Here is a 142,120-nt window from a genome sequence, read left to right on the forward strand (position 1 = left end):
CAAGGAAGTCATGCTGGAGATGACCCTGAAGGCCTTCGGCTACAATGTGGACATGATGGAGGTAAAAAATACTATTTAATTTGTTTCCCTGAGCCTTTTATAGAGATTATGTTTTTTTACAGAATATACAATTATTTTTCTATCGGTCTCATGGTGAACATTCTCTTCACTTGTAAGGTTGGCATGGAAGGCAAAGGACTTGAGCCAACTGTTGAGGCTTTGTTCGGAGAGAACGGATTCTTCCCTGACACGGTTCTAAAGATCGTCTACTTCGTTTCTGACAAGATGCCCCTGCAGGTCAATGAGGTCATGAAGAGGATGATGCCCGCTCTGAAGAAAGACAGACTGAAGAGACAGGTATTTAAAACCATACTATGTTCTTCCTCTTTCCTTAAAAAACATTTTAATTAGTGTGATTTTAATCCTAGTTATTTAATTGTAGCATGAGCTAACTGTCTCTTTCCTTGAAAAAAATATTCTGTAGGCTTCCCAGAACATCGTGAGAGAAATCGGCCGCAACCTCAACAGACTGGTCAGGGATCTGAAGGCGCAGGAGTCCCCTGAGGCTATGATTTACCTGAGACTGCTGGGAAATGAACTTGGATACCTGAAGACCAATGAGCTAGAGAAGATGGCCTACTCTGCTGGTCTGATGATTGACAACGTACTCAAGATGTTCCCCACTGATGTATGTACAAAATATGGAAAAAAGCAACACTATCACATCAGATATACATTCATGTTAACTCATCAGGTCAAGAATTACATATCAATGATAAAAAATGTCAACTCAATTTACTATCCAAAATCTGAAATGTACATGTTCCACAGCTGATGAAGGGACTGATGACCAACGCTGACAATGAAGTCTTCGCCCATTACATCTTCATGGATAACGTATTCTTCCTGCCAACTGCCACTGGTGTGCCACTGAAGATTGCCCTGTCTGGTACCTTCACCCCTGGCATCAAGGGAGGACTGCACATTACACCCGACATGGTAAACTTTTCTATTTATTTTCACTGATCTGTTTTCTATTTGTAGTAACCCTAATACATGTGACGTCGGTTAGTCTTTTTGCATATCTATATAATGTACTTGGACTGATCCCATTCCCACAGAGCGAGGTCTCATTCATGCCCTCTGCTGGAATTGAGTTTGTGGCCCGGGTTGGTTCCCACATTCCTGAGTACCTTCTCTCTGGCCTGGAGATGCATACCAGCCTATACCACGAGAGTGGGCTCAGCGCTAAGCTCGTCATGGCTGACAAACAGGTCAAGCTGACCATCCCTGCTCCTCAGGGTCCTGCCAAGCTCATCAGCATCACGTAAGTGTCAGAGTATCATTCAGATAATACCTGATGACCAATATCTATCAGAGCCTAAACTTTCCTTTCCACGACCCCTTTTATAGCAACAAGCTGTTCGAAGTGACCTCTGCTGGAGTGAAACCCATCCCGTCTCTGGTAGAGGACAGAATCAATGTGTCTGAGTGCACTCCATTCTTAGCTGGTATGAAGTACTGCACCACCCTTCAGTACTCTGATGCTAGCTCCCATGACACTGCACCCTACTTCCCCTTTACCGGAGATAGCAAGTAAGTACTAGTTCTATGCAAATACATTTTAACATGCTCCATTTATGTTTTCCTATTTTCAGGTAGAAATTGATCTTAGCCATAACTTTTGGAAATGAAACAATTATTTAGGCTTGCTGTGGAGCTCCACCCCACTGGGGATGTCACTGAATACACGGCCACCATCGGCTACGAACTCCTCAGGGAGGGAGAAGAAGGTCGTCAGAAAGTTGACACTGTAAAGGTGGTCCTGAAGGCAGAAGGTATAGCTAAGTTACAAAATCCCTCTTTTAGAGTAACACAGTCCCTCAATTTCTAACGTACAACCTTTTCCTTGGTGACTAACTAATTCAGTTTATCCTGGACACAGGTGTTGACCCCACTGAGGCCACAGCCACTGTGAAGTACAACAGGAGGAAGAATGTCCTCACCACCGACATCCAGATCCCTGACTTTGACTTGGAGGCCGGAATCAGACTGGGCGTTGTTGATGGCAACACCAAGGGCAAAGGAATACACTCCATCTCCTTTGACCTCATCAACAAGAACATCCCTCAGCTGTCGCTGGTTGGCCGCGCTAAGTAAACTGACAATGCTACCCCACAAAATACTTCCCTGTTTTGGTTTCTTCTGTTTTTCCTTTCTTCCAAATTCCAAATGACTAATTGTTTTCTTTGCAGAATTGAGGCCATGAAGGATGCTATGCTGCAGGTGCAGCTGCTTGTCCCTTCAATCAGGGCTGACGCCACAGTTACAGCAAACGTGAAGCGTGGTGAGGAACTGGAACTTGAGCTTGAGAGTGACATCAAGCTCCCAGAGACCACCTCAGTGCAAAAGATCACCCTAAAATATGGTATGCAGGCTTTCAATATCGCCCAGCATTTTTTACGATAAATTGTTTAGCTTCTTGATCAACTTTAACTGTACGTTTCTGAGAGCTTTGCCAGGCTTTAAATGTCAAGTATCCATGGGAAAGTCATTAAAATGTCATTTAATTTACAATGAATTTCTCCTACTTTGTAGATGATAAGAAGATTGTGGCTGAGGTCAAGTCTGACATGAACTCTGAGATCCAGAACATCCTCCCTCATGCCGAAGCATTCCAGAAGATGGTCAGTGATGTTCTTGATCAGCAGGTGGGCCAGACTGACATGAAGGTCCGTCACATCTTCACCAAGTCTGTAGAGGTATAAAAAATAAAAAAAACTTTCATCTTATGATCACCATTATGTCCTCTCTGAACTTAATATATTACAATATGTACAGTACCAGTCAAACGTTGACACACCTACTCATTTAAGGGTTTTTCTATATTTTTACAATTTTCTACACTGTAGAATAATAATGAAGACATCAAAACTATGAAATAGTTTGTTTAACACCAAAAAGTGTTAAACAAATCAAAATCTATTTTACATTTCAGATTCTTCAAAGTAGCCACACTTAGCCTTGATGACAGCTTTGCTCACTCATGGCATTTTCTCAACCAGCAGTTCCCACAAATTCTGAGCACTTGTTGGCTGCTTTTCCTTCACTCTGCGGTCCAACTCATCTCAAACCATCTCAATTGGGTTTAAGCCCTGTGATTGTGGAGGCCAGGTCATCCGATGCAGCACTCCATTACTCTCCTTCTTTGTAAAATAGCTGCAGAATGCTGTGGTAGCCATGCTGGTTGTGTGCCTTGAATTGTAAATAAATCACTGACAGTGTCACCAGCAAAGCACCCCCACACCTCCTCCTCCATGCTTCACGGTGGGAACCACACATGCGTTCACATACTCTGCAACTCATCAGACCAAATGACAGATTTCCACCGGTCTAAAATCCATTTCTCATGTTTCTTGGCCCAAGCAAGTCTCTTCTTATTGGTGTCCTTTAGTGGTGGTTTCTTTGCAGCAATTCGACCATGAAGGCCTGATTCACTTAGTCGCCTCTGAACAGTTGATGTTGAGATATGTCTGTTACTTGAACTCTGAAGCATTTATTTGGGTTGCAATTTCTGAGGCTGGTAACTCTAATAAACTTTTCCTCTGCAGCAGAGGTAACTCTGGGTCTTCCTTTCCTGTGGTGGTCCTCATGAGGGCCAGTTTCATCACAGTGCTTGATGGTTTTTGCGACTGCTCTTAAAGAAATTTAAAAAGTTCTTGAAATGTTCCGGATTGACTGACCTTCATGCCCTAAAGTAATGATGGACTGCCATTTCTCTTTGCTTATTTGAGCTGTTCTTGCCATAATATGGACATGGTCTTTTACCAAATAGGGCTGTCTTCTTCTGTATACCACCCCTACCTTGTCACAACACAACTGATTGGCTTAAACTCATTAAGGAACAAAATTCCACAAATGAACTTTTAAGGCACAATTGTCAATTGAAATGCATTCCAGGTGACAACCTCATGAAGCTGGCGAATGCCAAGCTGTCAAGGCAAAGGGTTGCAACTTTGAATAATCTCAAATGTAAAATAAATTGTGATTTGTTTACCACTTTTTTAGTACCTACATGATTCCATATGTGTTATTTCATAGTGTTGATGTCTTCACCTCTATTCTGCAATGTAGAAAATAGTAAAAAATAAAGAAAAACCCTGGAATGAGTAGGTGTGTCCAGACCTTTGACTGGTACTGTATTCTATTACAGGCAACCAACAACTACCTGGAGAAATATGCTGCTGATATCCCATACATGCAGAACCTGAGAGTCCCTGAGATGCCGGAGATGACTCTGCCTGAGAAACTGTTCCTGAATGCGTAAGTTACATCAATCAACTACCATAAGAATCATTTTCTATCAATACATTAACTGATTCTTTTTGATTCCATGATTAATTAATGATTAAATATAATTTTCTTAAACAGTGAGGCCACAGCTGCTTACCACTTCAGCAATGAGCGTATCTTCATCGCCATTCCCCTGCCTCTTGGTGGAAAATCATCTGAGGAGCTGAACTTCCCAGCTGCACTGACCACACCACACCTGGCTCTGCCCCTGCTTGGCCTGGACATTGCATCCATGGAGATCCCGATCCCTGAGCTTTTCATCCCAGAGACCCTTGATGTGTTTGTGCCCCTCTTTGGAAAAGCTCAGCTGTCCACAAAAGTGAAAAGCAACTTCTACAACTTGGAGGGCTCAGTGTCTGCTGGCAAAGATGCCGCTGAGACACCAAGCTATTCTGCCAAGTTTGATGTGACAGGCAGCTGCTCAATGGAACTCCTGTGCATCAAGATTGAAGGTAGTGCTCCACCTCCAGACATTTTCTAATGCCTTTGTAAATAATAGAGAATTACACCATCTGGAACATGTTTAGTTGTGCAATAATCAATCATTGTTCCTTCTGTGTTGTAAATAGGATCTGGATTGCTTGCCACCACTCCTGCTGATTCCATCAAGGCCCATGTGAAGACCTCCGTGAGCCACAAGCTCATTGATGCCAGCATTAGCATAAGGGAAGTTGGCACTGTTACAGACAACAAGATCAATGTGAAATCCAGCAGCAAAATCGAAGCAACAAGCCCCATGGGTCTGAGTGTAAACCTAGAGCACACCGGCCAAGTTGGCTTCAATACTGAAGCGCCAATACTGGCTCCAACACTGAAGATCTCTGGTGATAGCAACTTGGAGGGAACAGTCAAAGCAGGACCTGTCTATGGCACCACAATCACCACCCAGTCTTTTACAATCTTCCCATTCAGACCAGAGGCAAAGATGGATTCTTCCCTGAAAATTGATTCAACCATTCTTATGGCCCAGAACACCATTGCTGCATTGTTTGCCAATGGTGAGCTGTCTGTTGTGTCTAACACGAATGCATTTGAAGACATCCTGACCCATGCTGCTGAACTTGCCTTCAAGGATAACCAGCTGTCCCTGAAATGTGACACCAATGCCCTTGCCCTTGGCATGAAGATCCACAACCAGGCTGAGGCTTCTGTTGGCGTTGAAGTAGTCACAATCAAGATGGAGACCAACGCTGACCACTCTGAGAATCGCATATACTCTCTTGTCACTGCCTCCCTGGATGTCAATGGCCTGGCTGTGAACAGTGATGCCACTGTAAAGCTGCTTGAGAACAAAGCTGCACACAAAGCTACCCTGACAATGAACAAGGATGGCCTGGCCACAAGCGGAACAACCACCCTGCAGGGCCCGTTCGCCATGGAGAACACCTTCAACGGTGGAATTGATGCCTCCAAGGCAACTCTGTCCATTGAGACCAAGAGTGCATTGAATGACATGAAGGTTGAGAATGCCAACTCATTGACCATCACTCTCTCCACCCTTGCCTTCACCTCAAAGGCTGAGGCCATCGTCAGCGAGAGCACTTCCTATACACATGACATCACCATTGACCTGCAGGACTACACTGCCTCTGTAAATGTGAACAATGACCTGAAACTGCTGGGAGCCAACCTAGTCAACGAGGCTCAGCTGAAGGCAGTGATCTACAAAATTGACTTTACTGGAAGCCTGAAGGGGGCATATGGTGAGGAAGAGCTCAAACACACCTATGAGATCAACTATGCAGACTTGACAGCTAATGCTAAGTGCAGCACTACTGGAAAGCTCCTCGGTGCTCACATGAGCCACAACACTGAGCTTGAAATTGTTGGCCTTGCTGCAAAGGTCCACAATGATGCCCGCTTCAACTCCCAGCCTTTCCGCTTCGACAACACCATCCGTGCCAGCATTATTCCCTTCGACTTCAATCTTGACGCCATCTTCAATGCTGATGGTGACCTGACCTTGTATGGCAAGCAGAGCGCTCAGCTCTATGGAAAATTCCTTCTTAAAGCACAGCCCCTGGCTTTTGCCAGCTCTCATGAATGCAGAGCTTCTGTCACCCAGCATCTGGACAATGGCTTCCCCCTGGAAACCACAATTGACAACAAGATAGACACACTTCTGACTCCCCAGGAGCAAAGGGCCATACTTAGGATGAAGTCAAAGTTGAACAGCCATGCCCTCAATCAAGAAGTGAGTGCCTACAACAATGCTGAAAGGCTTGGACTGGAGCTGTCTGCAACCCTCCTCACCGGCCTCCTGAACACAGCTGCCAGTGAAGACCAGGAATTCACAATCTCTGGGTTCCTGAAGTATGATAAGAACACTGACAGTCACTTGATTAACCTGCCCTTCCTTAAAAGTTTGCCTGCAATCCTGGAAAACATCAAGATCACTATTGTTAACATGGCAGAGGCTATTCAGAATTACATCAATAGTGATGAGGTCAAGGCTAAGCTTGAGGCTCTGCCCCATCATGTCAGTGACTTTGTTGCCAAACTGAATCTGGAAGACAAGGCTGTCCAGCTCAAACAGAACCTGATTGCCCTCACCAAGGAGTACCCCATCACTCTGGAATACCTAGAGGTCTCCCTTCTGAACCTCAAGATTACAGTTGAAAAACTGCTGATTGGCCTGGCATACAGTATCCAGGGCATTGTTGCTGCCACCAAGGAGATGATTGCGAGTGGCACCCTGTCTGAAACTGTAATTGAGAGACTCAGCCAGGAGCTGAATGCCATCAATGAGGAGTATAAAATCACTACTATGATCGTAGCTGTCATTGATGCTATCGAAGAGCTGATCAAGCAGATTGACATGCAGAAACTGAAGGACAGCAGCATTTCACTCCTTTACGACATGGATGCCCAGTTTGAAATCAAGGCTAAAATTGAAAACACAGTGAGTGAATTAAAGCAGTTCATTGAGACCTTTGACAGAACCAAAACTGTTGAGGATCTGAGAAACTACATTTCCTCCATCAACTTGGAAACTCATGTTGAGCAGCTCATGGAACACCTTCCCACTGAAATGATCAGCAAGATGATTGAGTCTGTCAAGGCAGTGATCCAGGAATTGGACATCATTGGCAAATTGAATGTTTTCCACGCCAAGCTGAGAGGTCTGATTGTCAAGTATGAGGTTGACAAGAAAGTTGAAGCAGTCCTGGAGAAGGTTGTGGGTCTAATTAAGCAGTTCAAAATTGTTGAAACAATTCAGGTCCTTGCTAACAACCTGAAGGCCATCGATATCCCAGGGAAGGTAATGCAGATGCTGGAAGAAACCATCAACTACTTGAAAGCTACTGAGATCAAACAGGTGATTGAACAGCTGAATGAATATCTTGACTCTGTTGTCCAGCAGCTGAGGTCATTTGATTACAATGCCTATGTGGATGAAACCAACCAGATGATTGCTGAATACACTGCTCATGTAAACGAGCTGATCAAGGCACTTGAGATCCCACAGAAACTTCAGGCTTCAAGAGAATTTGTCAACTTTTTTGTGTCATCTGCACTTAACTACATTGAACATCTGAGGAAAATCAAGGTTGCAGACATGATCAAAACAGTGAAGGACATGGTCGACCATGCCATCCTTAATGACCTTAAGGCAATTTCTGAGAGGCTAAAGCAGAGAATCACCGATATGGACCTTAGAAATGATATCATCTCATACCTGCAGCAGGTGAGCGAACACTACACCAAGGTCATCACTGTCATAAATGAGGTGTACGGCAATGTGATTGAGGTGATCCAGAAGTTTGCTGGTGAACAACAAATTGTCAGCGAGGTCAAGCAGATAATTGAGGGAGTTGTTACTGGACTGAAGACAGCTGAGCTGGACTTCCCTTCATTCACCATCCCTCTCACTGACCTGGTCATACCCTCCATGAAGGTCAACCTGGAGAAGCTTCAGGAGATTGAAATTCCAACACAGTTGGATATCCCTGAGTTCACTATCCTGGGTTTCCACACAGTGCCAGCCACCACCGTTTCCGTTGATGATATCAAGCAGAAGGTCACAGAGCTCATAGATTTTATTGTCAACTTTGAGATCCAGAATCTTAATTTGGATGTTTTCTTCGGAGACCTGACCATGAGCTACCTGCCAACCCTACCTGACATTACCCTCCCAGAGATTACATTCCCAGAGTTCTCCTTCCCTGTCCTACCTAAGGTGGCCGCAGAGAAGCTCCTAGAGATTCCAACTCTCCAGATCCCTAAGATCAAGCTCCCTGCCATTCCCAGTGAGATCAGTGTCCCTTGCTTTGGCAAGCTCTATGGTGAGATCAAAGTCAGCACCCCCATCTACAGCATTAGGACCTCTGCTGAGCTCCAGAACTCTACTGACAGTGAGGAGACTCCTCAGCTCACTGCTTTCCTAACCTCCCAGGCCATATCTCCCATTTTTGAGATATTCAGCTACAACCTGGACTCCACTGCTCGCGTTGCCATCCCCAAGTTTAACCGTGTGATAGTTGCAGAGACCCTTAAGTTTACCCACACTGCACTTGCAGTCGAACACCAGGCATCAGTGACCCTCTACCGCCTTGGAGCCCAGGCCTCAGCTAAGACCACAGTCAAGGCAACCACTGCACACTACACGGCTGACATTGTCAATAATGCCTTCTTTGCCACATTGGGTGGTATGTCTGCATCTGTGGACACTACCTACAACCACCAGATCAATATCCCAATCCTTGGCTTCACCAATGGAGCCTCTGTGACCCAAAAGGCTGTTGCCCGCCTGGAGGACACAACAATCACTCTGACCATTGGAAATGATGGTGCTATCAAGTCCAACTCTCACAAGGGCACACACAAGTGTGACCTTCACTTCGCCATCAGTCCCAGCACTACTAAGCTGACAATCTCCGCTGACTCCGACACTGCCCTTCTGAAGATGAAGCAGACCATGAACGCTGATGCAGTCATTCTCAGTCACATCACATTTGAGGCCCGCTCTGAGGCAGAAGGCCCAGCCATCAAGAACAGCCTTCTGGTGGCATCTGGAAATGCCAATTTGGGAGATATGAAGGTCGAACTGAAGGCAAACCATGACACAGAGCTTGTTGGAGATCTCAGTGGAATCCTGTCAAACTCACTCACCGTTAAGATTCATCCTATTGAAGTTGTCTTTGACTTCCAAAACAAGGGAAACACCAAGCTCAGCTTCAACGAGGCACTGATGGCCAAGATTGATCTCCAGAATGACTACTCTGCCATCATCAAGCCTGAAGCTCAACAGATCAACACTGTGGCTCTTGCCCGTTTCAACCAGTACAAATCCTCCTACAACTTCACTATTGACAACAACAAAAAGGAGGCTGGTATATTTGCTACTGTCAACAGTGAGGCTAATCTTGAATTCCTGACAAACCCCTTCAGCATCCCTGAGATTGATCTGCCCTTCATTAACTTGCACATTCCAGCCATCAGCGATCTGAACCTGTATGAGCATACTGGCTTGAAGAACATCTTGACCACCACTGAGCAGTCTCTTGATGTTGATTCCAAGATCCTGTACCAGAAGAGTCATTTTCACTCTCTGGGCAACCTGATCACCGAACTCTCCCTGAAGTCACCCATCTTCAATCTGAATGCCAATGCTGGACTTTACACTGAGGACGACCTTGTGTTCCGTCTCAGAGCTACCACAGCCTCCGTTTTTGAGGCTCTTAAGACCAAGCTTGATGGCACCACCAGTTTGACCACCAAAAGAGGACTTAAGCTGGCCACTGCCCTGTCCTTGGAGAATGCCCACATTGAGGGAAACCATGACAGCACTTTCAGCCTAAGCACCGACAACCTGGAAGCTGCGGTGTCTGTGGCTACCATTGCAAAGATTGCCCTGCCCATCTTCAACCTAGAAGCCAATCAGAAACTTGTTGCAGACACCAAGACCAAGCCAAATGCTGCCTCTACATTGAAGCTGAAAGGTGATTTCAACCTACCCCTTATCAAAGCAATTGGCAAGGCAGAGGCTGACCACAGCCTGAAGCTAGAGGGAACCCTTGAGTACATATCTGTGGAGTCATCCATCAAGGGCACCATTGATGGCACAATCCTGGAATACAATGCTGTTTTGGGAGCTCTGCACAATGAAGCTAACATCTACCTGAATGCTGATGGCCTACGCTCCACCTCAAAGATCATTGCCAATGCCAAACTCAGCAACGGTGAGACAACTATCCTGGAAATGGATGTGGATGAGAATCTGGCTGTTGAGGCATCCGTGAGCCGTGTGTATGCAGTGCTGAAATTCGCCAGCAACAATGAAGCCAATGTGATTACCTTCAACACCAAAGGAAAGCATGTAGCCCAGGCTACCATTGACTTTGCACCATTGACATCACTGACTGCTGATGTTGAGATTAACATGTCTCAGCCAAGCAACATGGGTGACATTTCCCTTTTTGAGAAGACTGCTGTCGAGCTGACATGTACCAAGCAGAAGATCTCTACCACTGCCAAGATAGCCACCCCTGTGTATACGACAAATCTGGCAGCTGAGTTGAAGGGTGATGCCCCTGTCTTCAAGGCTGAACTGAAGTCATCTGCTACCTCTGTCATCAACTTCCTGGATTACGACGTGGATGGTAAAATTATAAAAATGTCCTCCATAATGTCATTATTTGATGCAATATAATTGTATTTGAGGAAATTGAAACTGCCTCAACAGCTTCCTTCACTGCAAGCTTTGAGAACGAAGCCCTGAGCGTGAATGGCAAGGCTGTCCTTAACCATGCAGACCTGACCATGGACATTCAGAATGTGATTACCCAGGCTATGAGGTGAAGTAATACTTTTAAACAGGCTGATTTCAATGCATAATACATATTGAAACAAATGATTTAGGCTTGTTAGCACAATGTTAATCAAACCATTACAAACATTTAGCAATTTGAAGATACCTGAATATGTATTAGTATGGTTTGATTTGTCATTTGTGCATTTCAGGAAGAAGCGTCAAGAGGAGGGAAGGTAAATACTCAATGTACCTTCAATTCACATCAATCTAGAACTATTGCATGAGCAAATAAAGTCTACATCTTTTGACCTTCTACTACACACATGTATTACATGAAGTTATAAACTGGATGGTTCGAGCCCGGAATGCTGATTGGCTGAAAGTTGTGGTATATCAGACCATATACCATGGTATGACAAAACATTTATTTTTATTACTCTAATTGCGTTGGTAACCAGTTTATTATAGCAATAAGGAACCTTGGGGGTTTGTGATATATTGGCCATATACCACACCCGACTCGGGCCTTATTGCTTAATTAAACTATGAATGAATAGACAGTAACTGATCACACTGTTTTTCTTCCACTTCTTAGTGTCTCCCGTCACACCCTGAATGTGGACATCACCAGCCCAACCTTCACTGATGTGAACTTCCGCTATGCTGCCCGCAGAGATGGCGTCAGTGCTTCCATCTCTACTCCGTCCACTGGGTTCTTGGGTCTTCAGCTCCAGGGCAGGATCCCATCTCAGCTGAGCACTAGACTCTACAGCCGTTATGCTGTGAGTTTCTTTTCATTTCATTCATCTTAAAATACTCAATACTTGTGTCCCTATACACAAGTCAAATAAATGTCACCCTATTGTACAGGTAAATTGAAATGTGTTGTGTTTCTCCTATATCTAACAGTCTGCCCCTGAGGATGATGTTGACATCTTGGTCATCAGAGCTACTGCTAAGGATGTCGATAAGATAAAACTACAGGTTGCCTACAACATGAAGGCTCCCCACGACATGCTCCTGGGTCTGAAGGAGAGACTCCCTGCCATCACATCCACCCTGAACAGCTTCTCTAACAAGTATGAGATCTTCGGGCACGTGGAGGGGCTGAAAAGCTCCATCATCAACCTCATTGAGGAAGCCTACACTGCTGCTAACAGCCACGCAGCTGAGCTGAGCCAGCTGTCAATCCTCTTCAGGAACACTGTTTTCGAGTTCCAGAAAACCATCCAGGTCTTCCTGGATGCTGCCATTAAGTTCCTTAGGGAGACAGAGTTCAAGCTCCCTGGCTCTGAGGAAATTACCACCCTGCCTGAGGTCCTCAAGCAGCTGACCACCAGCATTGCCACTATGGTTGAGCAGGCCATCCAGATGCTCATAGACAGCGCAGAGGCCTCCTTCAATGCTCTGGTCGATATGATCAGCGACATCCAGGTCACTATGCCAATCGGTGATGTGATGACTGGAGCCCAGATTATAGATAACATGAAGCATGCTCTTGCCCAGCTTGTGGGTCTGGTGAAGCATTTGAAGAGCCTTGACATGGTCCTGGAGAAGCTTGGCGAGACCCTGAAGGTTATTGTTGAGAAGGCCCGGGAGTTTGTTGACACTCTGAAGTCTGACTACCTGGATGCCGTCGCTATCTACTTCAACGCTCTGTACAATAACCTTGTCGGCGTGATCAAGACCGTCCTGGACCAAGTCAATACTGTGTTGAACATGGAGCAGGTGAACTTAGCAATTGAACACATCGCTGACATGGTTCTGTCTGTGGTTAACCAACTCAACCTCGCCATCACTGGTCTTCTGCAGCAGGCTTCTGAGGAAGCCCAGGCTTTCATCAAAGTTAGCGGTGGAAGGCTTGAGATTGAGCTTCCCTTTCCCTTCCACCAGTGAGAACCTCACAGACTGAACCCTGAGTCTAACACTACAATGTGTTTAACATTGTGCTATTCTGAGGCACAGGGCTGGGAACGTACCTCAAACAAGTATTTCAGCACGTCTTTAAAGCCTTTAGGTAAACATGCAGCTATTATTTGATCATTTTTGTGTAAATGACAATTGGTACACTTACCAACATAAAAATGAAATACTGTTGAGTCCTATTTCCCTATCTGTCTGTACCATACAAGATGCAATATGAGAGTACAAAATAAATAACATTTATACAGCATTATGTTTGATTTATATTTTTCCACCTGCTATGTGTATGTTTTGAGATCCTCAGTATTTTAACAACAAGCATTCCATTAGTGATGCAAATGAGTGATGCGAACCATAGACAGTATTAATATTGATAAGACTGACTTTCTTTCAGTGTTGAGAGATTTTTAGACATAGCCCAAATATAACTTCTAAAATGAGCAAAGTGGAAAGCCTATATGAATAATATAAGATCCCTTGCTGAACTTTAAAACCAACCGATATTATGGAATCACAGGACACAAACTCTGGCTCAAACACATCATTGAGTATCGAATACTTGTACATGGAATGCTATCAAAACTACCCTCCTATTTCAAATACTTTTTTTCATTTCTGATCTGATTGTAATCCTAACCTGTTTATGGATCTCCAAGGGATGCAAAGTACATATTACTGTAACATAGAGCACTACTCAAATGAAGGGCTGATGTATGCTGCTGGTCACCTTAACACGGCACGTTTAGTGGCTGTGATGTCTTGCCTTGTTAAGAACAAATTCTATCCTGTGTAGAATGACATTGAGATAAATGTACTCTGGTTGACTAGTCACTAAGGAATCACTCGGGGAGAAATGCATTTCACATTTTCTACAACACCCTTAGGGTATTCAGGCTCAGAGCAGTAAAGGGTAACATCACGTCAGTAGGTAGCTAGTTTAAGTGTGAACAATTTGGAGGATATGGGCTGTTCTACACTACTGAAATAATTGGGACATAAGTATGTGACTGTGTATAGTGTGCAGCTTTCTTTATTTTTCATAAGTTTGTGTAACTTTTCCGTTCATAAGCACCTCTTTAATTATTTAGTGTGGGCGTCAAAAAGCAAGGAGGACAAAGACACTCTTCTTGTAATTAAAATGCCTTTATTGGGGTGGAATGTCCAATGGAACAAAATGTTTACAACTTTTCAGCATGTCTATCTTTCGTCCAGGAGTAATGCAATGATTGAAAAAACAACATGGCTTGTCATGGGAACAAACTACAGAACAAACAGTATTTCAACCATGACTGGTGAGGGAGTGGCTACTCACAACATATTATGGTCATCGGTGGACAATTATCAAAGGCAATATAATTTCAAGGTAGAAATTAAATACATGTGAATATTAAAAGGTAGACTCAGCAAGATATTGAGATGAGTGAGATGCAAGACTTCATTCTCACACAGTCACACACAGTATCTGCGCATGGGCACGGGTTCGCTTCATGCTGTTCACAGATTGGTATCCACGACACCGAAACAGCAGAGAAGTTGAGCCTCACGCTTCAACGCTCTTAGTTGTTGTGGAAATTAACCCACTATCCTGTTTACATTTAAATCACTGAGTCTACCTTTAAAGCTGGAATCCTTAATCAGTGGAACAGCAGAATACGCAGAATACGCGTGATTGAACAGCAGAAAATGTACTGTACGGGAGACTGAAAAGATTTGGTATGGGTCCCCAGATCCTCAAAAAGTTATACAGCTGCACCATCGAGAGCATCCTGACCGGTTACATCACCGCCTGCTCTGGCAACTGCTCAGCATCCGACAGAGGGTAGTGCGTATGGCCAGTACATCACTTAGGCCAAGCTTCCTGCCATCCAGGACCTATATACTAGACGGTGTCAGAGGAAGGCCCAGAAAATGGTCAAAGACTCCAGTCACCAAAGTCATTGACTGTTCTCTCTGCTACCGCACTGCAAGTGGTACCGTAGAGCCAAGTCTAGGTCCAAAAGGCTCCTTAACAGCTTCTACCCCCAAGCCATAAGACCAGCATGTCAATACTTCTTACAAAAAAAAGTAGTGATGAAGTCAATCTCTCCTCTACTTTGAGCCATGAGAGACTGACATGCATATTATTAATGTTAGCTCTCCGTTTACATGTAAGGACCAGCTGTGCTGCCCTGTTCTAAGCCAATTGTAATTTTCCTAAATCTCTCTTTGTGGCACCTGACCACACAAAACTAGGGCCTGTGTTGTTAAGTCAGAGCAGCGCTTTATTATGGACAGACTTCTCTCCATCTTAGCTACTGTTGCATCAATATGTTTTGACCATGACAGTTTACAATCCAGGATTACTCAAAGCAGTTTAGTCATCTCAACTTGCTCAATTTCCACATTATTCATTACAATATTTACTTGAGGTTTAGGGATTAGTGAATGACTTGTCCTAAATACAATCCTTTTAGTTTTGGAAATATTTAGGACTTACTTACTGTATTACTTGATAACCATTCTGAAAATGACTGCAGCTCTTTGTTAAGTGTTGAAGTAATTTAATTTGCTGTTGTAGCTGACGTGTAAAGTCTTGAGTCATCCGCGTACATACACACCGGCCAGAGACATGTCAATAGTAAAGACTGAAAAAAGTAAGGGGCTTAGACAGCTGCCCTGAATTATGCTTGAGAGACTTCCATTAAAGAACACCCTCTTTATTCTGTTGGACAGGTAACTCTTTATCCACAATATAGCAGGGGGTGTAAAGCCATAAAACATACGTTTTTCCAGCAGCAGACTATGCTCGATAAGGTCAAAAACCGTACTGAAGTCTAACAAAACACCTCCTACAATCTTTTTATGATAAATTTCTCTCATCTGATCATCAGTAATTTGTGTAAGTGCCATGCATGTTGAATGAGCTTCCTTATCAGCGTGCTGAAAGTCTGTTGTCAATTTGTTTACTGTAAAAAAAATAATGTATCTGGTCAAACACAATTTTTTCCAAACGTTTACTAAGGGTTGGTTACAGCCTGATTGGTAGGCTATTTGAGCCAGTAAAGGGGGCTGTACTATTCTTGGGGTAGTGAGTAGCTAAATTACTTTTGCTTCCTGCAGGACTGAGGGCACACACTTTTTTGGCTTAGATTGAAGACAAACAATGACAAGCCACCAAGGTCTGACAACTTGGATGGAAAATTATAGCGGACGATATTGCCACTCATATTCGCTATTATCCTCAGTAATTTTCCATCTATGTTGTCAGACCCAGGTGGCTTGTCATTGTTGATAGACAATCAGTGGCGATTTTAGCATGATTATCTTGGTGAGGCAAACTCAAATAATGGGGGGATATACATTAACTGGACTATAACGGTGAAAAACGGTGCCCACAAACTATTAGGGCCTACATAAAGCTGTCCCAACACCTTACCACTGCTACACCTGGCTATCAGTGGAGCCTTGTATGGCAGTGAAACAGGTCATTAAAATCAAATCAAATGTATTTATATAGCCCTTCTTACATCAGCTGATATCTCAAAGTGCTGTACAGAAACTCAGCCTAAAACCCCAAGCAGCAAGCAATGCAGGTGTAGAAGCACGGTGGCTAGGAAAAACTCCCTAGAAAGGCCAAAACCTAGGAAGAAACCTAGAGGAACCAGGCTATGTGGGGTGGCCAGTCCTCTTCTGGCTGTGCCGGGTGGAGATTATAACAGAACATGGCCAAGATGTTCAAATGTTCATAAATTACCAGCATGGTCAAATAATAGTAATCACAGTAGTTGTCGAGGGTGCAACAAGTCAGCACCTCAGGAGTAAATGTCAGTTGGCTTTTCATAGCCGATCATTAAGAGTATCTCTACCGCTCCTGCTGTCTCTAGAGAGTGGAAACCAGCAGGTCTGGGACAGGTAGCACGTCCGGTGAACAGGTCAGGGTTCCAAAGCCGCAGGTAGAACAGTTGAAACTGGAGAGGCAGCATGACAAGGTGGACTGGGGACAGCAAGGAGTCATCATGCCAGGTAGTCCTGAGGCATGGTCCTAGGGCTCAGGTCCTCCGAGAGAGAGAGAAAGAAAGAAAGAAAGAAAGAAAGAAAGAAAGAAAGAAAGAAAGAAAGAAAGAAAGAAAGAGAGAATTAGAGAGAACATACTTAAATTCACACAGGACACTGGCAAAGACAGGAGACTGACCCTAGCCCCCCCGACAAATAAACTACTGCAGCATAAATACTGGAGGCTGAGACAGGAGGGGTCAGGAGACACTGTGGCCCCATCCCAATGATACCCCCTGGACAGGGCCAAACAGGCAGTATATAACCCCACCCACTTTGCCAAAGCACAGCCCCCACACCACTAGAGGGATATCTTCAACCAGCAACTTACCATTCTGAGACAAGGTCGAGTATAGCCCACAAAGATCTCCGCCACGGCACAACCCAAGGGGCGGCGCCAACCCAGACAGGAAGATCACGTCAGTGACTCAACACACTCAAGTAACGCACACCTCCTAGGGACGGCATGGAAGAGCACCAGTAAGCCAGTGACTCAGCCCCTGTAATAGGGTTAGAGGCAGAGAATCCCAGTGGAGAGAGGGGAACCGGCCAGGCAGAGATAGCATAGCAAGGGCGGTTCGTTGCTCCAGAGCCTTTCCATTCACCTTCACACTCCTGGGCCAGACTACACTCAATCATATGACCTACTGAAGAGATGAGTCTTCAGTAAAGACTTAAAGGTTGAGATCGAGTCTGCATCTCTCACATGGGTAGTCAGACCATTCCATAAAAATGGAGCTCTATAGGAGAAAGCCCTGCCTCCAGCTGTTTGCTTAGAAATTCTAGAGACAATTAGGAGGCCTGCCTACGGCAGGACCAAATCGGAAAGATAGGTAGGAGCAAACCCATGTAATGCTTTGTAGGTTAGCAGTAAAACCTTGACATCAGCCCTTGCCTTAACAGGAAGCCAGTGTAAGGAGGCTAGCACTGGAGTAATAAGATCAAATATTTGGTTCTAGTCAGGATTCTATCAGCCATATTTAGCACTAACTGAAGTTTATTTAGTGCTTTATCCGGGTAGCCGGAACGTAGAGCATTGCAGTAGTCTAACCTAGAAGTAACAAAAGCATGGATTAATTTTTCTGCATCATTTTTGGACAGAAAGTTTCTGATTTTTGCAATGTTACGTAGATGGAAAAAAGCTGTCCTTGAAACAGTCTTCATATGTTCGTCAAAAGAGAGATCAGGGTCCAGAGTAACGCTGAGGTCCTTCACAGTCTTATTTGAGACGACTGTTCAATAAATACAACCAGTGCAACCACTGCATGAACAGTGCACGGAAACAGTTTGGACAGGTTGTCACAACCTCCAACACTGAGTATCAAAAAAAACATTTAATGAACTGTAAAACCGACCGCCCAAGTCAACATAGCTATTGTTGGAGCGCCATAGCCAGCTGTAATGAACACGAGGGAGAAGAGAGCTGGTTTCAAGCGCAGGGCGCAGCAGGTGTTTAATGTAAAGGACCACAGGAGGAGGCAGGTTGCTGGGTCCAGGGGCAGGCAGCAGGTCATACACAGGAGGAGGCAGGTAGCTGGGTCCAGGGGCAGGCAGCAGGTCATACACAATGGGTCCAAAAGGCAACAGTACAGGCAGGGAAAATGCTAGTAACGTCGTCCGTGAGATCAGGCAATAGGTAAATAACAGGAAATCCGATAGGCTAAGGTACATGAATGGAATAGGCTAAAGGGGTCGTTAGTGAGGCAGGCAAAAACTATCATACACAGGAGGAGTAAATTACAGGAAAAACAGAGCTCCAAAGAGAAGTGTGTCAAAAACAAAAAATACCCCACAAAGAAGGGGTGCAAAGAACTGAACTAAATAGTGTGTGATAATGACATTCAGGTGTGTGAACAGGTCATCAGAATCCGGGTGATTGGGATCTGGAGAGTGAGCTGCATTCAGGGGCTCTAAGTGTATGAGAGTGTGAGTTGGAAGCAGACGTTACACCAGCTAGCTAACATAGCATCCCTCTCTGTTTCAGCACGCTAAGCTAGCTAGTTCCATTCGCTAGCAAAGTGAAAAAAATACACATAAACATAGCTATGTCTCTCTCTCTCTTTTAACCTCGTTTCTCCTTTTTAAATAAATACATTTGTTAAAAACTGTTCAACTATTGTCTTTCTCTCTACTCACCACATTTTATGCACTGCAGTGCTAGCTAGCTGTAGCTTATGCTTTCAGTACTAGATTCATTCTCTGATCATTTGATTGGAACAAAGAATTAACAAAAAGTATGAAAATGTATGCACTGTTGTTAAATTATTAAAATGTCAAATGTAAATGGACATGTCAGTTCATGCTACAAGACCTCTGAAAGGTTGGAGGATGTCTTCCAGAAGTTGTCATAACTACTGGGTAAATCAATGGAAGGGAGTGAGAACCATGAGTCAATGTACCCAGAGGATGACGGAAAGTAGCTGTCCTCCACCCACACCATGGTGCTACCCAACAGAGTACTGTTGAAGCTACTGTAGACCTTTGTTGCAAAACAGTGGGTTTTTTATCAATTATTTGGTGATGTGAATATATTTAGTATAGTTTTAATTTGGGGAATAAAACCGAAAATATAATTGAAAATGGGGATGACACATTTCAAGTTTCCATATTTAATCTGAATGAATGCCATACTTTCCTCAGGCCCTAACACTCAGTCTTGAGTATTAAAAGTATCTTGTTTGTGGGGAGTACAACTCGCTGGCGAAGCTAGAAGGATGCCATCATGCAGGGCAAGCTAGTGATTTAAAATCAGTACTCTATATGGGGACAACCAGTTCAATTTATTGATGTTGATAGTGACAGAAGAATAGAAACTAACTAAATTAATTGTTGCAATGTGCCCTTGTGCACATTAGTCTGTTGGTAGCTCTGGCAGTTTATGAAACCATTAGGTCAACAGGAGAATAACTTCCATTTGTTCTAATTATTAGCTTTGGTTAAACAGGGCGAAAATGATCTTATCCGTGATGCAACCTGTTCTGCAGCCTTGTGAAACACATGTGCATCAAGTACAGAAAATGCAGGCAAAAACAACACATGGCAAAACGCATGTGCATCTGGTGGACATATGGCAGTAGTCACATTGTTTCTGACACCTATATCAGAATCACATAGTTCTTACCTTTCTGAAAGTAATATGCATGTGTTTGTAGGACTTATAGTTTTGAATCCGAAATGCACTTTATGAGGGTAGTGTTATGTATGGTACAGCGGTGCTGTACATTAGGGTCTACGACAGTGTGCTGCTTTACGGATGAATGGGTTATGAGAATGAGTGGCATATGTCATTAAGAGAGAGAGTGATGTACAATGTGAAACCGTGCAGATGTGCGTTCTTCTACAGCTAAACTAGATATAATATTGGCAACGACGCCAGCACCATTCCTCGCCTTGAAATAACTGGCTTGATAAGTTAACACTTATCTCGAAGCTATGGACTGTTCCATCACTGACTCCGTACAGAGGGACTGAGGATTTTCAGAGCGCTTGGATCGGCTCCAACATTCTGCTGCAGTCAGCCTCCTACTGAACCACTTTGCCGGGAAAAAGCGAGTGCTTCTCCGACGCTACCGGCTATAGAAAATAAATCAATGGCCGGGTGAGTCCATTCAAAGCTACGTGGCTATTCTGAGGGTATATATGGGACACTTCAGAACGAGATCAGCTGATAGAGGGGACGTTATGTGAAAAGACAAGGCGGGAGAAGCAGCTTTTGGAATCAAATAATTTACAAGTTGATGGAGCTATTCAAACAGCACTCCAGTTTGAAGCGGCGTTGGAATGCTCAACAATGCTGACAGACAGCTCTGCAGTATACACTCGTCCCCCAGCCATTCACACAGCAGCTTCAGACCGAGCATGCGCACTACAACGATCACGCGCTGTGCACGCCGTCCTACATAGATAGCTGCATGGACACAGACACCAGCATCAGTGATGCCAATTTAGCAATTTTGTTGCTAGATTTAGCAACTTTTTTTTCAAACAGCACGTAGCAACAAATTTAGCTACTTTTAAAAATGTATTTTGAACTTTTAGCAACTTTTGAAAAGTGGCTAAAATGCACGCATTGTCCCTCTAAATGACACAAAAACTTTTTTGGAACAGAACTTACAACATCAATCAACATGTCTCAATACAAATTGTACAGCCAGAAGAACATAAAAGAGTGGGTCATTTAGCAACAAATCAACCTGCCTCTAGCAACTTACCCTGAAAATTGGTTGGCAACACTGACCAGCATGCCCATACAGCAGGCACACAGACAAACAAACAGAAATGGCTGTGGCAACTGTGGGGCTAGCTCTCACAATTCAAGGGCTTCAAACTGCCCAGCCCATGGGAAAACATGCAAGAACTGTTCAAAATACAATCACTTTGCAAAATGTGCCATTCTGCTCCAGCTTTTAGCCACATTCAGAACAGGCACTTATTTTCATCTCACTCTCAACATGAACACACTGAAATCTGAAACTGTCTCCACCAACCATGTGACATTCAAGACATGTACTGTGCAGCTCGGTGAGGTGGGTTTGCCTTTGCTACCGGATACTAGCACTGTGGTGTCGTTGCTCAACCTTGCCACTTACTACAAGTCTTTCAGTCACCTACCACTCCAACAGCACTCCACTGCCCTGTGTGGGTATGGTAGATCCAAGATAGACATTGCAGATGTAGCCGATGTGAAATTGCTAGCTAGTTAGCGGTGGTGCGCGCTAGTGGTGTTTCAATCGTTGACGTTACTTGCTCTGAGACCTTGAAGTAGTGGTTCCCCTTGCTCTGCAAGGGCCGTGGCTTTTGTGGAGCGATGGGTAACGATGCTTCGAGGATGACTGTTGACGTGTGCAGAGCGTCCCTGGTTCGCGCCCAGGTCGGGGCGAGGGGACGGATGTAAAGTCTATACTGTTACACAGGCACCCTTCAGGTCCCAGTGCACTACGGCGCCAAGCATCTACCATCATTCACGTTTCAAAGTGGGGTGTCAACCTCCTGGGCCTTGACCTCTTCACAGGCTTGGGGTTCACACTGAGAGATGACAGTGGGCCGGCTATCCACCAACTGACCGCACAATTTCATGGCTCCAGGGTCTTCACGAAGCTTGACCTGCGTCAGGTTACCTTCAGGTGCCCTTCCACCCAGCCAGCAGAGACCTCACGGCCTTTGTCATACATGCTGGCGTGTTCAGATACACACGCATGCCTTTTAGACTTAGCTCCGTTAGGTGTCTTAGTCAACCTCCAGGTTAATGGACTGAACTGGCTAGTTTGGAGAGTCATTGTTTACCTCTTCTGTTAAAGGGTTAACTTTTCTTTCATGTATCACTCAAGGTTCTTGCCCTATGGACATTTTTATATATGGTACCAGTCCCTGGTTTTGGAAAGGGGGGGAAATGTTATGTATGGTACGACGTGCTGGACGTTATGGCTTACAACAGTGTGCTGCTTTATGGATGAAAGGGTTGTGAGAATGAGTGGCACGTGTGTGGGAGAAATTAGGTACATATATGGATAAATATATTGTCCTATGTGTCATTAAACGAGAGTGATATACAGTGCCTTACAAAAGTATTCATCCCCCTTGGCGGTTTTCCTATTTTGTTGTATTACAACCTGTAATTTAAATTTATTTTTATTTGGATTTCATGTAATGGACATACACAAAATAGTCCATATTGGTGAAGTGAAATGAAAAATATAACTTGTTTAAAAAAAACGAAAAGTGGTGCGTACATACACCCCCTTTGTTATGAAGCCCCTAAATAAGATCTGGTGCAACCAATTACCTTCAGAAGTCACATAATTAGTTAAATAAAGTCCACCTATGTGCATTCTAAGTGTCACATGATCTCAGTGTAAGCATATACCTGTTCTGAAAGGCCCCAGAGTCTGCAACACTATTAAGCAAGGAGCACCACCAAGCAAGCGGCACCATGAAGACCAAGGAGCTCTCCAAACAGCTCAGGGACAAAGTTGTGGAGAAGGACAGATCAGGGTTGGGTTATAAAACATTTTACCAAACTTTGAACATCCCACAGAGCACAATTTAAATCCATTTTTAAAACATGGAAAGAATATGACACCACCACAAACCTGCCAAGAAGGGGCCGCCCACCAAAACTCACGGACCAGGCAAGGAGGGTATTAATCAAGAGGCAACAAAGAGACCAAAGATAACCCTGAAGGAGCTGCAAAGCTCCGCATCGGAGATTGGAGTATCTGTCCATAGAACCACTTTAAGCCGTACACTTCACAGAGCTGGGCTTCTACGGAAGAGTGGCCAGAAAAAAGCCATTGCTTAAAGAAACAAATAAGCAAACAGGCATGTGGGAGACTCCGCAAACAAATGGAAGTAGGTACTTTGGTCAGATGAGACTAAAATTGAGCTTTTTGGCCATCAAGGAAAACAATATGTCTGGCACAAACCCAACACCTCTCATCACCCCGAGAACCTCATCCTCACAGTGAAGCATGTGGTGGCAGCATAATGCTGTGGGGATGTTTTTCATCGGCAGGGACTGGGAAACTGGTCAGAATTGAAGGAATGATGGATAGTGCTAAATACAGGGAAATTCTTGAGGGAAACCTGTTTAAGTCTTCCAGATATTTGAGACTGGGACGGAGGTTCACATTCCAGCAGGACAATGACCATAAGCATACTACTAAAGCAACACTCAAGTGGTTTAAGGGGAAACATTTAAATGTCTTGGAGTGGCCTAGTCAAAGCCCAGACCTCAATCCAATTGAGAATCTGTGGTATGACTTAAAGATTGCTGTACACCAGCAGAACCCATCCAACTTGAAGCAGCTGGAGCAGTTTTACCTTGAAGAATGGGCAATAATCCCAGGGGCTAGATGTGCCAAGCTTATAGAGACATACCCCAAGAGACTTGTAGCTGTAATTGCTGCAAAAGGTGGCTCTACAAAGTATTGACTTTGGGTGGGTGAAAAATTATGCACGATCAAGTTTTCAGTTTTTTTGTCATATTTCTTGTTTGTTTCACAATAAAAAAAAATTAAAAATTGCATCTTCAAAGTGGTAGGCATGTTGTGTAAATCAAATGACACAAACCCCCCCAAAAATCCATTTTAATTCCAGGTTGTAAGGCAACAAAATAGGAAAAATGCCAAGGGGGTGATTACTTTCGCAAGCCACTGTATAATGTGAAACCGTTCAGATGTGCGTTCTTCTACATCTAAGCTAGATATAACAGGCAGCATACAATATTATGGGTCATTTAGAAAATGCCACCAGAGGTCATCAGAGTTTGAGGTTTTAAGAAAGTGATTGAGCCCAATGCTACTTCCTTGTAAAAATGCATGTAGGTACAGTTTGAAAAAAAGTACCCAAAAGTCATACTTGAGTAAAAGTTAAGTCACCCAGGAAAATACTACATGGGTAAATGTCTAAAAGTATTTGTTTTTAAATATACTTAAGTATCAAAAGTAAAAATATAAAATATTTCCAATTTCTTATATTAAGCAAACTGGACAGCAATATTTTCTTGTTTTTTAAATGTATGTATAGCCAGGGGCACACTCCAACACTCATAATTTACAAACGAAACATGTATGTTTAGTGAGTCCATCAGATCAGAGGCAGTAGGGATGTCCAGGGATGTTCTCTTGATAATTGTGTGAATGGACAATTTTCCAGTCCTGCAATGCTTTCAAAATGTAACGATTACTTTTGGGTGTCAGGGAAAATGTATGAAGAAAAAGGGACATTGCTAAAGAAAATAAATGTAGTGAAGTAAAAGTTGTCCAAAATATAAATATTAAAGTACAGACACCCCAAAAAACGACTTAAGTAATACTTTAAAGTATTTTTACTTAAGTACTTTACACCACTGTGTTGGTAGTTGTGTTGTTGTGTGTTTGTTCTGATGTTGTTTTGTTTGTTTGTTTATTTGTTGTTGGTGGGGTTTTTTGGGAGGAGGGGTGCTAGGAGAGGGGGAGGAACATTTTTCAAGTGTTGCCACAACAGCAGTTGTGCAAAGTGTTCATGCCAACACAAATGAACGGTATAATACATTTTAATTCAAAATGATGCCTACAACCCATGTTCAACCCTAGTCTGTATGGGACCAACAGTATGTCCCTTCTGTGTGTCCCTTTCTGAGCTCCTTGGTCTATTTTAAACGCTTAATGTAGGCATAAACCTATTGTTAATGTTGCCTAATCACTCATGTAGTCATTGTTCATGCCTAAAGGAGTACCATTAAATAAAAAGGCTTTGTATCAGCACAAACTTGATCACCTCTAGTTTTCAATTTGCCATAAAATCAACTGTGAAGTAAGTTAATAAACATTGACTTCATGTGTATTTCTTTACATTTTCAGATGTAATTTAAATTATTTCTATCCCAGTTGATTTAGTCATTGAAGTGTATATAAGTGTGCACACTGAACCACTATGAGAGTCAAAGTTTTCCATGACTACTTTTTCTCTTATCCTGCTTTTTAGAATTATGACTGCTATCTATGAAGCCTTAAATGTTTACTCAAAACATTTTCTGTACATAATAGTGTTCTGCAGTCCTGAGGTTACTCTTTTAAGGACTTATGCAACTTCACATTATGTTCGCCTGCCTGATTATGTTATCTTCTCACTCTAGCCAATATCATCACGCTGACTGAGTGCACTTCTGTGGGAATCCTGATCAAAGAGGTTCATAGATTTCTTTATGGAGGTGAAAGGGGGAACTATGCATCCGTCTCCATCCATTCATACGTTAGTCACACACGATATGTTAGACACCACTGGCCTGATTTTAACTCAACTTGGGTAAATGATGCATCTTGCCATAGAGATCCGGCATTTACAAAATACATTTGATTGGCCCAAGGGGGGGCGCTATATTAATCATCTGAAATGTGGTTGTGTTACTGTTGCCTTATCTTAATGTACATATTACAAGGCCTCCGTTTACACTTCTGTCCATTATAAACGTGTACATATGATATTCAGTTGGAAAAATAGCATTCAGGGTCTTGTAGATAGAATTTCAGGGAAGTATAATTAAGCATACAGCAAACAAATGACTAAAATACACATTTATCCATTCAACTAACCTATTTGGGTTGGTAGAGTAGATCATTCATGTTAGTAGGCATGTTCTGAGTAGGCCACCAATCTCATCTGACCACATGAATCTATACAACACATATCAGAACAGGTGTACAGTAAATCCCATGTAACAATGATAAATTATTTGCTACAGTGCTTGAACACCAGTGACAATGTGAAAAAAAAATACACAAGTTTATTTTACAACCCCTTACTTCAATCACTTGTTTCTAAAGCATGAAAAACCTTAGTTTATAAATAAAATAAAAATGATAATAATAAAAAGCTAATCTAATACAATCAGAGAGTCCAATCAAGTCCAGTGCTGACAAGTCTTGGGAGTGTTTGTGAAATGAGTTAGGCCTACCTTTGCCCTGCCACAAGGACTGCCTGAACTCTGGAACCAGGGCGGCACTCTGGCAGTTCTGGATCTCTGAAAGAGGGTTGTGAGAACTATAAAAGCAGATAGCCAAAGCAGAGGAATCAGTCTACTGAAAGAGTGAAGAGACCACTTCTTCTCTCCCGAAGGCTTACAGAGCTTCTTCCAACCCATCATGGGGGATACTAAGCTCTGCCTTCTGCTGCTGCTAGGCACCTATGCCTTGGCCCGTAAGTACAGCGCAATTTACACATTGTTTTTGAGGTCCATTTTTAATACATGCTTTTCATTCTCTACACAACTTTTTGGTAGTTTTGTGCTACAAGCATCCAGTTGTGTTGAAATAGGTCTACATTTAACAAGAGACGATATAACTAATTCTGGGTAGCTTACATACACTTTTTTAAATTGTCATTGACATATAAGCCTATATATATATATATATAATGAAAATATGCAGATACTCTGAATACATTTTACAGACAGACAATTGCTGTAATGGATGATGTTCTGTGCACTGGTATTTCAACTTTTTTCCTAATCCTTTTTTATTTTCATTATTCACAGAGCAAGATATTGGGAATTCTGAGGGACAATCTCCAACTTGTCTCTGTAAGTTTTTATTTTTATTTATTTAAATGTTAGATGAAGGTAATCTTCCAGTAGATAATGGTCTCTAGGGGAAAATGGGTTTTCAACTTTCAACAAGTTGCAAAATGTCACCGAGAAGAGAGGAGAAACAACCATATTGCTTGCTAGCTAGGAATCAAGCTTCAGGGGATTTTGTTTTACCTCAGGATTACAATAAAAATATGTTTTCTTCCAGACTCCACTAAAAACCATAGTGGAATAAGCACATCTTTATTATAACGTTTACTCCTTGTAGCCTAATCACAACAACTCTAGGGATCATTGCTAAAATTCACCTAGGCCTACTGAACTTGCACTGGTCGGCTGAAATGTGTGACTTTGGACACTTTTGATGATATCGCCATTCACTATCAGGTTGACTTTGCTAGCTAGCTACTGTCTGTAGCTATTTAGGTTCACCCCAGGATTACAATTAAAATAGCTACATGGTGTTCCAGACTAAGATACTAAGCAAGTTGTCAATACAACTCTGATATGGAATTTTTGTGAATTCGCCTATAGACTACTTAATTTGCAAACATTTAAAAAGAGTGAATGAACAGGATGGGACAAAACTTATGCTTAGCTTTTTCTCTGGTAAAATTCTGATAATTTTCGTACACTAATTCTGACGTCATCAGAACCCAAAACAGGATATCAAACAAAAAAGGAGAGTGATTTTCTGAGAAGTTATCACTGCTTGTTAAAACCATTGAGGAATAGGCAAATCTTTGTTTCAACTCCTTGTAGTCTAGTACTCACAACGGTTCTAGGGAACGTTACTTCACCTAGGTCTACTCAATTTGCACTGGTCTCAGCTGAAATGTGTGACTTTGAACTCAATGATGAGATCATCGATCAGTGTCATGTTGACTTGCCAAATGTCAACACTATCAATTTTATCATACGAAAGGTAGAGTCCAGAACTCCTTATCTCACTAGAGATTAGATGTATTTCATAACATGTCCCTACGTATTGCTCCCTTTTTCTCATAACTATAATTGCAACGTTAGTAATTTATGCCCCCTTATTTTTAGTGGCAAAGAGGTTCAAGAACTTCAGAAGATTTCTGTACCAGTATGAAGCCGAGACACTTAATGGCGTAAATGGAGCTACCAACCTCAAGAATGGCCCTAAAGTAACCTGCAAGGTACGTGACAGACAGCTGAGCCCAGAGCCCTCCAGCAACTCTTCCGGGCTCTCACTCAACTTCCATTCCTCCCTTACAGAAGGGGACATTAAAGGGACAGTCCTCTGACCGTTCCTTTTCTCCTTCTCACAGGTCGAAATTGATGTGCCCCAAACATGCAGTTTCATCCTGCGCACCCCAGAGTGCTCCCTGAGCGAGGTCGTCCACGTCGACACAGAGGGTTCCGCTGTGTTCGCGCCCGCTGCTGATGCTGAGGCTTTCCAGGCTGCCATGGCGAAGTACGCTATCACCGTCACTCTTATCCCACAGCGATTTACAGACCTTTTCTATTGCTTGATAACCCTTGATGATAGAATAAGAGTATACTTAGTGGCTCTAATGGAAGTTTGACTACCGAAAGATCAACGTAAATAAATAGAAAATTGTGCATTGATCCTGAATGTGCGGAGATTCCTTTTCATTTCAGAATAAGAGTATACGAAATAAGATGATCACTCCTTTATTGTCCAGGAACACCCTGAAGGTCATGGTTGAGGGACAGACAGGTGTGAAACTCTTCCCTGAGGAGGATGAGACCACCACCATCTTAAACATCAAGAGGGGAATCGTCTCAGCCCTTATCGTGCCTGCCTTGGAGGAAGAGAAGAACAAGGACATGGTAAGAGCTGACCAAGGCAATTTCCTCACCTGCCAGCTCACAGCCAATTAGTCAGTGACGTGACATAACAGTCATCAGGTCCATATAGGTCTGGGTCATCAAGGCAATTTGATTTTGTTTGTGATGTATCAAGATACAAATGACATAATAAACAGATAAGATGCCGCAATCTAGGGTGATAAATACCAAACAACTAGTTGTTACAATGACTACCTAGAATGACTGCACCATAGATAAAGCTGCAGGTCAAAGTCCTTCATAGCTTCATCTCAAAACTTTGTGTGTCCATCTTATTGAGTTGACCATTCTAGATCTATAATCTCTAAATATCCTTCTTGGTACCAGTCATGTGACAAGGAATCACAGAAACCGAAGTATATTGTGTTAACCTAATAATCGAAATGGATGTATGTTCGTCATTTACTTTAACAAAAACTCTCTCAACGTTCAGGCCACCCTTCATGGAGTCTGTGGCACCAACTTCGCTGTCAATTCCAAAGAAGACATCGCCACTGACGTGACCATCACCAGGGACCTGTCCAAATGCGACAGCTTCATTGCCCAGAGGGACCACACCAGCCCCCTGGCTATCATCTCTGGCATGGTTAGAGGGAGGGGAAATGTGCAAAAAGAGAACTTTATGGCCATCATTTACAAAAAAACATTTGGTCATTCTTCGATTAAGCATTACATTTTAATAGAATATCACATCATAAATTCAGCCACGGGCCAATTTTCTTCTTGAGTGGATGGTCACGGGGCCCGAACATAATTGCAGATAATTTGTTGACTGCAAATTTACCGCAAGATGCCCAAACAGATTAAAATATTTGACTAAAACATCATCATTGCTTACATTTGTACACATTCACATATCTCTCTATTATTGTTGGAAATACTTTGGAGCAGATTTCCCAAATTAAAATCACTTAAAATCACATTTTTAGTCTTTTATGGCCAACAATTAAAAAATATATAACTAACTTTTTTTACTTAAAAAAAAAAAAAGTACTTGAGGGGACAAATAAAATCACGTCAGTTGGGGAACCTTGATTTACACCATAAACCCATCATGATTATTGTTCCTGACAGTGTTTAATTGTGCTTCCCTGTCAACAGCAATACCCACTGTCCAAGCTGATCAGCAGCACCCAGACTTGCAACTACAAGTTTGACAACCAGAAGAAGCACATGACTGCTGGATCCTGCACGGAGAAGCACATCTTCCTGCCTTTCTCCCACCAGTAAATCCAGGCAACTTCAAATCTGTTTAATCCTATGAATGGAATACTGAGTCTGCAATGATGTTAGCCCAGATTTTACCCAGGGCAGTTTAGAATTCGTCACATGTTCTTCAATCCTCTTCCTAAATGCAGGACTGAGTATGGAGTGTCAACACTGGTCAAACAGACTTTGACTCTCCTGGAGACTAGCAAGATCAACGAAAGAGTTTTCAACCACAGTAAGAATTGACACTGGTCAAAATTTGTATTTTACTCAAATGATAAACAGAATGTGTACTGTACCAGGCAGCCTTTACAGAATGACCTTTAAAACTAAATGTCTTCTATCTTACCCTCTAAAGATGAGGCCAACCTCAAGGGTTTACCCATGGAGGCTGCTGAGGACAAAGCTGCCGTCCAGACAGCAGATGCTGCTCTTGCCACCCTGAGGGAACTGAGCACCCTGTCCGAGACCAACCAGGGCCACCAGCGCGCCAGCACCTTCCAGAGACTTGTGTCTGAGCTCCGGGGACTGAAGGGTGAGGCTATGAGCCCTGCCGTCCCTGAGATGGTGTTCGTATCGGACGCCCTGACCTGGCAGGCCCTGGCCCAGTGCGGTACTCCTGAGTGTAGCAGCGCCATGCTCCAGCACCTCAGGACCTTCGAGCCTGAAGCTATGGAAGTCGACGCCGCCGTCTATGCCCTGGGACTCCTGCCCAACCCCTCCCGCCTCCTTGTCAAAGACATGCTCAGCATGGCTCAGTACAAACAGAGCAAGCCCATCATGTTTGCTTTAGGCAATGTCGTCAGAAAGTAAGTCCAAAATGTATACTCTACTTGGTTATTGACTGATAGACAATGACTGACGGTTTCAATTTAGTTTAATAAACATTATGGTTCAAATGTTCATTGCCACCCTCTTGTTTTGTGTTACTAGGCTCTACCAGGCTGAGGGCAAAGTCACCCCCGAGATTGCTGCTGTGTCTGAGTTCCTTGTCTCCCTTTTGGGTGCTGATTGTGCTGGAGAAAAGGAGCTGACCTTCCTGACCCTGAGGGTATGTTGTCACCTGTTGCTCAACTAATTAGATTCTTCTTCCCACCTAATCACATGACATGGAAAGCTTGACTTCTTTGACTGCTTATCTGACTCTCTCTCTCTTTATTTGTAATGGACTCCAGATTATTGGCAACATAGGAGAAGCCATGGAGGCCGCCGACGCTACCGTGAAGACCACCCTGCTGAAGTGCATGAGACAGCCCACCACAACCCTGCAGGTCCAGCTCGCTGCCATCCAGGCCTTCAGGCGCATGTCTGTGACCGATGAGGTAAACTATATTCAAACTCCAAAATGAACTTGAAGGACTAAAAAGGAGTGTAGGAGTGCTGATCTAGGATCAGGTCCCCATATAATGTTTTTCATTATGATCTAAATAAATAGACAAGCTGATCCTATATCAGCACTCCTACTCTGAGACGTGAATAAGGGCCATGCACTGCTATACTGTGGCACACATTCTCCTTTCAAAAATTGACTAATTAGCTGCCATTTTGTTTTTCCTTTCCAGGTGCGTTCTAACCTCCAGAGGGTGAGCTCATACGCTAAGGGTGCCGTACAGAAGAGACTGGCAGCCTACCTGATTCTGATGAGGACACCTGAGGCAAGTGACCTGGAGATGGTGAAGAAAATACTGAAGGCGTCGATGCAGGAGCAGAAACCAGACGTCCAGGAGCAGAATGCGCAAGTCAAGGCCTTCGTGACCTCTCACATCTACAACATCATCCACTCCAATGACCCCGAGACCATAAAGTATGTATACATTTAATCTGAAACAGACTTTGTCATAATATTATACAAAAAAAGTTAAGTATCTAGTGTTAGTACTGATCTTTAATATTCTGTGATCCTAATCCCCAGGCTGGGCGAAAAGATCCTTGATGTCCTCGCTGACCCTACCATTGCAACCACTCATGGTGACTACACTACTATGTCTCGCAACTACAAGATGGATGCTGCCATGAACAACATGAAGACCAGCATGCAAGGAAACATGATCTTTGATCCCACCAGCCAACTGCCCAAGGAGATCATGCTTGAGACTACCCTAAAGGCTTTCGGCTATAACATGGACATGTGGGAGGTATGTAATAACAGAAAGATGTTTTTATGTCTAGTAACTCATAATAACAGGTTTGTAGTGTGATTTTTGTTATATCCACTCTACATTGCATTGACTGTTTTTTTGTCTATAGATTGGCATGGAGGGAAAAGACTTTGAGCCAACCATTGAGGCTCTGTTCGGAAAGAGCGGGTTCTTCCCTGACACCGTATCCAAGGCTATGTACTGGGCTGGAGACAAGATGCCAGACCAGGTGAACGAGGTTCTGAAGAACTTCGCTGCCCCATTGAAGAATGAGAAAACAAAGGTGATTACCACACATCTTGTAAAAAAAATCTATATTACTCCACTGCATTCATTTTGTGTTACGATTGTCATTGTTAACTCTTCTCAAATCTTTTCTTCAGGTCCCAGAAAACATCATGAGGGAGATTATCCGCAACTTCAACAAGCTGGCAAAGGATCTGCAGGCTCAGGAGTCCCCTGAAGCCATGGCCTATCTAAGGATCATGGGAACTGAGCTTGGATACATCAAGGGCAGCGAGCTGAAGGGCATTGCCCAATACGCAGCCATGTACGCTGAGATCCTCCTCAAGGACATGCCCACAAAGGTAATTCACATGTTTACATATATGTGTATCTCCAAGTGTGAAGAACCCTCTTGTTTTATTTCCAGCTAAGAACAATTTAATGTTTATAAAAATGTTCAAGAATGTATGACTTGTCGCTTGGATCTCCATCTGCTGAATGGTATGTTTTACATGTATTTATTGTTATTGTCATTGATTACATTTCTTCCTGGGTTTAGTTCATGCAGAAGATGGTGGCAGGCACTGACAATGAAGTGTTTGCCCATTACATCTTCATGGACAACAAGTTTTCCCTGTCGACTGCCTCTGGCTTCCCTCTGAAGTTCTCTCTGTCCGGTACCTTTGCTCCTGGAGCTAAGGGTGGCCTGCGCTTTCACCGCAACATGGTAAATATCTCACTCACTGTTCTCTGCTATCTTCCTGCACTCAATCAACATTCTTTCACAAGATTCTAATTCCATTTTTTGTTGAGTTTTTAGTAACAGTAGTTTTCATACTGTTAATACATTTGTATCGAATTGTTTGTAGACATTTATAAAAATTCTCAAGTATTTGTAATAAACATTTGTAATAATAATATATGAAACATTTATAATAATGAAGGCATTTATACATAAGAGTTTTCTAATGGGCCTCTCACTGCTATCTTTTAACAGCAGGAAGTGTCCTTCATGCCCTCTGTGGGAGTGGAGTTTGTGACCCAGATGGGAGTACACATCCCTGAGTTTACCAGCTCCGTTGTGGAGATGCACACCAACATGTACCACGAAAGCGCCGTCAACGCCAAGATCACCATGGAGCAGAACCAGATCAAGCTGGGTATCCCTGCTCCTCAGGGCTCCACCCAGCTCTTCAGAGTCAGGTACATAAAAAAACAACCAAAACAAATTCTAATTTTCAATTGAGTAAATGTATCTAAAGTCACATGATTTGTTATTTATTTTTGTTATTTTGCTTTTCTTCAACAACAGCAACAGAATGCTGACAGTTACCTCTGGTCAGGCTACTCTGATCCCCTCCATGGATGAGGGCAGGACCAACGTCGTGAACTGCAACCCTCTCTTCTCTGGAGTGAAGTACTGCACCACCGTCCGTTACAACTTAGCTGGTGACAACGCTGCTGCTCCTTATTTCCCTCTCAATGGAGAGACTAAGTAAGTACAACATTTGAGGGAGTCTGGATGTGTTTATGGAAGGATATTGCTAACGCACCATGTATGAAGATCAAACTAGCATCATACTGAACAACAGTCTCTCTGTTCTAGGTTTGCTCTTGATATCCAGCCCACTGACGAGGTCTCTGAGTACACTGCCACCTTCGCCTATGACCTCCTTAGCGAGGGAAAGGAGGGACGCCAGAAGGTTGACACCGTGAGGATGACACTTAGAGCGGAGGGTAGGAACATCTGTCCAAGCACTACATTTCCCATGGTTCATACTGTTTGGTGTGAGTCAGTGGTTAAAATCAACTCACTCTCTTCCTCCTTGTTTCCCTAGGTGCTAAACCCACTGAGGCCACCGCCACCATGAAGTACAACAGGAACAGGAACATCCTGACCACCAACGTCCAGATCCCCGACTATGATGTGGAGGCTGGAATCAGGATTGGTCTCACCGACAGCAGAGCCAATGGAAAGTCCATCACCATCGACATCACCAACAAGAACATCCCTCAGCTGTCTCTAATTGGCCGCGCCAAGTAAGTAAACGCAAAAGCCCTCCCCTTTAGCCACATTCATTGGTGCATGTCTTCATAGATCAGCACATGTTGGAAATCAATTGAATCACTAAGAGATTCTGATGGTTTTCTTCCCTCCAGGCTTGAGGCCATGAGCGACAGTATGCTGCAGGTCCAGCTGGTAGTCCCTGCCCTCAAGACTGACGCAGTTATCACTGCCACTATGAAGAGTGCAGAGGAACTCACCCTGGAGCTCAGGAGTGACATCAAGCTCCCCGAGACCACCTCCATTCAGGGAGTCATCTTCAAATACGGTACGCTGATTCTACAAATTCATAATACACCATTGTGTAGGGAGGAGGTCTATCTTTATGTGGTATGTTTATTTGACTAGTATGCAATAGACATAAGGTTCAAAGTTGAATGTACTAATAATACAACATGTTTTCCTTTTAGATGAGAACAAGGTTGAGGTTCAGCTGATGTCCGACATGGGCTCTGAGATCCAAAAGGTCATCCCTCATACCGAAGCCCTCCAGGCATGGCTGAAGCAGCTCTCTGAGGACATCCTGGACAAGCAGGTGGTCAAGACCGACATGAAACTGCGTCAAATCTTCACCGAATCTCTTGAGGTAAGACAACACCCAAATCCTTTTCGTACAGTCTCCTCAATTCTTTTCATGTTTTATTCTTCCATAGAAGTCAAACCAATGGTGGCAGATCAACGCATAACAAAATAGTTTTTTAACAGGCCATCAACATTTGGATGGACAAGATCACCTTTGATGTTCCCATGGTTGAGACACTGAAGGACAACATGCCAGAGCTGGCGATGCCCACAATGCCCGAAAGACTGTTCCTGAAATCGTAAGTACATCTGAAAGCAGTAAACTCTTTTTGGGGTCTATTTTTTATAGAGCCTAGTAATTTTCTATGTGATGTCAGTGTCCAGTATCATAGTCTGATAGTAACAAACTATTTGCATTATTTCATTCCTTCAACAGTGAGAGCACATTCAAATACCAGTTCAACAAGAACCGTGTTACCATCACCATCCCCATGCCATTCGGAGGAAAGTCATCTGAGGAGCTGAGGATCCCTGCCATGCTGACCACCCCACATCTGTCCGTGCCCCAGGTCGGTTTGGAGCTTGCCTCCAAGGAGGTCCAGGTCCCCACCTTCTCCATCCCCAATGACTACAAGCTCACTGTGCCACTCTTCGGGATGGTTGAAGTGTCTGCTAAGGTGAACAGCAACTACTATAACTGGGAGGGAATGGTCTCCGGTGGCAACAACTCTGTGGAGAGCCCCAGCTACATTGCCAAGTTTAAGGTGGTGGCTGACAGTCCCATTGAACTCCTCGCTTTCACATCTGAAGGTAAACCTTTTCTCTTAACTTTTTTTTAACCTTTTTGATTTTTATAACCTTAACAAAAGTTAATTGAACTTCCAAATCATAAATGTTTAGTAGTTTTACAGATCGCCATATTATCATGTTTGGAAAGGAAGAAACATGTTACATAATAACTTCAAATTAGATTATACAATATAACCTACCTTGAGTCAGTTTGACTGATTTACCTTGTGTGTACTATAGTGACTTCATGTCCCTTGTTTTGTCTCATTACAGGAACTGCCCTCATCACTGACGTGCCAGAAGACTCTCTGAATGCGATTTTGAATGGTTCCCTGAGCCACAAGCTCATTGACACCAGCTTTGAGGTAATGGAAACTGTCAGTGTGTCAGACAAAGTGAGAGCCACAGGCAACCACAAGATTCAGGTCTTCAGCCCTCTGGGTCTGCAGACATCCTTGGACATCACTTCGCAGGCCTCCTTGGCCTCTGACATGCTCATTGGAGATGCTAACATGGATGGTAGTGTAACCCTTGGATCCGTGACTGCCAGCACCACCTATTCCCAGTCTTTCTCTTTCGAACACATGAAGAAGGAAGCCAGAGCCGAGTCCACACTAAGGGTGAACTCCCCAATCCTGGAGATTGTCAACAAGCTCAAGGCCGGCTATGCTAATGAGCAGCTTCTGATTGAGTCCAATACCAACCTGAACAACGACCCCATTAAGCACACCACCAAGTTCAGCATCAGCTACAAAGAGGCCCAGCTGACGATCCAGTCCGACTCTGTGACCAAGGCTGAAGAGAAAATGATCCGCAGCAAAGTGGACTTCACCGCCTCCAGGGATGAAGCCATCATCAGGGTAGAAAACCAGGCTGATGATACTGAGAATCGTGCTTACTCCCTGCTCTCCGGAGCTCTGAACCCCGCCAGCCTAGAGATCAATGCAGACGCTTCCGTCAACGTCCTCGGCAGCCGCGCCTTCCACAAGGCTGCTCTGACGCTGAACAAGGAAGGTCTAGCAACAAGTGCCACCACCACCGCCCAAAGCAGCCCCATAACCTTTGAGAATGTCTTCAATGGTGGAGTCGATACCACCGGGGCCCATGTGTCCATCAACACCAAGGGGGCCTTTGGGGAGACCACCGCCAACCTCAACTTGGAGGGGAAAGTGGCAAGCTCTGAGGTCTACCTAAACAGCATTTTCAAGGGCAATCTCTTCGATGCCAACACCATGAACAGAGTGAACCTGAAGGTGAATGAATACGGCCTGGCCCTCACCAACAAGCTGGTCGCTGAACTGAATCAGATGGAGACTGAGAACACACACAGCCTGACTCTCACTCTTAAATCTCTGGCCCTCCGCTCCAAGACTGAGAACTTCTTCAACAAGGAGAACACCTACAAGCACGACATCTCTGTCGACATTCAGCGCTTGGGTGTTGCTGTGAACGTGAAAAACGACCTCAAGATCACAGAGATTAACTTTGTCAACGAGGCTATGTTCAAGGTAGAGGATTACAAGATGGAACTGACCGGCAGCCTGAAGGGAGTCTCTTCCGAAGAGGCCAATTTCAAGCACACTTATGAGATCAGTTTTGCTGACATGACCACCACTGCTAAGTGCAACACCAATGGAAAATATGCACTCTCTCAGATGACACACACCACTGACCTCGAGATTGTTGGTCTGTCCACCAAGTTCAACAGCGTGGCTAGCATCAACTCTGAAGCACTGAACTTGGACAGCACTGTCAACGTTGTCGCTGAGCCATTCATGGTTGACATTTCTGCTCTATTCAACTCCAACGGAACTCCGAATATGTTTGGAATTCAGAACATTGAGCTGTTCAACCAGTTCCTGTTGAAGGCAGAGCCCCTGGCTTTCTCCCACTCCCACGAATGCAAGGCCTCCACCAGCCTCCAGCTGGAAAATGGAGACTCTGTCAAGACCAACCTGGACAACAAGATCACCAGTCGTCTGACTCCTCAGGAGCAGTATGCCTCAATGAAGATGACATCCAAACTGAATAACCATGAATTCAACCAAGAGCTTAGCGCCTTGAACAATGCTGAAACGATGGGAATGGAGATGACAGGAGCTGTCTTCACCACCATCTTGAACAAGGCCGGTGAAAACGAGGAATACGCCATCTCTGGTTCCCTGAAGTACGAGAAGAATGTTGACAGCCATTTAATTCTGCTGCCATTTGTTGAGCATCTCCCTGCAGTCATTGAACAAGTCAAAATTGCCACGATGATGACGATGGAAAACAGCAAAGGCCTGCTGCTAGATATTGACACCAAATACGAAATTAGAGCAAAGATCCAGGGGAAAGTGGGTGAACTGAAACAAGTTGTTGAGAGCTTCGACATCCACCTGTTCATTCAGGACCTGAAGAACTTCATCAATTCCATTGAAAGCCACATTCCTACACTGATGGCCAAGATTCCCACTGAAGAAATCATGAATGTCCTGAAGTCAATCAGGGACACTATTATGAGGTGGATCAAGAAAAATGACATCACTGGCAAGATAAATGCTGTTTACACCAAAATTGAAGAGATCCTGTCCAATTACGAGGTTGAAAAGATGGTTGAGAACATCATGGATGAGGTTGTGGAAATCATGAAGTCCTACCAGCTCAGAGAACACATTCAGTCAGCAAGCAATGCTCTTAAGTCTATTGATATCCAAGCCGTGCTGAACAAAATCATGGCACATGTGAATGAGTTTGTAAATGAACTGAATGCCTTTGACTTCAAGCAAATGGTAGACAACATCAGTGTCTATTTTGATAGACTGACAGAGAAGATCAGGTCTTTTGATTATAACACATTCGCCGAGGAGCTGAAACAGAAAGTCATCGAACTGAGCAGGGTCCCCTGTTTCGGAAAACTCAATGGAGAGTTCAGTGTCATCTCACCTGACTACATTATGAGCACCAATGCTGAGTTCCGGAATGCCACAACTAGCGAAGTGACACCAGAGTTCTACGCTATCCTCAAATCTCAGGCCACTTCTACCTTTGATCTGTTCGCCTACACCCTGGATGCCAAAGTTGACATTGCTGTGCCCAAGATGAGCCACCTGTCTGTTTCTGAGAACATCAAGATCGTGCACACAGACTTCTCCGTGGACCACCAAGGAACAGTTGCCTTCTACAGCACATCAGTCCAGGCTTCCTCCAAGACCAATGCCAAGGCCACAACTGAGCCCTACACCGCCGAGCTGGTTAGCAATGCCTTCTTCGACATGGAGAATGGAGTCTCTACCACACTGGAGACTACCTACAACCACAATGTGAACCTCCCATTTCTCAACATCTTCAGCAAGGCTGCCATAACCCAGAAGGCAGTTGCTCTCCTGGAAGGTGGCATTGTCACTCTGACTCTTACCAATGAGGGTAACGGTAAATCTGCCATCCAGGATTACTCCGATGAAGGAACCCACCAGTATGACATGCAGATTGTAATGAACCTCAACACTGTCAAACTGATCTTCACTGGGGTAACCGACACCAACAACCTGAAAATGAAGCAGAATGTGAATGCTGAAGCCAGCATTTTCAGTCACATCATCATTGAAGCCAACACTGAGACCGAAACTCCCTTCATCAAAAGCAGTGTTGCTGAGCTGAAAGCAGAGGCTAAGGTGCAGGATCTGAAAATTGAGGTAACTGCCTACTGCAACACAGAGCTGGTAGGCAAAGTTGAGGGAATTATTTCCAACTCAATCAACTTCATCGCTACACCCTATGAGTTTGTGTTTGATACCAAGAACAAGGAAAACACCAAGATTGCGCTTCCCTTCAAGCTGACTGGAAAGATTGATCTTCAGAATGACTTTGCCTTTACCCTCAACTCTGGAGTGCAGCAGGCTAGCTGGACTGGACTTGCACGATTCAACCAGTACAAATATTCACACTACTTCACAATGGACAACGGTGAGCAGGAAGTCCACGTCTTCGCCCAGATCAATGGAGAAGTGAACCTTGATGCGTTGAAGGAGCCCATCTCCATTCCCAAGAGAGCTGTAGAATTCATAGGTAGGACTGAGTTCTCTCTGTGGGAGGACACCGGTCTGAGTGTGCTCTTGACCACACCTCAGCAGACCTTTGACATGGACACCAAGCTCACATACAAGAAGAACCCTGAGATGATCACCATTGGCATTGACATGGATCCAATCTTCAATGCCATCAACAAGCACACCAGGAGTCTGAACAAGAACATGATCGTTGGAAGGGACAAGGCTGTTGCCATTCTCTCTACCTCATTTGACCAGGCAAAGGCAGAGTACGAGAAATACAACATTGAGCTACCCAAAACTCTCACTGTTCCGGCACACATAGTTCCAGTGCTGAATATTGAAGTGTCTGGTTTCACCATTCCTGTCCCTGACTTCAGTCTCATCACAATGCCTACTATGCATGTTCCATCTGCTCTTAGCAAGCTGACCCTGCCAAAAATCACTCTGCCCAAAATGCAGAGCAACATCATGATCCCTATCTTCGGTGACCTGACCTACGAGTTCTCCATGAAGACAGCTGTGCTGACAGTGAAGGCAAATGCTGCTGTCCTCAATCAGGATGACATCATTGTCCGATTTGACGCTTCCTCCACCTCTGAGTTTGATGCTCTGAAGGCCAAGATTGATGGTAGCGCCACCTTGAACAGGAACAATGGATTGAAACTGGCCTCTATCCTGAATTTGGAAGCGATGTATGTTGAGGGCAGCCATGACAGCACCATCAGCCTCAATAGCGATGGTATGGATGCCTCCATCACAAATACAGCTACCCTCTGGACTCTGGAAGTCAACCAGGAGGTCTTTGGAAATGCCCAGGAAGGCCTCATCATCTCTGTGTCTTCTCCAAATGCCGGACTCCTAGGACTCCAGCTGCAGGCCAAGAAACCACCCCAAGTGAAAGGAAGACTCTACGGCAGATACCCGGTAAGACTTGTGTACTTTTCAATGACTTGATAAGTACTGTTTGCAATGTGTTCATGACAGCCATGTAGAGCATGTTACAATACTGTTTCACTCACTTATTTCTGTTTCTGTTTTCATTCTCTCATGCAGTCTGAACCCACCACTGATGTGGAGATCATGGCCCTGAAAATGTCTGTGATCAACTCTGAGAAGCTGAACATTCAGACCACCTGGAATATGGAGGTTCCCACTGAGATGCTCCTGGTAGTGAAGGCGAAGGTGCCTGAGATCATGTCAGCAGTTTGCATGGAGGATATCCTGTCTGCTCCCCAGAAGATAGCCGACAGGCTTGAGGGTAGTATGGAACAGATCATGGATCAGGGCAAGGTCATCTACAAGAGGGCTGCAGAAAACATTGCAGCTATGGATCTTACAGCCATCACAGACAAGCTCTCCAACAGTGTCATTTTCGTCCTCAGGCAGTACCAGAAGAATGTTCAGGTTTTGCTCGATGCTGCCATCAAGTTCCTGAGAGAGACCCAGTTCCAGATGCCTGGACTTGAGGGAAAGATGTCCGGTCTTGAGGCCTACCAGAAACTGAGTAGATCATTTGCTGAATTGGTTGAGGAAGCTATGACGAAGGTTCCAGAATTCTTTGCCTACCATGGTGCAGCTCTCCTTGAACAGATCAGAAACATCAAATTCACACTTCCTGGCTCCAGCAACCTGGTCAGTGGGAGAGAAATCCTGGATGACCTGATGGCTGCCATTGAGAAGATTCAGAAGCAGGTGATCATCATTGTGAAGAGAGTCGGAGATGTCCCTCTGGAGGATATTGTGAGCAGGCTGTCTGCATTCCTGCGCTTAACCGTGCAGAAAACCGAAGAGCTCATTGTCTCCCTGAAATCTCAGGATATGGAGAAACTCACCGTGTGGATGAGTGACGTCTTCAGCAAAGCCATCGACTCCCATGCCATGTCTGATATTGCACAGCAGATCGAGGAAGCCAAGAGAATTATCCGAGAATATCGCGACCTCTTTGCTGAAATGTCCATTGAGCAGCTCAATGCTGACATCGAGGCTTGGATTGACTCCGTGATTCAGAGTATTAATGCCATCCACACCAAGGTCACCGAGTTCCTTCAGGACATTACCAGAAATGCTGAGTCTTTTGTGACAGTGAGTGACAAACAGATGGACATTGAAATTCCTATTCCATTCATTGCTCAGCTTAACATGTAAAACATATATGCCCAATTCACTGGCTTTCAACTTGCAAACATAACTGTTATTTTCATGTAGCCTATTCATATTATAATGCATTTCCATTTATTTTTTGTAAGTTACTAATTTAGTTTATTATTCAGCCAACTTGACTGGTTTAATTTTGCTCCCTATGTGTCTTGTTCTTTTTAAAAACTTGAAAGAAAAACATGAATAAAGACCATTTGATGCAAATGACGAGATACATTTTTCTATATCACTCCCCACCCATTCATAACCTTACATCTATCTTGCTCGGCCACGATCAATAACATTAACAGATCAAGCCTATGTTGTCTTGGGTTCTTGGTGGGTCTCTCTGATTTTGGTCAAATACCTTATGAAACAGCTTTTTAATTCAATAAAATGTACTATGATAATACACTATAATACACTGTTATGTATTGTTTATGTAATTGTGTTATGTAATGTACTTGATCTATTTAGAAACATAATTAGCTACAATACAACAACTATATACACTGCTCAAAAAAATAAAGGGAACACTTAAACAACACAATGTAACTCCAAATCAATCACACTTCTGTGAAATCAAACTGTCCACTTAGGAAGAAACACTGATTGACAATAAATGTCACATGCTGTTTTGCAAATGGAATAGACAACAGGTGGAAATTATAGGCATTTAGCAATACAACCCCAATAAAGGAGTGGATCTGCAGGTGGTGACCAGACCACTTCTCAGTTCCTATGCTTCCTGGCTGATGTTTTGGTCACTTTTGAATGCTGGCGGTGCTTTCACTCTAGTGGTAGCATGAGACGGAGTCTACAACCCACACAAGTGGCTCAGGTAGTGCAGCTCATCCAGGATGGCACATCAATGCGAGCTGTGGCAAGAAGGTTTGCTGTGTCTGTCAGCGTAGTGTCCAGAGCATGGAGGCGCTACCAGGAGACAGGCCAGTACATCAGGAGACGTGGAGGAGGCCGTAGGAGGGCAACAACCCAGCAGCAGGACCGCTACCTCCGCCTTTGTGCAAGGAGGAGCAGGAGGAGCACTGCCAGAGCCCTGCAAAATGACCTTCAGCAGGCCACAAATGTGCATGTGTCTGCTCAAACGGTCAGAAACAGACTCCATGAGGGTGGTATGAGGGCCCGACGTCCACAGGTGGGGGTTGTACTTACAGCCCAACACCGTGCAGGACGTTTGGCATTTGCCAGAGAACACCAAGATTGGAAAATTCGCCACTGGCGTCCTGTGCTCTTCACAGATGAAAGCAGGTTCACACTGAGCACATGTGACAGACGTGACAGTCTGGAGACGCCGTGGAGAACGTTCTACTGCCTGCAACATCCTCCAGCATGACCGGTTTGGCGATGGGTCAGTCATGGTGTGGGGTGGCATGTCTTTGGGGGGCCGCACAGCCCTCCATGTGCTCGCCAGAGGTAGCATGACTGCCATTAGGTACCGAGATGAGATCCTCAGACCCCTTGTGAGACCATATGCTGGTGCGGTTGGCCCTGGGTTCCTCCTAATGCAAGACAATGCTAGACCTCATGTGGCTGGAGTGTGTCAGCAGGTCCTGCAAGAGGAAGGCATTGATGCTATGGACTGGCCCGCCCGTTCCCCAGACCTGAATCCAATTGAGCACATCTGGGACATCATGTCACGCTCCCATCCACCAACGTCACGTTGCACCACAGACTGTCCAGGAGTTGGCGGATGCTTTAGTCCAGGTCTGGGAGGAGATCCCTCAGGAGACCATCCGCTACCTCATCAGGAGCATGCCCAGGCATTGTAGGGAGGTCATACAGGCACGTGGAGGCCACACACACTACTGAGCCTCATTTTGACTTGTTTTAAGGACATTACATCAAAGTTGGATCAGCCTGTAGTGTGGTTTTCCACTTTAATTTTGAGGGTGACTCCAAATCCAGACCTCCATGGGTTGATAAATTTGATTTCCATTGATAATTTTTGTGTGATTTTGTTGTCAGCACATTCAACTATGTAAAGAAAAAAGTATTTAATAAGAATATTTCATTCATTCAGATCTAGGATGTGTTATTTTAGTGTTCCCTTTATTTTTTTGAGCAGTGTATTTTACTCAAATGTTTTACTTTTACACAGTGCAATATTTCAGTAGCTGTAGGAGATGCTGTTGCAGCCAAAAACCAATTGAGTGTTTCCAATGGCCTAGGAGTCATACACTAAATATGAGAAAGAAACTTAATTATTTCTTAATATGAGGGATTATACAGCCTGACACAAACTTGTTCAAAAGCCAGAAAAATAAGGAATTTATACAAACTTTTACAACACACTCTCTTAACTATCAAAACGTACTGTCCTTCACAGTACTTCACTGAACAATATTAAGATATTTCACTGCATCATCAGATTTGTATCCATCAGATAATTAATAACCTTACAATCTTATGGAATTCCATCATATACATTCTGATGTAACTTTCTTCAACAAACATGCCCACCCTTAAGTTGAATGAAATCCTATGGTCTAAATATAAACTATGGCAGACAAAAATGACGTCATTGCTAGCGTGTCTCTGGAGAGAAGTTTTACTGTAATTTCCACAGTCCTTGGTTATGATACTGGCATGCCCAGTGCTGTAAAGCCAGTGGGTAAAATCCTCAACTCCCTCCTAATGGAACTTCTAAAACTGTATCAGCATCCGTCACTATTATAATGGGTGGCAGGTTGCCTCGTGGTTAAGAGCATTGGGCCATTAATCGAAAGGTCGCTGTTTTGAATCCCCTAGCCGACTAGGTGATAAATCTGTCGATGTGCCCTTTAGCAGGGAACTTAAGTCTAATTGCTCCTGTAAGTTGCTCTGGATAAGAGTGTCTGCTCAATGACTAAAATGTCAATGTAAAATGTATTACGACACACTGTGATCCATTGGTGTAGTTGTTTAGAATATTATCTGTGTAATTGATATATGGGTTAAATTCTTGCATGCAAGGTCATGAACTGCTGTTCCTGGTACACACACTATTTCATGGGGCTGGATTTAAAAGCATTTGTAATTTTAAACATCTTCACTGGAGCGTTTAAACAGAGTATCAAGTGGAGTGTCCTTTGTAGTTGGAGATGAAAATAGTGGAGAGTTGCTGTACTGTGGTGTAGGCCTAGCTAGCTCAATGTTAGGCTTTCAATTGAGGGACTATGAGGTCACTAGAGGTCTTTGTTAATAATTATCAATTCTCTGTTATACGTAGTAGCCATAAAGACGACTGATATTAATATCCCAACTTCCCTGTGATTTACAAGAACAGTCTGATGTTACTCTTTGTCATATAAATGGGAAACCCGTTGGCACATAGGGGGATGGAGATCCATTGATTAGATATTGATGGTCCTGCTGCTGGCAATTGTTCCCTTGAATTCTCTATTGCTTTTCCAATTAAAACTTTCCATTAATTTCATTTTAGATACTATTCCGAGATACAAAGTGGAGTTTAGTTACTAAACTCAGCAAAAAAAGAAATGTCCTCTCAGTGTCAACTACATTTATTTTCAGCAAACTTAACATGTGTAAATATTTGTATGAACATAAGATTCAATGTGACTAACATAAATTGAATAATGTGTCCCTGAACAAAGGGGGGGAGGGTCAAAATCAATAGTAACAGTCAGTATCTGGTGTGGCCACCAGCTGCATTAAGTACTGCAGTGCATCTCCTCCTCATGGACTGCACCAGATTTGCCAGTTCTTGCTGTGAGATGTTACTCCACTCATCCACCAAGGCACCTGCAAGTTCCCAGACATTTCTGCGGGGAATGGCCCTAGCCCTCACCCTCCGATCCAACAGGTCCCAGACGTCCTCAATGGGATTGAGATCCGGGCTCTTCGCTGGCCATGGCAGAACACTGACATTCCTGTCTTGCAGGAAATCACGCACAGAACGAGCTGTATGGCTGGTGGCATTGTCATGCTGGAGGGTCATGTCAGGATGAGCCTGCAGGAAGGGTACCACATGAGGGAGGAGGATGTCTTCCCTGTAACGCACAGCGTTGAGATTGCCTGCAATGACAACAAGAATCAGTCCGATGATGCTGTAACACACTGCCCCAGACCATGACGGACCCTCCACCTCCAAATCGATCCCGCTCCAGAGTACAGGCTTCGGTGTAACGCTCATTCCTTCGATGATAAACATGAATCCGACCATCACCCCTGGTGAGACAAAACCGCGACTCGTCAGAGAAGAGCACTTTTTGCCAATCCTGTCTGGTCCAGGGACGGTGGGTTTGTGCCCATAGACGACGATGTTGATGGTGATGTCTGGTGAGGACCTGCCTCACAACAGGCCTACAAGCCCTCAGTCCAGCCTCTCTCAGGATATTGCGGACAGTCTGAGCACTAATGGAGGGATTGTGCGTTCCTGGTGTAACTCGGGCAGTTGTTGTTGCCATCCTGTACCTGTCCCGCAGGTGTGATGTTCGGATGTACCGATCCTGTGCAGGTGTTGTTACACGTGGACTGCCACTGCGAGGACAATCAGCTGTCTCTCCTGTCTCCCTGTAGCACTGTCTTAGGCGTCTCACAGTACAAACATTGCAATTTGTTGACATGGCCACATCTGCAGTTCTCATGCCTCCTTGCCTTGTGCCTAAGGCACGTTCACGCAGGTGAGTAGGGACCCTGGACATCTTTCTTTTGGTGTTTTTCAGTCAGTAGAAAGACCTCTTTAGTGTCCTAATTTTTCATAACTGTGATCTTAATTTCCTACCGTCTGTAAGCGGTTTGTGTCTTAATGACCGTTCCACAGGTGAAGATCTGTTTATTTATTTGGATTTTGACGAATTATCTTTGAAAGACAGGGTCCTGAAAAAGGGACGTTTCTTTTTTTGCTGAGTTGAGGTTTTAGTTTAAATCAACCTGGAAATGCACAGATGCACTAATCTCTGTATTATTGCAGAGATTATGCAGCGTAATGTTACATACTTTAGTTTGTTTCCTACCAATTTACTTTTGTTGATGAATTTATCTAGGACTGAGATAAGAAATACATCCCTACCAAAAAAGTGTCCTCTACTTTGCCTGTTACATGGGGGAAAACCCCATTATTGGAACAGTTAAGATCGTAGTATCCGAAGGCAGACTTCCTCAATTTGGAACCAGACCCAATAGCTTTCTTTAAACTTGTTTTAACCATGAAAACCATGTTTTCTGCCTATCCTTCAGGAAGAATTAAATCATACATGATTATATATGAAAAAAGGAGAAAGGAAGAAATGTTTATATGGAAGAGATCCAGTGGGTACATTGTGTCCTTTCCTGAACGTAAACAAAGGGTCCAGCAACAGAACTCTATAGTAAAGAATGTGACTTCTAAGTAATTGCAAATGAAAAAAAGCAACCCTTTGAGAACCCCCCTCCCCCAACAAGATCGTTATGTTACACAAAAGAGCCCAGCTGTCCTTGGAGGGGGTCAGGGGGAAAGGAAAGAAAGAAAATGGTATGTCTCCAATGGATGCTCCAATGCTGTCATCTGTGGAGACCCTCCCAGGCTCCCACCACATAAAGCACAGTAATGTCACAGCCATCTGAACACAGCATAATTTAAGTTTTATTGGCCAGTGTGTGTCTCCTATAAAAATTAAATACTACTTGGATATACAGTACCAGTCAACATTTTGGACACACCTACTCATTCAAGTGTTTTTCTTTATTTGTACTATGTTCTACATTGTAAAATAATAGTGAAGACATCAAAACTATGAAATAACACATACTGTATGGAATAATGTAGTAACCAACCATTTTAACAAATCTAAATATATTTTAGATTCTTCAAAGTAGCAACCCTTTGCGTTGATGACAGCTTTGCGTTGATGACAGCTTTGCACACTCTTGGAATTCTCTCAACCAGCTTCACCTGGAATGCTTTTCCAACAGTCTTGAAGGAGTTACCAACATATGCTGAGCACTGCGGACCAACTCATCCCAAACAATCTCAATTGGGTTGAGGTCGGGTGATCGTGGAGGCCAGGTCAACTGATGCAACACTCCATAACTCTCCTTCTTGGTCAAATAGCCCTTACATAACCTGGAGGTGTTTTGGGTCATTGTCCTGTTGAAAAACAAATGACAGTCCCACTAAGCGCAAACCAGATGGGATGGCGTATCGCTGCAGAATGTTGTGGTAGCCATGCTGGTTAAGTGTGCCTTGAAATCTAAATAAATCAGTGACAGTGTCACCAGCAAAGCACCCCCACACCATCACACCTCCTCCTCCATGCTTCACGGTGGGAACCACACTTGCAGAGATCATCCATTCACCTACTCTGTGTCTCACAAAGACACGGCGGTTGGAACCAAAAATCTCAAATTTGAACTCATCAGACCAAAGGACAGATTTCCACCAGTCTAATGTTCATTGCTCGTGTTTCTTGGCCCAAGCACGTCTCCTCTTATTATTGGTGTCCTTTAGTGGTGGTTTCTTTGCAGCAAATCAACCAGGAAGGCCTGATTCACACAGTCCAACCATTTTAACAAATCTAAATATATTTTAGATTCTTCAAAGTAGCAACCCTTTGAACAGTTGATGTTGAGATGTGTCTATTACTTGAACTCTGTGAAGCATCTATTTGGGCTGCAATTTCTGAGGCAATTTCTGAGGCTGATGATTTATTTATTTAACTAAAGTTTATTTAACTAAAGTCAGTTAAGAACAAATTCCTATTTCAATGACAGCCTAGGAACAGTGCCTGTTCAGGGGCAGAATGACACCTTGTCAGCTCGGGGGTTTGAACTTGCAACCTTCCGGTTACTAGTCCAACGCTCTAACCACTGCCGCCCCAACTCTAATGAACTTACCCTCTGCAACAGAGGTAACTCTGGGACTCCCTTTCCTGTGGCGGTCCTCATGAGAGCCAGTTTCATCATAGTGCTTGATGGTTTTTGCAACTGCACTTGTAGAAACTTTTAAAGTTCTTGACATTTTACGGATTGACTGACTTAAAGTAATGATGAACTGTCGTTTATCTTTGTTTTTTGAGCTGTTGCCATAATACGGACTTTGTCTTTTGACAAATAGGGCTATCTTCTATATATCACCCCTACCTTGTCACAACTGATTGGCTTAAACGCATTAAGGAAAGAAATTCCACAAATTAACTTTTAACAAGGCACACCTGTTAATTGAAATGCATTCCAGGTGACTACCTCATGAATCTGGTTGAGAGAATGACAAGAGTGTGCAAAGCTGTCTTCAAGGCAAAAGGTGGCTACTTTGAAGAATCTCAAATATAAGATATATTTAGATTTGTTTAACTCTTTTTTGGTTACGACATATGTGTCATTTCATAGTTTTGATGTCTTCTGTTTTATTCTACAATGTAGAAAATAGTAAAAATAAAGAAAAACCCTTGAATGAGTATGTGTGTTCAAACTGTTGACTGGTACTGTACATGGTTACTAAATTGTAATAACAATGTTTTCTGTGGACATATGACTAGTTGACCCCCAAGTATCATTTCACACATTATACACGTGGATATTTGTACTTTTTAAAGATGTGAATCAATTTCTTATAGTTCTCAAAAACTAGATTACTGAGAATTAAACAGCTGAAAATAGGTCCCACCCATCACCTGTGTGTTGATTCAAAGGCTATTTTAACATGGTACTGTAAAGGTAGAGCACCAAAAACATCAATAAAACACTGGGTTTGTTGAGACACTGACAAAGACATATCACGATATCTTGTTAATTAACTGAGCGCCTTCTCAAACATTCACTGTGCAACTAATTTTTGTTGCTTTAAATTTAATTCCTTTCACCTTCCTCTAACCTGGCTGGGCATCTAAGAAGTGTGCTACAAAAGTCCCCCTCATGTTTTTCATGCGTCATTTTTTTCATCCCTCCTCCACTGCACTGGTTTTTAGACAAAGTAGCTTAAAAATTACAGCGTAATATCCTGACAGTTCTCTTGATAGAAACATCGCAAAATAATCAATTTTAGAAACACACACTTGCTATCTTATCTCATCTCCCTTGTTTAAACCAATAATGGAGTCAGAGAATAGAAGGGGACAGAATTGTGTGTCATTATTGTCCTAAACCACTAAGCTGACCACCGTCACATTTAGCAGGCCTACCAGTGCTTCCAGTCAATTGTGTGTGGTTGGGTTGTGATGGAAAGCAGTCTCCCAGTCTACCTGTTCGCCCAGTCCCCCCATATTACAACAGTGCCTTTGTGTTTTCTGTCCTCATGTCATCCGCTTGTGCTGTAATACTAATTTCCAATATATATTTACTGTATTATAATAGCTGTTAAAATAGCTTTCCATACCACCTAGCCCATTTCTGCAGAGGTAGTTTGTGTTGTCCTGAATTGTGATGCTATTTATCCAAAACAAGGCTGTGAGTGTGAAAATATGCAGGATGTGCATTACATAAGTGGATTGCTTTGTGACCCTGAACAACACCAGACCCATAGGTCAGGGGTGAGAGATCCTTTTCACATTTTAACGTCCAAGTAATGGTGACCTTAAAATGCCTGACTTGCGTTAATTATTTATATGATGATCCACTATGAAATTTCCCATGTGGGACAGATAATTATGCAAAAAGTCAAATAATTAGGTTTTCCCATGTGCATTTACAGTTTACATCCACAGCAGCAGGCCATACAAATAAAATTCCATTGGCAGTAGGCTATACACATTCTAATCATATCTTTATTATTTAAAAACATAAAACAATAAACTGACAAACTTGAAACTAAGACAAAATATTGCACTATGGGGATCTTTTTTGAACCTCCACCATATACAGTATGTGAAATAATAGCATTCATGCTTTACACAGTGCTGCAGTGGTATCCCTGTCATGTTAATGCAATGATGCACACGGCAGGATGAACAACCTTTTAAAAACATTAGGAGAGCAACAACAAACATAACAAACAATCATGGAAATGTTCCTTACAAGCCAGAATGTTGAATAAATTAAGTTTGAATTTATTCTACCGGTTGCCTGTGTGCTTGGTCCTTCAGCTGCTTGGAATTTGAGACAAATAGCTAGACTTTTTAGAGTGCTGGTACTGAAGTTGACATTTCTATCACCTGGCACATGTACAAAACCATGTAAACACCAGTTATCATGCATACATCACGTGCATGTACTTCGGTCTTGTGCACATGCCTTTGTTCATGAGCAAACATCTTGATTGCCACACACAGACCTGCGTTTTGAAGTTGGTTTAATAAAACGTCCCTGTGGATATTGTCTCAAATGTCGACCAGCTAAAGGACCAACACCACTCACAATCGGCAGATAAAGTTGAAATATAAATTGTACTCAACATTCGTGACAGACAAGGGAAGTGTGGGTTTTTGTCCATGTAAATGTGCGTGGAGTTTAAGGCATCACCACGTTTCGTGACTAACTAGTTGCATGTCAACAAGCCTTGACACCCGACACTCAAGTAGGCTCCTTGGAACAATATCCTCAAAGGCTACAGCATCATTTCAGGCAGCATCCGGAATGCTTGGCAAATGAATTTATTCAGTAAATTAGAATCGCATGGAGTGTCAGTTGTTGGCTACTTGTATTAGAGTATGTATTCGCGTCAATTGAGGGATCAGGTGAATAGATCAAGATGATCCACAATCTGAGGATTATTACATTTCTCATGGCTACCGGCTCAAAAGAAAGTCTTTAGCCTAATGGGAGACAGACTTGGTCATGCATCTTTTCAAGCACAATGACAACAGGTCTTGGTGGTGTTGGCAGCCGTACATTAACGTAAGATACATTATTGCTCACGTTAGCTGTTGATTCACAACAACAGACAGCAGTTCACACAACCGCTGGAGGGTTTTGATCTCTTCTGTAAAGAAGCACGTGTCGCAGTGTCGAACACCTCCCGAATACCATCCTTCGTTTTAGCAGAACACTCCAAATAGTCATATGCCCCAATGCGCATGGCCATGGCGCGCCCGTCCTCTGTTTTCACTGGTTCCTGTTTCATTCTGGACAGCTCGCTCCTAACATTCTCGTCGTTGCGCAAGTCTCTTTTGTTGGCAACTAAAATAATGGGCACGTTGGGACAAAAGTGCTTTACCTCTGGCACCCATTTCTCGGGGATGTTTTCGAGGGAGTCCGGGCTGTCCACGGAAAAGCACATCAGGATGACATCAGTGTCCGGATAGGATAGCGGGCGAAGGCGATCGTAGTCCTCTTGTCCAGCCGTGTCCCACAGTGCTAGTTGGACTTGCTTGGTGTCCACTTCAATGTCGGCCACATAGTTGTCAAATACAGTTGGCACATAGACCTCAGGAAACTCGTCTTTGCTGAACACAATCAGCAAGCAGGTCTTTCCGCAGGCGCCGTCGCCGACTACGACCAGCTTTTTTCGTATCTCTGCCATTTGCTTCTCTTAACCGATACTTTCCCTTGATCCTAACTGTTAAACAAATATGACGTATAAACTGTCTGTGTTAGCTAAGAAGTCAAATTATGGTACGAGCCTGGTTAAACTTCCCTGAACGTAACCGTCTGCGTTTCTCCGCTGGATTCGATATTTCTCAACTATCTGCTCCCTGTCCAGCCACTGAAGCGCTTCCTTTATAAAGAGCATGGGTGCTTTCCTAATATAGCAATCCAATCGGAAGTAGGGCGGTGAGATCATTATTTCGAAAGAAGGAGGTGATTGGATCCCAGACCTGCCTTGTCGGTAGAGGAGGTTCGTACCACGAGGATCATGTCTCGCCCAGACACTGACCTGGGATCAGCTCTATAAAATCAGAGCTCAACTAATTTGGCAATATGATTTTGGGATATTTCATACACCATAAAAAAATGTTTCAATAAATGTTTCATAATTCATAATCACATAATTTAATTGATGAAAAATCATTTGACATGGGCATATGCCACTAGTTTATCCTTCTGTCAAACACACAGGCACTGTCCTAAACTGTAGACTACAATAGGCTACAGTGGGCAGAAAAGGCTTCGACCATACTAATACTAAAATATTTCAACTGGCCATCAACTCCCAAGATAACAATGCCATAGGCCACGTTTTTTTTGTTCAGGGCCTTAGCACGGGCAGATCTATGTTCCTCACAACCCCCCTCTCTCATTTACATAGAGATAGAAGCATAGGAACGTGTGTCTTCGTCGATTTTAGTTACACCTATAGAATTATAACAATCATTGTTATATTCATTAACCACCATGAAAAATATTGATCAGCATTTACTGAAACGACTCCCTAGAATACTTTTATTGATACGGATAAATCATGCATATGCTATCACATGTCAACAATTGAGAATTTATGAGTGGGTATTATTTTATATTGTATTATAATTGCAAATAGCGGGTTTAATTGACGTACTATGCGCGGGTCTATTTAACGTACAATATGCATAATAGGCTGCAGGGAGGGCACTAGCGTGATATAGTCAAACTCCTATATATTGCATGTTCAATCCCAAATCATTAAAACACCGATCTCCACGGATACAAAACAATATACATTTATACCCCTGACATTTTGTACAAGCATCGCTCTTCTACCGAAAAGACAGCGCGTGAGTATCTTCTAAATGTCTATAATGCGATGTTGTACTTATTCTCACTATTTTAAACGTGGATTATTGCCGTGGTCGTTGAGAATTTCCCCCTTTTGTTTAGCGGGTAAGGCCCCTCTGGAACTTGGAGGGGGGCCATGTTGTTAGTGAGTGTGTAGTTACCCAGCAGCAATGGTGTTTTGTTAATGCAGCTCACCAGACGGCATTTGTATGGTTCGCTCGGTTAAAAACGTTTGATTACAACTGTTCAGCGGCGTGTGAACAACGGAGAGCTATGTTTTTATTGTATGCACTTATTTAACTACAATAGCTAGCTAGTAATTTTTGGGTGGTATTTTATTTATTTTTATTATCAAACTGAAAAGGTAAGAGGCCTTCCTTAATCTGCCTAGCTAGCCATGGTAGCATCAACAAATCTAGTTATCTGACTAGCTAGTTAAATTAGTTCATTTAACAAATTCAACATTGACGCTGGATTTACAGGTGAACTGTTAACGCTAGCTAGCTAGCTAGCTAACTTGGCTTCTGTCAGTATAGCTAGCTAACTAACGTCAGGTAGCTAACCGCTAATGATAGCTAGCTAACGTTGTTCACGAACGGTTGTTTTTCCAGTGAACTAGCCCGTTGTCCGGAACAGAGAAATTGTTAACTATCTCTATGTTATGTTGCCAGGAAACGTACGTTGGCGAATGTATACATTTCGCATGATAACTAACATTCAGACAAGTTTTTTTTTTTTAAACTAGCCAAACTAATCCACAGTACAGTACGTTAACTAGCTAGCTACATGCTGCCTGTAATATGTCGAAACACACACCCGACACCGAAGAGTTGAGCACTCGGTGGGCAGACATTCATTGTTCGATTGGCTACGCTAACAAGTTATTTAGCAAGCTAGCTAATTTAGCTAGCTTGGAGAGCTAGTTAACGTTATCCATCTAACGTTACCTAACATTGTTTTGATTATTATCAAGAGATTGGTTTCCACTATCTATAGCTAGCTAGTTAATTTTGACCATGTTAGCGATCGATGTTACCTATTATGGCTAAGAAGGCCAAATTGCGTATTACACGGACTTTCGGACACTGAATATTTATTAGTTTGTTAGCTAGCTAGCAACGAGCTCAAGTTTATTAATGTAATAGCTAGCCACTTAATAAGTTAACTAGCAAGCTAGGTAACCAAGTCAAAGGAAGGGCAGACAACGTCCCCAGAGAAGATTGTTACCTTAGATTGACACTAGCTGCTAGTGCTTTATGCTGAAGTTCTACAGACCTTTCAGTGTGTCAATTTACAAATGTTATTGTAACTTATGAAACAAAGCAAGGAAACTCTCTGTTGGGGACCAAAGAAAGACTGTGTATATGTTGGTTCAATAAGCATTGAAGGGATTCCTAATAAATACAAATACATTCGATATCAGAAACCTCAGGTTAGTGTATGTACATGATGTTTGATAAGTGCTATCCATATGCAATGTAAAGCAACTCTACTCACACATGTTCTGTTATTTCCCCCTCCACAGGTTTCCCCGTGGAATGAGCGTTCCATGCAGCATCCTAGGTATGAATGACGTGGCCTGGCAGGAGACACGAGGCGGGATGCTGCACACAAACGGTGCTCCTGAAGCCGGGGGCGTCAGAGTTCACGGAGGGGGATCCCTGGCTGCCATGGGGGTTGCAGGTCAGGGTCCCGGAGGGCCACACCGTCTGCAGGGACCCAACCCCATCCCAGGTACCCCACAGCCTCCACTAAGTGGGCGCTCTCAGGATGATGCCACAGTGGGCTACTTCTTCCAGAGGCAGCCTGGGGAGCAGCTGGGAGGTTGCACCTCCAGCAAGCACCGTTGGCCCACTGGAGACGGCAACCACGTTGACCAGGTACAATGGTTTTGCCAGAGCCAAACTACTTGGCTACAAGCTTCCTGTTTGATAATAAAATATTTGAATGAAGCAGATCTTCTACTTTCTAGAAACTACTTTACCACAAGAGACCCTTGCCGTTTCAGTCCAGAGCATGACATAAATTGCACCAGCCAAAGATTTCCCACTCTTTAGAAAGCTACACTTGCTTCTGTTTCATATAAATCATTCAACAAATATTCATTGTAGCAAGCATTAGCCTGTCAAATATCCTAGTGGTTCATTCTAATGGCTTGTTAAACTAATTTTCAAAGTTGCACGTGAAAGTTTGAAGGATTATGTTCCATTCCCAGTAAACACCTAGCCTGTTGACGACAACAACAACTGACTTGGGAAGTATGTGTCTGTGTAAAGAGGGAGGGAGGGGGGGGGTCTCTGTCAGTGATCTCTATCTAAGGATATAATTCAGATTTGTAACTCATCCTATGCTTTAACAACCCATACAGTAGTAGGATTTGTATTACTTTTTAGTGAACATGGTAATTTATTTAGACTCATAAGTCTTTGTTGTATAGGACAACCTTGTAAGTGTGGCTGGAGTTTGCATCAATTTGTGTTGTATCAATTTGTGTTCCTCCAATTTCAATATGATGTCCAGAACTAGCTTACCATGAATGAGGATACCATTTTTGCCAGGTTGAATTGTGTATGTGCTCTGACTGAAGCCACATTATTATTTTTTTCAGGTTCGAACTGTGGATGAGATGAACTATGGTTTTCAAGCCCTTGCTTTGGAGTCCAGGGGCATGGGTGAGGTAGGTTGAGATCCACCACAACATCTCACATTTCTTCCCTTTAAAACTAGGATAGATTCTGTGCTACATCTTCCATTGAAGTTTCCCACGGTGACCCAGAATGTCGAGAATGTCCAAGTAGCCATTTTGCCTTCTCTTTACAGCTCCTGCCAGCAAAAAAACTGTGGGATTCGGATGACTTGTCCAAGGATGGAAGGAAAGGGATGCTCCTTGGAGAGGAATGGCGGGAGAATGCTTGGGGATCTTCTCGTGAGTGGTTTTCTATGCCTCTGCTTGTTTGTCTGTTTGATTTACCCTCGGGGCTTTTTGAGAACCAATTTTATTTTTATCAACCCCTTGGCTCCCCCATATGCATACATTCTTAGAGGCACTATGCAGAAATTGCACCACAATTTCCTGGCTGCTAAAATTCTAATAGTTATCATCATTTCTCTTTTTATGTGACAAAACAGTATACTGTAGTGTAGAGCAAGGTTCCTCAACTTTCGCCGGTTGATTTACCCCCCCCCCCCCCCCAGGTTTTCTGAGCACAAACAAAAATCTCTATATAGATATATAGTGTGTGTGGAATTTTCACTGTTGGACATAAAATACTGTTAAATGTTTTTTTTTTTAAACACCAGGAAATCAGCTCCAAGTGATTTTTAATTCAAGAAATCTGTTCCCAAGTATTACCCACGCTTAATAAAGAGATATGACATGATCATATACAAATGTAAGCAAGGTTGAGATTGTTTTAGTCAAATATATCTGTTTGTGCTTCTTGTGGTCAATTTGCAGTCTACAAATGATTTGTAATTATGTTCTGACCATCTGCTCAAGAGAGAAATTGGGCTGCGGCTGAATCTAGTTCATTATTCCTGGTGTAGAGCATCATTGTACCATCTAAACTGCTGTAAAATATATTTTTTGAAGCTGGTGTACAAAACCGTAAGTGAAAAAGACGCAAAAGCAAAACTTAAGAGCGGAAGCATAGAAATGGCAAACATTGACCAGATCTACCGCTTCTTAGTCCCGCTTTCAATGAGAATGACAGATCTATAACACGCATACCTATGTGAATTTGGTCAGAGTCACCCAAAAAGTGACATTTCAGCTTTAACCTCTTGGATGTAATGTCTGTTTAGGGGATCTGCATGGTACTGGTTCCGACTGATATTTTTGTGGACACTATATCAAATTGGCTGGTTCCTACTGACACCATAGTATATTTGAGCCGGTGTGAAGTAGGATGTGAAATCTGAAACCACTTGAAGCTGGGATAGCCCTCCTACCATTTCTTTTGCTCTTCGACTGTCCAACTCCTGGCTGAACCCTATGTCACAAGCACTGGCAAAGCACATGTCTGCAATCCTTACATCATAGCACAGCAGGAGAGCGTGGCTTCATCGCTGTAGTACATTGAGATCGATTTATAGCCATTAATCTCAAAATTCACAGATACATTTTTTTTAAGCATTGTTTGTTTGTCAGACATATGAGATGAAAGGCTAGTTCCTAACAAGTTCAGGTAGCCACGCTACGGCTCTGTGAGACATGAACAGCGACATTTTGATCAAAAGACCTTCAGAAAATATGCCCCCCAAAATTCTAACATTAAACATACAAATATGAATTTTACAGTTATAAGGAAGGTGAAATCTTATAGTTGGTCACTTTATTATTTGGTTATCCTACACTGAACAAAAATATAAATGCAACATGCAAAAAGGAAGAATTTTACTAAGTTACAGTTCATATAAGGAAATCAGTCAATTGAAATTAATTCGTTAGGCCCTAATCTAAGGATTTCACATGACTGGGGAATACGGGGAATACAGACAATGCATCCGTTAGTCACATACCTTAAAAAGAATATGAGCGTGGATCAGAAGCGGTCAGTATCTGGTGTCACCACCATTTGCCTCATGCAGTGCGACACAACTCCTTTGCATACTTGGGGCTGTGCATTGGCATGTTGAAACATGAGGTGATGGCGGTGGATGACTGGCACGACAATGGGCCTCATGATTTCGTATCTCTGCATTCAAATTGTCCCAATTTTGTTAATTATCCTTGGCCTATGCCTGCCCATACCATAGTCCCACCGCCACCATGGGGCACTCCGTTCACAACGTTGACATCAGTAAACCACTCGCCCAGACGACAAAATACAGGTGGTCTGTGGTTATGAGACCTGTTGGATGTACTTCCAAATTCTCTAAAACTAAGTTGGAGGCGGCTTATAGTAGAGAAATTAACATTCAATTATCTGGCAACAGCTCTGGTAGACATTCCTGCAGGAAGCAAGCATCTGCCCGGTACAGTTGAAATCGGGTTTCATCTGTGAAGAGCACACTTCTCCATTGTGGCAATCAAAGGTGAGCATTTGCCCACTGACGTCTGTTACGACGCCGCTCTGCAGTCAGGTTAAGACCCTGGTGAGGACGACAAGCATGCAGATGAGCTTGCCTAATATTCTTCAGTTGTGCCAACCCATAGTTTCATCAGCTGTCCGGGGGACTGGTCTCAGGCGATCCTTCAGGTGAATAAGCAAGATGTGGAGGTCCTGGGCTGGCGTGGTCACACGTGGTCTGCGGTTGTGAGGCCGGTTGGACATACTGCCAAATTCTCTAAAACGACATGGGAGACGGCTTGTGGTAGAGAAATGAACATTATATTATCTGGCAACAGCTCTGGTGGACATTCCTGTAATCAGCATGCCAATTTTACACTCCCTCAAAGCTGGGACTGACGTTGTGTGACAACTTCACATTTTAGAGTGGCCTTTTATTTTCCCCAGCACATGGTGCACCTGTGAAATGATCATGCTGTTTAATTAGCTTGATATGTTGATATGCCACACCTGTCAGGTGGGTGGATGGATTGTCCTGGCAAAGGAGAAATGCTCACTAACGGGCATGTAAGCAAATATGTGCACAAATGTTGAGAGAGAATAAGCTTTTTGTCATGCAACTCGGGACCAACTGTTTACATGTTGCATTTTATTTTTAAAAAGCATACTAGTCATTTCAAATTTTAATAGTTAGAGAATACGAAAATATTATAATAAAAATAATATATTTGTATGAAACTGAGACATAAACAAAACAAGTTCCACAGAAATTTAATAATGTGTCCCTGGACAAAGGGAGGGGGGGGGGGGGTCAAAAGTAACAGTCCGTATCTGGTGTGGCCACCAGCTGCATTAAGTACTGCAGTGCATCTCCTCATGAACTGCACCAAAGTTGGCAGTTCTTGCTGTGAGATGTTACCCCACTCTTCCACCAAGGCACCTGCATGTTCCCGGACATTTCTGGGGGGAATGGCCCTAGCCCTCACCCTCCGATCCAACAGGTTCAAGACGTGCTCAATGGGATTGAGATCCGGCAGCAACGTCGCCTATGCGCACAAACCCACCGTCGCTGGACCAGACAGGACTGGCAAAAAGTGCTCTTTGACGAGTCGCGGTTTTGTCTCACCAGGGGGGATGGTCAGATTCGCGTTTATCATCGAAGGAATGAGCGTTACACCGAGGCCTGTACTCTGGAGCGGGATCGAGGTGGAGGGTCCGTCACGGTCTGGGGAAGTGTCACAGCATCATCGGACTGCGTTTGTTGAGATTGCCTGCCATGACAACGCTGTGGTTACAGGGGAGACATCCTCCTCCCTCATGTGGTACCCTTCCTGCATGCTCATCCTGACATGACCCTCCAGCATGACAATGCCACCAGCCATACAGCTCGTTCTGTGCGTGATTTCCTGCAAGACAGGAATGTCAGTGTTCTGCCATGGCCAACGAAGAGCACTTTTTGCCAGTCCTGTCTGGTCCAGCGCCGGTGGGTTTGTGCCTATAGGTGACGTTGTTGATGGTGAGGACCTTCCTTACAACAGGCCTATGAGCCCTCAGTCCAGCCTCTCTCAGCCTATTGCGAACAGTCTGAGCACTGATGGAGGGATCGTGCGTTCCTGGTGTAACTTGGGCAGTTGTTGTTGCCATCCTGTACCTGTCCCGCAGGTGTGATGTTCAGATGTACCGATCCTGTGCAGGTGTTACACGTGGTCTGCCACTGCGAGGACGATCAGCTGTTTGTCCTGTCTCCCTATAGCGCTGTCTTAGGCGTCTTACTGTACGGACATTGCAATTTATTGCCCTGGCCACATCTGCAGTCCTCATGCCTAAGGCACCTTGCAGCATGCCTAAGGCACATTCACGCAGATGAGCAGGGACCCTGGGCATCTTTCTTTTGGTGTTTTTCAGAGTCAGTAGACAGGCCTCTTTAGGGGTCTAAGTTTTCATAACTGTGATCTTATTTGCCTACCGTCTGTAAGCTGTTCGTGGCTTAACGAGCAACGTGCATGTTCATGAATTTATGGTTCATTGAACAAGCATGGAAACAGTGTTTAAACCCTTTACAATGAAGATCTGTTTAGTTATTTGGATTTTTACAAATTCTTAGACAGGGCCCTGAAAAAAGGATATTATTTTTTGCTGAGTTATTGTTTATGGCCCTCTCGTGATGAATAATTACTTTTGGGGATTACTTTTAGTTACGTAGAGATAATACATAGTTGAACTGGTACCATGAAGACCATGCCAATAGCTTTTTAAAAATGTTTTTTAAATCTGCTGAAACTCCTATTCTTTGAGAAGGGTTGTCTCTGCATTGACCCAGGACAATCTCCATGTCTCACCTTCCTGGCTGTCTATTATTTTCCTCTGAGCAGATCACTCTGTGTCCCAACCAATCATGGTGCAGCGACGACCCGGACAGGGTTTCCATGGGAACGGCGACGCCAACTCCGTGCTCTCCCCTCGCTCCGAGGGCGGAGGCCTGGGCGTGAGCATGGTGGAGTACGTCCTGAGCTCCTCCCCCGGGGACAAGATGGATGGCCGCTACAGGAACGGTGGCTACGTAAGTCTTTCTGCCAAGGTCTCTTTCGCTCTCTGCCCTTTACGCCAATCCACTCAGAACCAACAGAAGATCTACATCGGCTTCAGTAGTGATACAAAAATTGTCAGGTCTAGAGTTATTCCAGAAATCCAACATCAAATTCTTATTGCTTAGGGCCTAGCCTCTTGTTCTCTGATGGAGCGTTGCGTCTGTTTGGAGGAACAAGCCTTCTGAATGTTTGATTTATTTTTGCTTTGTAGGGCGGCGGGGACGCTGACCCGGACGGGAGGGAGAAAGGTAACGCCCAAGACCAGACGTCTCCGTTTGAAGAGGACAAGAGCCCAGAAATGAAAGTGGGAGAGGAGAGTGATGCGGCCAAGGCCAATGGGAGAGGCCTGCTCAATGGCATGGACAGAGACTGCAAAGACTTCAAGTATGGGCCATTTTTAGTGGTTATTGGGGGGTGAATGGGGGGCCATGAAATTATCATTGAGATATTTTATTTACCAATCCGTCACCGCACATAGAGACCTTTTTGAAAAATGAAAGTTATTTGAATTATGCCGATTAGACATTTTAATCCTTTTGCTTCAAAGAGAAACCGATCTTGTAAGGCAGACTTTGCAGGGAGATAGTTGTGAACAAAGCCTCAAAGACCATATCGTCACATGTACTGCTCCCGTCGCCCCCCCCTCCAGTCCCACCCCAGGAAGTCGCCAGGCCTCCCCCACCGAGGCGGTGGAGAGGATGGGCCCTGGCCAGGCCGGACTGGAGATGATGGTCCAGCACCAGCAGCACCAGCATCAGCAACACCACCTCCAGCACCAGACCATGCAGCCCCAGAGCAAACCCCAGCAGCAGGAGGACTTCCAGAGCCAGGAGGCCCAGAACATGGGCAACATGGAGCAGCAGCAGGGTGTGGAGTCACTCCAGTTCGACTACGCCGGCAACCAGATCCAGGTAGACTCCTCCGGCACCCCCGTCGGCCTGTTTGACTACAACTCCCAGCAGCAGGTGGGTTGAACCAAGAAGTAGTAACGAGGGACTACATTTCTCTCTAGTGCATAGGTTGATGTAAACCTGCCACTTTTTGGTGATATGAGCTGTTTTGATCTCCAATAGACCTGGAGATCTGAAGGAACAATGTTTTTTGGGTGGGTGGGGGTCTGTGTCCTATCAATCATTGACTGAGCACAGAAAGTTAAATGTGTTGAACTTATTAGAAAATAAGTTATATTGCAGTTTCTCACAATTCATGAACATGTTAGGGTTTGTTTCTTCTTCATCCTTGTCAATCATTGGTTCATTGATGAAATTAGCATTATGACTATCTTTAATTAAATCATTCAAAAACCTTTAATGCAATTGTTGACAAACAGGAACATAGCACACATGTTTCTGAGTAAGTTCTGCATCAAACAAAAGGTCTCAAGTTGTTTTATTAAACTGAAGTCCCGCCTTAGTGATGTCACTGACTACGTCATTACCTTTTTACTCCTGAGACCAAAGCCCTGCATCCACAGCTATACAAACATAAGAGTTTCAGTGTTTATCTCAAAGCTAGGCAATAAATGTCCCCTCCCCAAAGTTGATTTATTGTGGAATGTCTGAGTAGTCTCTTATCTTCCACACTCCCCTGCAGAGTTCTGTCTGTCACACATTATAAGAGAGCGAGCAAACAACTGTGGAACAATTATAAAACTATATAATGAATATATATATATATATATATATATATATATATATTGTTAATCTGTAGTCAAGGACCCTATAAATGTGAGGGAGGGGTCTTATAACCCCTCTCCTTCTATTAATAAAACATAAGCATAATCAATTATTCTAATACATCAAACATTTTGGTACAACCCTTTTCATGACCCCTTGGTGAACCCGACAAACAACGCATCAGTGATTCTTATTTCCTGCAACTTTCTGAAGTACTGCCTGTTTCTGTGCACCTCTGTGTTGTGTAGCCAGTTAGCATGACTTTAATGTCTGCATAACCTAGTGGCTTTCCCCCAAAAAAACTTCCCAATTAAATGTTGACTGCAAAGTAGGTCTACCTTACAGAATGATATCATAAGGATTTCTATCAATCGATTTGCAAACACCGCTGCAGAAACACTGCTAGCCGAACACAACTCTCTTCCTGGTGTGCAATGTTTTTGTTTTTTTAACTTTTATTTAACCAGGTAGGCTAGTTTAGAAGTTCTCATTTGCAATTGCGACCTGGCCAAGATAAATCAAACCATCACAACACTGAAGTGTAGGAGGTCTCCAATTTTTTTAATGGACTGGATCTTTATATATACACACCACTTGGGTCCTGTTTCAGTAATAATGTTATCAGACCTTCTTGTTGCTTGTCTGATAATCTACCATCTATATACGAGTGATTAAAACGTGCTAATAATGGTCCTTTTGAGTATATCAAAAGTTTTTTTTTGATATGCCATCCAGCCCTGGAGTTTTCCCATCCTTAAAGGCCCCAATTGCATCAAGTAGTTCCTCCTCTGTAATTTGTCCTTCACATTAGTCTTTCTGTACAGATGTTAATTTTACAATATTATTAGGGGGAAAATCCATACAATTAGTTTCAGTTAGTGGAGATGGAGGAGCCTGAAACACAAACATATTCTTAAAGTACTTTACTTCCTCTTTCAAAATATAATTTGGTGAATCATGCACGACTCCATCATTTGTTTTTTCCCCATATTCCTTCCAGTTCGCTTGATTTTTATAATATATTACACTGGATCTTTCTGGAATAACTTCCTCCATTTCTTTTTGTTTTTCCTCTAACTTATTCTGTGCCTCTATGCTATTGTTTTTATTGCTATCTAACTGTAAATGTTAGTTCTTCAATTTCCTTTATTAATATGGACTCTTTTGATCTAAATTGCTTTTGTTTTATAGATGAGTAGTGAATTGCATGGCCTCTAAAGGCACACTTAAAAGTGTCCCATACAATAAGGGGATTGGCTGTACCTATGTTACGTCTGAAAGTCAGTTATAAATTATTCTGTCCTAGTTCTAAACAATTTATCATCTAGTAGGCTTTGATTAAATTGCCAATATCCTCGCCCACGTGGAAATTCTGTAAGAGTAATATATATGTAAATTATGTGATGATCCGACCGCATTCTGTCCCCATCAACACTTTTTAAACTTTTGGTGCCAGAGAGAATGGTATAAGAAAGTAGTCAAGACGACTAGCTTGATTAAGCCTCCGCCAAGTATATCTCACTAGGTCAGGGTATTTAAGTCTCCATATATCCACTAATTCCAATATATCCATGACATTCATGATTTCCTTAAGTGCCTGAGGGTGATTTCCTTTACGGCCCATAGAGGTATTTAAGACCGTATTTAAAATCTCCCACCATAATAATACAGTCTAGTGTTAAATTCTTATATTTTCAAAGAAGCCTGGATCATCATTATTCGGACCGTATAGGTTAATAAGCCATGTCTGTTTATTGTCCAATAACATATTTAAAATAATCCATCTACCTTGAGGATCTGCTTCTTGAACATGCTTTTAATGAGTGACAGATCTATAGTTCACTTTTCTTTGTGTCGACTCTTCCAAAAAGTTACGTACTGTAGCTTTAAACCCAGACCAAAGAGTCCAACACCCCCCCCCCCCCCCCCCCCCCCCAACCCCAGGACAATAAAGTTTATTGTGGTTTGGATAGTTAGGAATATTGAGATTGATCAAATGTGTATAATTTTAAATGCAAGTAGTTTGTCACCTTTTTGGGTCCTTACCAGTTCGCTTCCCTGTCCCTGAGAGTAGTGGAAGCTTGGGTATTAATGTGTCTAACTTGTTCTGTTTGTTGTCCAGTTGTTCCAGAGGTCCAACCATCTGACTGTCCAGCAGCTCACTGCTGCCCAGCAGCAACAGTATGCCCTGGCTGCTGCCCAGCAACAACACCTTGGTAAGTTCTAGATGTTCTACCCTGGCTGCTGCCCAGCAACAACACCTTGGTAGGTTCTAGATGTTCTACCCTGGCTGCTGCCCAGCAACAACACCTTGGTAGGTTCTAGATGTTCTACCCTGGCTGCTGCCCAGCAACAACACCTTGGTAGGTTCTAGATTTTCTACCCTGGCTGCTGCCCAGCAACAACACCTTGGTAGGTTCTAGATGTTCTACCCTGGCTGCTGCCCAGCAACAACACATTGGTAGGTTCTAGATGTTCTACCCTGGCTGCTGCCCAGCAACAACACCTTGGTAGGTTCTAGATGTTCTACCCTGGCTGCTGCCCAGCAACAATACAAGCACCCCCTGAATTATGATTGTAGTTTTGATTACTATATACAGTAATGTACTGTGGATTTATTCATTATTTGGCTCCGAACTGCACACACGCATATTTGTGCCAGATTGGGTAGTATTACCTTTTATTGGTGTAGTATTCCGTCTGAATGTTTTGTACGTAAAAATGTCCTGAATGCCATACTTAAAAATATATATAAAACAAAAATGTAATTGTGGTTTTGACGGCAATTTGATATCGGATGATGTGTTATTCGATTTGGACACACTGCTAACTGGAGGTTTTCTTCAGCCGGCCTTGCTCCCGCGTTCGTGCCAAACCCATACATCATCAACACTGGACCCCCCGGAACCGACCCTTACACCGCTGCAGGACTGGCCGCAGCAGCTACACTTGCCGGTTAGCACACACACACACACACACACAAACTGTATTCATACATAGCACCTCTTTCACTCTGAGTGGGTACTGTCATCAAAAGCTGCTTTACTGCTTCGTGAGTGTATAATCTTCTGTATTGAATTGCAAGTTCATACCACAGGTTTGGTAGTAGTAACTGAGGACTCCCTTCCCTTAGGGCCTACAGTGGTTCCTCCCCAGTACTATGGTGTTCCTTGGGGCGTGTACCCTGCCAACCTCTTCCAGCAACAGGCTGCCAGTCACAACGCTAACCAGCAGGGATCCAATCAAGGACCGGGGCCAGGACAGCAACAGGTAGGCATTTCACCAATTAACAGCAGCTAACTAGATAATTAATTTAAGGGTTAAGCGTTATAGCCAAAGGTGTATTGGAAGTGACCATGATTTATCTTGTACATTTTCCCTCAGATGACTCAAGTCATTTTAAGTTCGGTTGTGGTGTAACCCCTTGATCTTCTCTCTCCCTCTCTCTCTCTCCAGGTGATGCGCCCCGGGAACAACCAGCGCCCTCTCACCCCTGGTCAGGGCCAACAGAGCCAGCAGGAGTCTCTGGCAGCAGCTGCCGCTGCCAACCCTGCCCTCGCCTACGCTGGTATGCCAGGTCAGTGACTGAGTAGTGTTAGTTGAGCACACACAGGTTTTTACCTACATTTACAAATGACCTCGACTAACCGGTGCCCCCGCACATTGACTCTGTACCTGTACCCCCTGGTATATAGCCTCCACATTGACTCTGTACCTGTACCCCCTGGTATATAGCCTCCACATTGACTCTGTACCTGTACCCCCTGGTATATAGCCTCCACATTGACTCTGTACCTGTACCCCCTGGTATATAGCCTCCACATTGACTCTGTACCTGTACCCCCTGGTATATAGCATTGCTATTGTTATTTTACTGATGCTCTTTATTTATTTGTTGTTTTTCTTTATTGCGTTGTTGGTTAAGGGCTTGTAAATAAGCATTTCACTGTAAGGTTGTATTCGGCGCGTGTGTATTCGGCGCGTGTGTATTCGGCGCAAATAAAATTTGATTTGAACACTACTGAGCCAAACCAAGCTCTACTGAGCAGGCCTGGTTTAGCAGCCACATAATTGCAGGAACAAAGGACAATGTCAAAAGAGGATATCCGAGCAGGCAGCGTTTGGTTTGGGTCGGTGCGGTGCGGTAGTGTGAAAAGTACAACACAGCCAGTCGTGTACAGGTCTGGAGTTTACCCAAGGGGTGAGAGGTGAAGAGTAGCATGTGAATATATTATACTGGCTCTCAGCATTATGTGCATCTATGCCACTCTTGAAGCCTTCCAAGGCATGTTGAGGTTTCCCTTTAGCCCCTTCTAACAGGCTTAACAGGTCTGTGTAGTGCTTTAGTTGGGGGGGGGGGTGTAATTTGATATGAAAGCTTGTCTCATATTCCCTCTGGAATACGTTTGTGTACATACTCTTTCAAACTGCCTTTCCCTTCTGATTCTGGTGCAGTAAGATAACACGTCTTCAGCCCTTTCGTAGACCACACGCAACTTCATAGACCAAACACACACTTGCCAGGCTGGTTTTCACAGTGTGTTTCCCCTCAGTTTGTCTGTCTCCTGCCCACCCAGGTTACCAGATGCTGGCCCCCGCCGCTTACTACGACCAGAACGGAACCCTGGTGATGGCCCCTGGGGCCCGCGGAGGTCTGGGAGGGCCCGTCCGCCTGGTCCAAACCCCGCTCCTCATCAACCCACAGGCCGCAGCGCAAGCTGGTGAGTACCACGGGTTGTCTGGCCCAGTGTTCTCCTAATGTTTGTGGGAAATTGTGTTTTGGGAGGCGGCTTAGCAGCTAGTGGAATGAGTGCCATGTTGATAGTGTGAACACAATATTACTGTACTTTGCTTGTGAAAGTTGAGCAAGGCTTTATAATCGAATCTCAATCTTACAATGATGTGGATGAATTGCTCATACCAACAGGGCTATCCAGCAGTTTTAATAGTGCTCACCCCACCCCATGTCTACTCCAAATAGGCACCACACTGAACCGTGGTGACCTGGTTTTTCTTTCCATCCCTCTTTCTCCCCTCTGTCTATATAGCGGCTGCGGCGTCAGCGTCCGGCTCAGGCAACAACATGTCAGGCCCCCAGCCCAACGGCCTGTACCGCTCCATGTCCCAACCCCAGCAGCAGCCCCAGCAGCAGCAGAACCAGGGCTTACCCTCCAGCTCCTTCTACGGCTCTGGGTCGGTGCCGGCCAGCTCCCAGAGCAGCTCCCTGTTCTCCCACACCTCCCAGGCTCCACCGCCCACCTCGTCTCTAGGATTCAGCGGTGCCGGCGGCTCACTGGGCGTGGGACTGGGCTCGGCGCTCGGAGGCTTCGGCTCCTCAGGTTAGTGGAGAAGGAACCTTCAGGTTCATTGTTCATATGGCAAAAAGCATACATAAGATGTGATGTCATGCACTCTTGACAATTAATTGCATTTTCCAAAGATTCTGTACCCCACCTCTTTGGATGCCCTGCTGTCCTCTTTTTCTCTCCCGTCTCCTTATTTCCCCGTCTTCATCTCTCTCCCATAGTGTCGAGCTCCACCAGCAGCAGTGTCTCTCGCCGGGACTCCCTGCTGGCCAACTCGGACCTGTACAAGCGTGGAGGTGGTAGCAGCCTCACCCCCATTGGTCAGCCCTTCTACAACAGCCTGGGCTACTCCTCGCCCAGTCCCATTGGCCTAACACCGGGCCACTCCCCCCTCACACCCCCACCCTCTCTGCCCTCCTCTCACGGCTCCTCCTCCAGCCTTCACCTGGGTAAGACCAGGTGTAATAAATGCGTTGGAGAGCATAGACATGAACATAAGATGAGCAGGCAGATAGAAAACTTCATGCAGTGATACACAATTAAGTTTTGTCGCCACCCTGTCAGTCACTCTTCAAAAGATGAAATGGTTTTGCACCGTATGGAGATCTCTCTCTCTCACATATAATCTGTCTAGTTCACTGTACTCAACACCACTCTAAGTGGATGGCTAGACACGCATAGAAATAGTGACCAGAGGGGGAATTCCCATTCAAGCTACGTACTGAGGGTCGAAATTCTATCTCTATGGCAACACCCCCTCATCCTTTGTTTCCTCCCGGTATTCCCGACCTCCAGGCGGGCTGACGAACGGCAGCGGGCGCTACATCTCGGCGGCGCCCGGCGCGGAGGCCAAGTACCGCAGTGCGGGGGGCACCTCCAGCCTGTTCAGCTCCAGCAGCCAGCTGTTCCCGCCGTCTCGGCCCCGCTACAGCCGCTCAGACGTCATGCCCAGCGGGCGCAGCCGCCTGCTGGAGGACTTCCGCAACAACCGCTTCCCCAACCTGCAGCTGCGTGACTTGCCCGGCCACATGGTGGAGTTCTCCCAGGACCAGCACGGCTCCAGGTGGGTGACGAAAAGATGCACGGCTGAATGGACACAGTCGCTCACATACTATGAGCTCGTTTTCTCACACCACACACACACACACGAAGTCTCTCTCACGTACACAAGCTCACTCACATAAAATGAACATGCATTTTCTCACGCCGCATGCACACACAGTGGTACACAGACTCACACAACCTCTGCTGCATAATGCCCTCCAATCATGCTGTTGAAAAACAACACTTATCACTGTAATGCTCAGGTTGCTCTTAACTCCTCTTCCACCTTTTCTTTCTCTTGCTTCCCCCCCCCTCCCTGTGTCCAGGTTCATCCAACAGAAGCTGGAGAGGGCCACCCCAGCAGAGAGACAGATGGTGTTTGGGGAGATCCTGCAAGCAGCCTACCAGCTGATGACAGACGTGTTTGGCAACTACGTCATCCAGAAGTTCTTTGAGGTGGGAACTGTGGTCAAAGTTGTCGGGTTAGATTCAATGCCACTCTGGATACTTGTGATATCATTGGCTCATACCATACCAACTAGAGGTCGACCGATTATGATTTTTCAACGCCAATACCGATTATTGGAGGACCAAAAAAAGCCGATACCGATTTAATCGGCCAATATTTTGGGGATTATTATTAGATTTTATTTTTTTTGTAATAATGACAAATACAACAATACTGAATGAACACTTATTTTAACTTTAATATAATACATCAATAAAAATCTATTTAGCCTCAAATAAATAATGAAACGTGTTCAATTTGGTTTAAATAATGCAAAAACAAAGTGTTGGAGAAGAAAGTAAAAGTGCAATATGTGCCATGTAAGAAAGCTAACGTTTCAGTTCCTTGCTCAGAACATGAGAACATATGAAAGCTGGTGGTTCCTTTTAACATGAGACTTCAATATTCCAAGGTAAGAGGTTTTAGGTTGTAGTTCATATAGTATTTATAGGACTATTTCTCTCTACACACATTTGTATTTCATATACCTATGACTATTGGTTGTTCTTATAGGCACTTTAGTAATGCCAGTGTAACAGTATAGCTTCCGAACTGAGAACACATCGACAACAGCCACCCTCGAAGCATCGTTACCCATCGCTCCATAAAATATGCGGCCCTTGCAGAGCAAGGGGAACAACTACTCAAATCAATTCACATTTATTTATATAGCCCTTCTTACATCAGCTGCTTTCTCAGTGCTGTACAGAAACCCAGCCTAAAGCCCCAAACAGCAAGCAATGCAGGTGTAGAACCAAGTCTCAGAGCGAGTGACGTTTGAAACGCTATTAGCGCGCACCCCGCTAACTAGCTAGCCATTTCACATTGGTTACACCAGCGAAGAGCTGCTGGCAAAACGCACAAAAGTGCTGTTTGAATGAATGCTTACGAGCCTGCTGCTGCCTACCACCGCTCAGTCAGACTGCTCTATCAAATCATAGACTTAATTGTAACATAACACACAGAAATGCCAGCCTTTGGTCATTTAATATGGTCGAATCCGGAAACTATCATTTCGAAAACAAAACGTTTATTATTTCAGTGAAATACGGAACCGTTCGGTATTTTATCTAACGGGTGGCATCCCTAAGTCTAAATATTCCTGTTACATTGTACAACCTTCAATGTTATAATTACGTAAAAATGTGGGCAAATGAGTTCGCAACTAGCCAGGCGGCACAAACTGTTGCATATACAACGACTCTGCGTGCAATGAACGCAAGAGAAGTGACACAATTTCACCTGGTTAATATTGCCTGCTAACCTGGATTTATTTTAGCTACATATGCAGGTTTAAAAATCTATACTTCTGCGTATTGATTTTAAGAAAAGGCATTGATGTTTATGGAGAGGTACACATTGGAGCAAGGACAGTCCTTTTTCATGAATATGCACCGCATCGATTAAATGCAATGCAGGACACGCTAGATAAACTAGTAATATCATCAACCATGTGTAGTTAACTAGTGATTATGATTGGTTGATTGTTTTTTTATAAGATAAGTTTAATGCTAGCTAGCAACTTACCTTGGCTTACTGCGTTCGCGTAACAGGCAGGCTCCTCGTGGAGTGCAATGAGAGGCAGGTGGTTAGAGCGTTGGACTAGTTAACTGTAAGGTTGCAAGATTTAATCCCCCGAGCTGACAAGGTAAAAATCTGTGGTTCTGCCCCTGAACAAGGCAGTTAACCCACCGTTCCTAGGCTGTCATTGAAAATAAGAATGTGTTCTTAACGGACTTGCCTTGTTAAATAAAGGTGTAAAAAGAAATTGTCCAAAAATACTGATTTCCGATTGTTATGAACTTGAAATCGGCCCCAATTAATCTGCCATTCCGATTAATTGGTCTACCTCCAAATCCAACTGTTAGTGTGCTTTCAACCAGCACGTGTCTGATAATTTGATTTTTACTAGCACCGATATTGCAGCTTGTGGCTTACTTTTTCAGGTTCAATATTAATCGTGTATTATCTTAACCGTACAATAAGTGTATCCCACTAAAGTAGTTATCTGGATAAGAGCATTTTGTTTTAAATTACTGGACATTATATAATGCAAACAATCAAAACGAACAAACTTTCAAGTCGCTGTCATTGAAGTATTGTTTGTCTCTGCAGTTTGGCAGTGCGGATCAGAAGCTGGCTCTGGCCACGCGTATCCGCGGCCACGTGCTGCCCCTGGCCCTGCAGATGTACGGCTGCCGGGTCATCCAGAAGGCCCTGGAGTCTATCTCCTCTGACCAGCAGGTAATTGTAAGTGGGATCTTCACTTCTCATTAGATTTATTTTATTGCTTCTAGGATGCATCCCAAATGGCATCCTATTCCCTTTTCTAGTGCACTACTTTTGACCATGACGTAGCCCTAGGGTTATCAGTTGCTGTCTTCTGATAAGTTCTGATAAGACTCTCCGGTAAGCATGGTGGATGGATAGAAACCTGTGTAATATGATCCTGTGACCTTTTCAGTCCACTTTGAAAAGCCTTAAGCTTCTTTGAAATTGCCCTTGACATTAAGGACTATGGTAGAAATTAGATTGTTATCAATGAGCCATTAGAAGGAAGAGAATGGATGTATGTACCGTAGAAGCAGAATAATAGAATGACTCAATTTCTATGGGAATGACCCATAGAATGGATAGATGGATGGATAGATGACTCCTCTTCCTCTATCCCCTTCCTCAGAGTGACATCGTACGAGAACTGGACGGCCACGTGCTGAAGTGTGTGAAGGATCAGAACGGGAACCATGTGGTGCAGAAGTGTATCGAGTGTGTCCAGCCCCAGGCCCTGCAGTTCATCATCGACGCCTTCCAGGGCCAGGTGAGAGCCCATTCAATAGGGCATGCAATGGGAAAAACATTTTGTAACAGAAAATGAGAGATTCTGTTGGCAACAATTTGTTTGTTTTTTTGCTGACGTTTACTGACACGGCCATATTCAATGGGTGTTGTGCGTTTGTAAATTCATTAGTAATTCTGTGCGCTGGCACACTCAGACGAGAGTGCTCTGAAATCAGAGTACATAGCCAGAGTGAATTTACAAACGCACCCGTAGTTATAGGTGTAGCTAGGCTCGTGTTCAGCAGGGCACTCCGCAGCAACACTTTTTACAACTGGAAATGAAAATCTGTTCTTTTTGGACCAGCTCCAATAACAGTACCTGCCCGTTTCAGAAAAATCTTAATCTGTTGAAAATTGACCCAGACGCACAGTAGAAATGTTTTCTCCTTAGGATTCAATGTATGGACTGGCCCTTTTCAAGTGATTTTTGTTTTTTTAATTGAACAAATCTTCATATCGACATTGAGTGCCAGTTAATGACAACATACTCTACGCTTTAATCAATGTTCTGCTTAATTCCATTTATCTGAAGCGTTACTTTATTTTGCACTTATCTAGACCTGAGGGATCCTGCCACCCATTTTGTTGAGGTGTGCTGTCTGTCTCTTCCCTGCAGGTGTTTGTGCTGTCCACCCACCCTTACGGCTGCAGGGTGATTCAGAGGATCCTGGAGCACTGCACCCAGGAGCAGACCCTGCCCATCCTGGAGGAGCTGCACCAGCACTCTGAGCAGCTCGGCCAGGTAAGTGCAGCCAGTTAAGCCCCTGGTCTCCTCATAACTAGCCCCAAGTCACCCAGATACAGACAATGTGATAAGCTTTGTGTGTGTGTTGTAGTTCTTGTGACGTTTTCATTGTTAGTGTTGCTGTGTAGCCTGGGTTGTGTCTGATTTCTCTTTGGACAAGTCCCGGCAGTCCCTCCCTGTTTCAGTAGGTTTTCTTCCCTTTGGTGCCTAACGAACATGACTGTGAGCCCTGTCAGTTAATGATAGATAAGGATAAGTGTATGAATGCTGTCAATGATTTCTACCTCTGACCTATGTTAATTTTACCCCCTCCCCCCCACTTATTCCATCTAGAAATATCAAGGCGTTTCATTGGAGATGACACCCAAAACATATTATACAGTGTCCAGCGACGCACTGTTTAAGGTCAGAGCAATTCGCCTCCCTCCCACGCGGACGTTGTCCTCGTGTCACCTCCCTCCCCTCTCTCTCTTTCTCTCTCAACAACCAGTGTGCTTTAACACAGTACAGGCCTTTTTACCGTCACTAAACTCTCTATCCCTCTTTTGCAGGCCTCTTTCCTCCTCTAAACTCAGAGCACGCCTCTTCCTCCCTCGCCACTTTTTTTTTTCTCCTTTGCTTCTAAACAATCTGTTCTGTCACGTAGAGGATACACAGCACCCCACTTCTCGGCTCTCTCTGTTTAGATAATCCCTCTCTTAGGTCACGGGCGCCTCCTGATTCTTCCTCTTTCCCCCTCCCTCCTGCTCTATTCTCTTCCTTCTCTAATGTTTATTCCTCACTGCTTGGTAGAAAGACTCCCTAAGTCGACAGCATTTGTTTTGCCACAATTTGGACCCCCCCTCCCCCAACATTGACATGGATTGTCTGATAGGCTTTGAACTCAATTGTGGGTTCTTGGAACTTAGGGGTAAAGTCCATCAGACCATGTAGAGCAATTATGCCAAATGATGGGGGAGGTTTGTAAATCAAATAGGGAGGGGGGGCATTTTTCCCCCCCAAGAAACCAGGACAAAACATGTACTTAAAAAATATATATATGTTGACTTTATATTTGACATTTGTATCTTAAAGCATTAGTGAGAAATAATGAATTGAAGTTGTAACATTTTGGCATTATCTGTTTTCGTGAGGAATTGTCATCATTTAAGATTGTCAAATGTTGGCACTATTGATGTTATTATCTGGTCAGGTGAGTTTCAGTGTCTGTCTTCCTGCACAGGTTTAGGTGTATTGGGTTGTTTTCCCTCACAACCATAACGGTTTTATCAGCCATCCCTGAAGGGACAAAGCTGCAGCTGTTTGCTCGTGGACCTGTATAGGCCTGTGTCCCATACGAATCACTAGCCTCTCTCTGGTCTTTTGACCTTAATCTGTGGTAATGATGTGGTGCTATTGATACAATTCTGCGGGGTTGTCATGATCGATTTCTGTCAAAAGAAAATCTGTCTCAACTGTCTGTAAATGATTGAATCCATAGTGGGGGTGAACTAAATGCCGTTACAAGATTATGTAATTGATTGTTTTCCTTTGTGGGGAATGGGAAACGTGATCCCAAACACGCTCACTGTCTTCTGTTTCCATCGCCCTCTGCAGGATCAGTACGGCAACTACGTCATCCAGCACGTCCTGGAGCACGGCAGACCCGAAGATAAGAGCAAAATTGTGGCAGAGGTCCGCGGAAAAGTGCTCCTCCTGAGCCAGCACAAATTTGCAAGGTAAGGCAAAACCCTTTCGTTCTCCCATTACTAATCACAGGGCTGTCTTCATTTTATATACAGTTTCATAGCTGGTGGGAGTGAGATCCATAGAGATGTGCTTTCCCTTTATTTCATTCCAGCCATTACAATGAGGCCATTTTTAAAGTGACACTAGCCTCCACTGAGTGAGACGAGTCACATTCTGAGACTTCTAGGGGTGGTTTTCAATGTAGATTCTCCAGTGAGTTGGTTTTTAGTTCAGGACTAGGCTGACTGTGTCCAGGACACCGGCCCATGTAGCCTCTCGTCTCTCCTTCAGTAACGTGGTGGAGAAGTGCGTGATCCACTCGTCCCGTGCCGAGCGGGCCCTGCTGATTGACGAGGTGTGCTGCCAGAAGGACGGCCCCCACAGCGCCCTGTACACCATGATGAAGGACCAGTATGCCAACTACGTGGTGCAGCGGATGATCGACATGGCCGAGCCCGCCCAGCGCAAGATCATCATGCACAAGGTGGGTTGTCATATACAATCGTCTCTGAGGTGAATTCATTAGTGCAATACGTTTCACAACGGGAAACATTTTGCTACGAAAATGTGTGTTTCTCATTGGAGAAGTTCAGGTTAGTCCCGTTTTGGCCTGTTTGCTTGGCTTTGGTTCCTAGTGAGCACATCCCACGTCTCCTATTACCTGTTCATTTAAATCAGAATAGTTTAAGCCAGGTTAATTTATTGTCATACAACCAAAGGTTGGTGATTTTGGGTACAACATGGTTAGGATACTCTGAAGTTGTTCTAATTGTTAGCCATAGGAGTCTCTCCTAATCACGTGCTCTGTGAAGTCCAGTATTATGTGGAATGTTGACCAGACTGCTCTCCCATCATTTTTTATGTTTTAGCATCCTTCAATGGCAGACTTTTTAAGTGGAAGGCAGACTGCTTTGTTTTTAAAACGAGAACAACTTTTAAACTTCATTGGTCCAGTCCCACCAAAAATTGTATAATTAATCTTTGCTCTCTGCTCCCCCAGATTCGGCCCCACATCGCCACCCTGCGCAAGTACACCTACGGCAAGCACATCTTGGCCAAGCTAGAGAAATACTACATGAAGAGTAGCTCTGACCTGGGGCCCATCGGAGGGCCCACCAACGGCCTCATGTAGTCCTGCCTTCTGTGTCCACTGACTAAAGGCCAGAGTAGGAGCTGCCCCCCTCACCTTATTTCTAGTTATGTAAAGAGGTGCTCCTGAGCCATCAGGGCTGACCTTTGACACCCTCTGAATTACCAAAAAGATTTAAACGTCACCTGTGAAATGCTGTGACATCTGACCCCTGCCACTCTAATGCTACCCTCAGCGCTTGTGGCCACCATGGAGGGTAGCAGACAGTTTTGCAGGCAATCTCTTGGGTAAAGCACAGCCCCCCCCCCCCACACACAATTTGTTTATGATGTAACTGGCTGGTTTTTCTTATATAATCCTGTACATTTAGTTTTTTTACCTTGTAAATTCTCTGTAGAAAAAAAAAAAGAACCGCATTTGCTGATAATGTACAATTCTTACAATTACACCAGCAAGTGACTTTATAAGGACGAACTTGAGTGATCCTTTTAAACAATTTTTCATTTGTTTTTGTACCCAGACTTACTACTACTATCAGCTGTTATAATTAACTTTCTACTACCACAAAATGATCCCAATGCCAAAGCAGCTGATGGATCCATTTCTTCTTCTTGCACTGCATAGTATGGATAGATTATGAAACCCATCTGTCCCACTGACGATTACTATGTCTCTCGTGCCAATGAGTTAGTCATCCACTGGTCTCTACTTGAACACCTACAATGCTTTGTGCTTCATTTTTAGTGGAGTGTCATCCACTTGCCGGCTTGTGATCGCCTCGATTTAAAAAAAAAAAAGCCTCTGTTTTTCCACAGACTGGCCTACACTCTCTATATCTCTCTCTCTCTCACACTGTTTGCTTGATTTGACTAGTCGGCTCCGGGCGACAAATGGCATGGGTATTCAACAGTGATTCCACTAAATCCCACCTATACGGTCTTCTTCTTTTCTCGCAGATCATTCAATGGCTGCTTGGGCTTACAGCAGACACGGGTAGCGTGGACGTTTTATTCTCTTTCAGAAGCAGAGCACAAGGTTGGCTTGTATAGTGGAAGTGTAACTTGGTTGTAATCTTTACAGTAAATGACCGGGGCGTGTGTGGGTGGGGGGTAAGCATAGGCATGCTGTAACAGGTTTTTAATAACTTGACTGATTTCTTTATCATGTTTTGTGGAACATCTATTTGTCTTGTAGTTTTGAGATGAACACTGCCCTAGAAGCGGTATCTTTATGTACTGAATATTCATCTCTTGCGTAGAAATAGTTTAGCAAAAATGTATAGCATCTTTGTGTATGAGTAAATATTAAATGGTTGCTTTTTTGGCTAGGGGGCTTGGGGTAAGAGTTTTTATTTAATTTTTTTTTTGAAGTGGCTCATCCCAAGTATGTAAAGCGGAGGGTAGAATTGGGAATGAAATTAGGAAAAATAGCAGGATGGTTTTATGCGAGACCGACCGTCATGAGGTTGTTTTAATTTAGTTATTCCTAATTTAAATTTTTCTTCTGGTCTGAATATTCAAGTGAATTAGGTGGGGTGAGTAGTGGGGCCATCTAAAAAGCTATACAACTCCTCTGTGACGCTAGTAGTAATGGCTTTTGCTTCATATGAATAATTGTAGAATACATGTAGTATATGTGCAGTTGATAAGTGTGTAAGTTTAATTGACAAAAGTCTAGTTGTGGTGTTTGACAGGCCTTGATAAATTGGTAGTGATGCTTTTTTATTTTGTCTGTACAGTTGTACATTTGTAAACGTTGATGCTGTAAATGGATGTCTTTTACACTTTTGGGGGAAAAAATTGCCTAAATGTGCATTTTGATGTATGTGTGTGTGTGTATATTCATCACTCCTTTCCCCTCAAATATAATGTATACAGTTTTATTTGATCAAGCGTTATTTTAAAACAATCTTTTTATGGCTCCTCGATCTGACATGGTTTTGTTTTAAATCTGTTATGAGAATGGTCGGCCTCGTTTTGTATGCGGAGCTTTATAACGTCTCCTGTTTATATTGTCTTTCTGACGTGTGACAGTTTTAAAGGAACACCAATGCTCTGTACTTAAAATGAGGCTGCTTCTGGTCCCCTCTGCTGCCATGGAAACTTCACAGGATATGACAGAATTATTTTTGTACAGAAGAGTGCTGTATTTTGGAACAGCTACTACCTTGTAAGCAAAAGAAATGTAAGATATTGTCAATTATATAAATATGAACATATGAGTTTTGTCACACTGTCAAAGTCTTGTACATTTTCAGGTGGCCTTATGTACATTTCCAGACATTTAGATGAAGAAAAAAAGACTCATTTTTTGGAAGCAGAATTGTGGCTGTATAATTAAACCGTTCTAACATTTGATAATTTATTTCTGTGCCTTTTTAAAAAAAAATTATTTCAATATCTTCTTTTAGGAAGTTGGTGTTGCGCAAACTACAGTACTTGAATTTGGGACATAAAGTTGGATTTAACTGACCTGCTTATCACCTGTTTTGAGCAGTAGATGGTGCTTTTTGCCAGTCTCCAGTTTATACTCAAGACTATCAATGGTTTTAAAGTAGTTTCTAAACCGGTTGCTGAATGTCTGTCTACATTCTACAGAGCACACAATTTAATTTGAGTCAAGATTTTTCTTACTCTGATCCTGTGTGTCCGACTCTGACATTCTCACTATTTGCCTCTGTAAACAGAGGGCGGGGCCTTGAATCCCGCCACAGGTAGGTTTAACGTACACCTGTACTACTATGAGACGGAAAATACATTTTAAGACCTACACTGGTAGTAATAAAATCATTGCAGACGACAAGATACAATGAGGACTTTAGTGATTTTCACTTTACTGTTTGCTATGGGCGCATGTTTACCTGCAATAACCACATCGGTGAGTAGACTGGTATACTTCTCATGTCAATGTCATTTACTTGTCTTTGTGCAGTGTACTTTTCTTGGTCGCCTTTGCTATGACTGCAGTGAATGAACATAGGCTTTGGGATATATATGCAGCTTGAAATATGAATACCTTGTGATCGATTGCTTGTGAATTTTATCAAATCAAATTTTATTGGTCACACACCGAATACAACAGGTGCAGCCTTTACCTTGAAATGCGTACTTACAATCCCATTCCATCAATCCAAAGTTAAGAAGTAAGTATTTACAGTATGTATGCCATTGGAATTGTATCATTAGACCTAACACCAATTATGCATTACCTGATAAGATATCAGGCAGTTGAACTTCATTAAGATTTTGATAGGCTAGGGGATCAGCTCTCGGACAGGCTTTCAAGGAATGGAATTTGAATACAACTTGTGTACCTTTGACCAAGCCTAACAAAGTATGGACTCATTTTAGGTGAAAAATGGTAAGATTCCGATCTGAAAAGTACATCTGTGTCATTTTTCTTCTCAATATGCAGGATTACTGTTACATTTTAAGTGTTTGTTCATGTGTGATGATACTGTCATGGATTAAACTGAGTGTACATCACTAACCATTATTGTGAAGAGATTAATTTCACAGGGCTGCAGGAGTGAAGTTGGTGATGTCACCATGATACTGAGAAAATCCTGGCCTAATTCTATATCTTCAATTAGTAAAACAATGTCATAAGAAACATAAAACTAAACATTTTATTTTCCAAATTGATGCCCCTATTAGTTCTAGGCTCTAGCCACTCAGTCGATTCTGTCTGACACTTCATGGGGATTTCTGTTGTGAATCACTCTTCTACCAACCATTTCCTGGCATACAAAAGATCCAATGTTCTGTTTGTTATCTTACTGGGTTAATCTGTAGTGTGTTGACACTCATTTACATTGTAAAAATCCAGCCACTGCTGTTGTCCCTACAGTCTCTGTATTGTCCCCTCGGGGTGTTTTTATAGGACAGTGGCAGCTTGCCGGCAGTGCCTCATCCTGAGTCATTACGTATCGGCCATGTTGTGTTGCTGGTGGGGCGACGAGTTGTTGGCGTAGCACTGGACTTCAGACCTCATGAGTCATTGGCTGACTCACAGCTCTGTGTTATTGAGACAATATTGTTTTAGCCTTTCCTCTTGCAGTCCTTAATCTAGTATGACATGGTTTCAAAGGGTTGCATGAAAGTTAACCCTGTAAATACTATTCAGCCAGTAAATCATTAAAACTACCATGAAAATGTCAAATACTCCTTGTTTTCTGTTTCTGTGACAATCCTCATCGCCAGTGAGAGGTAATGATACAGAGCAGTGATGGGGAGTCTACTCTGAAAGTATAGTTTACCAAACTACCAATTACTTCACACTGGAAGAACTTAAGCCACACTAAAGCTATCTTAAAGAAACATATAGTTTACTTCACTAAAGTGACTATGAAAAAGTAGTTCACTACTTTCTGAAAAATTATATGTAAATCTAAAATGTCAGACTACAAACCACAAGAACAGATCACTTTGGGGTCATATGTTAACAATGTGGAATTTAGCCTATTAAACACTGTTTCAAGTGAGAATTAGGCAAATCTAAGCAACAAATAAATAATTATTGCCTACTTCACCCATGTTTTGTTTTTGCAAAAAAAAAGTGTGCATAGTTCTTGTAGTTAGATACAGTGCATTCGGAAAGTATTCAGACCTCTTCATTTGACACATTTTGTTACGATACAGCTTTATCTAAAATATATTACATTTGAAGAAAAACAATCTACACACAATACCCCACAATGACAAAATTAAAACAGGTTTTGGGATTCTTTTGCAAATGTATTTTAAAAACAATCGTATTTAGACTTATTGAGTATCTGGAACGTCAGCATTTGTGGGTTTGATTACAGGCTCAAACTGGCCAGAAACAAGGACCTTTCTTCTGAAACTCGTCAGTCTATTCTTATTCTGAGAAATCAAGGCTATTCCATGTGAGAAATTGCCAAGAAACTGAAGATCTCGTACAACGCTGTGTACTACCTTCACAGAACAGAGCAAACTGGCTCTAACAGTGAAGAGCCGACTCCAGGATGGTGGCTTTCTAGGCAGAGTTGCAAAGAAAAAGCCATAACTCAGACGGGCCAATAAAAATAAAAGAGTGAGATGGGCAAAAGAACACAGACACTGGACAGAAGAACTCTGCCTAGAAGGCCAACAAACCGGAGTCACCTCTTCACTGTTGACGTTGAGGCTGGTGTTTTGCGGGTACTATTTAATGAACCTGCCAGTTGAGACAGTTTGCGCTGTTCTGTGACGGGAGTAGTACACAGCTTTGTACGAGATCTTCAGTTTCTTGGCAATTTCTCACATGGAATAGCCTTGATTTCTCAGAATAAGAATAGACTGATGAGTTTCAGAAGAAAGCTCTTTGTTTCTGGCCATTTTGAGCCTATAATCGAAAGTCAAGGGGTCTGAATACTTTCCGTATGCACTGTACACCGTTACATGACAAAAAAGTAAATAACTAATGAAAACACAACCTAGAATTTAATTTAGTTCAACTACCACCAAGCTACTGTAAAATGTAATTAAATGACTAGTTGAACTACATAGTTTATTACTCCACAACACTGGTATAGAGGTACACAGTAATTGGCTTCTATGGACACTGGCCTTATGTTGGACTTCTGGGGTCATTTCCACACTGAAGTTGTACGTGTATTGTTTTTCCTTGTACTCAGTATTCTATTCCTCCAGAAGACCTGGATGGATCGGGACATGATCTGGAAAGTTCTGGCTCAGGTTCAGGGGAACGGGCAGAAGGTAATCCTATTCATTGTGTGTGTCAGGGTGTGTGTGTGTCTGTCTGTCTATGTCTGTGGGTTTCACATTTCTTAGTAAACATTTCTGCTTCCACTCCCTTCAGTGTCCAAAGGCTCGGTGAGGTTTACCACTATCTCAACATTTACAATGACAATGAGTGAAGATGACTTAATGTTCAATGCCATTGATGAAGAGGATAAAATCGTCCCCATTATAATGACAGACAACACCAGAAATAAAATATCGGTAGGTCATTTTAGTCTTTTAAGAATTCACTATGAGCAAAATATGTTCTCTCTTGATAGAGGTGAAAAAAAGTGTGAGTATCCCATATTTTTTGTGTCTTTAGGAGGACTCAGACTTGACCTTTGACAAGAGGCCTAAGCTAGATGACAACAACGGATCAGCCATTGGCAATGTGGCAAAGAGCGGGGGTCTTCTAGCAAACAAAGAAGCTCTTGCAGGTAACATCCAACTTATTGAGTATATTATTTGGTATATTATTTCCTCCATATCAACTGACAGATGCGCTGAGGTACAAGTAGCCCAACCTTCTTATTCTTCCTCTTTGCAGCTATTATTGCAGGAGGAGTGGTGGGACTGGCCTTGGCTGCCTCCCTGTTAACACTCATGGTCTATAACATGAAGAAGAAAGATGAGGGAGGCTACACTGTCAACCAGAAAAACACATCTAACGGAGGATATCAGAAACCGAAGACCAAGGAGGAGTTTATTCCGTAACTTCCCCTCAAAGACAAAATAATGTCTCAACCCAGCAGATTTGTTTGAAGAGTTCATTTTTGAGAGAAAGGAGTTGGTTGGGTTTGCGCCAGGAGAAAATTCACAGCAGAAAATGCAAACTTGTGGTGCATTCGAGGTTTAAAAAGACGGTAACACTTTACTTGACACCCAGCATCATAACAGATAACATGGTCCTAACCATGTCATAATACGTCATAACAGCTGACATAACTTGTCATATGGTCACAACACTGTCATGACACATAATAAACAGCAAAAAAAGAAATGTCCTCTCACTGTCAACTGCGTTTATTTTCAGCAAACTTAACGTGTAAATATTTGTATGAACATAAGATTCAACAACTGAGACATAAACTGAACAAGTTCCACAGACATGTGACTAACAGAAATTGAATAATGTGTCCCTGAACAAAGGGGGAGGTCAAAATAAAAAACAACAGTCAGAATCTGGTGTGGCCACCAGCTGCATTAAGTACTGCAGTGTATCTCCTCCTCATGAACTGCACCAGATTTGCCAGTTCTTGCTGTGAGATGTTACTCCACTCTTCCACCAAGGCACCTGCAAGTTCCCGGACATTTCTGTGGGGAATGGGCCTAGCGCTCACCCTCCGATCGAATAGGTCCCAGGCGTGCTCAATGGGATTGAGATCCGGGCTCTTCGCTGGCTATGGCAAAACACTGACATTCCTGTCTTGCAGGAAATCACACACAGAACAAGCAGTATGGCTGGTGGCAATGTCATGCTCGTGGGTCATGTCAGGATAAGCCTGCAGGAAGGGTACCATATGAGGGAGGAGGATGTCTTTCCTGTAATGCACAGCTTTGAGATTGCCTGCAATAACAACAAGCCCAGTCCGATAATGCTGTGACACACTGCCCCAAACCATAACGAACCCTCCACCTCCAAATCGATCCCGCTCCAGAGTACAGCATTCGGTGTAAAGCTCATTTTTTCAACGCGAATCCGACCATCATCCCTGGTGAGAAAAAAACATGACTCATCAGAGAAGAGCACATTTTGCCAGTCCTGTCTAGTCCAGCAACAGTGGGTTTGTGCCCATAGGTGATGTTGTTGCCGGTGAGGACCTGCCTCACAACAGGCCTACAAGCCCTCAGTCCAGCATCTCTCAGCCTATTACGGACAGTCTGAGCACCGATGGAGGGATTGTGCATTCCTGGTGTAACTCGGGCAGTTGTTGTTGCCATCCTGTACCTGTCCTGCAGGTGTGATGTTCAGATGTACCGATCCTGTGCAGGTGTTGTTCCACGTGGTCTGCCACTGAGAGGACGATCAGCTGTCCTTCTTGTCTCCCTGTAGCACTGTCTTAGGTGTCTCACAGTGCGGACATTGCAATTTGTTGCCCTGGCCATATCTGCAGTCCTCATGCCTCCTTGCAGCATGCCTAAGGCACATTCACGCAGATGAGCAGGGACCCTGGGCATCTTTCTTTTGGTGTTTGTCAGAGTCTGTAGAAAGGCCTCTTTAGTGTCTGAAGTTTTCATAACTGTGACCTTAAAACTGGTCCCATGTTTCATGAGTTAAAATAAAAGATCCCAGAAATGTTCCATATGCACAAAAAGCTTATTTCTCGCAAATGTTGTGCACAAATTTGTTTACCTCCCTGTTAGTGAGCATTTCTCATTTAACAAGATAATCCATCCACCTGACAGGTGTGGCAGATCAAGAAGCTGATTAAACAGCAATGCCACAAATGTCTCAAGTTTTGAGGGAGAGTGCAATTGTCATGCTGACTGCAGGATTGTCCACCAGAGCTGTTGCCAGATAATTGTATGTTAATTTATTTACCATTAACCGTCTACAATGTCATTTTAGAGAATTTGGCAGTACGTCTAAATGGTCTCACAACCGCAGACCACGTGTGGCGTCATGTGGGCGAGCGGTTTGCTAATGTCAATGTTGTTAACAGAGTGTCCCATGGTGCCAGTGGCAACAATCAGATTGCATTTTGTCGTTGGCAATTTGAATGCACAGGGATACCGTGATGAGATCCATTCATCCACTACCATCAAATCACCTCATGTTTCAGCATGATAATGCACGGCCCCATGTCGCAAGGATCTGTACACAATTCTGGAAAGCTGAAAATTTCCCTGCATACTCACCAGACATGTCACCCATTGAGCATGTTCTGGATCGACGTGTACAACAGCGTGTTCCAGTTCCCGCCAATACCCAGCAACTTCGCACAGCCATTAAAGAGGAGTGGGACAACATTCCACAGGCCACAATCAACAGCCTGATCAACTCTATGCGAAGGAGATGTGTAATGCTGCAAAACCAGATACTGACAAGTTTTCTGATCCATGCCCATACCTTTTTTTAAGGTATCGGTGACCAACAGCATTTCTGTATTCCCAGTCATGTGAAATCCATAGATTAGAGCTTAATTCATTTTTTTCAATTAACTGATTTCCTTGTATGAACTGTAACTCAGTAAAATCTTTGAAATTGTTGCATTTTGCGTTTGTTTTTATTCAGTGTATATGTCACAGCAGGTGTAAATATATGAGTCATGACAGTGTCATGACCATATGACAGGTTATGTCACCTGTTATGACATTTTATGACATGGTTATGACCGTGGGTGTCAAGTAAAGTGTTATCAAAAAGGTTTCTAAAGTTTTAATTGCAATTTTAATATATATTTGCCCTTACTAAAAATGAATCAATCTCAACAAATATTTCTTAATTATAATCCACACAATAATTCAGATTTCCTTTTGCTTAAGGTTTATTTTCCTGCTGTGAGAAACTGGTCACATTAAGATCCTACACATGTAATTACAAGTTTTTTTTTAGAGTAAGGAACAGGTTTATTTAAAATCAAAGTACATTTTGTATTACTGTTTCACATTTGTATTATGTTATCTGTAACATGTGTGCGTGTACTGTGTGGATATTATACACCTTGATGCAATGGACACTTTACATACAACTGTGTTGAATGTAATTAATATAGTGTGGCCTTGAGACTAAAGTGTACCTTGTAGTTGTTTGTCCTATGTCTAATCCCTTATTGCTTAAATAGGAGCGGAAATTGACCTCCCTAACACAATACACTCCTTGTGTTGCAACAGTGAGAAGCACCTTATCACAAAGCAGAGCCATATAATAACCATCTATCTCTCTGACTCTGAATCACCGAGGTCATAAAAAAGTTTCTATGTTTTATATTAAGCAAACCAAACAGCATAATTGTATTTTTTAAATTTAATTTACGGATAGCCAAGGGCACACTCCAAACTTGGAAACAATTTACAAATTAAGCATTTGTGTTTATTGAGTCTGCCAGATCAAAGGCAGTATGGATGACCAGAGATGTTTTCTGGATAAGTGTGTGAATTTGACAATTTTCCTGTCCTGCTAAACATAAAAAAATGTAACTAGTACCTTTAGGTGCCAGGAAAAATATATGGAGTAAAAAGTACATTATTTACTTTAGGAATGTAGTGAAGTAAAAGTACAAGTTGTCAAAAATATAAATAGTAAAGTACACATACTACCCAAAAATACTTAAGAAATAGTTTAAAGTATTTTTACTTAATTACTTTTCACCACTGAACAAATTGCCCTGATAACACATTGCTGCCTCTGACTTCAGAGTTTGTCTTGAAAACCTTGGTCTCACTATTGCTGTCCTGCCATCTAGGGCTCAAAGTAGGAATAATCTGACTGGATCTCAGTTGAATTTGTCACATGTAATACCCTTAGTCTGGCATACATGGTCTTTGTGCTACATACAGTCAGTGCCTTCAGAAAGTATTCATACCCCTTGACTTATTACACCCATCTATCTACACACAATAATTCATTATGACAAAATGAAAACATGTTTTTAAAAATGTTTGCAAATGTATTGAAAATGAAATAACATAACATGATGCAGCCACCACTTCGCTTGAAAATATGGAGAGTGGTACTCAGTAATGTGTTGTATTGGATTTGCCTAAAACTTAGCACGTTGTATTCAGGACAAAAACTTGATTGCTTTGCCACATTTTTTGCAGTATTGTTTTCGAGCCTTGTTGCAAACAGGATGCATGTTTTGGAATATGTTTATTCTATACAGGCTTCCTTCTTTTCACTCTGTCAATTAGGTTAGTATTGTAGAGTTACTGCAATGTTGTTAATCCATCCTCAGTTTTCTCCTGTCACACCCATTAACCTCTGTAACGGTTTTAACATCACCCTTGGCCCCATAGCGAAATCTTTGAGTGGTTTCCTTACTCTCTGAAGACTGAGCTAGAAAGGACGCCTGTATCTTTGTAGTGACTGGGTGTATTGATACACCATACAAAGTGTAATTAATAACTTCACCATGCTCAAAGGGATATATTCAAAGTCTGCTTTTGAAATGCCCTTCTTTGCGAGGCATTGGAAAACCTCCCTGGTCTTTGCGGTTGAATCTGTTTGAAATTCACTGCTCGACTGAGGGACCTTAGAGATAATTGTATGTGTGGGGTACAGAGATGAGGTAGCCATTAAATGCAACTCATTATGTGACATGTTAAGCACATTTGTACTCTTGAACTTATTTAGGCTTGCCATGACAAAGGAGTTGAATATTTTGACATAAGACATTTCAGCTTTTCATTTTACATGAATTTGTAAACATTTCTAAAAACATTACTCCACTTTGACAATATGGGGTATTGTGTGTAGGCCAGTAAGACAAAATCTAATTTTAATAAATTCAAAATTCAGGCTGAACATAACAAAATGTGGTCAAGACGTGTGAATTATTTTTGAAGGCACTGTAGTTCATTGTTGTTTTACCATTTATCCATCATTCCATCATTGCAGCATTAACTGGGATCAATGGAAACAAAAACAACAGCAACAATAGCCAAACACACCAAAATACTTCTGCATTGCCCTGCCATTGACCTGAATACTGTATGCAACTATGCATCCACTTTAGTTATGGATTCTATTCATGTTTATAGATTCTCTGCATATTGTAACTCGTTTAATCACCAAAAAGCAGAGGTGAGAGATGTTAAGTGTGTAAGGGTAGAACAATAACATTTTCTGAATAACAAAGAGCAGTTTGTTTTATTTTTTGGAGAGCATATCGTCTTTTAGAGATGGGAAACTGATGTGAGAGAATGGAAACTGATGATGGTGTTGTATTCCCTCCCCATCATCACCCTCAACCCCTGGGCCACAGGGAACAGTTCTGAGTATTTGTCAGTGTGAGCTGTGGCAGCTGATTTGTTGACGTTCACCATCTCAGCTCTACTAATGGCCAAATTGTCTGTCAATCAAAACAGGGTATAGTTTGTGTTTTCTTTCACCACGCCAGTCATATAAGTGGGCGCTTCTTAACACTGTCAATTGTTGATGGTGCAGGCTTTCTTCATAGCGCAGCTTCAGCGATGTTTATCCCTACTTTAGAGGAAGACATGCACCATTTTAAACCGAATCGACACAGGCGCTACACAACGAGATGCTGTGGGTGTTGCCATGTCAGGACGGGAACCATCATTCTCGGCACTTGGTACATGGTACGTACTATACAAATGGTCGCCTTGCTTTTAGATTGTGCTAACGTTAGCTTCGTTGCAGTCATGTTGCAGTACCCCATCGTTGCCATTGCACTGTCGATAGTAGGCCCTTGTACTAACTAACTAGCTAGCTTGTTACCAGTAAGTTAAACCGAAGCTACTATTTTGTCGAGAAAGTCACTTTGATATCTGAATGCGTGCCCTACTTTGGAACATATTGTTAACTAGATTATGTAACTGTTCCTGTATTAGCTAACTAACTAGCACATGTAATCGGATAGTTAACTAACGTTAGCTAAATTAGTTAATTAGCTAAGTGTCAACGTTACCCGCTAGGGACTTTCAGCCAATAGTGTGATTGCGGCACGCAATTCGAGCAGGGCTGACAACTTTTGAAGAAAACTGGAGTGAGATTTGCTAAATGGATTTCATTGCCCCTTGACAGAGTCCCTAGAAGGGGGGCTGGGAATATGTTACTGTTTTAAAGCTAATTTACTGCAATTCTGCGTATTGGGTTAGGCCTAATGACCAGGGTGGAAAAAATTAAAAAACACATATCAGGTGTATTCAGGATGCTTTGAACATTAAATGAACACTCAACATTCGACCACTTTGAGGGGATTACATTTTAAAGTATGCTAATATTTTTTCAAATATTTTGTTTACGTGGTTTGAGAAGCATTCAGACTGTAATGAAATTAGCTAGGGAGACGGTAGAAAAAGTGGGAAGATTGGAAACCGGGATTGATCCCTGTTCTCAGGTAGAAAGTTGTGTGTAGTGCTCTGCACAGGAGTTAAAACATTATTTTTAAACCTCTCAAGGATCGGACCCTTTCTTTTAAAATGTTCGCCTATAATGACATACCCAAATCTAACTGCCTGTAGCTCGGTACCTGAAGCAAGGAAATGCCTGATACCATTTGAAAGGAAACACTTTGAAGTTTATGGAAATGTGAAATGAATGTAGGAGAATATAACACATTAGATCTGGTAAAAGATAATACAAAGACAAAATGTGTTTTTTTTGCCACCAGATGGCAGCTGTGTATGTGCAAAGTTTTATACTGATCCAATGAACCATTACATTTCTGTTAAAAATGGTCTCAAGACTGCCCAAATGTGCCTAATTGGTTTATTAATAACTTTTCAAGTTCATAACTGTGCACTCCTCAAACAATAGCATGATATTCTTTCACTGTAATAGCTACTGTAAATTGGACAGTGCAGTTAGATTAACAAGAATCTAAGCTTTCTGACAATATAAGATAGGTTTATGTTCTCAAGCCTGCCTCAAAATACAACACTGTCCCTTTTTATGACAAAAAAAGCTATGACTCGCTTCAAAGATGTCTAGAAATGCACACCTTGTGCTCTTGTAGGAGGAGGCAAACACTCCCACATTGCTGACTACAAATTATGTAATAACTCACTAAGTAGCAAAGGATATGTACAAATGTGCACACCGCTACATGTAGCTGTCGCTTTGCTCTCAAAACAAGCACATCTACTGACAACCGCTCATGTTGTAAACACAGTCCAGTTCAAAGTGAATGGCACAGATCCATATATGGCGAAGTGCCTTTTTGCATATAGGCTCGACTGCAGCTCTTATTTGTTATGGTGCACTGATTTGTGTAGAGTACGGGCCTGAGTCGTGCCAGTCAATGCAATAGAATCCTACTCCGATGCGTTCTGCCTACAACAAAATCTCTTGCATTGTTAATTTTGCATACTAATAAGTCTTGCATAGTTTGTTTTGTTTCAGTATGTAGCATTGGAACTGGCTATTGTGTTGTTTTGATCACAATTCCCACAGTAAAGGGAAATGTTGATAGTGTTAACTAATGGGGGAAACTCGAGAAAGTTGAATGAAATGCAATCTCGTGTTTCTCTGTGTGGGCTGATGTTTCTTCTGCCTGGCAGTCCCATGGAATAGGGCAGGAACATTGACCATATTCCTACTGCCACCATGCGGCACTCTGTGCACAACGTCGACATCAGCAAACCGCTCACCCTGTCTGCCATCAACCCGGTACAGTTGAATCAGGGATACATATGTGAAGAGCACACTTCTCCAGCATACCAGTGGTTATCAACGGTGAGCATTTTCCCACTGAAGAAGCTTAAAACGCCAAACTGCAGTCCGGTCAAGACTGGTGAGGACGATGAGCACGCAGATGCACTTTCCTGAGACTGTGCAGAAATTCTTTGGTTGTGCAAAATCAGTTTCATCATTAGGTGGCGATCCCGCAGGTGATGAAGGCTGATGTGGAGGTCCTGGGCTGGTGTGGTTACATATGGTCTGCAGTTGAGGACAGTTGGACGTACTGCCAAATTCTCTAAAATTATGTTGGAGGCGGCTTATGGTAGAGAAATGAACATTCAATTCTCTGGCAACAGGCCACCACTCTACAACACAGTGAGTATTTCTCCTTTGCCAAGCTAATCCATCCACCTGACAGGTGTGGCATATTAAGAAGCTGATTAAACAACATGATCATTACACAGGTTCTGGGAACAATAAAAGGCCACTTTTTAAAATGTGCAGTTTTGTCACAAAACACAATGCCACAGATGTCTCAAGTTGAGGGAGCGTGTAATTGGCATTCTGAATGCAGGAATGTTCACCAGAGCTGTTCCCAGAGAATTGAATGTCGCAGACCAACCACAGACCACACGTAAGCACTCCAGCCCAGGACCTCCACATCCGCCTTCTTCACCTGCGGGATTTTCTTCAATAAATGTTCACTTTCTCCGTCTCGTGTTTTTTTATACATTTTTAACACTTGATATATGTATTATAAGAAGTGAGAATTACGGAGGGATCGTAACCACAAGTGTTAACATCTCTTGGAGTGTTTTGTTTTGCACAGTGAAGATGGGTAACAGTGCATGATTTAACATCAACAGTTAACAAGTGTAAAAAGACCCATTTGATCCATCTGTCGTCATTCACAACGGTTGTTGGCAAAACCTCTGGATACATTGATGACCGAGGCCTATATCACAAGTCTAATCATTAAATATATTATGCAATGTGTGAGAGGGATTTAATATTTAAAATATAATATACACTTTGACAGGGAAAGTCCATTAAACAGATTAGGGGAAAAGGACTCCTAGCAACCATACAAACCACCTGGTAATAATAACTATTATTTAGGCTCTTCCTAATGAGAGCCCCTTGGTTTTTTCTAATAAAATGAAGTGTAATGTGTTGCTTATCTGTGGAAACAGAAACCTAGTATGTCACAAAATATCAATGTTCTCATCTACAACAGACTGTATCCTAGCCTGTTTTCAGATCTGTTTGTAATGTCTTGACAACTCCTATGGTCATTGTCACTCACGCCACATTATAGGAGTTGGCAAACCAGCACAAACCGATCTAGGGCCAGGCTATGTGTTGAAGGACATAGTGTAACAATGCCTTTCTGTCTCTCCAGGTGGTGAACCTGTTGATGGGCATTCTGCTGACTGTGGCCGTGACCCACCCAGAGAACGTGCCCACTGTGGACCTGCAATATGAGGTTATCGAGCACTACTTTAGCCACACCCTCCAGGTGGAGGGGAATGTCTTAAAGGGTTAGTTCATTGTATCTTCATGTTTGGTTCAACTTGAGTTGTCTACGTAGGCCAGTAGTGACAGCATCCATGATAATCTATGTTTATCTTCCCAAAAGGCAGTAGCTGGCATGATTTAGCATAGTCTCCCGATGTTGGTATTTGTTAGCAAAGCTGCAGTACTTTTTCTGGACTGGTACCTCATAGCTCTCTCACACACACACACACACCAATCTCCTTCTCATCCAGCATTGATAACTTTCGCCAAATGCCTGCTTCTTTAACCTTTCAGCCCTATACGGACTGATTTAGGTAGAACTTTTATTTTGTCACAGGCTCAAAGCCTGTAAAATCAGGATTTTAATACATTACCTGGAGCTGGGCAGCGCTGAGCTGTGCTCTCTGTGGCTGGCTGTTGTTTAGTTTATTCGGTGCGGTTACGTTGTTTATTTGGCTTGGTTGCACAAGGACTCCTCATTTCCCAGAAAGTGACTCAGTAAGAGCTGAAGGGGCTTGGCGCTTGTGGGCAGCGACTGAACCACCTCCACAACACACGCGCACACACAGAGCAGGGCTGTGCCAAAAGAAGGGGGGGGGGGCGTGCTCTATGTAAATCCAAAGCCTGGCACTGCTGTGGCTTCATGGGTGCCATTTCTAGACAGCCTCTTCCCACTTGGTTGACGTGTTTTAAGAAGGTTGCGAGCCAGTTTGGAGCTAACACAGCCGACTTCGGACAAGCAATGGTATGACATCGCCCCGCGTTAGAGGTACGAATCCCCGGTATGACACTTTCAATGCTGTCTATCCTTTTCTAGGACTCCCACCTACGGTCTAAATAAAGGATATTGTTTACAGACAAAACATGAGGGACTGAACCGCCGTGACCTGCAGTGTGATATTTTTGTGATATCAAAGTACAAGGTTTGTTAGAGGGCCCCTGTTAGAAGAGGGCTTGAAAATGCATCTTTCCTTTCTTGTGTCCTTGTGGTAAGCACAGATCTATAAGCAATTGGATCGCTATTAAACAACGTTAGCGCCCTATTACTGTCGCCAATCCAACCATTTCAGATCTGTGATTACCTCCAGGTAGTTAGGAAGGCAGGATACCTTTCTGAATTATTCTAACAGAGCTGAAAACAAATGGAGAAGCCCCAAATAAGAGATGTTGTTCCATCCGAATACTCTTCTACAATTACCTAAAAAAAATTGTAAAAAAGTTCTGTATTTGACTACCATTTCCATCTGTTCTTTTCCACTGATATCTTTCACTGTAATATCAGATATTTCACACGTGCATAGAAAGGTACACAGTTATCCTGTTGGTGTTGGCAGATGCCCCGATCCAGAATGCCTGCCAGAGGCTGATGAATGTATAGCCTGGCCTCAGACAGACATGGGACGTAATGCTAAACGATCTACTGTAATGGATTGGGCTACAGATTGCATCAGTGACGACCCTTCTGATACACACACACACTATGTACAGCTTCAGAACTGAATTTGGAAGCTCCGCATGGACTACACACGCCTCTTCTCATTCAGTCACACTCATAAATACCCTACTAGGAAGGAATGGCTTGCAGATTGCATCAGTTACCGTTACGACAATCGGATATGTTACACTCTGAAGAGAAACGGCTTCCTGCACAGCTTTAGAACGACTGTCTGACTGATAGTCTGGAGTGAACCACACATGCCTCGCCTCGCCTCAACTCACTTAGTGCCCAGCACGAGGCTGTGAGCTGTTAGAAGCACTTGACCGACGCAGCAGATGGCAGGCCTATTAATTAGCCTAGCGTAGCCTGTGTTGTTGTGCGTTGTCTTCACTGATGCTACTGAGTGCCTGAGTGGGAGAAGCTAAGGGCTCCCCAGAGCACGCTAACGCTAAAAGAGAGCGAGTTAGTAGGCAATGCATCCCTGGAGATGCTTCAGTTACACACAAATCAATTGGGCCTCTGTAGTAACGCTCTCACTGACAGTTGCATGAATGCACTCTGTGGGGCCCCATCGTGGGATGCAACTGGCCCAGACCAGGCAGCCATGATGGCTCACAAGGATAGGTGCACAATACCACTATATTCAATTGTTAGTTATAGATAATTCAACATTTGGGTTAATATTTTTTAGATTTAGGAAATTATTTTCCCAACGCCTTTGACTGACGTTAATTTCAAGACTTACTACAAGTTGAGTTTGTAGTTGAATATACAAGTATTTGACCCTAATGAATGAACTATGTTAGTCTCTCTGTCTTTCTCTCTCTGTGCTTATAGAGAATGCCTGTGTGGGATTCGCAATCTCTCTGTTGATGCTCACTATCAGCGCCATGATGGTCTATGGAGCCATTACTGTAAGTTTCTATCCATCTATTTTGTATGTGTGTCAATCAAATGTCTTATATATTCTAAGCCCAGCATACAAATGTAAGTTGTGACAGCGGGGATGACAATTACCCCTGGAGGAGTGTGAGAAATAGGAAGTTGAAAAGAGAGTTCTCACTGAACTTCAACCATGGTCATGTTCATTATGGAAGAAAGCGAACTGAAACGGGGAAGAACTACCTGGCGTTATCCAATAATAAACACTCATTTTGAGCTTTGTGTTGCAAAATGTTTTAAAAACCTATGTGCCCCAATGAACACAACTCTGATGGCAGTGCTTTGTCCCTTCCTGGTGTCTGAAAGGACAATATATTTGTTTGTCTTAGTGCTTTTTAACAGATTCACTGCATGCAAACTCCTTGCTTGTGCATTCAACTAGCCCCACCAGGGTGAGCGGAAAGTTTGCTACACAACGTTGTTCTAATGTTATCATCTTTACCTCACCAGGCCTACCTGATGGGCATCCACACTGACAGGTTTGATGGATATGTGACGTGGACCTGAATAGAGCTTCATGACACATTGTCTAGGTTTTGGTTGATCTTTGTGTGAGCAACGAGCGTTATGCCTTAGCTGTGAATACAGGCTCTTAGGTTACCCTTGTAGATGCCTTGTATTCAGTGTTTGTCAGAGTAGTTCCATTGCTGGCTGTAGCCTCCCTTGCTAAATACCCAGTCCTGATGACCTAAGAACAGATGTACATAGATTGATTCAATGCCTATGAATTTTGTGACATCCTCAACATTGCTTAGAACCCAAAATTTAGATCAGTTTTTTTGCTAGGGCTAGATATGCTTCTTGCTTGACAAACCCCCAGACAAACTCTTATGTAAAAGGATGGCCATTTCACGGATGGTCAATGACGTGTGTTTACTCTTCCTCCCCATGTAGCATCGTGACGGCTGGCTCATCCCGTTCTTCTGCTACCAGCTCTTTGACTTTGCTCTGAGTTGTCTGGTGGCCATCAGCTCCCTCACCTACCTACCCCGGATCAAGGACTACATGACAGAGCTGGTGAGTCAGTCCAGTCCACCACCACCAGGCCTGTCGGCTAGTCCGCCACCTCCCCCAGGCCTGTCGGCTAGTCCGCCACCTCCCCCAGGCCTGTCGGCTAGTCCGCCACCTCCCCCAGGGCTGTCGGCTAGTCCGCCACCTCCCCCAGGCCTGTCGGCTAGTCCATTTGTTTACCTCCCTGTTAGTGAGCAGTTCACAATTGCCGAGAGAATCTATCCACTTGACAGGTGTGGCATGTCAAGAAGCTGATTAAATATCATTACACAGGTACACCTTGTGCTGGGGACATTAAAAGGCCACTCTAAAATGTGCAGTTTTGTCACAACACTACCACAGACGTCTCAAATTTTCAGGGAGCATGCAATTGGCCAGCTGACTGCAGGAATGTCCAGCAGAGCAGTTGCCAGAGAATTTAATTAATTTCTATACCATAAGCTGCCTCCAATGTTGTTTTAGAGAATTTGGCAGTTTATTTATGTTATTTTACCAGGTTAGTTGACTGAGAACACGTTCTCATTTGCAGCAACAACCTGGGGAATAGTTACAGGGGAGAAGAGGGGGATGAATGAGCCAATTGTAAACTGGGGATTATTAGGTGACCGTGATGGTTTGATGACCAGATTGGGAATTTAGCCAGGACACCGGGGTTAACACCCCCCCTACTCTTATGATAAGTGCCATGGGATCTTTAATGACCGCAGAGAGTCAGGACACCCATTTAACGTCCCATCCGAAAGACGGCACCCTACACAGGGCAGTGTCCCCAATCACTGCGCTGGGGCATTGGGATATTTTTTAGACCAGAGGAAAGAGTGCCTCCTACTGGCCCTCCAACACAGTACATCCAACCGGCCTCAAACGCAGACCACGTGTAACATTCCAGCCCAGGACATCTGGCTTCTTCACCTGCGGTATCATCTTGGGGGGGTGCTGACAAGTATTTCTGCCTGTTATAAAGCCCTTTTGTGGGCACCCCAGTGGTTGGGCCTATGCCCTCCCAGGCCACCCATGGGAAAGCCCTTGCCCAGTCATGTGAAATCCATAGATTAGGGCCTCGGGAATTGATTTCAAGTTTCCTTATATGAACTGTAACTCAGTAAAATCTTTGAAATGGTTGCCTTTTATAGTTTTGTTCAATGTAGTTTTATATTCAGAATAAACATAGTAATTGCAGAATGCTTAGGTAACTTAGCTGGCAAACTTATTGGCCCTACTCTGAGGCTTAACAATGTGTTCTCACTACCGTCTCCACTGTCTTTACATTAGACCTGCTGCCATTATATCAGATGGATTTGACATCTGAATGAGAAATGAAAAAACACTGGGATGTTCAATGGACTGAAGCTAAAGATGCTCTGTAGGCCCATATTTCAGTACAATCCCTGGATTTATGGGGTGTTTCGTTTCTGTACATGCTGAATGTGTGTTTCGTCTCAGCCAGACTTCCCCTACAAGGACAACCTACTCTCCATGGACTCCAGCTGCCTGTTGCTCTTCGTCCTCGTGTTCTTCGCCTTCCTCATCATCACGAAGGTGTGTGTTTTTGGAAAATGGACTCATTTGAATACTTAACTTATTTTCCCCCCATCCAGATACCCAAGAATATTTAGATTTACTGCACTTGTTAGTGGTAACTGAGATCTTGATCTGATTTACCCAATCCATTGACTGAACTTTAGTAGACGGATGATAGACCTTGACTGACAGGTCTTCAGTAGATGGTTGATAGAGCTTCTGGAGATGAATCAGTGGTGTTGGAGCTGGGCTAGAACACAAGCCTGCACACCGTAGCTCTCTAGGACCAGGATTGAGCATTACTGGTTCAGGTAGAAAGACTTAACATTTTGGCTGTCCCCCCCCCCCCCCCAGGCTTACCTGATCAACAGTGTGTGGAACTGCTACAAGTACATCAACAACAGGAATGTGCAGGAGAGTGCTGTTTACCCTACCTTCATGGCCCCTCCCCAGGTTTGTGTCTGAAAAGCCTGCTCTCCAGGTCCCAAACTAATTGTCAATGACACACGTAATCAAACCTCTGAAGCATACTGTGGCATAACCAGTAGAGGGCATACATTTCACATGCTGAGTCCGTTCAAGGATGCAAGGTGGTTTCAATTGAGTTCGGAAAATATGCAGACCACTTGACTTTCTCCACATTTTGTTACATTACAGCCTTATTCTAAAATGCAATTGTTTTTTTCCCCCTCAACCTACACACACTACCCCATAATGACAAAGCAAAAACAAGTTTAGAAATGTTTGCAAATGTATTAAGAATAAAAAAAACTGATGACATTTACATAAGTATTCAGACCCTTTACTCAGTACTTTGTTGAAGAACCTTTAGGCAGCGATTACAGCCTTGTGTTTTCTTGGGTATGACGCTACAAGCTTGACACACCTGTATTTGGGGAGTTTCTCCCATTCTTCTCTGCAGACCCTCTCAAGCTCTGTCAGGTTGGATGGTGAGCGTTGCTTCACAGCTATTTTCAGGTCTCTCCAGAGATGTTTGGTCAGGTTCAAGTCCGGGCTCTGGTTGGGCCACTCAAGGACATTCGGAGACTTGTCCCGAAGCCACTCCTGCGTTGTCTTGGCTGTGTGCTTAGGGTCATTGTCCTGTTGGAAGGTGAACCTTCATCCCAGTCTGAGGTCCTGAGTGCTCTGAAGTATCAGGGATCTCTAATCAAGTTGTAGAAACAGCTCAAGGATTATCAATGGAAACAGGATGCACCAGAGCTCAATTTCGAGTCTCATAGCAAAGGGTCTGAATACTTATGTAAATATGTGTATGTGTTTTAGTTTTAATACATTTGCAAAAATGTCTAAACCTGTTTTTGCTTGGTCATTATAGTGTATTGTGTGTAGATTAATGAGGGGGAAAAATGTATTGAATCCATTTTAGAATAAGGCTGTAATGTAACAAAATGTGGAAAAAGTCAAGGGATCTGAATACTTCCCGACTGTACACCCAGTCTGCCCTCCTTTCCAGTTTTAGACGGATGAAATATCTAGCAAAATAAATTATGTCCATGGCTTTGGTCCTCTCACTGTGTGCAGTATATTTATAAATTGATTGATAAATTAAAAAATAATTCTCCCTCTCTCCTCAGTACATCCTGCCTACCTACGAGATGGCAATGAAGATGCCAGAGAAAGAGCCCCCTCCCCCCTACATGCCTGCCTGAAGACCCCGTGCCCCCCCCCTCTCTACCCCCATCTATATGTATGTGTGGGCCACCCAGAGCTCGTCATTTTGACTCCACCATGCATTTCTAGAGAGGAGGGATACTCTTTATAAAGTCTTGCTAACATTCAAACCCCTGTAATATTGTAGACAAGTGAGGGGCAGATGCATAAAGCGATGAAAGCTTTACGACTGTTCGTTCCTTGTCTAGCCCCGTCTTTTGATGCCTTACTAAAAAAAGGGATATTGTGAAAGTACCATCGCTTCAATGCCTTTCACCAGTCCAGCTTTAGAAAAACAATATCCTTTCCTTATAGATTGATATTATAACGCGTGAATGTAAAAAGGAATACTGTTAAGACGATCCACTTATGATAACTCATCTTTATCCTTGAATGGTTTTTTGCTTGTTAAAATATCTAGATGTGATTCTGTTTAAGAGTTTGATTGGGACGTTTGAAGCACTTTCTCTTTATCCCTTTATTTATTTAGCCTTGGACATCCATTCGCCACCTGTGTGTGCCATGTTCATTCTCCGCCACCGCCTTTGTGACCTTGCGTTGTTAGCTTAGTCAAGCTAGTGTATTGTGTTGCAGTTCGAAGCGTCCAGACACTGCTGGTTAAAGGGATAGTACACCAACAGTTGGCAGATGTTTTCAGACCTCAAAATTTGTCCAATGTCAAGATGAAATAATAAGATTTAACAAAAGTCCGCTTTGGAGGACTGAAATCAGACAACCTTTGGTTTTGAAGTGGACTGTCCCTTTAAGGTTCACCTGAAGGGAACGAACAGCTAGTGTGAACAGTAGTGGATCCATGCTACTGTTTCTTTCTGCCTTTTTCTTTACATTGTGTTTTGATCCTTGTGGGAAACAAATAGCTTCAATAAACCATTCAAAAACATTTTGTATCCATTACCTGACTGAGTCCATTCATTTTTACCTGATGTGAGCAAAGAAACATCCTTACTTTTTGTTGAGATCCTATTTAGTTCTGTACTCAGGTTAAATGCTCATACCAGTCGAAATCCCCTTTTTTTGTTGCTGAAAGATGACAGCCAGCGCATAACTGTGATGTTGCACAATGATTTAAGCCAAAAACTTGACTTAGTCAAATTATTATATATTTTGGCTTAAAGTGACATCCAAACTGCCCTCTGTTAAAATCCATGTGAATGTGGTGTCTTTTCCTATGATATACAATTATTTTGGGACTGGGTTTTATTTAAATGTTACCATCTGTCAGCATAGCATTGTTTATTAACAGAAAAAGCTGCAAAGTTATTCCTCTTTGTGACCGAGATAAGCCAAACAGCCTTGTGTCTACTTGGCCACCTGAGACATGGAGCTAATTAAATTAGGGAGGAACTTTTGTTTTTGCACCTCCATTTGGGGGGGGGGGGGGGGGGTGAATTATCATAACTGGATCATTTGTAAATTCACTTATTGTTGAGCTAGTCTGTAAAAAAATATCTTGCCATTTTATAAATTGATATAATTGCGCGATAGCAATTACTGCCCCACTGTGTCTTTTACAATGTAGAAAAATGTATATCAGCTATCTTTTGAATAGTTATCCATATTACGAGGGCGTCAACTATTCATATGGTGCATTCACGGCCGCAATTTATGGAAAATCCCAAACTTTGGAGATCAAAGATAGGTTTGTGGTTTCCATCTGTGGCGAAATTTCTTCTGGATTTCGTTGGTGGATCACATCCAACTTTTAGGTGCATGCACCACCCGCTACTGTACTAGTGTGAGGCCATTCATTTCTGCAGTACAATTGACAACCATGGCTATGAATGCTAAAAAGCCCACCTTACTGAAGTAGATATTCTTCCATCACTCTCTTGGTCTCTGCTCCTCTACCACTCCCTTCACTGCTTTGGCAGACAACACTTTCTGTACTACTCTAACCCTGGCAACCTCAACCTGCCTTTTACCGGACACCTGATCTCCAGCCCCACGGACACCCCCACAGCTAACACACACAACTTTCTCCACCACCTACACATTCCTGCGTCTCATGCCCTCCTGCACACTACTCACATATATGAATCTCCGTCTTACACACTGTTGCAACATGCCAATACATTTGACACCTAAATCACCGTAGTATTTTCGGCGCAATTCCCGTAGTATATTTCCCACGCTCTCCACCGGATCTGTGTCGCACCAAACAGCGGGCATCACCAGACACCAGGAATGTTCAATTTCAACTGATCCTCAACACTTAATGCCTCCCCGTTATCACTCATTTCAATGGCACCCTGCTCCGGAGAGTAAAGAAAGTCACATTTGTCTCTAATAGTGTAATCTGGAGCGCCAGCTCCCTCTGGACTGAAGAAACACAGTAAATCATCACGAATCCACTCCGTTCACCAACTCAACAGTCCCCAATCTCTTCTCCACCCAACCTGACACCACGTATGGATCAGCCAAAATTCAAGGATCCATTCTCTCCACAAACCTCTCTCCCACTGGGCCAGAATTATCCTTTCCATCCTGGGGATGAGGCCCAAACTCAGCGGTCCTCAGTGCAGGTACTACTACATCCATACTCCCGTCAGGTTCCATCTCTGAGCTACTAGAGCACGTATCCCTCTTTTTGCTCGACGCCAATCGTCCTCACCGCACCGCTTTCCTCTACACTCAGCTCCCGCTCATCGGTCATCACTGCACCTGCCACCAAAATTAATTCCCCCTCACTCTCGTCACATTTACTTTCCTTCTCCTGCTCTTCCAAAAGTTATATGCAATCCTCTACTCCATATTCCTTATCCGCCATCTTCTCCTTCCAGAAGGATACTGCAATCCCCCACTCCATATTTATTAATAAGGTTTCACTTTCTTCCTTGTACACCATCTTCTTTTCATGATCTCTGCTCTTTTTTTTTGGCATAGTTTTTTCCCCTCAATCTATGTTAATGACAAATCCAGCTCGAGACTTCTTCGATGAGTTTTAAAGGGCTGTTGCCATTCAATAAATGTTGCATTACCGCCACCAACTAGACTGGGGTATGAATTCCTTATAAAATATATATATATATTTATTCCCGGACTTCAACTCCCGAGTGGCGCAGCGGTCTAAGGCATTGCATCTCAGTGCAAGAGGCGTCACTGCAGTCCCTGGTTCAATTCCAGCCGTGATTGGCAGTCGCATAGGGCAGCGAACAATTGGCCCAGCGTCGTCTGGAGTTGGCCGTCCATTGTAAATAAGAATGTGTTCTTTACTGACTAGTTAAATAAAAAGAGAACCATTGCTATGAATGCTAAAAAGCCAATCTTACTGAACCATATATTGCTCGTTGGCCTAACCTTCTGTGCTGGCACAGATTTACTACTGACACACATATTCTCAGGATCCCTCCCCCTTGACCCATCTTCCTCTACTTTCTTCAATGCCTTTGCATAGGACAACGTCTGCACTACTTTACCCCAGGTAACCTCAACCTGTGTCTCTCACCTCCGGACACTTCTGATGCCCAGTCACATGGGCACCCCTAAAAATATGGAAGATTTTTTTTGTAAAATACCAAGTCCATATTATGGCAAGAATAGCTCAAATAGGCAAATAGTCCATCATTACTTTAAGACATGAAGGTCAGTCAATCTGGAAAAAACATGCAGTTGCAAAAACCATCAAGCGCTATGATGAAACTGGCTCTCATGAGGACCACCAACAGGAAAGGAAGACCCAGCGTAGCCTATGCTGCAGAGGATAAGTTCATTAGAGTTACCAGTCTCAGAAATTGCAGCCCAACTGCTTCAGAGTTTAAGAAACAGACACATCTCAACCTCAACTATTCAGAGGAGACTGCGTGAATAAGGCCTCTGGTCGAACTGCTGCAAAGAAACCACTACTAAAGGACATCGATAATAAGAAGAGACTTGCTTGGGCCAAGAAACACGAGCAATGGACGTTAGACCAGTGGAAATCTGACCTTTGGTCCGATGAGTCCAAATTTGAGATTTTTGGTTCCAAAAGCTGTGTCTTTGTAACACAGAGTAGGTGAAAGGATGATCTCCGCATGTGTGGTTGCCACCGTGAAGCATGGAGGAGGAGGTGTGATGGTGTCGGGGTGCTTTGCTGGTGACAGTCTGTGATTTATTTCAAATTCAAGGCACACTTAACCAGCATGCCTACCACAGCATTCTGCAGCGATACGCCATCCTATCATTTGTTTTTCAACAGGACAATGATCCAACACACCTCCAGGCTATGTAAGGGCTATTTGACCAAGAAGGAGAGTGATGGAGTGCTGCATCATATGACCTTGCCTCCACAATTACCGGACTTCAACCCAATTGAGATAGTCTGGGATGAGTTGAACCGCAGAGTGAAGGAAAAGCAGCCAACAAGTGCTCAGCATATGTGGGAACTCCTTCAAGACTGTTGGAAAAGCATTCTAGGTTAAACTGGTTGAGAGATGGCCAAGAGTGTGCAAAGCTGTCAAGGCAAAGGTTGGCTACTTTGAAGAATATAAAACATATTTTGATTTGTTGAACACTTTTTTGGTTACTACGTGATTCCATGTGTGTTATTTAATAGATTTGATGTCTTCACTATTGTTCTACAATGTAGAATATTGTAAAATAAAGAAAAACCCTTGAATGAGTAGGTGTGTCCAAACGTTTGACTGGTACTGTATATGTTTTAGATACTTCAAGAGGTCTTAAAATTAAAAATCAAATAGCTTAGTGATTATTGGTTTGACCTCCTGAAAACAATTCATTTCAAGGATCCTGCACATCACTGACCCTTACAAAATGGTGTTTGGTTTGGGGAGGGGGAAAAAGCGCTCTTTTCCGTCTTGCATCTGGATTGGACAATAAATTACACACGTGATTTAGTCAGTGGTCTTCAAATTGACCCTCCAAGTCCCTCTCCTAAACATTTGAGTTTCAGACATTTGTGCTGACTGGGTAAACCGGCAAGAACTTGAACGGACGTGAGAAGAAAACATTGGTACAATGAAGTCTTTATTCGGGAGTCTCGTCTACTGCCTTTTCCTCTTTGTGTCTGATGTATACGGAACGCACCGTTTGAATGGATTCGATCCACAGCAGGTTACTGCTCAAAGTTATGCACAACGTAGAAATATTGCCCGGCCACCGCTGCGGACCCTCGCTCCTTCAGGTAGGTTTTCAGAGAAACGTGTCGGTCCCCCATACACCTTTCTATTTGTGTTTGTGTTTTGTGTCATGATACACACTGAATATCACTTGATTGTTTAGCCAAGTACATTTTCCGCCAAAATTGAAAATAGCTTTTTGAATTCAATTATTTGTCTAATCCGATCAAAATCTCGTGCCAACTACTCGTAGTCTGTCCACGAGAGATTAATCCGATAATTTTATACTTCTCCTCATTGGGAACCAACCAAGTGTCCGTGCGTAAAAATCGCGTAAAATACACGGAACAATTGGTTTTATTATAGCCACTCCTTGAATTGTAGATAATTCGGTCTGCTATAGGTTTGCAAAATTCCAGTAACTTTTAACCTGGTTTTCCAGAAATCCTGGTTGGAGATTCCTTTTGGGAACGTTACCAGAATTTTGCAACCCTAGTCTGCTATGTGGAAATTCTAATACGTGTACTAAGGTACTTGGACATATGCATTCCATGTTCATGCAGTTCAACAGGGCAATAAGTCATTATAGATTTACATTTACTTTTTTTAACCATACAATTTCAAAATTGACAAATTGTACTTGATTTTGCTTTATTGGCTAAACAATGACATCCAAGTTTATAAGACCGATACCATATCTGTCAAATCTATATGTGCTACAAGACTAAATGCATGTGTAAGTAATTTACATTTTATAACATTTTATGAGTGCGATATTCTTCTATGCTGGTTCGAAACGAGCCAAGCGGCTACCAGCTCAAATGTCACTCATGCTTCAAAAACTAATCAGTATTCTCATGCTAACTCTTAAAGCAAGCGGAGTTCATTCTCACATCAACAACACACCCATAACTATAATTTATATAAACTCACATCGAAACATAACTATCATTCATACAAACTCGCTTCGAAACTATAATTCATAGACTCACAGCTTGCCCATTTGCTGACTAACTAATTTGCTCTACCGCTCCTCCTCCCCTCCTCTGGTGGCCCCTAGTTCACGCCAGTGCATACAGGCATAGAGGCTATCACTACCACCACCAGCCACCAGGGATCCACCTGCCCGTGGTTTACCAACAACCTGGCCCTCTATCTCCACCCGTGGCTTACCCCAGATCCTCTGTCCCCTTACCACCTTACCAACACAGAGCGCCACCGTCGGTGTACAACCTATACCAAGACCTTTCACCTCCAGTAGTTCACCACCACCCGTTTAAAGTTTTTTTTCCACCAGTGAGCCACCACCACAAATTCATAGGTAAATGTCCACACATTTTACCTCTGGTACAGCCTAAACCTACTACAGTGCCAACGACCCCTGTGGTGTACCTACCCACCACAGTTCCAACTCTACCATCAGTGACTACACTGCAACCGGTGATGACCACCTTGCCACTGGAGTTGACCACCACCCCCGTGCCGCCAACACTACCTGTCAGTACCCAAAGCGGCGTCGTCATCACCACCACCAGTGTGGAGACAGGTAGAAGCCAGGTTTCCCTTCCTACCCAACCAATTCAATCCATAGTTGTCCAGGTCAGCTCTGTCTTTTTATTTTAGAATAGCACAGGACTACTGTCACATAATCAACCATTCTCAATGATCATTTCATCACATAATCAACCAGCCAGAATTTATGTTATTTGCAATCTAATAATGACAAAACACCATACAATACTGGGGTGAAGCGTTCCAGGACAAGTCAAAAAAGACTTTCTTGTTCTCCGCAGTTTATAATTTGGAACAGAAAAACTATGAATAACTGGATTAACATTTAAATACTTTTCACTGCATTAGAATGATATTTTTTTTTAGTTTATTCTGGAAAACAACGAACCAGTTTTGACAACAGGATGATTAAAGAAGGATACTGGTATCAATTAAAATTCTGCACCAGTTAGGATGTCAAAGCTTAATGAAGCCTTGCCATTCAATTTGGCCTTTCACAGTCCAATCCTGAACTATTAACAGAAGAACAGTTAAGAGAGGTGAAAGGATACAGTATGGCTCCATGAAAGGCATAATATACTGTAATAACTAACCTCTAAACCGTCTAACTGAAATGATGCACAACTCATGGCCTTGCAAACCCCTCTTTCATCCTATAACTCAAGCAACCAGAGTTGTGCATCCCCCAAACAACCACGAGAAATGTCCTTTTTTTGTGTAGCTGAATTGTTTAAACTTTCTTCATGGACACTAATATGAATGAATGTCGCTTTTCAATCCACAAACTAGGGCTACATGTGTGTGTCAATGAAATGAGTTTGTATGAAATAAACTGGGCTTTTCAGTGTGAACATATGGCCATTTTGTTAAGAGCTGCAATGCTTCTGGTTTGCCACCAGCGACAGACAATTCCTGCAGGAGCCGTCCCCTGGACCTGGTCTTCATCATCGACAGCTCCCGCAGTGTGCGCCCTGGCGAGTTTGAGAAGGTCAAGATCTTCCTGGCCGACATGGTCGACACCTTGGACGTGGGACCAGAAGCCACCCGTGTGGCCGTGGTCAACTATGCCAGCACGGTCAAGATCGAGTTCCTGCTCAAGGCTCACCTGAACAAGCCCAACATGAAGCAGGCTATCACCCGCATCGAGCCCCTCGCCGCCGGCACCATGACTGGCCTGGCCATCAAGTCGGCCATGACCGAGGCCTTCACCGAAGAGTCAGGCGCCCGGCCAAAGTCAAAGAACATCGCCAAGGTGGCCATCATCGTGACAGATGGGCGTCCTCAGGACCAGGTGGAGGAGGTGTCAGCGGCTGCCCGGGGGTCCGGCATCGAGATCTACGCGGTGGGGGTGGACCGAGCCGACATGACCTCTTTGCGGCTGATGGCCAGCAACCCTCTGGAAGACCACGTGTTCTACGTGGAGACCTACGGCGTCATCGAGAAGCTCACCTCCAAATTCAGGGAGACCCTGTGTGGTATGACTGAGCAGGGTGGAGGAGGAGACTAGTCTAAACCGTAAACGTTGGTTTTAGTCTGAGAATGTGTACCGTCTACAGGGGTGGTTTAATCTGTTTTCTCTTTAGCACTTCATTTTGAATCCTTAGGTTTTCTACTAAAGTGTAAATTATACGTTGACCAAATGGTAAAGAGAAAAAACACACCTCACGTGGATTAAAGGTTTATATACCCTGGTACTAGATTCCAGCCCATTGGAAAGTAGTTCGGCCATTTGTCTACTCTGGGCTTGTTTCCCCACATTTAGATTAAACCTAGTCACAGATTAAAAATCTATTTTAATGGAGAATCTCTATTGAAAGTGCCTCTTAGTCCAGGAGTAGGCTTAATCTGGGTCTGGGAAACCCGCCCCAAGAGTTTTTGCCAATCTTGGTCTCTAGTGAACAGTCAGGTATGGTTCCTCACTTTAAGTAACAGACAGGATGGACCTTCAACAAGTGCAAGGTGATCGAAGAGGTAACTGCTCATTAACGATTGACCAATGAGAAATCAAAGCTTCATGCCACACACAGATCGCTTTGAATCTGTCAATCGTACAGCTTTGTTTAAAATGATCAGAATACTGTTCTAAAATCTTCGAAGTCATTTTGAATAGTAAATTGACTTTTTTTTCATAACATTCTAATATTTATTAACTTGAATGTTGTGTACATTTTAATATTGTTTTTAAAATGTATTTATTTTTTATGTTAACTGTCCCCCTTCTATGTTTGCAATGAACCTTGACTGAGTTTGTGTATGGTCCACCAGCTTTCCAGTCACATTAGGTGGCCTTCAGTGTATAGCTGGCCTTATTTCAATAGTCTATTGATATACTTCCATACACCTTTTTGAAGCTTGGAACTCAGACAATACAACAAACAGTCTTTTGCGTCTACAATTTCATCAAACAGGCTATGGAAAAATGTCTCTAACTTCTGCACTTACACGCACATGCTCAAAAACATGTCTTAGTTCATTTTGCTATGGTATCTATACTTGTTATGCTATTTATACTATATACAGAAATGAGGTTTTCTTAGAGAAATTAGATTATAAATGGGTTATAAACGACCAGCGTTTATACATGGTAAGTATGTTTGATAATATGGCTTCTTCAGATCACTTTTGAATGCATACAAGCTATAACCGTTCCAAACTTACCAGCCTATGAAATTGTACCCATGCTGCTTTGTGTGTAGCTTGATGGCGGCGTCACTTAACCCCAACTTATTCCAGGTTGGGACCCCTGTGACATGGGACACGACTGTGAGGACATGTGTGTTAGCAGCAGCAGCAACAACTCCTATCACTGCGAGTGTCGGGAAGGGTATCTCTTGAACACGGACAAGAAAACATGTTCCCAGAGTCAGACACGTAAACCTCCCCACTATGTTTGCAAAGGACCTTGGCTGAGTTGCATTGAAGGTGTATGGTCCAACAGCTTTCCAGCCACAGTGTATAGCTGGCACTATGTCAATATATACTTCCATACAGCTTTTTGAAGCTTGCAAATATTGCCACTGGAACTCAGATAATACAAGTGTCCTTTGCATCCACAATTTCATCAAACAGGCTATGGCAAAATGTGTCCCTATATATGTGTGTGTGTGTGTGTATATATATATATATATATATATATATATATATATATATGTATATATATATATATATATATATGTATATATATGTTATGGTATCTTCACAAATGAGCGTTTCTATCAAATTGCCATCCAGGAATGAAATTGAATAAATGAGTTATAAATGACCATTACATACAGTGAGGTAAGTATGTTTGATAGTATGGCTTCTTCAGAGTACTACCCCAGATCACCTTTACTTAGAATCCTTATGCATACAAACTAACAGTTTCAAATATGATGCCAGCCTATGAAATTGTACCCATGCTGCTAGCTTGTCAGCTCCTTCCCTTAACCCCGGCTTATTCCAGGTGTGGACCCCTGTGCCATGGGACACGACTGTGAGCACATATGTGTCAGCAGCAACGCGTCCCATCACTGCAAGTGTCGGAAGGGCTATATCTTGAACCTGGACCAGAAAACGTGTACTCTGAAACGTAAGAGTCAGTGGGCTAACTGTGGTTGTATTCTAAATATGCCTCCTTTATATAATTTGAACTTTATGTTGAGTCTGCTAAGATGCTCGACCCGTTATGGATGGTGATCACAGAAGATCTCGAATTTGCTTGTTTTCTTATAAGCAGCATATGATTGATAAGTCTTCATTCCGCTTTTAAAATCCAACTGGTGCACAATCAATATTACTACTTGATTCACCTTTGGTTTTCCATTTGCCGAACACTTTGTAACACTCGCTAGGTTGCTTCAACAATGTCAAAGCATTGTGTTCCTGTCATGGCCATGCAAATGGAACCAAACTCTCTGTGCTGTCCGTCTTGCCTACTAGAGAACACGAGAGCAAAACCAAAATAGGTAAGGGATTAGTTTTGGGGTATGTCTACTGCTATCAAAGAGGATCAGTTGAACGTAGGTAAAGTACTTCTACATGGTCATGTTTAGTAGGGAGAAAATGTTCCAGACACTACCTGATCTAGTCCAATAAGAACACATTTATTTTCCAGTGCAAAACATCTTTTGCTACGATGTACTCTACTGAACACAACCCTGGTCTGTAGAAGAACAATTGCAAGCCCTACTAGTATATGGAACTCAACATTATAACAACATTAGTTGGGAGGTATTGAGTGAGAGGCTCCTCCTGTGTGGTGTTATCTACTGTACAGTTGAAGTCGGAAGTTTACATACACCTTAGACGAGTACATTTAAACTCAGTTTTTCACAATTTCTGACATTTAATCCTAGTAAAAATGCCATGTTTTAGGTCAGTTAGGATCACCACTTTATTTTAAGAACTTGAAATGTCAGAATAATAGTATAGAAAAGGATTTATTTCAGCTTTTATTTTTCATCACATTCCCAGTGGGTCAGAAGTTTACATTCACTCAATTAGTATTTGGTAGCATTGCCTTTAAATTGTTTAACTTGGGTCAAACGTTTCAGGTAGCCTTCCACAAGCTTCCCACAATAAGTTGGGTGAATTTTGGCCCATTCCTCCTGACAGAGCTGCTGTAACTGAGTCAGGTTTGTAGTCCTCTGTCCTCGCACACGCTTTTTCAGTTCTTCCCACAAATTTTCCATAGGATTGAGGTCAGGGCTTTGTGATGGCCACTCCAATACCTTGACTTTGTTGTCCTTAAGCCATTTTGCCACAACTTTGGAAGTATGCTTGGGGTCATGGTCCATTTGTAAGACCCATTTGCGACCAAGCTTTAACTTCCTGACGGATGTCTTGATGTTGCTTCAATATACTTTTCCTACCTCAGGATGTCATCTATTTTGTGAAGTGCACCAGTCCCTCCTGCAGCAAAGCACCACCACAACATGATGCTGCCACCCCCGTGCTTCACGGTTGGGATGGTGTTCTTCGGCTTGCAAGCCTCACCCTTTTTCCTCCAAACATAACGATGGTCATTATAGCCAAACAGTTCTATTTTTGTTTTATCAGACCAAAGGGCATTTCTCCAAAAAGTACGATCTTTGTCCCCATGTGCAGTTGCAAACCGTAGTCTGGCTTTTTTATGGCTGTTTTGGAGCAGTGGCTTCTTCCTTGCTGAGCGGCCTTTCAGGTTATGCCAATATAGGACTTTACTGTGGATATAGATAATTTTATGCCGGTTTCCTCCAGCATCTTCAAGGTCCTTTGCTGCTGTTCTGGGATTGATTTGCCCTTTTCGCACCAAAGTACGTTCATCTCTAGGAGACAGAACGTATCTCCTTCCTGAGCGGTATGACGGCTGCGTGGTCCCATGGTGTTTATACTTGCGTACTATTGTTTGTACAGATGAATGTGTTATCTTCAGGCATCCTTGCTCCCAATGATGAACCTGACTTGTGGAGGTCTATAATTTTTTTTCTGAGGTCTTGGCTGATTTCTTTTGATTTTCCCATGATGTCAAGCAAAGAGGCACTGAGTTTGAAGGTAGGCCTTGAAATACATCCACAGGTAAACCTCCAAAAGGCTAATTGACATCATTTGAGTCGATCACAAGCTTCTAACGCCATGACATCATTTTCTGTAATTTTACAAGCTGTTTAAAGGCACAGTCAACTTTGTGTATGTAAACGTCTGACCCACTGGAATTGTGATACAGTGAAATAATCTGTAAACAATTGTTGGAAAAATTACGTGTCATGCACAAAGTAGATGTCCTAACCGACTTGCCAAAACTATAGTTTGTTGACAAGAAATTTGTGGAGTGGTTGAAAAACGAGTTTTAATGGCTCCAACCAGTGAATGTCAACTTCCGACTTCAACTGTATGTACATACATTATGTAATATTTAACACTAACGTGACATATTGCTCTGTCCCAACATGAAGAGATTAAGGCGGTGGTGGTGGTGGAGGACCCTTGTAAGTGTGAAGCCAGACTGGCTTTCCAGATGCAGACACAGGCCGCCCTCCAGGAGATCACTGCCAGACATATCCTTTCTGTTAGTTCACAGTAGGAAAAGAACTGACCGCAGCACTCAATATAGGCTGAAGACTCAGTGGTATGCCTCCTTCAAAGCAATTCATGGGTTATCTTGAATGCCTTTTATGATTAATGGGCTGGGTTGCATGATCTACCATGACATTATGCGGTTTAGATTTGTGGAAGCAAATGCTACTTTGTCAACTGGATAATTTGATGTTGTAGATCAATTGTAAAAAAATATATGTATATGAAAAGGTTATAAATGAGTTTTTCAGATGTAACTGTTTATTAACCTTTTATTCAAGTTAGCTTATTCCTAATGTTTTACCACGGAAAAAGAATTGCCTTTACTCTTCTCACTAGCTGACATGACAGGAAGGGTGGAACAGATTGAGAACATTTTGGGACCTGTCTAAGTTGAGGAAGAAACGGTAAGTAACAATTCCCTATGAGGAAGACTAGGTTGAAACCTTCCAACTCTGACCTCTGTGTATTTGTTTACCCTCAGCAGGGTCAGCCAACCTCCGATGGCCCCGCCGTCAGTCACGGACCACTGCAACACAGGCATGTACTACTACTGCTGTCCTCCATCACATCGGCGGATATCGACAACAACAGACAGTGGAACTTTGGATAAACAACACTGCAACAGCTAGAAGGAAATGATGTCAGTCCATGGTTCTTTAAACAAGCTATTGGTCTTAGGTCAGGACTGTATCAGGGAATTATGGGAGCTAATGGTGTCAGTCTGTCCATATATGAGCATCAGGTTCCCACGAAACGTTACAGTATATAACGGTATACACCTTATAGAAATGTGCTAAATACATCTATTGTATTAATTCATTTTCATCAACTCTGCTTGAGCTAACACATTAGAAATTAGTTTTTGGAAGTTTCTTCGAAGTATATTGAGAAAAATTGAAATCATGTTCAGTAGGGACCAGTCAGTGAGGGCAGTGCTTTTAAGATTTTGTTTTATTTTAACAGATTTTAGAAATGTTATACTATATGATCATTTCCAATCTAGTAGAAATATGTCATTTGTTTTTTGTGCCCGCCATATAAGGTATTTTTGTTAGGTTGTGTCAGTGCAAAATGTTGAACGCTATAATGTGAGGAAAATGTACACCCCCACGTGTGCTGTGTACGTCAGAATAAAAAAACGAATGTACTGAATATGTGACAATCAAGACCAGGAGAGGAAGTTATTTTGCACAGTACCTTTATCCATTGAACTACTTGATGAATATTAAATGGGAAGTTCAGTATTTTACAAGTTGTTAGATTGTTTCTCCCTCTGAAAGTAGTCTAGACCAGAAGAAACAGTACTCCATGGTTCAGTTTCCTTAACAGCCTCTAAAAACCTAATGAGAGGTCGACGGAAAATGGCAAGAAATGTGCAAGTTAACAGGCGGGACACAAACAGACAAATAACAGCACAATACAACAGTGGTGTGCAGAACGGCATCTCGGAATGAACAACTGGTCGGTCCTTGTCACGGATGGTCTATTGGTCGACCACACCAGGTTCCACTCATATCAGCTAAAAGCAAAAAGAAGTGGCGCCAGTGGGCACGCGATCACCAACACTGGACAATTTGAGGGGTGGAAAAATATTGCCTGGTTTGATGAATCCCGGTTCCTCTTGCCTCACGTTAAGTTAGGATTTGGTGTATGCAGCAGGAGTCCATGGCCCCTTCGTGCCTGGTGTCAATGGAATAGGCTGGTTGCAATGGTGTAATGGTGTGGGGAATGTTTTCCTGGCACACGTTAGGTCCCTTAATCACAATTGAACAAAGTTTGAACGCCACACCTTGTAGAATCCATGCCCAAAGAATTCAGGCTGTTCTGGAGGCAAAGGGGGGTCCGACCCGGTACTAGATGGGTGTACCTAATAAATTGGCAACTGAGTGTTTGTGTGTAAATATATATATGACACCAACATCTCAGATTCAAAACAAAGAGTCACACGTGTTTTTAGCAGCACACCAAGTTTGACCCCGCACTCTGACTAGTGACTATCTGGTGGTAGCAAGTGCATTACTTATGTACATACCGGTATTCACATTTTCGATACATACTGCTATAATTCTGTACACTACATGTAGATACAAAAGAAGCTCTATGTGGTATTTGTTATATAAACCTGAGCTCCCTACGCTTAGGTGTCAGTATAGGAAAGCAAATATTTAAGTCCCGCAACGATATTTATGTTAACACTGTGTTAAAATGTACTCTGGCTGTATGGTCGCAGTGAGACCTTTCAGAAACGTATAGCATTGGAAGAAGGGGAACGATCCTTCCATTCATGGATCCAGCAATGCAGGAGTTTTGAAAGAGTTTACAATATTCTGTTCCTGCTGAATCTCAGTGAGATGCAACTTTACTATAACCTACAATAAAAATAACCATATTTTTCAGGTGATTCAGAGAAATAAACAAACATTCATTCCAAAGAGTGCCTTCAGAAGTTTTTGGCAATGGTCAAGGTGCAAACATGCCGTGAACCAGTTCAATTGAAGAGGACCCAGTTCAAATAGAGATCACATGCGGTTGAAATGTGGTTGTACAATGGAATTTATAATTACCTTGTTCTGATCTACTAATTTAGCACAAGTGCCTCCAAATACCTTATTTCAACCACATGTGACCTCTATATTTGAACTGCGGCTCCTCCTCAATGGAACTGGGTCACCGCATGTTCTTTTGGCAAATTGCTCATTGCTAAAAGAGCTGAAGAAGGCGCTGAAGATTTTCCGTCTGGAATGAGTATTTGTTCATTTGTCTGAATCACCTGAGAAATACAGTTGATCTGTCTGTTATGTCTGTGTGAGGTACTCAGTCAAACATTTACCTCAGGTCTAGTTTGGATTATTTTACTAGCCAGCTGTTTTCTGTTTGCTTGCTATTTCAGTGGCTACACGGTCTACAACACAGTCTTTGTTCAAACAGTGGCAACCGTAAAAATGTTTCCCTTATACTTAGGTGGGAGGGAACGCACATACATACACCCACATGCAAGGACACACACACATACACCCAACTTTGGAAACGTTTTACGACAGCCATGGGTGGTGCAGCACAGATCTCTTTAAAATCTAGGGGAAACACTGACATGGAACCCCTCAAAGACACGACCTTCAACCTTTGACCCACATATACCCAAACTAAGCCAAAGCCTGATACCCCTAAGTGGAAGCCTGCTCTCCCCTGTCTACTATTCAAAACAATACAAAGTGCAACGCCTCAACCAGTCATCAACGATGTCATGCAGGGTTGAGGTCAAATTCATTTCAATTCAGGAAGTTAACTGAGTTTCCAACTTGAATTAAAATAAAATTGACCTCAACCTTGATGGTAAACATCATTTTTATTTCAAAACCATAATGTAAGTATTGCCTTTTCTTCCTGTCCTCATTCAACACGTCTAACAGTTCGTCAAACAGTTTACAGCTATGGCTGGATGGTAAGTTGTCAGTGATATTGATTTATAACGTAGTTCTTTGATGGTGAGGGGCTGATTGATGCCTGCCCTGTTTCTGCCAGACCATGAGTGGACTTTGACACTCTGTGTTAATTCTCACAGCAAACAACAATGTTTGGGGCACTGGAAAAATGCACCAGTTGCCGGGTGCCCCACCCCACACACACACATATCCTTCCTTATGGTGTAGACTGAGGCCAACCTGCAAAGAGCAAATGTGAAAAAGCTGATGGCTGAATGAGCATTGACACAGCATTTGAAAGTAGTAGTATAACTACTTTTCTATCAAGGTAGTGTAACGTCTGCTTCCAACTCACACTCTCAAACACAGATCCCTTGAACGCAGCTCATTTTCCAGCCCACTTTCCAGCTCACATTCTCAAACACACAGATCCCCTGAACAGAGTTCACTCTCCAGATCCCAAACACCTGAATTCTGATCCCCTGTTCACACACCTGTATGTCATTATCACACACTATTTAGTTCAGTTCTTTGAACCCCATCATTGTGAGGTATTGTTTGTTTTGTGACACACTTCAATTTGGAGGGCTGGTTTTCATTGTAATTTAATCCTCCCGTGTATGATAGTGTTTGCCGGCCTCACTTAACGACACCTATTCCCTGCTAAATCAGATTTCCTGTTATCAGCCTATTGCCTGATCTCCCTGACAACATTACTAGCCTTTTCCCTGACTGTACTGTTGCCTTTTTGGACCCCTGTGTATGACCTTCTGCCTGCCCCTGGACCCAGCTACCTGCCTCCTCCTGTGTAGGACCTTCTGCCTGCCCCTGGACCCAGCTACCTGCCTCCTCCTGTGTATGACCTTCTGCCTGCCCCTGGACCCAGCTACCTGCCTCCTCTGCCTGCCCCTGGACCCAGCTACCTGCCTCCTCCTGTGTAGGACCTTCTGCCTGCCCCTGGACCCAGCTACCTGCCTCCTCCTGTGTATGACCTTCTGCCTGCCCCTGGACCCAGCTACCTGCCTCCTCCTGTGTATGACCTTCTGCCTGCCCCTGGACCCAGCTACCTGCCTCCTCCTGTGTATGACCTTCTGCCTGCCCATGGACCCAGCTACCTGCCGCCTCCTGTGGTCCTTTAACAATAAACACCTTCTGCGCTTGAAACAAGCTCTCTGTCTCCCATCTTGTTCATTACAGGTAGTGTATTAGTTTTCTGTTTATTCTGTGGTCTGCTGTGCATTAGCCTTGCCTACCAGGACAACCTTTATGTTTAGTGCATTGTGTGCCTATAGACATGCCTCTCTATAGGCCATATATTAGAGGCTGTCATCAGTCTATACCCCAGTAAATACTTCAGTGCCCTTCTCTCCTCCTCTGTGTGTCTTCCCTTTGATCTGCCTGAACCCAACCACACACACTGAAGGTAGATGGGCTGTAAAGGAAGTGGCTACTGAACAGGCCATAGTTCCTTAAGGTACTTTTTTTTTTTTTTAAAGGAGTACACGTGACCTATCTCAGATCATTCTGGGAATTTCTCACCTAGAAAAAGTCTGCTCACATTTTTGTCTGTGAGCGTCCTTTCCTGAGTGTAACGTTTTAGTCTGAGTGTCAGACGGAAGCAATAGACCATGTTACAAATGGAAAACATCTGTCTTGTACTGATGCATACTACCGAATGATAATTTGATTGCTCCTTTGCGATAGTAATGGCATCTTTTTGTAGACACTAACTCCACCATGGTTTGTTGGATATAGCACATGGGGAAATTAATGCAGTTTTTGGATAAACGTCTGTGGTAAACACAGGCTTAGGAGATTTTATACGTTTTGTTCTGAGATCATCAGCTAACGTCACTTTTTAGTGAACTTTGAAGAATTTATGTCATTTAAAAAGCACAAAAGCTTCATAATTCATAAAGGTAATGTTAACTGACTGATATTATCGCATATAATAAAACATTAAGCTTGTCTTAACCTCAGACCTTATTTTCTGCATTTATTATATAACTCATTTTGGGGTTTTAGGACTTAAAGCTGGCAACCTCTATGACCATAGGCCTACTGATGTTGGCTTATAGAGATAATAATGCCTATTTTTTGTATGCACTAACTCCGCCATGGTTCGTTGGACAAAGCCTATGGGGAAAATTAATGCCGTTCTTGTAGTGTTTTGGATAAATGCCAAAAAATAAGGTCTGTGGTAAACACAGGCTTAGGAGATCTTATATGTTTTGTTCTATGAGAATCTTCATCAGCTCACATCACTTTTTGTGAACTTTTAAAGGCTTCGTAATTCATAAAGGTCATGTTAACTGGCTGCTTTATCTCATAGAACAAAATCTCCTAAACCTGTGTTAACCTTTGACCACATTTTCAGAGTTAATTCCAAAACCCTATTCTTTCCCCATTCATGGAAAAGATGGCGGAAGCGAACGCTGGTGTGGATCTTGAATCGAATGGCGGTAGAATCAAGGATAATTAGACTATTGTCCAAAAGAACTGAAAACTCGGCAAAGTAGCGCTCAGTGCTGAGAATGTCGCTTGTTGGAGTACGGTTTATTAATGAGGAGCAATTGATCAATTACCAATCTTGAAGATTCCATTTGAGATATCCATACTGGTAGAGAGAGTGCTGGGTAAAGTGAAGGCTGTGAGGATTACAAGAGGCGGACTTGTTTAGATTTTTTTTGTACTTCTGATGATCAGAAGGATTGTGTGTTGCGTTTTACCCGATTTGATAAGTTTGACATGTTGTGTGTGTCTCTTGGGACAGGGCACCCCTCAAGGGAGTAATATCTGGCGTCTCGTGGGAAGCCGATGTTACAGAGATGGAAAATGTTCTTGCATTGATTGATGCACATCGGATGACTCGTGTGGTGAATAAAGAAAAAGTGAAGTCTGTTTTGTTGTTTGATATGGAGTCTCTCCCTACTCAGGTCCAGTTGGGGAATATAAAATAGAGAATCAGATACTGTATCCCAAGCAGTGTGATCACTGTAACGCTTTTGGACATGTTTCAAGTGTTTGCAGAAGGGAGAAGCCGAGATGTCCAAGTTGTGGAAAAGATGATGTAATGTGTTTTAAAAGTGATGAAAATGTGACATGTTGCAATTGTGGTGGAAACCATGAAGCCATGTCTTTGGAATGCCCAACAAGGGTGAAAGACAATGAGGTGGCCATTGTCAGGGCTGTCCAGAGCATTTCATATGCAATGGCTGTTAAAAGGGTTGAGGGTTCGAATGGTACTACTGTCGAGTCCATGGTGGTGGATAGGCCTTCACCAGCAGGACCCAGATATTTTAAAGGTTAAGAAGATGGACTTTGTGGCCTTTATAGCTATGGGGATTAATGGCACTACCAAGGTGGAGAGGAAGTCCAGGAAAATATATATAATTGTAGATGTGGTTCCTAGGACTGAAAGGAGTTGCAGGAAGTATTGTCACAAGGCGTACCACCCTCTCAGGCACTAGAGCCTGCCCGTAACAAAAAATATTGCAGTTTTGAAACTGTAGTAAAAATTCAGTTACTGCAGTTGACTGTGATATTCTGTACGCAGTAATTGCAGAATAACTGGAGTGTACTGCATTTCAACTGCTGGTAAACTGCACTCTAACTGCAGTTACACTGAAAAATTACTGCAGTAAAAAAAGGGTTATTTTGGACACAGTATTTGAAGCATACTGCAGTTGTTTTGCAATCTTTTTCGTATTGGTGAGAAGGGAAAAATAGAGGATTGATGGAAGAAGTGGGAGTTTTTGTCAATGTACTATTTTTATATGGGTCGATTAAGTTAAGGAAAACTATCATGTATGGACTTAGTTTTTACTTCATAAAAAAAAATCCGTCCAGTTGGTGGCGTAAACCCACCTTTTTAGGTTGTAGTTCGCCATAAAAACCACAGAAGAATTTCTCAATTTTCCCATATGGCTGGCTGAACGAACCGGAAGTCACTCATTTCCGGGTTTTAGGACTGCAAGCAGGCGAGCTCTACATCACATTAATTAACTGACTGCTTATGTATAAGACATGTGCATTACTCAGCAAAGTACAAAAAAAATCTAAGATAAAAAAATACACAAATGAAGGGGATAAACAAATCACAAGAAAATCATGATATGGACACATAATCAACTAATAATGTGGTCAACTCTGCCACCTGTTTTTACAAGAAAGGAAAATAGGTGAACATTTGGATTATATTTAAATAGCTAATCTATTGAGCAGTTATGTACAATAAATATGGTGTTTATTTAGTAATATAATGTTAGATCAATAAATATTTTAAATAACCATAAATGCTACGTTCCCCCTGGCGTCAACACGCATCAAGAGTGTTAGTGTATTTGTCCACAAATATACTCATTTCCGGTAAGAGTTTCTGAAGCGGAAAACAGATTTCCATCCAAACATTTTATGCATTAAATGGAACAAGACAGATGTCAAACTCTTGAACGCGCCAATGTTGAATTTAAAAAACGGAATTTCAAGCAGGCAGAAGAACTATATACAAAGTTCCTCGAATCGTGCTGGAAAACAAGGTAACACAAAAACACGTTGTGATTGACATCATGTGTGAATTCCGTGCTGATTTAGCTATGTGGAATACAGTAGCTAGCTAACGTTAAATGTTAACATCCTCTTTTACCGTGGTTTATTTCAGAAATTGTGATGCCAGTGACCTTGCTACTGCTCACAACAACCGTGGGCAGATAAAGTACTTCAGGGTGGATTTTCGTGAGGCAATGGAGGACTACACTTCTGCAATTGAGGCCAACTGCCAGTTTGAAGTATCATTCTACAACAGAGGACTAATACGTTATAGATTAGGTAATGAAATGTCGTGTAATGAAGTGGCTACAACAGACGAGATTGTGAATTCTAATGGTGAAAAAGGTATTGCAGTCCCAATTTTAGTCACTAGGTGGGGTTATTTCATCCATTTGAACAAACTTGTGCTGGCAAGGCAGTCTTGCTGGTTTTCCTTATGTGAAATGTTTCTAGTAGGTTGGGGTAATCATTAAGCCTATTTTGTTGCAAAACGTTTTGTGGAAACTTGACTACAAACGGAATAAGCAAACGAGTTTATATTTGACAAATGCAGGTGCTCCCTCATTTTGTTCTGTTTGGTTCTTAAACAGTTTCAGGAATGAATACATCCCTGGTGAATTGAATGGATAAATGTTGTTTTACCTTTTTGTTGCAGGTTTTTTCCAAGATGCAGAGATGGACTTCAAGAGGGCTCTAGAACTCAACCCTGACTTTGAAGATGCCAAAGTGAGCTTACAGCAAACACTGTTGGACCAAGAGCACAAGATCAATAGGGGATATTGAGAATGTATTAGCTTTTCCCCTTAGCTACACTCTAATGACAAGAAATCTCAACAAAGTAATTGCCAGTATGTCTTCAATTTGTATTGGCACAAAATTGTGTCCATGTATGATTTCGCTTATGTTTTTTTGGGATAAGATCAATTATTAGATTATGGTAAATATAAAGTGTAGATTCACAACATACCCGTCCTTATCAAAGAATTTAACTCCAGTGTTTGACAACCATGAAAAACCTCTGTTGCCCTCATACTAATTAAGATGATAATGCTGTAATGTATACAGCACATGTTTTTTTTTTAACCCTTGGGTGGTGTACAATGTTTCTGTTATCTGATGGACCCACAACATGATTGTGTCTTTAAAATGATACAGCATAACAATGTATGTAAAAAATACTTACTGTAGATGTTGACATAAATTGCAAGCAATATAGACTGCATACATGGTTAATATTTGCCATTTACTGCTGCTAGATCACATTTACCAATAAAAGCACTATTTAAAAATATATAAAATGTGATTTTTGTAAACAAATCATTTATAATCAGAACATGGGTGGAATAAATCATGTTTCTCTTGATCTTTGAACTGAACAAATTGGAAGGACACATTTTACAGTATTTTATGGAAATGATGAGTCCAATTGAACACACATTAAGGCCGGTGTAGACACCACATGAGGGACAGTTTTACTGTGTGTGTTGCAAATGTATTTCTTGCACTTGTATGTGTATCGTCTTACTGTCCTCATTGGGTCCACACACATCGTAGCACTTTTTGTTGCTACCGGGTGCAATCTAGAATGATGAAAACACTTAGTTCAGGAATTTTAACATCTCACTCACATAAATAGTTACAGCAGGCCAAGGTAGGAGTCAGACACACACACACATGCAAGAACATCACTCACACTTCCGGCATTGGAGTTGTGGGTCAGCAGATGGGGTACCAGCATCCTCCTGAATACTCCTCACGGTGGCTGCAGAAGCTGGGGTCCTTGGGATATGTTGCCGCCTCTAGATTTCAGGTTCTTACCGATGCCATGCCCAGCTCCTCGAGAAAGAGCGGTCTCCTCTGGACCTTCCCTCTGTTCCAATCTGGGTTCAACGCCATCCAGATGACAAATGTGATGTACACAGAGATGTCCAAGAAGTTGAATATCACAAGTGGCCAGCGTAGGGTTCTTCATTTGCAGCTGTAGCCAGTCACCAGCTTGTCTAAATCGTCCACCCCTCCTTTTGGGACATTGTAATCCATTATGATCTGTTTTGTGATGTTCCTGGCCACAGATTCTCCCATCCCTATGCAGTGTACTCAGGAGTACCACATTCTACCTTTCTTTGACTCGTAGGACAATAGGGGTGTGTCGGCCGTGAACACAAATTTAGAGGAATTGATAGGCCTGCTCCGTGTATCAAATCAAAGTTTATTTGTCACTTGCGCTGAATGCAACCTTACAGTGAAATGCTTACTTACAGGCTCTAACCAATAGTGCAAAAAAGGTATTAGGTGAAGAATATATAATTAAAGAAATAAAACAACAATAAAAAAACAGGCTATATACAGTAGTGAGGCTACATACAGACACCGGTTAGTCAGGCTGATTGAGGTAGTATGTACATGTAGATATGGTTAAAGTGACTATGCATATATGATGAACAGAGAGTAGCAGTAACGTAAAAGTAGGGGTGGTGGGTGGAGGGACACAATGCAGATAGCCCGGTTAGCCAATGTGCGGGAGCACTGGTTGGTCGGGCCAATTAAGGTAGTGTGTACATGAATGTATAGTTAAAGTGACTATGCATATAAGATAAACAGAGAGTAGCAGCAACGTAAAAGAGGGGTTAGGGGGGCACACCATGCAAATAGTCTGGGTAGCCATTTGATTACCTGTTCAGGAGTCTTATGGCTTGGGGGTAAAAACTGTTGAGAAGCCTTTTTGTCCTAGTCTTGGCACTCATGTACCACTTGCCATGCGGTAGTAGAGAGAACAGTCTGGGGGTGGCTGGGGTCTTTGACAATTTTTAGGGCCTTCCTCTGACACCGCCTGGTGTAGAGGTCCTGGATGGCAGGCAGCTTGGCTCCAGTGATGTACTGGGCCTTACGCACTACCCTTTGTAGTGCCTTGCGGTCAGAGGCCGAGCAGTTGCCATACAGTGATGCAACCAGTCATGATGCTCTCGAAGTTGCAGCTGTAGAACCTTTTGAGGATCTCAGGACCCATGCCAAGTCTTTTTAGTTTTCTGAGGGGGAATAGGTTTTGTTGTGCCCTCTTCACGACTGTCTTGGTGTGTTTGGACCAATCTAGTTTGTTGTTGATGTGGATACTAAGGAACTTGAAGCTCTCAACCTGCTCCACGACAGCCCCGTCAATGAGAATGGGGGCGGGTTCGGTCCTCCTTTTCCTCTAGTCCACAATCATCTCCTTAGTCTTGGTTAAGTTAAGGGATATATTGTTATTCTGGCACCACCCGGCCAGGTCTCTGACCTCCTCCCTATAGGCTGTCTCGTCATTGTCGGTGATCAGGCCTACCACTGTGTCGTCTGGAAACTTAATGATGGTGTTGGAGTCGTGCCTGGCCATGCAGTCGTGGGAGAACAGGGAGTACAGGAGGGGACTGAGCACGCACCCCTATGGGGCTCCAGTGTTGAGGATCAGCCTGGCATATGTGTTGTTGCCTACCCTCACCACCTGGAGGTGGCCCGTCAGGAAGTCCAGGATCCAGTTGCAGGGGGAGGTGTTTAGTCCCAGGTTAGTGATGAGCTTTGAGGGTACTATGGTGTTGAACGCTGAGCTGTAGTCAATGAACAGCATTCTCACATAGGTGTTCCTTTTGTCCAGGTGGGAAAGGGCAGTGTGGAGTGCATCATCTGTGGATCTGTTTGGGCAGTATGTAAATTGGAGTGTGTCTAGGGTTTCTGGGATAATGGTGTTGATGTGAGCCCTTACCAGCCTTTCAAAACACTTCATGGCTATGGATGTGAGTGCCACGGGTCTGTAGTCATTTAGGCAGGTTGCCTTTATGTTCTTGGACACAGGGACTATGGTGGTCTGCTTGAAACATGTTGGTATTACAGACTCAATCAGGGACATGATGAAAATGTCGGTGAAGACACCTGCCAGTTGGTCAGCACAACCCACATCCCTTGGTTCTTCTCAGAGGCTCCTCCATCTGGCTTCCCCGAATACAGTTCCACGCATATGATGAAGCAGCATCACAGGCAGCCCAGATCTTGATTCCATATTTTGCGTGTTTATACGATATGTACTGCCTGAAGGGCAGCGGCCCCTAAATGACATAAGCTGCTCATCAACAGTAACGTTGGGCCCAGGGTTGTAAAACAGGGGAAGGCGTCCACCCACTTGTCCCACACTGATCTGATTGCAGCTAGCTTGTCTCTCTGCCGCTGAGCTGGTCTGGTGTCTCGGTTAGAGAAGCAGATAATCCTGGAAATAATGTGGAAGTTTTCCAGAGATGTTGCACAGATGTTGCCAGTTTCTGCATCCCACAGGGATTCTGTGGATTCCCCATTGGATCTGAAAACACCAGCAAGGATAAGAACCCCAAAGTATGCATGTAAATAAGTTTGGTCCATCTCCTTCCATCTGTCTCCAAAAACATGCCCTCTCTCCAAATTAGTGCAGTCCAGAATGATTTTCTGTATGGTGTCTTGGATGAACAGTTCATAAGAAGACTTTGTCCTGCACATGAGTAAGCGCCGTCTAAGGCCCTCTGAGCAGAGATGAGTTTTGCCATACTAATTGATTGTGGTAAGGAGCCACACAGCTATTTATTTGTTGTGTCCCTCCACCAATTTGCACCTGGCTGGGGTAGAGTGTGGGAAAATACAGAATGTTTTTACAATATATTGGAAATAATGTATCGAAATAATGTAATAACATTACATTCCACATTTTTATTACCCTTGGGTCCAGTGGACCCGAACACCACATATGTAATATAAATGTGTAGGGGGGTGCACAGTGTGCACTCAATGAAAATCTGTAAATGAGCCAAGGCCAAATCAGAAAATGAGCCAAGGCCAATGAGTCTTAGGTTGAACAAATAATTAATTGTATCATTTATATTTTAGTTAACATTCAAAATGAGTCCCACAGACCCGAACACCACACAAGGGTTCAATAGAAATACATTATGTGATATAATTTGATGCAAACCACAAAAGTTTCTTTGTGATAGTTTGATGCTAGTCTTACAATCATCGTACAATCATGAACATAAACTTGTGAATATAAGCATTAATCCATACTGCTTCTGGCTCCAACATGTTAGGTGAACAGCGTGTACAGTATTCAATAACAAGCTCCAGTTCTGTTATTTAACTTGTTAATCGGTAACCTAGGATCAATGCATTTTTGGTGTGCAATATACAACATGACGAAATGTGATTTTTCTGAATTAATGAGTAATAGTATTAGTGTTGTACTCAAGTCCACGTCTCGGACTTGACTCAGACTCAAGTCACAATTTTCATGACGCTACCATCCTTACAATGGACAGAATTTAGATTTTAAAAAAGGGTTGGATCCAGTGCTTGACTTGGACTGAAATACGTTCCGGAACTCATTTTGGGTGCAGATACTGTTCATATTTGGGTGCAGGTACTGTTCATATTTGGGTGCAGGTACTGTTCATATTTGGGTGCAGGTACTGTTCATATTTGGGTGCAGATACTGTTCATATTTGGGTGCAGATACTGTTCATATTTGGGTGCAGGTACTGTTCATATTTGGGTGCAGGTACTGTTCATATTTGGGTGCAGATACTGTTCATATTTGGGTGCAGATACTGTTAATATTTGGGTGCAGATACTGTTCATATTTGGGTGCAGGTACTGTTCATATTTGGGTGCAGGTACTGTTCATATTTGGGTGCAGATACTGTTCATATTTGGGTGCAGGTACTGTTCATATTTGGGTGCAGGTACTGTTCATATTTGGGTGCAGGTACTGTTCATATTTGGGTGCAGATACTGTTCATATTTGGGTGCAGATACTGTTCATATTTGGGTGCAGGTACTGTTCATATTTGGGTGCAGGTACTGTTCATATTTGGGTGCAGATACTGTTCATATTTGGGTGCAGGTACTGTTCATATTTGGGTGCAGGTACTGTTCATATTTGGGTGCAGGTACTGTTCATATTTGGGTGCAGATACTGTTCATATTTGGGTGCAGGTACTGTTCATATTTGGGTGCAGATACTGTTCATATTTGGGTGCAGGTACTGTTCATATTTGGGTGCAGGCGATCCACAATACTTTTTTAGCTAATATTCTATAAGAGGAACAGGACCTCAATCAGTAGAACATTTGAGGTGCCGATACTCAGCTTCGGTGAGCTCCTGCCCAAGTCAAGCACTGGTTGGACCGCAGCTTTTAGCACTACCAAGGGACTCTTGACTCAAGTATAAAGGACTCAGACTCAAACAATAGGGACTTAGGGCCAGACTCGGACTTCAGGTATTTGTGACTTGACAACGTCCCTGAATAGTATGTCTTAGCTACATTGACACAGGCAGCCCAATTCTGATCTTTTGCCAACGATTGGCAAAAGAGCTGATCTGATTGGTCAAAATACGTATTACTGGACAAAGATCAGCATTAGGTTGCCTGTGTAAACTATTAATGCTATTATTGAAATAGGCCAGTAAAATCGATTTTGTCTAGAAGGGATAGAGCTTTTGTCAAAATTGACTTTTCGTAGCAGCTTTAGGAGAACTTATGCAGCAGGTTAGAATAATTCATGTAGCAGGTTAGGAGAAGTGGGTTAAGGTTAGGAAAAGGGATAGCTAAAATGCAAAAAAAAATTACTTTTGAAGTCAATTTGACAAAACCTGTATCCCATCTAGACATAATCCAGCAGCACCCCCTTTGCCCTACTTTTCATTGTTTCCTGATCACCTCCCTGATAACATTTCAGATATAAATACAACATATAGAGCTAAAATTGTTACTTTCTCTACATGAAAGAGAAGCATATCCAATGCGTTTCAATCTGACGGTTCTGTCCTCTGATTACAGCTAACAAACTATGAGTGTGGGCCGTTGATTGATAATGACTATCACCTGTGGTCAGTGTGATTGGATACCAGATAAAACACCTGGGGAGGGGCTCAAGCACAGTATTCCAGTGGTACAGTTTTCCTTCTGTGCTGCGTGTGGGTTTTTGTTGCTGCGTACAAGCCAAAGTGACGATTTGGTGTGATGTGTGTTTTTAGACGTCTGTAAGTATCTTAGTGTTTTTAGTTTTTAATGTTTCATAAATGTTTGATTTATATGTTGTACTCATTTTAGTGTGACATGGATTTTGTTGAGTGTTGCTGTCTCTGGTCAGTTCCGGAGGCCAAGTTCCAAGCCTAGTTCAAGTAAGTTCTCCCTAATAGTATAAAGTTCAGTACCTGACTAATACTGCTCCGTAGGATTTACTGGTATCTTCTCTCCAGATAATGGTTTGCGGTCTGCGTGTCTTGGCAATGTCTTGAGGCTAACATTGGACAAAACTCTGGCTGTGGGTAGCCAGCTAGAAATTGATGCCATCGGTGAGTCTAAGTACTGAAGTCATGACAAGTTGGTGTGAACATTATTTTTAAGTCTAATCTGCAACTGTTCTTTCAGATGGCACTGACATTATACCATTGTCGCACACCTTGGCTGCCCAGTGTGGCTACAGCATTGAGTCTGACCCTTGGGGCAACACCAAAGTCTTTGCATCCTTGTTGGGCTGTTATGTTGACAACCAGGTACATTTCCAAAAGGGATACTGCGGTTAAATGACAACTACCTGGTCCTTTGTCAACCTTGCTCTTAGTCTTTTTATCAGCTGATGTATACATTTCAACTCGTGAAAAGTATTCATTTAGGGCAAAATATGCCAAGTTACCCATAATGGAAAATTGGCATTCCAGGTAGTCACTCCCTGTTTTGGCTAGTCTTACGCTTCATGCCTAATGAAAGGAACCCAGTACTAAGTGATTTGTTCCATAGGCGGATGTGGTGTTCACCTTTGGCCTGCGACTCCGAATGTATAGAGATGGCCTTTCAGAGCAGGTCAAGCATGATGTGACCGAGACGTGCAGCTACTCCCCCTGGGCCTCCCAGGAAATTCTCTGTGACAGGAACTACATGGAGGTGAGGCCCTTGTGATTATCCCTAGATTTGGTTTTACTATTTTATATTTTAAGGGGGGGGTGCAATACTTTGGGGTAGAACTTATTGATCAAGCCTTGGTGATTTGCTCTGTTCAGGTGTCAAGCCTCATGGTCACTCCAGAGACCCCTGTCAAAATAGTTGCTGGCCAGCAGGTTCATGATTCCTGGGAAAATACCATCCCTGATGTATGTCATTTTAAGATGCATTTTTTTTTTTTAATACATGTGGAATGGCTACATTTCTTGTCTGTAGTTACTATTTCCTTTCCACCACAGGTTGCCGTTGCTCCAAATGGCATCTGGAAGATGACATTCCACACCCCTGACCCCAAGGTCATGTTGCTGACTGATGCTCAGCGGGCTGGTTATGGTGCAATGATGACCCAAACAAGACTGGTGATCCGAAGCCCCTACAACATGGCAGAGACTTATTCTGTAGAGGTGATCATCACTGGCCTAAGCAATTTTCTTGGTTCACTTCCCTGTTATCATGACATATTGGTTAGAACACACCATGTGACGAATACATTATTTTCTCACCAGGTGGCTGGAGTTCCTATGGAGGTCGTCAGTGTGTCCACTTACTACAAGCTTGGCAGTTTGATTGTGGATTCAGCTGCTGCCTGTCCTACTGGTACATATGCTTTCTAAAGGAGATCTCTGGCTTTATACAAAAGCAGCACATTTCTGATTGTATTTTGCCCAATTGGTCAGGTGGTGTAGTCTTCACTGACAAGGTCATCACCTGGCATGTGCCTCGCCGCATCACCCCGCTGATTTCTAGTGCTGTTAAGATTCTGGAGACACACATGGGCATCTATGGCCAGAGGCTGGACAAAACCAAGATGGCTGCCAGACACTACAAGCTGTCTGTCACAGAGTCTCACGTCGTCATTGAGATTCCAGTGGGGTCCCCCGACGGCTACTACAAGGTCAGATTACTTGCATATTGTTGATTAGACCAGAACTCTCTAGCCCAGATAAATACAGTGAAACAATTGCATAAACACTATCTGCCTAATGAACAAAACATGTCTTGAGTTGCTTGATTTATATTTTTTTTTTATTGATTGCAGAGTCATGCCCCAGATTATGCTTACCACATAACCTACACTATTGAACCGATGCTTGAGTTGCTGTGGAGGGCAGAAAACACACAGGCTGACACAAGATACAAAGTCCTCTTCCCCATCACAACCCCTCTGATGCCCAGACCTCCACATGTTATTGACAGTAAGTCTGCTTCACTGGTACTGAAAGCAGGGGGTCTCTTCAGGATGGTGTACAGTTCACAAACACTTAGTCTGGCAGTAACCTCCACTCTAGCAGATGCTGTCCCAGTCTCTAAGGAGGTAACTTAACTCCCTGGTATAAAAAATTACATTGTCAGGTGTACTTTAATCCATTTCTGGAATACTGGTTAACTTCTGTTTACCTTTAACCCATGCTATGGTCTCTCTTCCAGACACAGTTCATGAGCAGAGTGTGTTTGACATCCTCCTGGGGATTTTCCTCCATGATGTGGAGCTGATGAACATCACCTTTACCACCAGGGTGCTAACTGTTGCAGAGTGCAATGCCAGAGGCTTCGATGTCCAGGAGCACCACTTTGCTAACGGCTCCAAGACCTTCTCAATAAGAGTGCCCTTCTCAGATGAATTAGTCCTGAAACGAGTATGTTCCTTCGGTCAAATGTACTACTGCAATGACTGACTCAATCCGTGAAAGATCATTGCTTATGTGGTGTGTGTGTATATATATATCAGGATTTTGGAAAGGGCAACTTGGTGTTTTGGCTCACAGTAAATCTGACTAGATTCTGCATCTGAAACTTGCCTCATGTGTGACATGACCAACATGTAATGCTCTTTTCTATTTAAAATATGCAGAACCCTGATCCCCTTACAACTGTGTACGTCCTCCCTCTGGTCTTCGGTCTGCTCGTCCTGCCTGACCAAACACCCTTTCCCCACCCTGCTGAGCTGGAGGCCTCCCGGGAAGATGTTGGTAAGGCCACCTAGGTTAAATACCAATCGATTCAGTATGACTACAGGACCCAGTAAGGTATCTGACTAAAGCTAGTCAATTGTTGACTTCCATGCAGATTCTATTCCTATGTGTTTCACTTGATTAAATGCATAGGAATAGAAGGCAACCGTTTTGTTTCTACTTCAATGCACCTAATCCTATCCAATAGGGAAACTGGGCCCAGGATGAGCACCCATCCAGTGCTTCAGATCAACTTGTTCCTTAGCTGCATTTTCTGTCTTAGTTCTTCCCACAATCACTGGCAGCTGCGACCAGGAGAACTTCTACTTCTCTGTAAAATACGGGAGCCAACAGGATAACTTCCAGACAGTGATGCTTCATGCTGGTTCATGGAGGGAGCTGGATATTGAGCTGGCAAAGCTGTACAGTCTCACTGACAACAGCACTCACTTCAGTATCGTAGTGCCCTTCACTGCACCTGCTGCAGCATTTGAGGTATGAGTTCTGATCCATGATTACTATTAACTCTGTGCACGATGCCTCGGATGGCTATTGAACTGCCTAATGAATCAGGGGCTGGCAACATGGTGATTTTATTTGCCCCACAAAGTTTGTTTTTTAAGGAGTTTTAAATGGTGGTTACATTGTCAAATGTGCTCTTGGTTTATTTGCAGTGTTAAATTATGGTCTGACCAATAATTCAAATTAACGGTTTAAACCCTAGTTACCTATCCCTGAACTAAAAGGAACTGTTGCTTTCCAGTTGGTTCATTTCAAATCTATCAGAGCCAGAGTGGACTTGCTGCTGTTGGAGATGCTTAACATGTGGCAACTCGCTGACTTTTCACTTGCCTGCTACTTCCCCCTGACTACAACTGGTTTGTTGTATTGTAATTTTACTTTAACACATTTGCTTAAAATATTACTAGAATGCAGCTTCACACTAGGTCAAGAGACTGACTTATCTGTACTTGTTTTGAACACATTTCAGAGTGCTACGCCAACGGCACGGTGACTGCACTGGCGGTTAAGGTGGAATCTGTTAGCAACTTGAACCCTGAATACCTGACCTTGAGGGACCAGTCATGTAAACCAGCCTTCAGCAATGACCGCTTTGCTTTCTTCTCCTTCAAACTCAACTCATGTGGCACCACAAGAACAGTAAGACTGCTTCTGAGCCTGACTCATCAGATTATGTAGATTTCAAAAGAAAGTTTATTTGTTATATGTGCTGAATACAACAGGTGTCAACCTTACAGTGAAATGCTTACTTACAGGCTCTAGCAAATAGTGCAAAAAAGGTATTCGGTGACCGGTAGGTAGAAATGCTTTAGAAGTAGCGGGCTGAGGGAGATATGGTTAAAGGGACCATGCATACATGATGACCACAGTGGTGTAAGAGGGGTGGGTGGGACACAACGTGCAATCTAGGATTTGATCGGCACATCTACTGACACTATGCATATGGTCCCATGTGTTATGATTCTACCTCATTGTGAATGACAGTCTTCAAACTGCACTGGAATATTGCATATCTAATTGTTGTCTTTCTAGTTCTTTGACAATGTCATGGTGTATGAGAATGAAATTGCCCTGCCATACAACACAGGCCAACAAAGTAGGAAAGGTCCATTCACTCCAGAGTATCGGTAAGAATACATGCCACTATGTTGTGAATGATTTTCCGTCCCGTGCGTTTTGTCACTGGTTGGCCCTCATGTTTCAGGCACACCATCTCTTGCTACTACCTGCTCAACTACACAAAGACCATGGCATTCCGTGCTAGCCCAAGGAGCACTAACCCTGTGGCAGATCCTGGGGTGGGACATCTGGTGGTCCAAATCAGACTGTCCCAGGGTAAGATGAGTTTAAGTGTGACTGTCCCAAATCAGCCTTGTCAGACTGCTTGGGTTACTAGTTCTAAACTTAACTACATTTCTTGAACAATTAAGAAATCATGTTAATGTAATAAACATTCATGTAGACTCTGTTCACTGGCTCTCTCTTTCAGATAGCTCTTATGCCTTATTCTACCACTCTGGGGACTACCCAGTGGAAAAGTACTTGAGACAGCCTCTGTATTTTGAGGTGGAGCTGATGCAGTCCACTGACCCTCAAATAGAGGTGGTGTTGGAGAACTGCTGGGCCACACTGCACAAGGACAGGACTTCTCTTCCTAGCTGGGACCTCATCATTGACGGGTAGCTAATGTTATTTTCTGGGTTCATTTTAGGCAGAATAAGTGGTCTCATTCACTAGGGAACTGGCTGACACAAATGGATCACTTGGCCAAAATAGTTTGGTATGGTATGCATTAATGAATACAGCCCAGGATTCTTCATGATTTGTAGTATTCTCTTGCCCACTCTGACTCTCAGCTGTGAGAATCCTGATGACCTCTACCTCACTGTCTTCCATCCCGTTGTTGCGGACACAAGGATTCAGGTCCCAGCTCACATCAAACGCTTCTCAATCAAGATGTTCACCTTCACCAAGGATGATGCAGTTCTGAAAGAACAGGTGAAGCAGACTTTCCTCTAAGAAGTCTATTCTCTTAGCTGCTAGCCTGAGTTATTTTAAATACGCTGTTCTCTCCATAGCTCTTTGTTCATTGTGACGCAGTCCTCTGTGACACCACCAAACCTGATGGCATCTGTTCAGGCCAGTGTGCAAATGCCCTGAGGTATGCTAACTCTCTCAGACCAACTGGCTCAAAAAGAGGTATGGTTCCATTCTTATTTCTGGCCACTGATGGCACTTATCAGTATGTCCTCCAGACTCTAAAGTTGGTGTCTGCTCTTGTTCTAGGTCTTAGCGCTGCAGATGCCAGCCAGTATAAGAAACAGATCTCATCTGGACCTGTTCTTCTCTCTGACTCCAACTTGTTCTGGAAAATATAATAAATCTTATTCTGTTTAATTCTCACCACATTGGTTTTGTGTTCCACTAACTCCTTTCGCAGATCTTGTTCCATGTAGTTAGACTCAATAGCTATTCACTAGGCCACTTCAACAGCAAGTAGTGCCAGACAATATTGGCACCGTAGTTAATTCTAAATTTAGTTGCAGCTTGGTTTGTCAACATTTACCTTAACATCTCTGCGCATGGAACCCGGTAGCGGGATGAAATTAAACAACATATGGTGATCGCTACATAAATAGTCATATTAAACATTCATGAAAATACAGGTGTCTCGCATGTTTCAAAAGCCTAGACTCTTGCTAATCCAACTGCTTTGTCAGATGTGAAAGATTTTACTGCAAAAGAATACGATGTGATTATCTGAGGATAGAGCCCCAAACTATTTCAACCAGCACAGGCGTCACGATCAAACTGCAATAAAATAAATGGTTTACCTCTGACGATCTCCCTCTGTTTGCAATCCCAAAGTTCATTGTTACACAATGAATGGTATTTTGTTCGCTAAAATCCGTTTTTATAGCCTTACACCATTTTGAACCTTGTCTAGTGAATTCTGTCATTCAATTTGACAACACATTTGAGGGAAATACGACTTTTCCAGTCATGTTTGGTTTCATTGCACTCAACTGGTTTTGTAACAACCAAACCTGGTGGGTCATTTTGCGGGACGTATTGCAATTTTTGAAGACCAGTAGTAACAACATTGTGCACCGCTGATTTGCCTTTATTTTAACCCAATGACCACTGATCGTCTTAATCTAGCTGGGTAGATGGCGGCTGAGGTAAACTAATGTTTGGAAGACTAACCCATGTAAACTCTGGCGTAAAATAAATTCATTCGCCATTGACGATTCATACCGGAAGGAGCAACACGTTTTGGTAAAGCGCATATTCAGCTGTTTATCAGTATGTCAAGGAAGCTAAGTCTAGACGTACACAATTTTAGACGAGATTGATCGAGGATTTTTTTTTTTTTTGAACAGAGGACATTTTGGACTAGTAAGTTCTTCTCATGCTAATGCTGTTTTGAAATTAGTGAAATAGCTTCTGAGGCTGTGGGGAGGGCAGGCCCACAACAGCCAAAGTGAAATGGAGACAGCTGTAGATACAGCTGGTCTGTAATATAAAGACAGATCTAGCTGATGTCATATAAATCAGACGGATCTAGCAGGTATATAATATATTCAACCTTGTGTTCCCTGTACATTATACCTGATACAGGGCTCATGTGGAACCAGTCTAACTGAACATTTTCTTTCAGTGACACTAACTCCGAATGGGAGCCCCCAGTGCCAAGGTGTCATCCCCCACTGAAGCTGGTTCATCCAGCTCCTGCCACAAGTGTTCATCTACCCAAATGTATTTCTGCAGGCATGGATGTGCTATGGCATCAGCAGCACAATATTGTGTAGAGGACTGAGGGTCTTCCAAATATTGAGTGATTTTGTAAATGTATTTCTCTTTGGGGGGTGTTAGAATACCATTTTGGTATAAAGTTATTCCATTCAAAATGTATAACTTCACCCATTTGGGCTACTTGTGTGGGACACCTGGGTGACTTCATGATGTCATAGCACACTCATTTTGGAAGTTAACATTCTGAAACTTTGCACAAGTACTGTTGCCCTCTTATATTTTTCACTGATTGTCCCCATCCGCTCTGAATGATTGATTTGTCTTAATTTGAAAGATGATACAATGACCTATACATTTATTGTATCTAAACCAGATCTCTTGTGTTATATTCTCCTACATTCAATTCACATTTACAAACTTCAGAGTTTCTTTCACATGAAATCAATAATATGCATATCCTTGATTCTGTGCCTGAGCTACAGGCAGTTAGGCAGAAATTGAAAAGTAGGGGTTAGCGCTGAGGTTAACATTGAAAAATTAAGAGAATCACCAAGGCATGGACAATTATTGGCACCCAGGTGCAATACTTGGTTAAATAGCTTCTGCCAAAGACTGCAAGAAATGCATCTAGTCCTAAGCTTGCTGTACCTTCCCACTAGCAATTTGGTTTGCTTCAAGTTGAGGGTTGCCTGCTGTACCGATGTTACTGTAGGTTTTCAATTGGGGTTTTTCTCCAATAATGGGTGTAGCTTGGTATTCTTTTGGACTGAGCTTAAGCAGCTGACTTTGCCAACCCCACAGCATTATTCCACCTTTGTAGGGACAAGCTTTAATTCACTTGGTCATTGAACATCTTAATTGCCCCTGAATTAAGGTGTTAGGTAGTTTTGGAAGTTCAAGACTGAATTCTGGTCTTCCTGTTCACAAATACAATGAAGCAGTGAAAACACTCGCTCCAATCACATGACGGTTTGACACTGTTGCTTTTCCTCTGGTACTGGTGGGGCCTTAAGTGCAAGATATGTAATTGGTAGCTTGTACACTGCAACCCCTTCCAATTGTCTGACTGGTCTTCCAGCAGGAGAACCTGAACACAAGCACCTAACAATGGTTGGTACACACTTGACTTCCTGTGACAAGTCATCTGAATCCCATCAGTTGACATCACCACCCAATTTTGCAGAATTGGTGCTGCTCAAGTGGGTCAAATTGGCAGCATGCTCATAGTTTAAATTCTCCTGGGTGCCAATTTTGCCCATGCAATTAGTTGTATGTAATTTTATAAACAAAGGGGTTTTGTAATTGTGACAACCCAATGAATTAATAATTCTCAACTAAGGGTGCAAGTGTATTTGACTGGCAGTATTTGACTGGCAAATGTTCTGTTACCTTATAGGTAGGCTTTGAATTACTTCCAATTTGTCTGACATGGCCAGTCTTCCTTGACATTAAAGTTCTGTGTGTACCAGCGTTATTGTGCTGAGTAATGGGATGCCTGCTCAATTGCCAATTTTGGTTCCCCTCAAAATGGAAGGGAAGCTGTAATGTGTCAGTGAAGCACTTCAATAGGCCAAGTTGTTTTGTCTACTGCCTCATTACTAAATCTGACTCGCATTTTCAGGAAAGGTGTAACTAAAATGGGAACTGTTTCATTTTGGACATCAGGCTACTTGAATAAACAAACATTTGAGATGTATTACTGGTTCCTCTAAACCCTGGCTATTGTTTGACATCAGCTGTAGCAACTCGGACTCCAGGTATCAGTCATTGGCTAGGAGGGCCCTATTACTGTTCCATCACTTGTCAATGGACATTCCCACTCACCAGTGCTGGACTTGGCCTAAAAGGTGGCAGTACTGATGCAGTACTGATCCAATAATTTTGAGCTAATCTGAGGAACAGGCGCTCAGACATTAGGAAGTGACGGTATACCGCTCTGAGCTCCCGCCCAAGTCAAGCACTGCCACTCCCACCTTGCCTCAACAAATCGCATCGCCAATTAGTAATTGTTCCATTGACCCCAGACCCTTTATTTTCTGGCCCTACATAGCAGTTGAGCCATGTGGGTTATAAGGCCCTGTCCTTTAAGTGTAAGGCTATGCTTCATACCTTAACACTAACATTCTTTATCAGTTGACTGCATTTATTTCCTAATGTGTAGTTTTCAACCTGTAACATTTATATTAAACCTTGATTATTTCAATAAATTCCAGTCCCACTTTATTTCTCTAATCAATGTCAATTTTCAGTGTTCATTCTCTGTACTCTGTGAGTGAACAAGTGTGAAGTGAGGCCTTTCTAGCCATGCTGTCACAACTAGGCCGTAGCCTGTTATTCTTAAATAGGTCCATGTAAAGTATCCAGCTACCTCTTATACGCAGTGCCTTCAAAGTAGTCATACCCCTTGATTTAATCCACTTTACTGCCTGTTCAAAATTGATTAAAAATACTGGATAAATGCAACATGTAAACTTTCATGAGCTGAAATGAAAAAAAATCACATGTTCCATATGCACAAAGCTTCTCTTTTTTGCACTTGTTAGTGAGTATTTCTCCTTTGCCAAGATTAACCTGACAGGTGTGGCATATCAAGAAGCTGATTAAAGAACATGATCATTACACAGGTGCACCTTGTGCTGGGGACAAAAGGCCACTAAAATTAAGATGCCACAATTGCATGCTTCCATCACATGTCATGTTGATTGCAGTAATGTCCGCCAAACTTAACATTCATTTCTCTACCATAAGCTGCCTCAATCGGTTTAGAGAATTTGGCAGTACATACAACCAGCCTCAACCGCAGACCACGTGTAACCATGCCAGCCCAGGACCTACATCGGGCTTCTTTACCTGCGGGATTGTCTGAGGGTGCTGAGTATTTGTCTGTAATAAAGCCCTTTTGTGGGGAAACTCATTCTGATTGGCTGCGCCATTGCCCACCCGTGGCTGCGCCATTTAGGTTAGTATTGTGGAGTAACAATGTTGATCCATCAGTTCTCTTATCACAACCATTACGGTTTTAAAATCACCTTTGATACACCACCCAAAACATAATTTCACAATGCTTAAAAGGATATATATTCAGCTTTTTAGATTTACATATCTACCTATTGGTGTCCTTATGAGGCATTGGAAAACCTCCCTGGTCTTTATGGTTGAATCTGTGCTTGAAGTTCACTACTCGATTGACAGACCTTACAGAATTTCTGTGTGGTGTACAGATATGATTAGTCATTCAAATCAGGTTAACCACTATTGAACACAATGATTCCGTGCAACATTGATTTGTTAAGCGCATTTTATACACCTGAACTTAGGCTTGCCATAAAGGGGTTGAATACTAGACTCAAGACAGTTCAGCTTTTCATGTATTAATTTGAAACATTTCTACCAACAAAATTCCACTTTGACATTAAGGGGTGTTGTGTAGATCAGTGATAAATCTCTATAATAAATTACGTTTCAGGCTGTAACAATGTGGGAAAAGTAGTGGTGTCAATACTTTCTGAAGGCACTGTACAACTCTACAAGAAGTAGAGGCTAGTCTGCTTCTTGCTGCCTTGTTCTGTGACGGTTGAATGTTTTATATGCATTGTACTAACTTTGCCCCATCAACTACTGATGTCTTAATTTTCCGTATTGAGTCTTTCAGTTTCATAGTTATCATTGGTACACTAGTGCCCAATACTCAAAGGGTTTTGTTTGAGGTATCTCTACCCCAGGTACAAAGCACAACCATGTTTTCCCATATCTCAAGTCTCCCATATATGAAATGGATGGTTGTGTAAAAATGTTTTACTGAAAGGGGTTAAAATGATAAATAGTGACACCACCTAAAGTCAAACCATGCAGAATGATGCATGGCTGTAAGGAGGGTGAGCCACAAGCTGATGTAACCCAAAATTACAAGCTCTGATATTGCTACAATGTGCAATACAAGTAGTCAGTTGTCTTCCCTACATACAAACATGTCTTAACGCATCTTGGAAATATAGACCTGTAAACACAGATACAACAGGAGGAAATAACTATGAATATTTATGATGAATGTAAGCCTTTTGGTAACTGTTAAACAGACAACTGTCAAATCTGCTCTCAGTCAGTGTTGTACGGTCCTGCCTGACACAAATGCATACAATTAAGTGTTTGGATGTTGTGGCTAATGTAATCAGCGCTAAGGCAAGCTCAGACACCAAAAACCTATTTTAAGTCAAATGTTGCTCTGTGGATTTGATATGTTTCTTTCAATTACATTAGGCCCCCCCTAGACTTGACTCCAAATCCATTATGGTGCCCAAAATGGCTTCCACAATAATGTTAAATGGTGGTTTAATCACCTGTATATGTACACATATGACCACTACTTAAGACTATTTCTGTGTAATTCAGCTGTTAGTAATCCAACATGCCCACCATTTACACTCAAATACCTTTGTCTGGATTTATAAAAAGGTAGCAGACTTCTTGGCATGGCAACACCAGGCAATCCAAGCCACGAGCGTCTGAGGATCAATGGGGCAACTGGGAGGCTCTGACGAAAGGAAAGAGCATCCAACCCTGGACTCAGACACCCTCTCCCGAGCTCTACAACTTGCCCCCACTGTAGTATAACTTGTGCCTCCAGGATTGGGCTCTTAAGTCACCTCATTATTTAGAAGTGAGCTTTGATTAATTGCTAGCCTAAAACGTCTGCCTGAATCCAACATGACCTTCCACTGGCTCGCTGCATTTGTGATGCACATTGGGATGTTCCGGTGCACCCTGATCCTGTTCCGGTTGAGCTGGCACATTGCTTCTTCCAGACAGTCATGTCCATCATCCTGGGTTTGCTGTAGATGTTTACATTAAGGTTTATTAGGAGAATGCAACCAGAATGACACTCATTGACAAGAAATGCCATCAACTTGCACCACTCCAATGTCAATACTATTGTGAATTTCCTAGAACTATCCTCCATAGGCCCACTCCTCCCACCAGGCAGTTACTAGAGAGACTGGACTGCCATGTCAGGCCATTCAACAGACACAAATTGCTTGTGCATTGCCTTCATACTATTTTGCTACCAACCATAGCTGACCAGCCCATGTGACACCTGAACTGGACGAGCACGTGAAGAATGAGCTCATGCTGTGGTGACTCATGCATTGGTCTGGGAAACTGCAGTAATTCCAACATCCCTATAAGGACATGCCATTTTATGACAAACAAGAAGCACCGTAGGATGGTAAAACTTGCTGTATGTGATTATTTATGGAGGCTGGGGATTGACTGGGATATAGGGGTCTTTGTACACCATGTCTGATCAGCTCCACCTCCTCTTCAACCATTTAACTGTCCATCAAAGCCCAGGGATCATCTTCAAATGTATATGGAGCTGTGCTATGTCCCTCACAACCAAGCTACACTAATCTCCAAGTAACTGGAGGTCACTCTCACATGTTGTCACTCTCCACATTTCCTGCTGGGCGTGCCCCAGTAAGTAATCAATGCCAACCACCCACAGTTAATGTCGGTTACATTTTCATCCCGACTTCCAAAGGAAAATAAAGAAATATGTAGGACATGACCTACAGGACTTGGCCATATTCAACATAAAAAAACATAGGCATCGAAAGGAAAGTATGTGTGACAGCCCTTTCACAGACTCCTTCACAACCAGACACTCAACCATTCCACTACTGGAGTATCCTCAGCATCATTCAGGCTGAGATAACATTCTGGTTAGTCAATGGGTCTCACCTGTTGAGTGCCTGCACCAGTGCCTGCAACTGTTTGAGAAATGGAAACTGATCACCACACAGCCCTGAATACCCCGTCAAACATACAGGAATTATACTCCCCTTATTGCGGCATCTTGCCCAGAATGACCAGCAAGCTGGTCAGGCTCCAGAACTACAACACCTACTGTTAGCTGTACAACCTGGTCAGGCTCCAGAACTACAACACCTACTGTTAGCTGTACAAGCTGGTCAGGCTCCAGAACTACAACACCTACTGTTAGCTGTACAAGCTGGTCAGGCTCCAGAACTACAACACCTACTGTTAGCTGTACAAGCTGGTCAGGCTACAGAACTACAACCCCTACTGTTAGCTGTACAACCTGGTCAGGCTACAGAACTACAACCCTCGCTGTTAGCTGTGTAAGCTGGTCAGGCTACAGAACTACAACCACTACTGGCTATTTTGTCTTCTCACCCTGATAGGACACAGTCATGACCTGCCACCTCAGACTGAATCAACCTTGCACATGTCGTTTTATTGGGGAAAGGTTAGCATTGCTATAGTAAAGTGACCAGATTTCTGAAGAAAAAAAAACAGGGACATTTCCAGTTTGGCGGTCAATATACCATTAAAATATCCAATGTTATTATTGATGAAAGAAAAAAGGGGGACAATTCCGGTTTCATTTATTTAATCTAACAGCCACACTGTGATAGACAGAGAAAACAACTATATTACAGAAACACTACAGACAAGACAGAACTGTCTGATCTGAACAGCCATTCAGTGGTCCTGGTAGTCTGGGTAGAATTAGAGCAGAAGAGAACATGAGCAAAATTTTAAAAAACAGACAATAGTGTATGTGAAATACTTAACACAATAAAGAAATAAGATGCTGATGAGATTGGTAACTACATAATATACTTATACCAACCTAATCTGTATATTTCTCAGAAGAAGGTATCTTCTTCAGGATTGCTCTGTCTTTGGCCAGCTTCTCCATGAACTCCTGGCAGGGGAGGATGACGTTTGTCTTCACAATAAGCACGGCCTTGATGGTCGGAACAGTGAACCTATTTCTTGCTACTGTCCATATATCATTAATTTGGGAGGACACTCTCTCGACTGGTGCATTACTTCCAGGTAAGCACATGACAACAGACGCTAATTTAGCCAGGTTAGTGTGTGGGATGTTGTTCTCTTTGAAGTGTGTAACCACCATGCTCCATATCTGACTAAGCGTTGTCTCAGATGTTTTCCATTCTTCAAGTGATCCCCCCTTTAGGAACTCTTGCAGGCCAGTAACCTCAAACAATGCATCCTCATCGATGGTCACATTGGGGCATTTTTCCTGCAGTGTGGCTGCTGCCTTCTGGATCTATTCACGCTGAGGTTGCCTTTTAAAAAGGAGACCATATAAATATTTTAGATTATTTGTGTGCTTTCCCCATGCTTGCAAGTAATTCACACCCGTAGTGAAGAATGATTGGGATGTTTCAAGAAAGCTCTCTTTAGACATTGCTCCATTATCCTCCAGCTCTCTCAGAAGTCCTCTGACCAAAACTGGAATGAAGTTGTCATCATGTCTTGCAGTCAATTTTGCCTCAACGTTTCTCAGAATTGCAGTTGACTCCACAGCACAGCGGTCCTGGCCTTTAAGCATCTTGATCATGTCACTGAATAAGGTCAGGTTTCCATGGACAAAGGCCAGCCAATGGACCTTCGAACGTTGTTCACGGGACAACAGGGCATGTGTCTTCATAAAGAAAAAAGGATTTCAAATGGCACATATATTTTCAGCACCCTTTCTAGAGCAGGGAGCATGGACAGCCAGAGAACATCGCAGTGTCCTAAAATGTTATGGTACTCCTGGCCAACAAACTCACAAAAGCTCTTCAGTCTTTCTACTCTGACGGTGAAAATATGAAAATATCTTTGTGAACAGGTAATCAACATCAAGGGGAATCATATCCAAAGCTATTCTGGCTGTGTTATGAATGATGTGGGCAGGACAACCTAAGCCAATCACCTCCCGCTGCAGAGCCTTTTTAACTTTGGTATGGACATTAACCCTTCCCAGCCTATTCATTCCTCCAAAGTTGGTATTTGTGTTGTCAGCAGAGAATGCCACGACTTTGTTTTCCAGGTTACATTTTTGGAGAACCTCGTATGCAATTTCCTCTGCTGTTTCTCCTTTCAATTCAACAAAATCAAGCTGTTTTGTTTCCACAGATGTGCTGCCATCATTTATTTTACTCACTATGGTGTCACATTTTGTCCTAGCACATGTAAACTTTGGCTCATAAAGCTTCCGTGTCAGTTGTGCTGTGCAGTCCATAGATCTGTAACTATGATTGCATACCACACTATGCGATGCAAAGACACCCTCCTGCACAGCTAAACCATATTGTTCTTGGGAAGGCTCTACCTTCTTGAAGAATGTGGTGACAGAGGGCATACCAACACGGCCAATCAGAGAGGCTTTATGCTTTTGTCTGTTGATGTTCTACCACTGCCGTTCTTCCCCCGCTGCCAATTGGAAAAATAGGAATAACAAAAGGTTTCTGTGAACCATTCTATCGTCTTGACCGGAGCGTATAAACGGAAATTCTTTCACGTTGCCATTAAAATGGCATTTTCCGTTTCTTGGCAAGAACCATTGTCTGCTCTTCTTCACTCTCATTGTGTCACTCTTCTTACTCTTAACTTTTTATTCTCTCCAATCTCTCTTTTCTTCACTCGTCTTCCTTCTCTTTCTTGCTTTCCTTCTCCTCACCTTTTCACCTCACTCTTCTACTCTCCTCGCTTCACTTTTTTTACTCCCTTAATTTTTCCTTCTCTTTCCTCTCCAATCTGTAATAATAAATAATACACTATTAGATGAAATACTTTGGTTAACAGATTCCCATTGCTTGCATCATTTTTGTATTTCATCTCAAAAACGTTGTTTGGAATAATACATTGGCGGGCTCTGTAATCATATCTTTACCTTTCCTCCTCTTTCTCTTTCACTCTTCTTCCTAGCCAGTCTTCCTCCTCTCCACTCTCTAACAGAAAACATTATGCTAATGTTATCCATGAAAATTTCAAATTCTATTTTCAAACTACTTATTATAATGCCAAACCATTAAAATTGTAATCTACAAATAAATATTCTCAATTAATTGTGCATTAATTTAATATAATTTCAAAACATTCACATGCGTTGGATTAGCTGCTTTTTAACCTAGCTAACGTTACCATGACA

The 142,120-nt window shown here is 42.9% G+C and overlaps 9 protein-coding genes across 32 annotated transcripts in view; 8 read left to right on the plus strand and 1 right to left on the minus strand.

Annotated features, from left to right (window-relative positions):
- Positions 1-13,280, plus strand: part of LOC110529381 (apolipoprotein B-100-like) — an 18,275-nt gene extending 4,995 nt beyond the window's left edge. The window contains exons 13-29 of the mRNA XM_021611522.2: positions 1-61; positions 178-357; positions 485-688; positions 832-999; positions 1,122-1,327; positions 1,414-1,596; positions 1,708-1,838; positions 1,946-2,156; positions 2,256-2,428; positions 2,599-2,762; positions 4,214-4,323; positions 4,432-4,805; positions 4,923-10,955; positions 11,039-11,150; positions 11,317-11,340; positions 11,703-11,889; positions 12,017-13,280. The exon at positions 1-61 is cut by the window's left edge and continues 135 nt beyond it. Coding sequence (XP_021467197.2) covers positions 1-61; positions 178-357; positions 485-688; positions 832-999; positions 1,122-1,327; positions 1,414-1,596; positions 1,708-1,838; positions 1,946-2,156; positions 2,256-2,428; positions 2,599-2,762; positions 4,214-4,323; positions 4,432-4,805; positions 4,923-10,955; positions 11,039-11,150; positions 11,317-11,340; positions 11,703-11,889; positions 12,017-13,003 — 9,508 coding nt within the window. The 3' untranslated portion in view covers positions 13,004-13,280. The remainder of the gene's footprint in view (positions 62-177; positions 358-484; positions 689-831; positions 1,000-1,121; positions 1,328-1,413; positions 1,597-1,707; positions 1,839-1,945; positions 2,157-2,255; positions 2,429-2,598; positions 2,763-4,213; positions 4,324-4,431; positions 4,806-4,922; positions 10,956-11,038; positions 11,151-11,316; positions 11,341-11,702; positions 11,890-12,016) is intronic.
- Positions 13,281-26,603: 13,323 nt separating this feature from the next.
- LOC110529383 (apolipoprotein B-100) lies at positions 26,604-42,499 on the plus strand. Its single transcript, XM_021611527.2, has 26 exons — positions 26,604-26,737; positions 27,075-27,119; positions 28,176-28,288; positions 28,421-28,566; positions 28,799-28,946; positions 29,398-29,550; positions 30,066-30,190; positions 30,323-30,408; positions 30,532-30,982; positions 31,107-31,224; positions 31,349-31,495; positions 31,736-31,977; positions 32,086-32,308; positions 32,421-32,594; positions 32,695-32,898; positions 33,096-33,263; positions 33,534-33,739; positions 33,849-34,031; positions 34,143-34,273; positions 34,375-34,576; positions 34,697-34,869; positions 35,012-35,187; positions 35,307-35,422; positions 35,560-35,933; positions 36,186-40,867; positions 40,997-42,499. The coding sequence occupies exons 1-26, from the start codon at positions 26,683-26,685 to the stop codon at positions 42,086-42,088; spliced, it is 9,933 nt and encodes a 3,310-aa protein (XP_021467202.2). The 5' UTR covers positions 26,604-26,682; the 3' UTR covers positions 42,089-42,499.
- Positions 42,500-50,760: 8,261 nt separating this feature from the next.
- LOC110529387 (rho-related GTP-binding protein RhoB) lies at positions 50,761-52,676 on the minus strand. The gene has a single exon (XM_021611530.2). The coding sequence runs from the start codon at positions 52,470-52,472 to the stop codon at positions 51,882-51,884; it is 591 nt and encodes a 196-aa protein (XP_021467205.1). The 5' UTR covers positions 52,473-52,676; the 3' UTR covers positions 50,761-51,881.
- An 802-nt stretch (positions 52,677-53,478) lies between these two features.
- pum2 (pumilio RNA binding family member 2) lies at positions 53,479-76,976 on the plus strand. Of its 10 annotated transcripts, none has more exons than XM_036984499.1 (23): positions 53,479-53,643; positions 55,170-55,524; positions 56,253-56,321; positions 56,465-56,570; positions 61,029-61,216; positions 61,456-61,628; positions 61,894-62,209; positions 65,043-65,136; positions 65,768-65,875; positions 66,054-66,190; positions 66,377-66,497; positions 67,474-67,641; positions 67,969-68,259; positions 68,448-68,675; positions 69,022-69,289; positions 69,597-69,726; positions 71,894-72,028; positions 72,459-72,596; positions 73,233-73,358; positions 73,695-73,766; positions 74,958-75,079; positions 75,381-75,573; positions 76,090-76,976. In XM_036984499.1, the coding sequence occupies exons 2-23, from the start codon at positions 55,183-55,185 to the stop codon at positions 76,219-76,221; spliced, it is 3,657 nt and encodes a 1,218-aa protein (XP_036840394.1). In that variant the 5' UTR covers positions 53,479-53,643; positions 55,170-55,182; the 3' UTR covers positions 76,222-76,976.
- A 1,840-nt stretch (positions 76,977-78,816) lies between these two features.
- On the plus strand, positions 78,817-82,954 carry LOC110529388 (syndecan-1). Its single transcript, XM_021611531.2, has 5 exons — positions 78,817-79,056; positions 81,818-81,899; positions 82,003-82,145; positions 82,249-82,363; positions 82,474-82,954. Exons 1-5 carry the CDS (start codon positions 78,988-78,990, stop codon positions 82,638-82,640), a joined length of 576 nt encoding a protein of 191 aa, XP_021467206.2. The 5' UTR covers positions 78,817-78,987; the 3' UTR covers positions 82,641-82,954.
- Positions 82,955-87,943: 4,989 nt separating this feature from the next.
- Positions 87,944-99,250, plus strand: LOC110529389 (lysosomal-associated transmembrane protein 4A). Its single transcript, XM_021611532.2, has 7 exons — positions 87,944-88,190; positions 91,637-91,775; positions 94,028-94,104; positions 95,027-95,149; positions 96,587-96,682; positions 97,019-97,117; positions 98,260-99,250. Exons 1-7 carry the CDS (start codon positions 88,062-88,064, stop codon positions 98,332-98,334), a joined length of 738 nt encoding a protein of 245 aa, XP_021467207.2. The 5' UTR covers positions 87,944-88,061; the 3' UTR covers positions 98,335-99,250.
- Positions 99,251-103,201: 3,951 nt separating this feature from the next.
- matn3a (matrilin 3a) lies at positions 103,202-113,355 on the plus strand. Of its 13 annotated transcripts, XM_036984770.1 has the most exons (9): positions 103,205-103,475; positions 104,471-104,731; positions 104,816-104,956; positions 105,822-106,397; positions 107,656-107,793; positions 108,368-108,493; positions 110,838-110,939; positions 111,295-111,365; positions 111,443-113,355. In XM_036984770.1, exons 1-8 carry the CDS (start codon positions 103,310-103,312, stop codon positions 111,348-111,350), a joined length of 1,566 nt encoding a protein of 521 aa, XP_036840665.1. In that variant the 5' UTR covers positions 103,205-103,309; the 3' UTR covers positions 111,351-111,365; positions 111,443-113,355. The 13 variants fall into 13 exon arrangements, with proteins under 13 accessions (XP_036840670.1, XP_036840664.1, XP_036840669.1 ...); XM_036984769.1 differs by having other exon boundaries at positions 103,203-103,475; positions 104,471-104,956; positions 111,446-113,355; XM_036984768.1 differs by having other exon boundaries at positions 104,471-104,956.
- Positions 113,356-118,369: 5,014 nt separating this feature from the next.
- ttc32 (tetratricopeptide repeat domain 32) lies at positions 118,370-120,229 on the plus strand. The gene is made up of 3 exons (XM_021611544.2): positions 118,370-118,921; positions 119,044-119,210; positions 119,587-120,229. The coding sequence occupies exons 1-3, from the start codon at positions 118,806-118,808 to the stop codon at positions 119,712-119,714; spliced, it is 411 nt and encodes a 136-aa protein (XP_021467219.1). The 5' UTR covers positions 118,370-118,805; the 3' UTR covers positions 119,715-120,229.
- A 5,638-nt stretch (positions 120,230-125,867) lies between these two features.
- On the plus strand, positions 125,868-131,802 carry LOC110529392. 3 transcript variants are annotated; one of them, XM_021611546.2, is made up of 21 exons: positions 125,868-125,961; positions 126,032-126,102; positions 126,181-126,276; positions 126,353-126,477; positions 126,722-126,865; positions 126,982-127,071; positions 127,162-127,326; positions 127,429-127,519; positions 127,600-127,817; positions 127,962-128,118; positions 128,351-128,559; positions 128,775-128,892; positions 129,158-129,369; positions 129,638-129,752; positions 129,866-130,035; positions 130,429-130,523; positions 130,601-130,731; positions 130,886-131,075; positions 131,253-131,394; positions 131,475-131,595; positions 131,683-131,802. In XM_021611546.2, exons 1-21 carry the CDS (start codon positions 125,942-125,944, stop codon positions 131,772-131,774), a joined length of 2,772 nt encoding a protein of 923 aa, XP_021467221.2. In that variant the 5' UTR covers positions 125,868-125,941; the 3' UTR covers positions 131,775-131,802. The 3 variants fall into 3 exon arrangements, with proteins under 3 accessions (XP_021467221.2, XP_021467223.2, XP_021467222.2); XM_021611548.2 differs by having other exon boundaries at positions 130,997-131,075; XM_021611547.2 differs by having other exon boundaries at positions 125,873-125,961; positions 126,053-126,102.
- Positions 131,803-142,120: the final 10,318 nt, after the last annotated feature.

This window comes from Oncorhynchus mykiss, chromosome 8, assembly GCF_013265735.2.
Source record: "Oncorhynchus mykiss isolate Arlee chromosome 8, USDA_OmykA_1.1, whole genome shotgun sequence".
In the NCBI taxonomy this organism is placed as follows: Eukaryota; Metazoa; Chordata; class Actinopteri; order Salmoniformes; family Salmonidae; genus Oncorhynchus; species Oncorhynchus mykiss.

What these genes read in the sequence shown, in the direction of transcription:
- LOC110529383 (XM_021611527.2), top strand. Translation starts at nt 26,683, where the DNA reads ATGGGGGATACTAAGCTCTGCCTTCTGCTGCTGCTAGGCACCTATGCC. An exon ending in AAGAGAAGAACAAGGACATG is followed by an intron (nt 28,947 to 29,397) that starts GTAAGAGCTGAC and finishes CTCAACGTTCAG; the next exon opens with GCCACCCTTCATGGAGTCTG. An exon ending in ATAACATGGACATGTGGGAG is followed by an intron (nt 32,309 to 32,420) that starts GTATGTAATAAC and finishes TTTTGTCTATAG; the next exon opens with ATTGGCATGGAGGGAAAAGA.
- LOC110529387 (XM_021611530.2), bottom strand. Translation starts at nt 52,472, where the DNA reads ATGGCAGAGATACGAAAAAAGCTGGTCGTAGTCGGCGACGGCGCCTGC.
- pum2 (XM_036984499.1), top strand. Translation starts at nt 55,183, where the DNA reads ATGAGCGTTCCATGCAGCATCCTAGGTATGAATGACGTGGCCTGGCAG. An exon ending in ACAGGCCGCAGCGCAAGCTG is followed by an intron (nt 67,642 to 67,968) that starts GTGAGTACCACG and finishes CTGTCTATATAG; the next exon opens with CGGCTGCGGCGTCAGCGTCC. An exon ending in GCAAGATCATCATGCACAAG is followed by an intron (nt 75,574 to 76,089) that starts GTGGGTTGTCAT and finishes CTGCTCCCCCAG; the next exon opens with ATTCGGCCCCACATCGCCAC.
- LOC110529388 (XM_021611531.2), top strand. Translation starts at nt 78,988, where the DNA reads ATGAGGACTTTAGTGATTTTCACTTTACTGTTTGCTATGGGCGCATGT. An exon ending in TACCTGCAATAACCACATCG is followed by an intron (nt 79,057 to 81,817) that starts GTGAGTAGACTG and finishes CCTTGTACTCAG; the next exon opens with TATTCTATTCCTCCAGAAGA. An exon ending in AAACAAAGAAGCTCTTGCAG is followed by an intron (nt 82,364 to 82,473) that starts GTAACATCCAAC and finishes TCCTCTTTGCAG; the next exon opens with CTATTATTGCAGGAGGAGTG.
- LOC110529389 (XM_021611532.2), top strand. Translation starts at nt 88,062, where the DNA reads ATGTTTATCCCTACTTTAGAGGAAGACATGCACCATTTTAAACCGAAT. An exon ending in GGAGGGGAATGTCTTAAAGG is followed by an intron (nt 91,776 to 94,027) that starts GTTAGTTCATTG and finishes CTGTGCTTATAG; the next exon opens with AGAATGCCTGTGTGGGATTC. An exon ending in CCTTCATGGCCCCTCCCCAG is followed by an intron (nt 97,118 to 98,259) that starts GTTTGTGTCTGA and finishes CTCTCTCCTCAG; the next exon opens with TACATCCTGCCTACCTACGA.
- matn3a (XM_036984769.1), top strand. Translation starts at nt 103,310, where the DNA reads ATGAAGTCTTTATTCGGGAGTCTCGTCTACTGCCTTTTCCTCTTTGTG. An exon ending in CACCACCAGTGTGGAGACAG is followed by an intron (nt 104,957 to 105,821) that starts GTAGAAGCCAGG and finishes GTTTGCCACCAG; the next exon opens with CGACAGACAATTCCTGCAGG. An exon ending in ATTCAGGGAGACCCTGTGTG is followed by an intron (nt 106,398 to 107,655) that starts GTATGACTGAGC and finishes AACTTATTCCAG; the next exon opens with GTTGGGACCCCTGTGACATG.
- ttc32 (XM_021611544.2), top strand. Translation starts at nt 118,806, where the DNA reads ATGGAACAAGACAGATGTCAAACTCTTGAACGCGCCAATGTTGAATTT. An exon ending in GAATCGTGCTGGAAAACAAG is followed by an intron (nt 118,922 to 119,043) that starts GTAACACAAAAA and finishes GGTTTATTTCAG; the next exon opens with AAATTGTGATGCCAGTGACC. An exon ending in ACTAATACGTTATAGATTAG is followed by an intron (nt 119,211 to 119,586) that starts GTAATGAAATGT and finishes TTTTTGTTGCAG; the next exon opens with GTTTTTTCCAAGATGCAGAG.
- LOC110529392 (XM_021611546.2), top strand. Translation starts at nt 125,942, where the DNA reads ATGTGTGTTTTTAGACGTCT. An exon ending in GTGACAGGAACTACATGGAG is followed by an intron (nt 126,866 to 126,981) that starts GTGAGGCCCTTG and finishes TGCTCTGTTCAG; the next exon opens with GTGTCAAGCCTCATGGTCAC. An exon ending in ATGCAGTTCTGAAAGAACAG is followed by an intron (nt 131,395 to 131,474) that starts GTGAAGCAGACT and finishes TTCTCTCCATAG; the next exon opens with CTCTTTGTTCATTGTGACGC.